Source organism: Zalophus californianus, chromosome 4 (assembly GCF_009762305.2).
Source record: "Zalophus californianus isolate mZalCal1 chromosome 4, mZalCal1.pri.v2, whole genome shotgun sequence".
NCBI classification, from domain to species: domain Eukaryota; kingdom Metazoa; phylum Chordata; class Mammalia; order Carnivora; family Otariidae; genus Zalophus; species Zalophus californianus.
This window is the reverse complement of record NC_045598.1, coordinates 142,154,854-142,299,032: the sequence shown is the minus strand read 5'-3', so window position 1 is coordinate 142,299,032 and position 144,179 is coordinate 142,154,854. Positions and strand designations below refer to the sequence as shown.

Genomic DNA, 144,179 nt, shown 5'->3' with positions numbered 1-144,179 from the left:
GAGATCTAGCCCCTTGCAGGGCTCCACACTGAGCGGGGAGTCTAATTGAGATTCTTTCTCTCTCCCTCTACCCCTCCCTCCCACGTTCACTTTCTCTCTCACTTTCTCTCACACAAATAAATCTTGAAAACAAAACAAACAAAAAAATCCTACCAATACTTCCCAAGAGAGCTTGATATTTGTTAGTCATCCAAATCAGCTTAGGTCATTTCACAAAAGTAAGGGATTGGTTAAAATACAAACACATGTGCATTTAATTTAATTCACACACATGAATTTGAGGCAGGTGACCTACAGACTATACATTAACACTATTTAAAAAAGATATAGTCAGGGGCGCCTGGGTGGCTCAGTCGTTAGGCATCTGCCTTCTGCTCAGGTCATGATCCCAGGGTCCTGGGATCGAGCCCCACGTCGGGCTTCCTGCTCAGCGGGAAGCCTGCTTCTCCCTCTCCCACTCCCCTGGCTTGTGTTCCCTCTCTCGCCGTCTCTCTCTGTCAAATAAATAAATAAAATCTTTAAAAAAAAAGGATATATCCAACTGCAAATGTATTTTAAAAATCTAGTCTTTGATAAAAGAGCTTAAAAGCTAACAAAATTGTTAAGGGGGTTGGCAGAAACTTTTTTTAAATCTTAAGGTAAATTTTAGGTAGATGGACCCAAAAAGGTTGCATGAAAGATATTTTGACAAGGTGACTGATATGACTGAATTTCACCTCCCTTAATATTTACCTTTGAGAACTTATCCTATAGGATTTAGTTTAATCTGTGGCAAGCAGATTTCTATTATGCAATTGTTTGAATTTCAGTCCACACGCAATCACTTGAACTACTTTATTTTACTTAATCATGTATTGACCCGAGAGATAAATCAAACTTTTTTTCCATTAACATATAAATTATTATTTGTTTCAGGGGAAAATCAAACTTTTTAAAAGTTTTTATTTATTTATTTGTCAGAGAGTGAGAGAAAGAGCACAAGCAGGGGGAGCAGCGGAGGCAGAGGGAAAAGCATGCTCCCCGCTGAGCAGGGAGCCTGATGTGGGACTCGATCCCAGGCCTCCGGAATCATGACCTGAGCTGAAGGCAGGTTAACGGACTGAGCCAGCCAAAGGCAGAAGGTTAACGGACTGAGCCACCCAAGAGTCCCTAAAATCAAACTCTTTTTTTTTTTTTAAGGCTGAAGTTCATCATTTATATTTGTATGAAATTTTATGGTTTACAAAGCATTATTCATGTTATTTTATTTTTAGGTGAAAAATATTGCTTCAAAAAAAATGTCATCTGTTATAGAAGGGCTCATCAATTCCCCCAAACAGTGACAAGAGAAAAGATACAAATAGTATTTTGTCAGCTATAAAAATAAATATAAGGATGGTACAATTAACCTGCTCAGGTTACCCACTCATCCAGTAAAGAGCTTCCTAACCATTAGCTTAAAAATGCACTAGCCTAGGGGCGCCTGGGTGGCTCAGATGGTTAAGCGTCTGCCTTCGGCACAGGTCATGATCTCCAGGTCCTGGGATCAAGCCCCGCGTCCGGCTCCAGCCCAGCAGAGAGCCTGCTTCTCCCTCTGCCTCTCCCCCTGCTTGTGCTCTGTCTCTCTCGCTCTCTCAATGAATAAATAAAAAAATCTAAAAAAAAAAAAATGCACTAGCCTATGTTCTTAGTATATACAGTATATCTTTCCAACCTGTAATTTCAATAAGCATGACAGTCAACTAGATGTATTTAAAATTTAATGTTTTTAAAAACATGAAATTGTAAGAAACTGTAAATGCTGTGTGCTGTGAATTAAAATAGTTACCTATGTAGAGTTGACTTAGTTGTTAATAAGAAATATTCATTAGTGCATTAAAAAATTGCATTCAAAAATATGTTCCAAGATAGGAAATATAAGGTTGAAAGTTTTTTCTTTAATTACAGCAATAATTTTCTTTAATTACAGATCCAAGAGAGTATGGGTCTTTGAAATTTTTACACCAAAAGTTCAAACCACATTTGAAGAATTAAATTTTGACACATAAAAAGTGTCAAAAACTTTGACACTTATAAAGACCAACATTCTCACTCTCCCGGCAATGACTGGCAAACACAGACAAGTCACTTACTTCCTCCCATTAACAAAACTGAGAGGGGAAAGGCCCTTTTCCCTTAGTTCTAAATATGAACACGAGTTGGGTGGCACACACCCCTGAATTCAGATCTGTGCATTTGGGAAGACACAGTCCCTGCTAAGCATTCTGCCCTTCTAAGTCTTTATAAAAATACAATAACTGAAGTTAAAATGATCATTTAATCCCCCTCTCTCACTTTAGTGAAATATTATTGAGCACCACCGTTTTCCAGGCATGTTGTAAGTGAACTCAGTGAAATTTTAAGAAATAAAGAAATAATTTCTTTAAGAAATAAAATGGAGGTGTCATTATAAAGATGGTTATAGATATTAGGGACGTAAAGAAATTAATTTCAGAATGCAAACAATGTCAGGCGGCAACAAATGTGAAAGAAAGAAGACAGAATGATAGAACAGAGTGACTGGGAAGAGGGCAGACATGTTGCATTTGGAGGTCAGGAAAAATTATCTCTGAGGAGGTGATCTTGTGCAAAAGTCTAGATGCAGAGCCGTCCAGAGGGGACAGCGGGAGCAGAAGCTTTTGAACAGGCAAAGAAGCCGAATACGGATGAAAATAAAGACAATCTGTTGGAAAGAATAAAGTTGGTAAGACGTTTCGTTACAAGACGAGAGAAAACCAGTTTGGGGGAATTATAGCTGTGAGATCCAGATAAACCATTCTGCCATTTAAATTAATTCATCAGAATCTCCAGTTGTCTTACTGCCGAAAAGTCTGAACGAGTATCACCATTTTCCATGACCCTCTTCTCCGCCAGATAAAAGGTTTATCTTGCCACCCTGAACAGTACCTCTTCTGGAGGGGCAGGGAAGTTAGCGAGAAATGTGAAAAGTCATGCCAAACTTGAGGGGTGCTTAGGTGGTTCAGTCAGTTAAGCGTCCGCCTTCTGCTCATATCATGATTCCAGGGTCCCCTCCCCCTCCATGCTCTCACTCTCTCTCAAATAAAAAATAAATAAAATCTTTAAAATAAAAAATAAAAATGACACTTGATTTCCTTATTTGGGGGAAAATATGGATCTCAGGGAAGCCACCTTGTCCTTGTGGAACTCTAAGCTTTAGAGAACAGCTATTTCCTTTTGGATTTCTTTCCAGTGGCATTTAGTAGATCTCTACCATAATGAGGCACAGCCCTCTTTCCCATGTTTACATCCTCCTACACCAAAAAGTTCTTTTTAATCACAAACTTAAGTTCGAGACTCCCTGTAATTTCTTCATCTACGTAAGAGTTCATGTTTTTAACTTTAAAATGTTAAAGGAGCAACCAGAGAAAAATGTTCATTTAAGAAACTAGAAGGCAAAAGTTCAAATAAGAAATGCTAAGACTTTTAAATATAATGTAAAATCAGCTAATTATGGTTTCTAAATTTTGCAAAACACTGAGGAAATGTTGTGGCTTTTTTGGAAAACATTTCAGGGCACTGAAAAATCTTCAGCAAAGTTAATTGATGTTACTCAATAAATAATCGTAATAAATATTAGCTGACTGGAAAGCAAATGTTTTATAGACAGCCTGTTAAAAGCATGATGGTATAGAGAAGAGGAAGCACACACGGGCGCTCAAGGTAACCAGAAAGGGGTTAAAATCCTGGTTTTTCTCCTTGGATTTTGTAAGCCTCAGTTATTTCTCTTTAAGAGTTAAGTGGGGGGAGGGGCGCCTGGGTGGCTCAGTGGGTTAAGCATCTGCCTTCAGCTCAGGTCATGATCTCAGGGTCCTGGGATAGAGTCTCTCATGGTATCGAGCCCTGTAGGGCTCCCTGCTAAGCGGGAAGTTTGCTTGTCCCTCTCCCCCTGCCCCTTCCACCGCTCGTTCTCTCTCTCTCTCTTTCTCTCTCTCTCATAAATGAATAAAATCTTAAAAAAAAGAATGAGGTGAGACTAACTTAACCCCTGTGAGGATTGAAGGAGGTCATTATTCCAAAGACTTGACAGAAGAAAATTGCTTTATAAACAGTAGCCTTTTCTAGCCAAGCTACCACCCCCTTGCATGAGTGCACGGAGAAACACTTCTTCCAGTAATAGTCAATCTCCCAGCACTCCTGATATTTCTGTTTGTTTGTTGCAAGAATTTCATTTATTATGAAGGCCAAGAGACAAAACTGTGGCATAGAGTTTAAGGGTGGATCCCCTTAGGATAATCAACATTTCATCTTTACATTTTTTCTGTAATATCTGGCCTCTGATTCCATTTCATAAGATAACAAATGAAACCTTTCTTTTCTCCCCCTTGGCCCATTAGTACATTTTTACCAAATTTTCTAACTGAACCAATATAATTATTAAAGTTAAACCTTCTGTGCATCATACTTTCAACATTTAATAATCTCTAAAGTGTTAAAATCTTTTTTATTTTATTTTTCTCAGCTTTATTAAGATATAATTGACATATAACTTGGTATTTCTTAATGTTATTAGTTAAGCAATTCTCTACCAAAATTATTTATGTACTTTTGCATTACTTTTTTAAAAAATAGATTTTTCCCTCAGGCTTGTTGCTTATGATTCATTCTCAAGTATGTTTAGACTTCTTTGGAATATTTTATCAGGAAAAACAAATAGTCTTCATCAATATTTGATGGCCTTAGGAAATAAAGTGTTAGTTTAGAAGAGCAGAGACTGAGTAAATTGAACTCCTTGGTATGCAAAAGCAGTCCAAAGATCACAGCCCTGGAACAGGACATGGGAGAGGGAGGCTGTAGGTGAAAGTGAAGTGAACGCAAAATGAGACATCTTGGATTACTCAATCCAAGAAAGAGGCAAAGTTTGTAAGCAGAAAAAGAGGGATAAAAGTAAATGGGTGGGGTGTTAGGACTCAAACCGTAGGTATTCATTAAATTTTATATCTTTTCTCTATATAGTTTTCTGCTTGTACAAAAACACACCCAGGTATGTATTGGAATAAAAGGCCATAATAGTTAGGGCTCCAAGTAATTTTGTGCCAAAAACTTTAAATGAATTACCATCCCATATGAATGTTAAAATATTCATGCGATGAATCATCACATAATCATATAATGAAAAGAGGTTGTCTTTTTCAAATACGTTTCTCAAATATGTCGATCAATATAGTAGTTCTGTTTTTAGTCATCTTTAGCAAAATAGCAAATATTAGGAAGCAAGTGCGAAGCAAAGTGTACCTTCTACTCCATGAGCTTTTGGCTAAACTGAGACTCTAAGTCTGGAATGAAGTAAGCCCAGCAATCAAGTCTGGCTAATGGTCATCTTGAGCCAGACCAGAACAGATCAACTAATCCAGTCCTCCAGAAAATAGAATCAAGGGAAGGTCATTGGGCATTTATTGACAGTGGACAGTAAAGAAAGAAGATAAACTCTGGAGTTAGACAGGCCTAGATTTAAACTCTAGGCTTATGGGATATAAGCAGCCAATTACAAGCTTTGTAACCCTAGGAGGTGTCTTCACCTCTAGAAAGCCTTCTTCTTATGCAGAATATAGATTGTAATGCCTAATCTGGCTATTGTGGGAATTAAATGAATTAATACATGTAAAGTTTTCAGCACAGCATTTGAGACATACTGGGCTCTCAATAAATGGTACCTTAAAAAAAAAGTTCCCTTTAAGTAATAGTTCCTTCTGCCTACCAGAGCGTAGAATGGAAGCTTGGACCTCTCACCACAAAGGTCATGAGCCATAGTCCACTCTGTATCTGGGGCAGCTGGCCATTATTAGCCAAAAAGGGACAAACATTGTGTCTCTAGTCAGCCTTGCTAAAAATTGCACCTAATCTTCCTCGTCCTCCAGAGAGCCCAGGCACCCCAGACAACTGGAGAACATGAAAGGAGACAATGACTACCGTGGTATGAAAAAGCTTTACTCTGGAAGCACATTCTTCTGCTTGTATTTTCTTTGAGCATGTTTAGAGCCTTGGATATGTGGACCTAGCCAGAGTCAGACACTTCCCAGTTGGTTTTCTTTGCTTACGTGGAAAGCCCGATAGATCCTCTCATCACTCACCAGGTGGCAATTCTCACCTTGGTTCAAGCTTAAATTGGGCTTAAGAGAATTGTAGGTGTAAGAGGAGAATTAGGGGGTCACCCATCTCACAGCTCGCACAGTGGATACAGTGAAGAAAGCAAGTGGACAAGGTCCTGATGAAGTCTTGGCTTCTTGACTTCTTACTGGTTGTGGAGCAGTCCCTCAATATCTCTCAGCTACAAAATGATAATTCTTACTCGATAGGATTTCTGTGTGTGTGGTGGTCGTGAAATTGCTTTAAAAGTCATGAAGAAGCATGCAAAAGACAGGTTTCTATTCCAGTAGAGCTGAACTTGATGTGTAAAATAAATATTGGGCTCTATTCAATTTCAATATTAATAAAACTGTCTCCACTTATGAGTTCTAATATTGCTCTAAAATGAAGGACTTTATTTTCATTCTGTGTGTCTATGAAATGCACTTTATGGATAATATACATTACAAAGAATTAGTTTATCTGATTTTAAATTAACATCATGATACTAGTTACAATCATCCTGTAAACATACGAATTATTCTCTTTACTAAAATACTGTTGGTAGTATTGCTTAAGTTCCAGCAAGGGTAACATTGGAAATATCAAGTGCACAAATCCGTTTTAAATTTAGGAAACCCAAAGACTTATATACGATAATATTCAGCCATATCATCTACTAACATGAGAGAAACAGGGCTTGGTTTTATAAAACCTACAGTTTTGATATTTCTCTCTTACAATATAAGAAAATAAAACAATTGGAACTGAATTGACCTTTGTGGGCTTTTTTTACAACAGCATTTTTTTTTTTTTTTTTTTTTTACTTATCTATACTTCCTGATAGGCAGAGATGATGAAATAGTGGCCTATTAAAGGCAGAGAAGTTCCTATAAAAACCCACAAGTGGTGGTTTCTGTTGTTCACTGGGTGCTGGCTTGCCGTCGGTTATTCCAGGTTTTATCTTTGTTTGCAAAAAAGAAAACTAAGTAGAAGATCATGGCAAGTTCCGACTGGGGATATGATGACAAAAACGGTAAGAGTTCTTCTGCTCATGTAGACCAAAATAATAGCTCATTGCCTTTTCCAATAAAAGGGGTATTGAGCATTTTAAAAATAAATGAAACAAAATAGAGTAACTGCACAGGCACAGGTCAGTGGTTTGAATCGCCTGACCTGAATACTCATAATAACTCCGCGTGTCCTCTTAGCACTGGTCCTTTGGGATACAGTTGTCTACAAAATGTGTTCTTTGTCTCTTCCTCTCTCTCAATCTCTCTCTCTCTCTCTCTCTCTCTTTCTCTCTCTCTCTCTATATATATGTGGGTTTCTATATATAGCGAGAGAGAGTACTAAAATATATAGAGAGATATATATGTAGTATATAATATATAGAGAGGGTGCTAATATATATATCTGTAGTGTACAACATATATGTATATACATACATATATATTTGTATATAATATATATATGTTATATATAAGAAATCTAGTACTAATAGTAAAATATTTATAGTTGTGTTGACAAATATATTATTTTATAGGATAGTATAGGAAAAGGTACATTCTCAAATGCTGAATTTTCATTAAGTTAAACAGAATACCATTTAAGATACCTAAATAAATCATAGTCTCGTAAGCAAAGAGATGGTTACACTCCTAAAACTGGGAGTCAAACATTTGATGAAGTTTTGATTGTATGCATGTGTTTGCCTTGGTAGGTCCTGAACAATGGGGCAAGCTGTACCCCATTGCAAATGGAAATAAGCAATCTCCCATTGACATTAAAACCAGTGAAACGAAACATGACAGTTCTCTTAAACCTATCAGTGTCTCCTATGATCCAGCCACAGCCAAAGAAATTATCAACGTGGGGCATTCTTTCCATGTAAACTATGAGGACAATGATAACCGATCAGGTGAGCCAAAAGACCCTTCGGGTTTATTTTCTTTGACTCTACTAGGAAAATTTAAACAATAGGACTTTAAGAAACACAAAATGCCATCCTCAGTCTTTTGTGCACATGTGTAGTGCACGTGTATAAATTTGCTGCAATCTGGTGAAGCATCTTGGACTTCTGGAAAGCCCCCATGTGGTAAAGATGATTTTTGGAACCCCCAGCTCCATCTTTTTTCAACCCTTCTCATCCATGACACCATCCTATCTCTTCTGGTCTCTAATATCTTTTTTTAAAAATATTTAATTTATTTATTTATTTGCCAGAGAGAGAAAGAGAGCACAAGCAGGGGGAGTGGCAGGCAGAGGGAGAAGCAGACTCCCCGCCGAGCAAGGAGCCCCATGCAGGACTCGATCCCAGGACCCTGGGATCATGACCTGAGCCGAAGGTAGACGCTTAACTGACTGAGCCACCCAGGCGTCCCTCTAATATCTGTATACTCACTTCACACTCTCTGAATAAACAGTATTTTTTCCAAGAAGGTCTAATGAGCCATCATAGTGAATATAGAAACTGAAAAGGCAAATATTTTCTAATTGGAATGAGGATGGAGGAACACAGTAGGGAAGAGAAATGGAGTGAAGAATGTATTTTGTGTGTCCAGAAAAATGACTCTATCATTGTAAAGTACTCGGGTACCAGTAAGAAAATGAGTCTTACATAAATCTTGGAAGATTTATTCTGTGCATAAGTATACTTATGTATCTCCCCCTCCCCTACTAAACTGTAGTGACTGAATTCTTCATACCCCAGAACTTAGCCACATTTCCTGCTACATGGTAAGATTCTCAAATGTTTCTTAAATAATTTATTAAATGACAATTTCATAAGATAGCTCTACTGACAAAAGGCAAAACTTGTTCTGGCGCTTTGCTACAAGGTTCTGAGCCTAAATTTTAGGCACTTTGGGGCTATAGCCATTGTTAATACTAGATTAGATCTGGTATTATGTGTGTTTAATTAATCATATGATTACATAGACTCTTGGAAATGACAAAGTCATTCAATGTTAAAATTTTTAAAGGGACCCCATTGCCCCCCTGGCACTTTCTCTTGGTCCCTGGACAGGCATTCTCAACAAAGGTGTCAAGATACTCATTGTGTCTTGACTAGTTACAAAGTATGTGATGTGTAATTTGTTACTCAAAATAAATTACTGAAGATCTTAATGCATACTGTCTATATAGTCTTTGTTGAAAGAATGAATGAATAAACTTGCACATTAAAGCAGATTCAAGGAAAGCCCTGTAAAAGTATAATTCACTCACCTTCCGATATACTTCCTTGGCAACAGAAAAAGGTAAAATTAGGGGCTCCTGGGTGTCACAGTCGGTTAAGCATTTGACTCTTGATTTCGGCTCAGGTCTTGATCTCAGGGTTGTGAGTTCAAGCCCCATGTTGAGCTCCACAGTGGATATGCAGTCCACTTAAAAAACAAAAAAAGAAAAAGAAAAAGATAAAATTACAGCTCATGTGCTAAGAACTGTATATAACTCAATGCAATGGTCAGAGACACACTATACAATGAATACCATCATCATGGATGTGGGGGCAGAAATCCAACAAGAAAAAAATTTTGGCACTAGTGTTTGTTTTCAGTTCTACTTAATCCAATTTAGTGTTGGCTTATGTTAAATGCAAAGATAAGCAAGAGCTTACAATCATAAAACTAATAGTAGTTCCTTTTTTCTTCTAGTGCTGAAAGGTGGTCCTCTTTCTGAAAGCTATAGGCTCTGTCAGTTCCATTTTCACTGGGGCAGCACAAATGACTATGGTTCTGAACACACAGTGGATGGAGTCAAATATTCTGCAGAGGTAATGTAACTCAGTAAGCAAGAGATAATTACACTGAGAATTATTTTCAGAAGCAGCTGCTTTATTACATAAATCACCCTTATAATGGCTCCAAAGGAATGAGCATTCTCATCCCTATAAGGAACTCCCAGGCCGCATTAAAATCAAACACATACATACCAAGTGGGGTAATAGAAGGAAATTTTTCATATGAAAAAGGCAACTTGGAGTTGAGCTCTTGAGCCCAAAAATCATCTTTGTCTTCAAAATGGCTCAAAAACGGTTACCTTAACATCAGGCTAGCCTCAAGAGGAGGTGCTGCTCTCCTTTAAAGCTCTGACTCTAAACTAACCACACCATTTGCTTCTTATTCAAATGGTCAAGTTTGGACACACCGGGGGCCCAGGTGTGGGCAGGCTGGAACACTTCAGTAAGACTCTACCAAGAGTGCGAGTTTAATCATAGGAACGGACACAGAGTGGCACGCACCTAAATGAGGGTCTGTTCCTGCTGCAGGTCACCAACCTCCAGCCTCTTGAACTGTCCTCACGTGGAAGTTTATGATCCTTCTCAAGGATCATATTTTGTCTGTATATACATAGAAAAATGAAGAATATTTATATCAAACTGTCAACAAAGCATCTGAGAGATTGAAAGAGAAGAAATTTTGCTCTATATATGTATGAATATAAAATATATATGTACCCATATATACAGGCTGACTTTTTATTTGACTTTCACAAAATGAATTTGTAATACATGTAGTTTTGTGCCTTTTTTCTACTTACTAATTTATCATAATCATTTTCCAAGTCAATAGAGTTAATTCTACCTCATTCTTTTAACTTTATTTCAATGTGTGAATATATCAGAATTTATTTAACTGGCCTCCACTGATGGACAATTATAATGCCCTTTGCTTTTTGTTCCATTGGTTTTTTACTTTTACCAAAATGTCTTCAACAAGTACATCTGTACATACACCTTATGCACTAGTGAAAGCACATAAGTGGGGCAGATGTTTTTATAAGAGGGATTGCTAGGTTACAGGGTATGTGCATTTTTTATTTTAATAGAAGATTTGGGAATTTTACACGAATATAGTCGGCTTTATGTTACATTGTAAAGCTTGGCTAATAACTTTTAATACTACAGAAACCCATTAAATGTTTCTTCCCATTTCTCCCTCAAAAAATTGAAAGTAGACTAAAGTCAAATGGGCTGGGAGCCTAAATTAATACTATCTTTTTAGAGGCAGATCTTGTTGCATCTAAGAAATCTAAGTCAGTGATCTCCTCATCTAATTTAAGAAAAATAAATATAATCCAGGCTAGAGATGAGAGGCACTTAGCCACAAAATTCAACATGCAATTGAGGACAAGAGGGAGGATTGGGGGGAGAGCAGGAGTTGGGGCGAAGGGAGGAGGAGGAGAGAAAAGGAAAAGTGAGAGAGAGAGAGAGAGCAAGTGAGAGAGATTAAGTAAGTGGTATGTAGAGAATTAATTACTTTAAAGTGATATGATTGACCAGATGATCACTTTACATTGGAGGTCAGAAAAGTATTCTTTCTGTAGTGGCATTTGTGTTCAGCCCTAATTCAAGACAAAAGGTTGCCATTGACAGATTATGGGGAAGGACATTCCAAAGAAAATCAGCAACTAATGCAAAGACTTGAAGTTGTGAACCAAGTAAGGAGGTATAATCTATGAGATATGCTGAGAGATGGCTGTTGATAAGTGGGGAAAGTAAGAAATTAATGATAACTATTGTACTTTTTGATTGAGCAATTAGGTAGATGGTGGTACCTTTTCCAAAGATGGGAAAATAAAACAGATTTGGCAAGGAGGAAATCAAGAGTTGTACTTTGGCCATATTAAGTTTGAGATACCTGTTAGATATCCATGTGGGGATATTCAAGAAGATATCAAGATGACTTATATCATATTGGATATTCAGATCTAGAGTTCCATAGGGAAGTTAGGCTAGACATAATGATCTGACAGGTGCCTAGATGTGCTTGAGAAAATGTGCTCTTGGCCAAGACTCCTAGACTGTCCAGGAACCCCTTCCTATAAATAGTTACTAAAAAGGACCTCACCTGACAGAAGTTATTTCAGTTTTGTTGAAAACTAGTTGGAATTCCTGATCTTTTCATACCAAAGCAATTTTTAAAAAGGAGTAATAATAAATAGTTGTGATATTTTGGGAAAAGAAATTTTACTCACTCGTTCCGTGGAAATTGCAAATGGCCTGCTCTACCCGATGTACATAATCCTTCTTAAGAGTGAGAACATAGCCTTTCCTACCCACTGGATAAAGGTTCATATAAATGTTACCTAAGCCAAGATACATCTTCTAATATTAACAAGTTAACTTATAACTTTTTGTCTTCACAATGGTATAAATAACTAATTGACCACATTATCACTTTCAGCTTCACCTGGTTCACTGGAATTCTGCAAAGTACTCCAGCTTTGCTGAAGCTGTCCCACAGGCTGATGGTTTGGCAATTATCGGTGTTTTGATGAAGGTGAGTTACAGAGAGTTACAGAGCTGGGCTAACACTACTTCTTACCAATCAAACACCAAAATAGTATAAAATAAGGCAAAAAGATATTTGAGTCTTTCTTTTTTAAAATTTTCCCTTCTACTAATGGCTTCAGGTGAGCAAACAGTTCCCTAGTACTTTGCTGCTGTTTTCTCTAGGCTTTTCCCTTTTTAAGAGAGAATTAAGTTTCAGGTAGGGATAGAATGGGAAGGTGTTGGAGGGGGAGGGAATTTCTATTTTCCAGATTTTCCAAATTGCTTTTCCTCTAAACTTCCTACTTCATAGGTTCAGGAATTTATCAATTTAATGTATCATCAGGGAAAAATATTAAGAAGATCGTTGTTCCATGAAAAAAGTTCAGTTAATGTTTAAAATGGCAGATGTTGCTTAAATCCTCTCTAAGAGTGTCCCTGAAAAGTTCTGTAGGGAAGTTATTATTAAATTGGGTATACTTGCGTCTTTTGGGTTCTACCCACCAAATTCCAATGTGCAGTGACCCACCCCCCTCCTCTAACAAGCAACTCTTAGGCACAAGCAGGGTGTCCAGGAATTCACCTCAATTCTGACACTGTCTACACAGGTTCCACAGGCTAAGGGTTCAGATTTGCAAGATTACAATTCCCCCACCCTACTTCAGATGTCAGTCTCAAGCCCAGGTTGTTAGCTGGGCTTCTGCCTGACTAACTATAAATCAGAGATTCCCCTGACCTCTTCCTTGGGTTTGAAGAGGTTTGATTAATTTGCTAGCACAGCTCACAGAACCCAGAGAAACATTCTACTTACCGGTTAATTATACAAGGATGTAACTCAGGGCTAGACGGATGGAAAAGATGCATAGGGCAAGGTATGGGGAAAGGCAAAGAGCTTCCTTGCCCTGTGGAGGCACATGTTTTCCCTGTATCTCCCTGAATCCACCAATCTGGAAACTCTCTATACCCAGTCCTTTTGGGTTTTTATGGAGTCTTCATTATTTAAGCATGATTGATTAAATCATTGGCCATTGGCCATTCATTCAAGCTGTAGCCCCTGTCTCCTCTCCTGTCCCCAGAGGTCTGAAGGTAGAATTGAAAGTTCCAACCCTCTAACCACATGGTTGGTTCTCCGGGCAACCAGCCCTCATTCTTAGATTCAGTCCAAAAGTACCCTAATTAACATAACAAAAGACACCCTTATCTCGCCGTCTTCACTTCGGAAATTCCAAGGGTTCCAGGAGCTCTGTGTCATAAACATGTTTCTTATGATAAATATCACACTCAGGTTCCTAACTTTTGGAATTATAGTAATTCTAGTTAACCTTTATTGAACACTTACAACACACCATACACTGTACCAATTATAACTAATAAAACAGGCCAAAAGTAAAAGGTTGTATTTTATGTCACAGTTTTGCCGAGTTCTTGGATTTTGACTTGTATGTCCTTAAGCATCTTGCCCATATTAAATTAAAACCAAGCTTTTTGTTTGCCACTTTCTCTGTGCTGAGAAATATGACACACACAGAACCATTTTAAAATGGAGCCATAGTAGCCATTTCAGGGGAACTGCCTTGCACACCCTGCTTTTGGAACCTTTGAACTGGGCCAAACTGCCAACATTCCTAGAAGTCAGCAAGAACAAGAATATCGTATTTGAGAGATCTGATAAAAGTGAACTTCTGCATAGTGACCACTTCACCTGACCCATCAGTAAAGTAGGAATCCCTTCCCGCTTGTCAGCACCAATGAACTCTTCTCAAAAACCACTTACGTGATCTTCCTTTTCTTCTATGAAAACCCTGAGTCTATGTCCTGTAATTAGAATGTTGTTTGGGTTTCTACCCAATCTGTGTACCCCGAATTGCAATTCTTTGATCTCAAATAAACGCTTTCCTCTTGAGCTGGTTTCTTGTTTTTAGGTTGACAGTGGTTATGCATTACGAACAATTTATAGAGGACAAGGGCCCGCCAGGACATATGCCCACCAAAATTCCCTCTCCTAAAGCAGAGAGAAAATACCTTACCTTTCTTCAGTTTACTGTTTTTAACTGAAAAAAAAATAGCTAAACATAGTTTGACTTTATAACAATTTCTAACTCACATTTTATTTTTTTTTTTAATCTCCAGGTTGATCAGGCCAACCCAAGACTGCAGAAAGTACTTGATGCCCTAAACACAGTTAAAACCAAGGTCAATAGACTAAAGACATTGTTTAAGTCAGAGAACAAGAGTCCACAGAACTACTGAAATCATTTAAATATGTATTTGAAGTGGGGAGTAGGAAGACTAGAGCAAAAGCTACCAATTTGAAAATCAAGGTAGTATTTAGATATTGCTTGCTTCTGAGAAGGTCTCTGACTCAGGTATTTGTTTTGTTTTGTTCTTTTCTTTTTCTCAGTTATTGTTTTTTCTACTTCAGCAGCATGAGAAGAACTAGCCTAGAGAAGAACAGGTTCCATAGCCGTTCAAATTTTCTTTAAAAAGTATATCCAACTAAAATGTGATTTTTTTTCCCATGTCACAAAGAAAATTACCTCTGTTTCTTTAGCAGTACAAAAATTCAGGAGTTAAGGGTCTTATTTTGAGATACCATTAATATGCCACTCATAAACAATCAAAAAAGAACATGAGTAAATAAAAGAAGGCTAAAACGTAACTAATAAGCATGTCAATAATAGTTTTGCCACTGGAACAGTATCTGGCCTCATTCCTAAAGAAACAATAAAGGTTTTATTCTGGAAGTGAAATATCTTTTAGAGAGGATAGATTATCTAAAAATTTTTTAATCTTTGCTTATATTCCACCAAATGAGGAAGGAAGAAGATTATTTGGCCAAAATGTGAGTGTAGCAAATTTTCAGTCTTCTATTACCTTTATTGTTTATATCTACAAACACACCAGTGTATAATATATAGCAGAAAAGTTAAATTCTCAGCTAAAATATTAAGACAATATATATGCCAAGATAATATAACATAGATGTCATATATGTATATGATGTATTTTAAATCATAGTATAATGATGTATTACAGAACAAACGAGCCCCATTCACAAATTTTGACCCATCTACTCTCCTTCCTTCATCCCTGGATTACTGGACCTACTCTGGCTCTCTGACTCATCCTCCCCTTTACGAGAGTATAACCTGGATCATCTGTAAGGACCCCATCAGTATCAGCCCAGAACAGGTAGAGTATCAAAGGTGAAAGAGTGGGAATTGGGAGTGCAAAGCAGTAATATCATGTCAATTCATAGTATTAATGGGGGATGTTATGATTTCAAATAGATTTTTAAGGAGTTTGTTTTCCATTCCTATTGAAAAAAATTCATTTCTGACATAGGTCTATTGAATAATCAAAAAGAAATGTGTATTATAATGCTGCTTTTTACTTTATATAGAAAAAAAACCATGAGATTCTGACTCTTGCTATCTTTTCCACCTTATTAAGGAAAAATCCATCTGTGTTAAGTGTCTTCCTAAAAGTTTCAGAAACAAAGAAAAGATTGTCACTGAAGTTCTACTAAGACTTTGGGGAAGTATGTTTCGCAACTGAGATACCCTGAGAGTTGACAAAGGATTTTGTTCTTTTTTGAAGCTTTAGTTCTTAGCTATCCAACAAGATATGTCTTTAATTATTGTTTATAATTATGATAATAACTACTATTGATTGAGCAACTCCCTTTATTAGGTGCCTTACATAGGTTTTGTCAGCCAATTCTCATAACAAATCAATAAGACAGGCAATGTACGTAGCCTGCTGGTAACAGACACTTACTGAGCATATGCTACATGCTGAGTACCATTCTAAGAACTTATATGTACTAACGCATTTAATCTTCACAACCCAATGTAAATAGCTGATAGTGTTTAATATTTTTCCTATCAGTATTAAGGAGTCTGCTTCATACTACATTATCCATATAAAATTTTACCTATATTAAATCTATACTTAGTATTGAAATATTGAGGACACACCAATTTTTTTCAGGTGCAATCATTATTTTCACTTTTGGTGGAGTCAGTGATTTTTTTTTTTACATCTCCATAGTTTTATAGGCCAGATGATGTGTTTGTGGAACTCTTAAAAATCTGTCTACATTAAATGACAGGGTTTTTTTGTAAAGTGGTGTTTTCAGTAAAAGGTAGGAATGTATTTTGGGGTGGGAAAGTGATTATTCTGAGAGCTGATAAATTATCACACATTGTGGCTTCCCAAAATAAGCTTTCGGCCACAGCTTAAGTCCCTCCAAACAGGCTAGATTTTTAGCAGAATAAGACGTAAATGCTGAGAACAAACTGATGATTGCCAGATGGGAAGGGGTGGGAGGATGGGCATACTAGATGAAGGGGAGTGGGAGGTACAGTTATGGAATGAATAAGTCACAGGGATAAAAGGCACAGCACAGTGAATATAGTCAATGTTACTGTAATTTTACTTTATGGAAATTGAGGCAACAAGCAGCACATCACTCACCCAAGGTAGCCCAGTTGACCTTCTGAGAAAGTTAGCGTTCTAATCCAGCCCATCATTAATAATCTAAACCAAATACCTAGTTCAAATAAATGTGAAGGGATTTTTTTACTTCCTCCCTTCCCATTGGTAAGACCATTGCAATCAGCAACTTAGTTTTCTAAATATCAGTGCATTAACAATACTGGAAATACAGTGTTTTGTGTAACTTTAATAGCCTTTGATTCTTTAAATATTTCATCCTCCCTCCCAGCTGGCACAGTTCCGAAGCCTTCTATCGACTGTTGAAGGTGACAAAGCTGTCCCCATTAGGCACAACAACCGGCCACCCCAGCCTCTGAATGGCAGAATAGTGAGAGCTTCCTTCTGATGGGTCCAGGAAGGAACTTCTCCTTCCTCGAGGAACACTGCCCTGCTTTGGACATAATCCAGTAAAACAATTTTTAAGAAACACATTTATTTCAATACTAGCAAGGCAGTATAGCTGCAAATTCAATCTGTAGAGTGAAGTTTTAATTTTTATTCTTAATGCTTAACTCAATTAGTAATCCATAAGCTTGTAAAACCTGTGCTTAAATTCAGTTTATTTTGTAGAATTCTTTATAATTGCAATTAAAGTATACTGAATAATTTCTTAGGGATTTGTGTCTGTTTCCATTTTATTCAGTTTAGTTGAACCAGTAAAATAACTTTATCCCTTTCTTGTCTATTATGTACTCTGGTTTTTTTTAAATATTAAATCGTTTCAGGCCCATGTACATTCAAAAATCTTAAGTGCCTTATTTGCAATATTATTTTGCCTCAAATGTAATAACCTAAAAGCAGCTTGAGATAGATATTGAGAAATTCATTTTCTTACTCTTGAAGGCAAATATACAGCTAAGATGACAGTTGCATTTAATATTATTCTACTGGCTCAACATTGTTATCATTTGTGTTCTCTGTGATAAAAATGGTATCTTTTCTATGGGAAGATGTTGCTTCTAGTTATTGCTTCCACTTTTCCTCCTCCCATTAGCAAAGCCAATGGTTTTCCCCCCCGTTGTCATAACTGGTGAGCTTGAATAGAGAATCTGTAATTCAAAATTTTTGAAGAAAATTCACCTGTGAATGGTTTATAAAAACAATGGAGTCATTTGGACTTAGAATCATATAAAAAATCATATAATCTTTTATCAGACGTACCCTTAACTTGAAGTCAGTTCTTTCTGAAGCCATCTCTACATCCAGAATTTAAATCTTGTGTCTAGTATGTAGTCTTGTGATTTACTTTAGTTTCCTTCTCCATGACTAAATATAAGAAATCATGTTAGAGACCAAAGCCTGTACCCATTCCAATGTCTTAGTATTGTCTAATGTTACAGAATCAGTCAAAACTTCTAAATAAACATGAACATAGTTTAAAAAGACAGATCAAACAGATTCTTCATTGCTCTTGAAGGAGCCTTGTATAAAGGTTGTGTTAAAACCATACTAAAAGACTTCACTTGAATTTTTGATCTGGAGCCCAGAATTTAAAGAATCCTATTTATTAAAATGTAATAGATCCAGACAATACTTTCATTCTGCTCCCATAAGCATTATATAAATAGAACATACTTTCTTTGCAAAAGTAATCTGTGTATATTACTATATATTTGCCAGATACTGAGAAAGCCTGAGTCACATTGAAAGGATTTTAATTCTAAAGTTATCAAAAGTCATCATGAGAGCCAAAGAAAGAGGGATATGAATTTAATTTGAAACATATATCTGCTTAAGGTATAAAAGGTATAAAAAAATTTTTGCAGAAAGATATCTGCAAAATATATCTGCTCAGGACACACAGTTTTTGAAAATATTTTCTGGGAAAAAATTGAGCAATTTAAAAAAACAAATTTCACAATAGACACCTGAAAAATACTTAATGACCCACATATTTTTTAGGTTAAAATGGATTCTTAAACTTAAGAATTTAAATATAAATCTCTAAGTCTTGCTATGGAGAAGGCAAAGAAGTGACCGAAGATATATGATGACCATCAAACTTTATCCCTAAGCTGAATGCCAACTGGGGAGCATGCTTCCCCTTACTGCTTCTGCCAGAATTTCATTTATTTGGCAGAACTCATGAGGTGCATTATGGGGGCTTTCCAAATTTCTCTGAAGTAGCCGATAAAAGCAGCTGCTGAGAGAAGATATGTGGACAAGGCATTGGATCATCTGAGAAAGCAACTCATATGTTTCTTTGACTCACCCTCCTGCTGTGTGGCCTATTCCCTTGCCAACTTAGGTAAATGATTTGAACATCCTGCAGGGATTTTGTGATTTTTCCATGATGTTTGGCCGCTGACCCTCTTCCAATCATCCAGAATGACAATGGCAGCTGAAAGGCCCAGCAACAAGCTCAAAGGTAGAAAGATGCTTCTACTCCCTACCGTTTTCTGTCTTATGCAGCCCCATCACTCCTACCCTTGCTTCAGAAATATCATGCTGAACGTTTATGGCATCCTTTTGCTGATTTGTGAGTCCAAGATATTTTCTAAATTGCTCATTTCTGTATGTTTTAGAAAATAACTCTAAGAACATTAAATTCATCAAAGGCAGAATTAGGGAAAATGAAAGGAAAGAAAATAAACATCTTCTTTAAATTTAATTTTTTTACATGACTCAAAAGAGGAAATTTCTATTTCTTATAACTGGTTACTCTATATGAAGTGGTTCTTCACCATTTTGTGGTCACAGATTCCTATGAATATGTAAGTAAAGCAATGAAACTTCTCTCTACCTCCCCTGAAAATGTAACTAATTAGATATAATCAAAATTTAGCATGGAGTTTTAAAGTACTTAGAAACTCAACCCTTTGCTCCTTTCCCCATCACAAAGTCAATCCTAGACCACAGATAGGATTCTGGCTCTAAACAACAACAAAAAAAGTTGAACTACAGTGGGATTCCAGGTCTCTCGAACTTTCTTCCTAATTTAACAATTATTTTTGCTTTTCTATGTCATTCTTTATAGCAAGTTTTTAGATGGAATGATGTATATATATCTAGTATAGCTCCTGAATTATCTTTTTGTTGTTTTTCTCTCTTACAAATATTATTTTGAGTTGGTAGAGATCCCATTGCAGAAGAGATATAAAACAATAAAAAAGAAAGAGAATTCAAACTTTAGTCAATTGTTTCATTTATTGTGAGTAAACTAACAAAAGCTTACAAATGAGAGTAAAAACAGCATAGAAAAAAATTCAGTTGAAGAATATCTCATCAGATTAATAATGACCCCAAATCACTCTGAAAGTCATCAACATTCTTTGTATCTAAGACAATGAATACATATGGAAATACTTATTTTGTGAGCATAATCTTGATGATTATCCATAAATAACAAATGCTTAATTACACACTGTTCTCTGTGAGACACTGTATGAGGATTTCCTTATTACTCTTACTAGATTTGGCTGTTTTCAATCTTAGTTGGTAGACAGAGACAGACAGACACACACACACAGATATAAATGAATAAATGCATTTATTGCAGGACTGGTCTACTATAACAAAATAGAAACACAGATATGGATATTTAACCTACTACAAGAATACAGTTCATTATATGTTCCTAGAATTGTATGGACACATTTATAAAGCTAAGAAGAAAATGCATAAAATAAAAAAGATTTATATATATATCATTCTTAAAACAAGTTAGGAGAAATGACCTTAAGCATTTTTGCTTACAAATCTTGATTTCAGTAAAGAAGTTACTCATGGAGTACCTTGGGTCTTAAAGATATGTGTATACCCTCACACAGATCAGACTGGTGGTTGCCAGCTGAGAGAGGGGCAAGGGGCTGGGTAAAATGGGTAAAGGGGCTTAAGAGGTACAAATTTCCAGTTACAAAATAAATAAGTCATGAGGATGTAATACACAGCATAGAGACTATAGTCAATAATATTGTACTAGCTTTATCCATGATGGATAGTAACTAGACCTATCAAAGTGATCATTTTGTAATGTACAAAAATATCAGATCACTGTGTTGGTACACCTGAAACTAATATAACATTGTATGTCAATTATAATTCAATTAAAAAGGAAAGCACAAAAAAGAGTAAAGCCCTAAACTAGGGGGGAAGATATGTGCACACTCTCATCTTGTATCTTTACAAGTATCTTGAGTATCTTTATACTAAGAGCGAACTGATGGACAAGAGATCATGTCTGAAGGTGTTGGAATGCTCACAACACAAGTGTACTTGCTAGAGGTTTCTCACAATGGCATCTGGGATGCTAATCCCTTTGCTATGAGAAGTAGAAATAGCAATTATGTCAGAGAGGAATAGTGTTTAAGTGGCTTAAGTTAAGTTTATTTTTTACCCCTCAAAGACTAGAGAATATACTTTCTTCAAATCATTAATAAGTATTTTAATATCCTTTAGAGGCAGACACATGTAAAGCTGTTTGGATGTGTTATTTTCCATCATGTTAACAAATGACCTAAGTTGTAAGCAAAATCAAACATGCATAACAGAATCACACCACGCAGAAATAATATTTAGCTACTTCAGGGAAAAAAAAGACCCTTATCTCATCCATATACCACAATAAATCCAAGGTGGTTAAATTTTTCAATGAAATCAACATACTAGAAAAATAGGTAAATATTTAAATATCTGATTGAAAAACCTTCAAAACACCAAAGCTACAAACCAAGAAATAATAGAATAATTGATTGAACTATGAAAAACTTAAATATCTAGGTCAACCAACAATAGTAAAAAAAATTAATGGAAATAAAAATGACAGTGGGGGAACGCCTGGGTGGTTCAGTTGGTTAAGCACCTGTCTTGGGCTCAGGTCATGATCTCAGGGTGATGGGATCGAGTCCCATATCCGGCTTCCTGCTCAGTGGGAAGCCTGCTTCTTCCTCTCCCCCTGCTCATCCCTGTCACTCGTGCTCTGTCTCTGTCTCTGTCTCTGTCTCTGTCTCTCTCTCTCTCTCTCTCTCTCATAAATAAATAAATAAACACAATCTTTTTAACAAATGACAACTGGGGAAATTTTTTTAGTGTAAGTGACATCCACAGGAGCAATGCCCTTGCTGTAGAAAAAGCTTTCACATGTTATTAACATAAAAATTGAATTCCCAAGAGAAAATAGAAGATATGAACAAGCAATCAGTAAAGAAGAACAACAAATGATGAATAAATATATGAAAACTGCTCAATCTTAGTAATCAAAGAACTACAGAACAAAACAATACTCTCTGGTTCTTTTTTTTTAAAGATTTTATTTATTTATTTGATAGAGAGAGAGAGAGAACACAAGCAGGTAGAATGGCAGGCAGAGGGAGAGGGAGAAGCAGTTCTCCAATGAGCAGGGAGCCCGACTCGGGGTTCGATCCCAAGACCCTAGGATCAAGACCTGAGCCAAAGGCAGATGCTTAACCATCTGAACCACCCAAGTGCCCAATACTTTCTGATTCTTTACATATAAAATTAGTAAATATTTTTTAAGTAACACATAGTGTTGTCAGTGATGCAAGGACATAAAAACTGTCAGACATTGCTGGGAAGAGCATGAAGTAGTGCAGTCTGTTCATGAGTAATGCTAAAGTTGTGTTTCAGAATAAATCTTATTATCAAAAATCATGTGGGGTGTCTGGGTGGCTCAGTCTGTTAAGCATTCAACTCTTGATCTCAGCTCAGTTCTCGATCTCAGGATCATGAGTTCAAGCCCCACGCTGGCTCCACGCTAGGTATGGAGACTACTAAAAAAAATTTTTTTTTTCAAATCATGTAATGAAACACAAGGTTCAATGTAGGGAAGGAGAGTTAAGCGGTAGAATTCCTGCAGCTGATGACAAGCCTTCCCTAGCATGGAGTTGCCCACAGAGCACTATGAGAGCATATCCCCACACTCTTCTTTTTTGTCTTGTTTCATAATTCTTGAATACCTCATTGATGTCTTCCTTTAGACTATCAACACTGCAGAAAGAACAAGTGAAAGAAAAAAAGCAGGCAGGCAGTGATTCATCTTATCTCTCATCTTCATATCTCTTTGAAGAATTCAAAAAGTTAGAGCATATAATGAGTGCTTAGTGTATTTGACTTGAACACAGATGTAGTTATTCTGGCTATAAAAAGTCATAATACATCATCTATGAAAATTAAGCACAAACAATCAGTCTAACAGCAGTTTCTGATGTCTATGCAGGAAAAAAAAATCACAAATGAACATTATTAATGCAGACATTTGAAAAATGATACTGTAATTCTATTCTTATTTATTATTTCATATGTATACTAAGTATTTTACCATGTGGATAGCATTACACTAATGGTGTAATAAAGATAAAGAAAATAAGATACTTGATCCTATTAATAAGCATCTTATGAACTCTGGTTTTAAATTTCTTTATTTCTTCAGTCATTTACTATGTGTTTACCACTTGGAGAGCACTATGCTAATGTTACTGGGAATGCAGAAATAGATAAAAATAGACCCGATCACAGAGGAGCTTATAATCTATTGGCGGAGACATCCATGTTAATAACTGTAAACCAAAATAGAATTAAATATATACTGATATACATGCAATTAATTGCTATAGGAAGGCAGAGGAAAAAATGATTTAATCTTAACTTCCTCTTACTATTTATCCAGAAAGTTTTACTACCTGTATAGGAGCTACAGATTTGCCTATCTTTCAGGACAAACCAACCTACTTCAACAAGTTGGAACCCAATAGAAGGGTTTGAAATCTATTGTCAGCCTTGTCTCCTGGTATGAAGAATACGCTAGGAGAATAGACCTAATTCAGTGAAAAGCCATCTTGGCTTTCAAAGTAAAAAATGTAAGAGGTAAGGCAGCAGACAAAAAGTAGTAGACCTACACTAAGCACAAGATAATGGCATGTCGTAAAGAAATCCAGAACCAGCTGGAAAATCCAGAACAGGGTCACAAAATCAAAGCTGAGGTTGAGGAGCCAGGCTTCAATTCCTGGGTAAAATAACGCAGCTTGCTGTCTGTCCATATCTTAGGAAAATTGGGTTATGGATGTCTAGACTCAGACACAGAGCCTAGGCAGAACCCGCAGTTGCTAGAACTGAAGCCCATAGCAGCCGACAGCACTGGCTAAGTGTGGAGGTCCAGGTTACCTCTCCCTCGATTTAAAGTCAGGATCAGTTTTAGAGATGAGCAGGATTGAATTTGCGTCAGGTGGGCCAGTTGACCCAGCTCTGATGAAAAGGCAGATATAAGAAGCATGAATAAAAAGGGACCTTTAAAGAGAGAGAGAAAAACAGCACGATCCCCATTGTCAGCGACTGTCCAATTTCCAAATTTTCAAGTTACATTTGTTATAAATCTGTCCCCAATCAGTTTTGAAAGGTTACCCGAAGTCAAATAAAGCACAACTAAACAACAAGTCATTTTAGGTTAAACTTGGTTTAGAAATAAATGAGTCAGCACTTTAAAGAACAAAGGGAACATTCTGTAAAGTTACAGTCTACTCAGAAAACTCAAGCATTCCAAATGTTTCACACTGAGCAAAGTAGACACAGAATCTCACCAAAGTTAACTGAAGGACAGTGTGGTATATACAGAAAACTTGTTTATGAGCAATATACATTATAACCCAACCGTCTATGACCTGATGCACCTGTGAGGTGAACTTCTTGACTCAAGGAGATGGAAGCCAAGAAACTGCTCCTATTGGAAATGAACACAGTTGTGTAACAGTATCAGACCAGTTTCACTGAGAACTTCTTGGTATGTCTATCTTTGGTATCAATCTTTCTTTGGTAAGAATGTACCCACTTTGTAATTCAAAGTATTAAAACAATATATTCAAATTAATTCAGAGGTAAACAAAGGCATGTGATAGTGTAGTTAAAATGCTGGAGGCCCTGGAAAGAGGAACACAATTCGCTTCAGCAAACATTTATTAAACAACTACAATGTTCTAGGTCCTCCTGTCCATCCAGCTTCTCGCCACATTCCCAATCCCTCTCAACTTCTCTCACTTCCATTTCCACTACCCCAACTTTGTTAAGGTCAGCATTGTTTCTCCCTGGGATAATTGCTACCCTGATTGCTGAGTTCTTGCCCTTCTCCAAGTATGTTCCACATCAGGACTCAATCTAAACCAATTCCTTCCCTGTACAAAAACCCTTTCATGATTTCCTTGTTTCAGGATAAACACCAAATGGCTCTTAAGACCTGTGTGATGTGTCCCCAATTATCTCTCCTGCTTCACCCTCCACCTCTCCCCTCAAGCCTCCTGTGCTCTAGCCATGCAGATATATCTGCAGTTCACTGAGCAGGCTACACTACTAAGTGCCTCAGTGCCTTCGCATATGCTCTCAGCAACATGACCCATAGTGCTCTGTCTCCTTCAAGACTCAACCAGATATCTGCCTCATATAAAAATTCCTTGGTCCTATAGCTAGTAGTTATACAGTATCACCCTAAGACCAAAGCAAGAAGGACCCTCCACTTTGGAGGGCCTCATACATCAGAAACACAAAAATACATTTATAAAAGAATATAAGGACACCTCCTTCTCTCAGGATCTGGTGTTCAGCACTGGCAGAGCAAGACTCATAACCCTAAACATTTATTCCATCACTAACATGATTTAGGCTCCAAAGAAATACATCTCCATATCTCTAGCCATATGTCCTTGAAACAAAAGGCAACTGCAGCTGGACCACATAAAGATTTGTGGGTCATGCCACTGCCAATTTTGGAGACAGACCCTGCTGCAGAGTGTGGGGAAAATTTAAGCAGTGATAGTGTTTAGGCAAGAGAAGGCCAACAATAATCATACTTTTCAAATAACATATGTGCAATAGATTCTTGCAAAACAACTGCTATTCCCCGTACAGCCAAATACCCATTTTCTTGTTTGTCTTTGTGATCAAATTTATGGTTCCAGAGCTACTCACGAATTAGCAAGCATTCACAACAGCTACACATGGCCACTGAGGAACATTCTGCAACCTTAAACAATTCACATACTCTTACATTTGTATATAAATAGATGTAACATGTGTGACTCACCAATCCAATTAGCAACTCCATGGACATTGGTTACTAGAATTGGGAATCATTTTATTTGTATAAGAACATTTAGCACACTTTACGATGGACCTAAAGGGTATTTTGCTAAGTGAAATAAGTCAGACAGAGAAAGACAAATACCATATGATTTCACTTTAAGTAGAATTTAAAAAACAAAACAAATGAATAAACAAACAAAAAGTAGAATCAGACCTATAAGTACAGAGAACAAACTGATGGTTGCTAGAGGGGAGGGGGATGGGGAGATGGGAAAATGGGTGAAGGGGAGTGGGAGATTCAGGCTTCTAGTTTTGGAATGAGTAAGTCATGGAAATAAAAAGTACAGCACAGGGAATATGGTCAATGGCATTATAATAGGGTTGCATGGTGACAGATGGTAGCTACACTTCTGGTGAGCATAGCGTAACATGTAAAGTTGTTGAATCACTATGTTGTATACCTGAAACTAATGTTACATTGTGTGTCAAACATATTCAAATAAAAATATATATTTAATACAGTTTAATTAAATATTCAAAAAAAGAATGAATAAATTTCAGCTTTAGTTAATTTTTTAAATTTTTTAATGTTTTATATTTTATTTTAATAGATAACTGAATATTTTATGTAAAGGGAAATTTTTGAAAAAATATAAAAATGATTTAACTTTGGTACATTTGTTTTCATTTACAATTTGATGAAAATATGTTCAAATTATATATACTTTGAACAGGTATATATTTAGACACTTAGGTTACTACTATTAATAGTATACAAGTTATATGAAAATCTTGATTATAAAGTCACAATTAGTTATTTTGATAAAACTAAGGTCAGAAAAATGTATTTGTGGGTAAATGAATTTTATTTATGAATTATGCTTAGTGTTATTTTATTACTCACCCAAACATTGCCAGCCCTTAACAGAATACACAGACATGCCCACTAATATTTAAATTCAGTTGTCTTTGATATCATGCCAGCTTTTAGTAATAAAAAATTCACATACTTTCAATTTTGTCATTATAAAAACATCTTTATGAAACTTGATTTATAATGTTTAAATATTTGAACATATGGGATGTGGATCTTCATTTGTACCCTCTTCCCAAGTCCTTCAAATGTTAATAATGGGCCAGTGGCTCCCACAGCCACTGAACCTATGTCTTCAATGGAGGTACAACATTGTATTGTAATTATCTGTTCACAGTTTTTTTTTTAACCACTAAACGATCATCTTCTCAAGGGCAGAGATTTCATCTTTGTAACCCATGTGCCTAGGACAATTCCTAACACACAGTAGAAGTTAAGTAAATTGGTTGAATTAATACATAAATAAAATAGAGCAATGTTGTTTAAGAGCATGAATTTTTTTTAGCTTAATTGCCCAGATTGCAATCCTGGCTCTGATATTGACTTTTAACCCGGAATAGTTACCTTAACCTCTCAGCCCTTGGTTTCCTCATCTATAAAATAGAAATAAGAAGAGTGTCCACCTCATATGGTTGCTATTAAGGCTGAAGGATTAAATGAAGAAATGAATGAGGTCATATTTGCAAAGACTTAGAACTGTGGCTGCACATTAAGTAGTATTTACTAAATAAAGCCCCAAATGAAATTAGAGAACACTTCTTTAGGTTTCACTAAACACCATCTCATTCATCACGACAGCCCTATGAATTACATACAGTTATTAGCCTCATCTTACAAATGAGAAAGTTGAGGCTTCAAAGACTTTAGGGGAAAAAGTGCATGTGGGTGAGAACCTGGCTTGATAAGTGTGTCAGTGGTGTAAGGAAAAAAAAAGTGTATGTGGGTAAATATTCTTTTTTTTTTAAGATTTAATTTATTTATTTGAGAGAGAGAGCGAGCAAAAGAGAGCATGAGTGGGAGAAGGGACCCTGGGATCATGACCTGAGCTTGAAGGTAGACACTTAACTGACCGAGCTACCCACACGTTCCTACAGTACTCTTTCTTAATGCTAAATTTTATTTACTTTTTCTGAAATTGTCATAATGCTCTAAAAAGATTTCAAGGGAAAAAGTATTATAAGTCTAAATGAAAAAAACAGTAGATGTTTGGCAAGCAATAAATCAAAAAAGGTAAAATATTTTATTGCTAAATATGAATAAAAGCAATGAGCTCAAATAGAAGTCACTAGCCCTTAAAAATACAACATGCCGCTAAATGACCTCAGATATTGAAGTATTTTATGAGCACTATGGTATTTATTCTATGGTACAGGAAGTACAAGAGAGTTATTCCTGGTGAAAAAAGAAATAAAATTATTTCTGTCAGGCTGTTTTTGGAGCTGAGACAATGGCTTTAATGCTCTTTCCAGGAACAAAATTGGAATTATCCTAGCACCATAAACATGTATTACTAAGTGACTTCATGCATTTTGAAGGGGTTACCACTGTGTTTTATACTATTGAGTTTATAAACTTTTCTTGTGACATCCTCTCCCCTCAAGGATTATATAATTTCATGGGAATACAAAACAGACAGGCACAGGTTTTATGAAATGTACCCGTTAACATGGCCAGAAATGGGAGGGATTTAAGTTTATTAACCTGGGGATTTTGCACAAGGCTTGTTTTCACCCTCACAGGTTGAACTAGACAGTATAGTAAGAAAAATGTACTAAGAAATACAGCAAATGGCTGTGGAGGAATCGTACATAGAGGAAGATGATAAGCCACTTGCCCTATTGAAGCAAGAACAGTACACAGAAGTCAATTTGATTGAGATGGTGATGTCATTCTAGAAATGCCATTGATTTATACTAAAATAGAGTAATAATTTACCAACAGAAAAGTTGAGGAGGTATGCTAGAATTGAAAGAAGGGTAGATAAAAGGGTCAGAGAGCCCCTCCGCCCCCTGAGATCACAGTGCCTGAAATGGAATGTATTCTTCCAGCCTCAGGCCATTGCTTTTATATTCTCTGAGTACACGTATACTGTTTATATATTCACTGTTATACTCTTCAAGAATGCATTTGCTGCATATATTCAGTGTAGGTCCTAGATCACAGAGGCACAAGTGACAACATTAATTTTTTAAAGGAAGTTATGAAAAGAACAGAGAGAATGCAATAGAGCTCCCATATTGCCCTTCTTCCTAGCACACATCACACATAATTACTGATTAATGTCGGAGACTCCCATGAGGTCAGGCTCTTTGTTTATCATTTCATTGCCATATTCCAACTGCTTGACATGTAGTAGGTACCTGATGAATATTTGTTTATTGATAACAGACAATTCATTTGTCAATAAGGCAAGTGTATTTTGTTTCTATTCTGAGTGAGATTTTGTTGTTCTTGAGGGAAGAAGAAAAGTAGATTTATGGAAACATACAGAAAATGTCTGCCAGAATTCTAATATCACAGTAACAAGGCTTGCATAGACAATACACTGCTTTTCTTTTTTAATTTCCAAAATTTTCAAATTCCCAAATTTTTATATGGAACAAATCCACTTGAAATAACATGACCAACAAGAAAAGGATTGGATTGTTATTAGACAAGACGGGAAGAGGAAAACCCAACTGGCTGGCTGGCTAAAGCAGCCCTCTGGCCCTTTTTCTTTTTCTTTCTTTCTTTCTTTCTTTCTTTCTTTCTTTCTTTCTTTCTTTCTTGAGATTTTATTTATTTGAGAGAGAGAGAGAGAGTGTGTGTGGGGGAGGAGCAGAGGGAGAGGGAGAAGCAGGCTCCCCACTGAGCAGGGAGCCCATTGTGGGGCTTGATCCCAGGACCCCAGGATCATGATCTGAGCTGAAGGCAGACGTTTAATTGACTGAGCCACCCAGGCACCCTGGACCTTTTCCTTATGTGCAAATTGGTGATTATTTTTTGAGATTCTTCTGAGACAACAATGATTTAAAAGAGTATCCTGAGGTACCCAATATTAAAGAACCAGATGCAGAGTCCATATTCAGTAACAAGACTGAACAATTCTGTTCACAAAGGGGGATGTTTCTCCTGCACATCCACAGCATCATATCTTCCTGTCTCCACATATTCAGAAGAATAGCATGGCATTCCAGACCTTCTTAATAACAAAGAGTTCTCAATTTTTCTTAGAGAAGACCAGCAAGATACAATTCTACAAGGCAGCAAATGTTGGTGGAGGGAGTAGAAGTAGAGATGGTTCAGCAGCAATGATGAATATTGTCTTTCAGAAGTGAGATTTCTAGGAGAAAAAAAAAAAGAAAGTTGTCTCAAGTTTAAATAATTAACCAGGGTATAAAAAACTTTAAAAGATCTTGTTAATGAACTCCCCAAATCACTCTACCTGAGAAAAAGCTCTTCAATCATTTTCCAGTTTACTGGGATAAAGATATTCTTCTTTTCTTGCACACTTTTAACTTGAATGAGTAAAGAACCTAACTCTTGTCTGTGCATAGTTTCAATTTTTAAACAGCTTTCTCAATCTGATGTTTTTAGATCTGTTATAATTCCCTTCAGGACCTTGTTAGTGGAAGCCTCTGGAAAAAACAGACTTAGAGACCAAACGCCTGCTCAACCCAATATTTTTCAAGGGACTTTTCAGAAGTAACTTCAAAAATTAATTTTAAAAACACACATTTCACTCTATGTTGTAACATTTTGAAAACTCAGTTTTAATATTTTATTTAGACCTTAAAAATGAACAGATAGATGAACTAAGAGATATTGAGCTCAGACCTTAGGACTCTTCATTATTGACAGCATACATGGTAATTAGATCATCTGGTCCTGTCAGTCTCCATGACGCCTATAGACTGTGCAAGCCAAGTATGTAAAGTGTTAATGTGGAAAAAGACAATTTGGACATTTTATTAACAAAGCAACTGAAAGATTATCCTCTGCTGAAATTAACTTGGGGTGAATGCCTTTGTAGTGCATTAATGTCACCACGGCATTGTCTGCTTGCTTCCTGAACAAATAAGGTATCCATATGAAAAGATTTTGTTGGCAGGAGCTAAATTTGTATCTAGCAAAGTTTTTTGCTAGTGTGCTCTAGTTAGCACACTGAGCTCTGAATTTGGGTGGGCAAGCCGTCTTGAATGCTCTGGCATGGAAACCCTGCCCTGATAATCCCTGAGCTAAAAAAAAGATGCAGAACACAAAAGGCATCCCGACAGCGGGAACTGGCAACATTTCCCTTTTCTGTGACCAAACCAGGATGATTCGTCATTGCTGAACCATCTCCACTTCTCCTCTCCCATCAGCCTTTGCTGCCTTGTAGAATTTTATCTCGCTGGTCTACTCCAAGAAGAATTTAGAATACTTTTTTTTTAAAGAAGACCCAGAATGCCATGCTACTTTTCCAAATATGTGGAGACGGGGAGGTATGATGCTGGTTATGTGCAGGAGAAGCAAGCCCCCTCATGAACAGAATTGTGAAGTTGCCACCCTCTGGCATTTTCCAGGATGTGTGGGTAGAGGATGTGAGGTTGTAATACGGGCTTGTTGTATAAAATCTATAAAATACAAACGATCCTATTGAATGAATAAAACTTACCCATAATCTTACTACCCAAAGACCACTATTGTGGCATGTAATCTTCCAGATATATAACCCTGGAGGGGGGAGGATAGATAGATGATACTACAAACCGAGACTTTATTCTTTTGTGATTTGCTTGACTGTCAATCATTTACTAATACTCTCCCATGTCAATTAATACATTGCTACAAAATAATATTTAATAGCAAAATAGTATTTTAGTAGGAGGGTGAACCAAATTTATTTAATAAAGCCCTTACAGTTACACATTTGATTGTTGTCAATAGATTTTTGACAGGCAAATTTGTGCTGATCATCTTGCACAACATGTACATAAATATTTGTACACTGCTTTGATTTTTTTCTTGGTATGAATTTACAAAATATAGAAGAGTATGCATATCTTCAAGCTCCTGGTGTGTGATTTCCTCTGAAAGACATGTGGTATCATAGGGACAGTGAGTGAGGAATGCTCTTCCATATGGGATCACATTTACCATTGCTCAGGGACAATCAACCAAATACGGGGTTTAATGTTTTGATAAATAAATATCTAATAGTTTAATAAAGAGAATCTGCTTAGGAAAAAATAACACAAGTCTTTTGCTTTCTTTTGAGGGAAACTTCAGCTTTCCTAAACCTCACAGACTAACTTTAGCAAACACAGCCAATCCATTGGGCCAATGTACTGTGTACTTGTGTCTGATCATCTGTGACAGTTGAAGGTGGCTTGGGGAAATGGGTTCCCCACCTTTAACAGGTTTCAAGAGCTACCTCCCTGTCCTAGCAGGAAAAGGGGGAGCATGATCATCCTTCCTCAAATGGAATGTAAGGAATCCAGATCCATCCTCTCTCTTTCTACACTGAAGCCTCAAGTCATAGACATGACAACTTTGAACCATGGACCTTCCAGTTACGGCTTATATTCACAGAGTACAACTGCTTTGCTCTTCAGCACTTTTCCATGAATACACCCATGTTATCTCTCTCTTACGTAATTTTTATAATCCTTTATAAACTATATACCTCCTACATATATTCCTTTCTTGCCCTCTTTTACATTCCACACACATTTCCCTATTACACAAAATGCCTCCATCTGTAGTTTATTCTCTGTCTGAGTCCCCTCCTAGATGACTTGGCTCTTTCTAAGAAAGGGCAAGAGCTAGAACACTCACGTTCTGGGAGTAACTTTGGAGATGGTAGGAAACACCTAAAAATAATTTAATATGCACAACACTGAGGGAAATTAAAGGCTAGAAAGGATTCGACTTTCAATCCCTTTAAGTTTATTTTTTTAAGGTTATTTATTTATTTGAGAGAGAAAGAAAGAGCATGAGATGGGGAGGGACAGAGGGAGAGGGAGAAGCAGGCTCCCCGCTGAGCAGGGAGCCTGATGCGGGGCTTGATCCCAGGACCCTGGGATCATGACTTGAGCCAAAGGCAGATGCTTAACTGACTGAGCCACCCAGGCACCCCGAATACTTTTAAATTTAAAAGTTTATTTACATGAAACCATAATGATATATCACATTACACCTACCAGGGTGGTACTGGTGAGGATGTAGAGAAATTGGGACCCACTGAACATTGCTGGTAGGAATGTAAAATGCTACAGCCACTCTGGAAAATGGTTTGGCATCCCTCAAAAAGTTGAACATAAAACTACCATATGATCTAACAATTCCACAACTATGTATATACCCAAAGAATTGAAAGCAGGGATTCAACAGATACCTGTATGCCAATGTTCATTGCAACATTAGTCACAATAACCAAAAGGTAGAAATAACCCAAGTATCCATCAACAGATAAGTGAATAAACCAAATGTGGAATATACCTGTAGTGAAACATTGTTCATCCATAAAAACAAATGAAGTTCTGATACATGCTGCAACATGGATAAACCTTGAAAATGTTATGCTAAGTAAACGTATCAGACACAAAAGGACACATATTATATGACTTCACTATAGGAAATATCTGAATTATACAAATTCTTAAAAACAGAAAGTAGAATAGAGGTTACCACGGACTGAGAGGAGGAAGGAATGGGGAGTTATTGCTTCATGGTTGCAGAGTTTCTATTTGGGGTGATGAAAATGTTTAGGAAATAGATAGTGGTGATGGTTGCATAACATTGTGAATGTAATTAATGCCACTGAATCGTACACTTAAAAATGGTTTAAAATTTTATCATGATTTATATATACGTGTATGTCATCACAATTTTTGAAAAATCAATAATGTAATGTGCCAAAAACCATTGAGCTGTACACTTTAAATGGGTAAATTGTATGGTATATGAATTATATCTCAATAAACTTTTTTAACTTCTTTTCTAAAAATTCTCCTTTTCTTCATCTGAATTACTATATTTAAGAGGAAGACACAAATAAATTTGAAATATAATTTATAGTTTTTGGAATTATGTTTCAGGGGTTTCCTTTTTGTTTTCCTTTTTCCTAGGTACAGTTCCTGGTAGTATAGAAAAATGCCTTACCTGCACTGTGCTATATGTTGACTATATTTATTTACAAGAGTGTGCATTCCTGTATATAGTTGCTAAACTTACATTATTTGAATGAAACAACAGCTGATACTAATGGTTTCCATCAGAGCCAGTCTTCCTGCCATGACAGGGTGAAAGCCACTGTCAATGAAGCTAAGCAGAAATCAGCTAACCAGAGGCTGAGATAACAGCAGATCCTTCATTATTAAAATATATTCAGAAACACTTGGGGGAAAAGAATATATAGTCAGTCTTGCTCCACAGAGGAAAACAAGACCCAGCTTTTTGGAGGAAATCTTTATTGTGCTTCAGTACTCAAGGATATGGAATAAGACCAGGAAAAAAGAATGACTCAGTCTTATGGTACAATTCATCTGTTTTAAAGATGAGTGAGAAGCTGCATGATCTTTCTTCCCCCATTTATTGGATAGATCATTTAACATCTGACCTCTAGTTTCTCTTAACTTCCTACCTGCAGTTTGTCTTAGCTGAAATAAGAATAAAGAAATCAGGGTAATTGTGAAGATCAAATGAAATATTTTGTCAAGAGAGCCATCAATGTTAGTTCTCAGCAATGAACTAGAAACATCAAGTGAGATTCAGCTCATGAGAATTTGTACAATCTTTTCCAGATTCCCGAGGCAGGAGCTAAAATTTTATTTTCTCTTTCTCGCAACAAAGCCTTTAATTCCCTCCAACTGAGCCACGCTACTGAATGGGAGCCGCATGCCAAAAGATGGCCGCCGTAAAGAACAGCAGTGGCTGCTCATTACATCCTTCTTCTGTGAGTCAGACTAAACTCTTCTTGTCAGATAGTCATATTTATTGTCACAATGTATTCCTGTATTAGTTTTCTATTGCTTCCATAACAAACTACCACAAACTTAGTGGTTTAACATAACACAAATTTATTGCCTTACAGTTCTCTAGGTCAGAAATTCTACATGGTTCTCATTGAACTAAAATCAAATTATTAGCAGGATAAGTTCCTTTTTTGGTAGCTCTAGGAATAAATCTGTCTCTTTAACTTCTCCAGTTTCTAGAGGCCACCAGCACTCCTTGGCTCATGGACCCTTCCCTCCATCTTTACAGCTCACAGACATACAAATGGCCAACAGACATATGAAAAGGTATTCATCTTCAGGGAAATGCAAGTCAAAACTACAATAAGATATCACATTGCACCTGTTAGGGTGACTATTATTGAGAAAACAAGGGTTCACAAGTGTTGCTGAGGGTATGGAACACTATTAATGGGAATGGGAATGTAAATTCTGCACTATTAGTGGGAAGGTAAAGTGGTGCAGCCACTATGGAAAACAGTATAGAACTTTCCCCAAAAAATAAAAATAGAACCATCATTTGATCCAGCAATCCCACTCCTGGGTACATATATCCAAAGGAAATGAAATGAGTATCTCAAAGAGATATTTGCACTCCCATGTTCATTGCAGCATTAATCATAATAGTCAGGATAGTGGAAACACCCTAAACATTCATCAATGGATGAAGAGATAAAGAAAATGTGGTCTATAATTTATACAATGGAATATTATTCACCCATAAAAAAGAAGGGAATCCTGTCTTTGTGACAATGTGGATCAACCAATGTGGGAGACATTATACTAAGTGAAAGAGTCCAAACAGAAAGACGATACTGTATGATCTCACTCATAGATGGAATCTAAAAAAGTTGAACTCATGGAAGCAGAGAGTGGAATGGTGCTTTCCAAAGGCTGAGGGATGGGGGGAAATGGAGAGATATTGGTCAAAGAGTACAAACTTTCAGTTATACGCTGAATAAATGCTGAGGATCTAATGTAAAGCATGCTTAATAATAATTATATGGTTAATATTACTGTATTCTTGAAATTTGCTAAAAGAATAAATCTTTAGTGTTCTCATTATAAAAAAAAAGTGGTAACTGTGAAATGAAGGATTTCATGTGTTACCTTCATCATGGTAATCATTTCACAATACATATATTAAATCATCACATTGTAGATCTTAAAAATGCACCTATTATAACTTAAATATGTATAATTTTTGTCAATCATACTTCAATAAAGCTGGGGGAAATAGCAAAAAAAATTTTTATTTAAAAAAAAAATCAAGTGCATGATGGTACATCTCTCTGACCTTGCTTCTTCTGTCACATTTCTTTCTCAAACCACAGCCAGAAATGGTTATCTGCTTTTAAGGATTCATGTGGTTAGATTGGACCCATCTGAATCCTCTGGGATCATTTCCCAGCTCAAAATCTGCTCCTTTATTCACATTTGTAGAGTCCCTGTTGCCATGGGAGGTACCCTATTCCCAGCTTCTGAGGATTAGCTGTGGGTGCCTTCCACCTCTTGATGTCCCTTCCAGTCATATGATCCTGTGCATCTGGATTTTCCTCCTTGTATAGCAGAAGAACAATCGTTGTCTCTGCACAAGTCCTTTTATAGTAACCTCTGACCTTTATAAAATGCCAGTTGACTATCTCAGGTTGCCCCCTTTATATGGTCATGGTTCATTAATAATGGGAATGCCTTGTCTCACTTTGCCAGACTAGAGGAAATCCACAGCAAATCCTCGCTCCAAGCCTGTGAAGCAGGCTTCTACTGAAATTAAAGATGGATGCAAGACTCTCTTCTGGTTTTCTTGTTAAACTCTTTATCTTCTCACTTTACAGAAGGCTAAGGACATGTGTGGAGACCCCTTTGCTTTGTTGCTAGTACTATGGATTCCTGGGACAGCAGAGTCTCAGCAGGGTTCTGGCAGTGAAGGATGTAGCCTCTCTCTCTGTATTTCTAGCACCACAGCTCTTCTCCCTGGTAGGATGGTCCACTGTGGGAGTCAAGGGGAGAATCCAAACCCCCAGTACATCCAGCAGAAACACTCAGGATTGTACCTTTGCAGGCAAGAAAGGAATTACTCTTAAACATACCTTTTCCGAGTAAGACAGACCAGAAATTAGATATAATTTATATAGTTTTGCTACTTACATTTTTTTTTTTTTACTACTTACACTCTTAAAATGCCATTATCCACTCTAATTTCATGGAGGAAAACACATCCAAATGTAAGAACATTTTTCTTTTTTACCAAAAAATAAATGAACATAATTCACACTTATATGTCTATCTCCTTCACAAGACTGTGGGCCCCTTTGGATCAGGAACAATGTCTTATTCAGTGGGTACTAGTTACCCACCATAATGCCAGGCACATAGTAGGGACCTGGTAAAAGATGGGTGAGTAAATAAATAACATGTGTTGGTAAACAACCATCACCTACTTTTTTTATCAATTTACCAGTGACTAAACCTATTTATAAATAGATGATTTTGTTCAAAAATATTAAACAAGCACCTATTATGTTTCTGACACTGTGTTAGTTCTGGGGATAGAAACATGAAATCGATACATTAAAAGAAAATAAGTCCTAGAGATCTAATGCGCAGTTTAGTGAATACAGCAAACAATATTGTTTCACAATTATACAACTTACAAAGAGGTTAGATCTTAAGTATGCCCACCATAAAAAAAGAAATGATAATTGTATGAAATGATAGATGTGCAAATTATCACTACATCGGCAATCATATCAGAATACTTAAATGTATCGAACTAACATGTTTTACATCCTAAATTTACAGTATTATGTGTCAAATACCTTTTAATAAAACTTCAAAATTAAAAATACATGAAATAGAGCTGCAGTCTGCCAGGTGTGGAAGAGGCAAAGACAAAGAACTGTATTATAAAGTGGGCAGTGCTATAAACAAAATACATCACAGCAGAGTTGAAAAGCCCTCAGTCATGCCCAGCAAAGAGAGAGATGGTCAAAGGATGCAGAGAGGAGGCTGTGCTGGCTAGTAAAGGACAAAGAGATAGAGCAAGGAGTTTAATGAAAATGAAGAAAGTGTGAGCAAGACCAAAGGTAGACAAGAACAGAGCTTGCTTAGAAAATGGCAAGGATGTGTGGAGAGACCAGAACATGGTGGGGTCAGCCAGTGAGCAGCAGGAAATGGTGCTGGAAAGGGGGTCAAGGACAAGAGCACAACGTCTTGAACGCAGGAGTTCTTGAATGCTTGTGCTCTACTCTGGTTGACTCACCCCTTCAAGGCGTGTGGCCAGAAAAGAACACCACGGTATCTTGGAGAGATGATTAGTACAGTGGTGAGGCAGCTGGACTGAGGGCAAGAAAGCTGGGGGATTATGGCCTAAACTAGAACAATGGATATGAGGAAGGGTTCCTGCTTCCAGAGACTCTCATAGTACACACACCATTTCCAGGGCTCATGGATCTGTGCATGAATGTGTGAGCTCAGGTTATTCTATAGTCTCATTCATGCGATTCCTACTCCATCTCATAAAGCCAACCTTAAAATGAACTTTTCTATGCAAAAAGGCAAACACATGACTTTTCACAGTTAAAATCCTGGCATCTCCTTAGACACCTACTTCATAAAGAAAGATTTTGTCCTTGTTTGCTCCAACCTTAATGTTGGCATCTATGTGACACCATAAATTGAATTATCTCTGCTTTATGAGAAGAGAGATTAACATCGTCGGGCAGAGTGTGACATTCTTCAACCATTTGCCACCACTCTGAAATGCCTGATGTCATATGGAGGTAAGGACATGGTACATTTCCTCCTAGTCCTCTTTGCTGAGCTTACAGGCAGAAATGCCATTTGGAGGGTTTATATGTTTGACCAAGGAAAATAAATGCTTGCTTTTGGATGGAAAACGAACTTTACCCTTCATATTATAAAGTACATTGTAAATTACTGCAACTCTGTGACAGAGTAACACCCAGTTTATCTGATTCCTTCCATTTCCTGCCACATTATTTAATTTATAAAAAGTAAAACAAATTATCAAAACTTTACAAGACCAAGATACACTAGAGATTCCTTTTTGTAATCCCTAAAAAGCAAAATTGTGAGTTGTTATTGGTGTGGAAGTGAAAACATGAGTGATTTTTTTTCTTGTCTTTATTTTTCTTGTCTTTAAAAAGGTATTCTAAAGCCACCCTTTGCATTACATTTTCATAAAAGAACCTTGTGAATGAGCAGCACCAATTAAATTCTGCCCGATCTGACTTTCAGAGGTAAGATCTCTTCTGGGGAGGTCCAGTTCTCCAAGTCAAGGCCCCTCACATTCCCGAAGAACCAAGGCCTCTCACCTTTTCCATGGTCCCTGCATAATCCTTTGTGAATGAAGTAAATTCTTCTACTTCAACAGAATAGGAATTCAGAGTAACAGCGTATTCTCAGTGAGCAGAAATTCCACGCTGCCAGTCTGGCTCAGCCATATTTAACTCGCAGTTTGTTTTGGGTTTTGCTTGGTTTTCGTTGTTGTTGTTTTGTTTTTTCAAAGCCATTACTTTTGGTTTGTGGGCAAAGGGCAAGTATGCTCACATTGCCCTTGGCCCTGGAAATTATTGCCTCCTACAGGGTCGCTTGGCAATGCTGTGTAAAATACTGATAAATGTCCATATCCTTTGGGCTTAAATCAACTCCAGGAAATTTAAAGTAAGGAAACAAAAGGGGGAAGAGTAGTATATGTACAAAGATGTTCATATTAATATGACACTAACTAGCAATGGAACTAGCATGTTCAACAATAGAGGAGTTGTAAATTATGATATAATCCGTGATATTTAAACTTTGCTTAGACAAGACAGTGAGACCCTGAATTCATTGAAACATTATACATAAGCTAAAAATGTCAATGGATTTAAAATATTTTAAAGAGCAACTACTCAAGGTAAGGCAAGAAATAGGAGTAGAACAAGACCTTCTTGTTTGTGCCTTCACCCCTAAACCACCTCTGAAAAATTCACAGGGCACCGTGACGCCACATGAAAACCACTGTGGCGTCATTTCTGTTGTCACTAAAAACAAGTGCTTAGCCACAAAAACAAAATATTTGAGACAATGCGTATAAAGTAACGTTGAATGGGAAGAGTGCAATACATGCATACTATACATACCTATATACGTACAATTGTATAAACGTGGATAATTAAGAAGATTGGAAAGATGGTGGATAGATGAATATAATTGGCCTTATTGCTCAAGGCTGTTTTAGAAACTTACACCTCTCCTTAGTGGACATGCTTTTATCAAAGTCATGATTAGCACTAATGCTTTAGGCAATTAACTTGGCCTTCCTCAGCATTCCCATCTGTGAAATGGGAATCATTATGGTATTTGGTTGTGGGGTTACTGGGAGCCTCACATGAGTTGTGTACAGTGCTCAGAACAGTGCCTCAAGAAATTTTAGCTGTCCGTGGTAGCATTGTCATTCCAGCACACCCAGGGATAAAAATTTTTGAGGGAAAAAGAGAAAAATTCAGATTTAACCACCTGTCCATCTGCTTGATTTTCTGCTCAGCACACTGGCTATAAAAGGCTGCCCCTGAGCTAAGACCCGGCACAGCTGTAGAAATATCCCAGAAGACAGTGCCTAAGAGTGCGTGCAGGTCCCTATGCCTCTACTTCTTACATACTTGATAAAAATAGCACTTTCCTTCTGAAATCTGTAATGTGATTAACAAAATAATCACACCTAAAATGCCATTCTTCTTGCATATATACTGAATTCAGGAATTTTTACTTTAGGCTGTATATTCTCATTTAATCTGATGTTCTGTACACGCACAGATCGGAGAAGGTACTTTTAAAAGGCTCCAACGTTTAAGTACATTGACCAAATCTTTAATGGGAAGAAAAGATCCATATCTACACGGATGTTACCTGCCATATAAATATACGGTCAGGAGGATGCGGTTGGCTAACATCCCCTCTCCACCCCCTCATCCAAGCCTCTGATTTCTGAGGCTGATTCTGGTGTTTCAGCCTTCCATCAGTGTAGCGGCTTCTTAAATACAGAAGTAGTATTTATTTTTGTATTAACTTCAGTTGGTTAATCAGCAAACCCTACTGGGTTACTTGATGTCTAAATATGTTGATTAAAGCCTTACACTTTTAATATGGTATTTTAAAAAATGCTTCCAAGCTTATGTTTTCAAGAAAGCAATCTCTGGACCCCTCCCACCCCCACCCTTTTTTTTCTGGAGAGTACCATACATTAGCAGCGACATCTAGTGTCTGAATCGAAGAGGAATTTGGCACTACTAGATGGTTCTTACTTGTATCTCCCACATTGATAGATTGTGCTCAAACACTAAGATGTATTGAGTATGCAAGGACCTGTCATAGTTCCTTTAAGTACCTAATCTCATTTAAGATGCACAAAAATTTTTATGTTGATACTATTTTTGTGTGTGTATGCATGTGTGTACATGTGCGTGTGTGTGCACGCGCGTGTGTGTGTGTGCACGCGTGTGGATTAGACAAGCAAGACCTGGAGAAGTGAAGACACTTGCCCATGTTCACAAGCCATTGCACTTCAACCTCCTTCCTTCCTTCATGGCCACTGCCCTTAACCTCCAGTCTAAAAATATGCAGGAAAAATGTTCTCAGATTTGACCTCAGTGATTCAGTTGCAAGAGGGTAGGACCAGAAACCCCAAAGGCTTCTCAAAAAGAAAAAGACATATCTTTGAGAAAAGACAAAGAAAAAAATTACTTTTTAAATTTTTTTAAGATGTTATTTATTTATTTGACACACAGAGAGAGGAGGATGCAGACACACAAGCAGGGGGAGTGCAGAAGGAGAAACAGGCTCCCCGACGAGCAAGGATCCCAATAGGGGACTCCATCCCGGAACTGCGGGACTCGATCTCAACACCCCGGGATCATGACCTGAGCCTAAGGCAGACACTTAACTGACTGAGCCACCTAAGTGCCTCTACTTTTTTCTTATATGAGAAAGCAGTAACCTGATTTCTCTAGAATCCTAAAGCTAGAAAAATCCTGTTCATGCTCCCATAACTTTTTTTTAATAAAATATGTTTTTGGATTCCCCTAATTGTAGGAATAGTCTCTGAGTGGAGCCATGTAGGTGATGGATGGTCATATAGGCGATCTAAGGGAAGAAAGCCGGACTGAGCAAGGCTACAGTAGATTGTCTTTAATGAAATCTCCCATCCTTGAAGGCAGCAGTGTAGTCTTGACCCAATAGAAAATCTAGAATTTAATGAGGATTGAAGAAAGAATACCAGCTAGTTTCCTAATGCCACTGTGAATCTCAACAAGAATGAGGCATGCCAAAGAGAAGGAGAGTGTGGTAAAAATGACAGAGATGTTTGTAAGTTTCGATAAGAAAGCTTTTAATAAATAAGGCCTCGATATCCACTGATAGAGCATAAGCATTGCTTGAGGACCTCGATCTAGTCCATTCCCTTTGCAAAGGAGAACAACATTCACAAATGAGACTCTATGCCATTTGAAAACATAGAAAAGGATGACATATTTATAGAACCGAAGAGTGACCCAGGATTAAAGAAGTCTTGACTCCAGGAAATTTACATCCAAACTTGTTTCCACCTGGGGCCACTTCCCCTGATTTTATGCTTCACAGAGGTAGACAAGAGAGAGTAGGGACAAAAATGTTTACTATTAATGAACACTTCCTCAGCCTTCTCTCCCCTGGCAGGGCCACAGACAGGGCCCAGTGGAATCTGTATGGTGCCCAGAGGATGAAGCAATATCCAGAGCAGGTGGCAGAGATGTTCCCAGAGGGAATGGTGGCCAGAAGATGCACTTGGGGGGAGGAGAGAAAAGTGTAGGAACAAAATAGAAGAAAGGACACCGTGTGTTGACCTGTCTTATTCATGAGCACCAATAAGACACTCCCAGCAAATACTTAGAAGTAAAGGAGGAGTGGGAGTCTTTGGAAAGTACTGGAATCTGGCACTAGCAGAGGGGAGTAAAGCATGATTTCGTGTTTTAAAGACCGGTGGTGTCCAATCTGGCCGGCACTGGCCAGTCCATGCCCTGGAAGGCAAATTGGCTTTTCTTTTCCAACAGCACCACCTGGTGATGAACAGAAGGAACAACTCCCCGTTGTCTAAGTCCCCTTTTCACCCTTTACGGAGATTATGCTCACATAAATTTTTCCTCAGATTTTCTTTAATGCCTGTAAAAATACTCCTTTTCTTCCCTTTGCGTATTCTCCCTTTCAAACACCATTTACTGCAAGAATATCGTTTTCCTTCTCACCATCCTCTCCTGTGCTTCTTTTCTCTTAGTGTGTGTCTCACTCTAGCAGTGTTCTGGAAGATACGGAGTCCAGGGCAAAGTGACCACCTGAGTTTGGAAATATGGCATCTATTAAATTGTGAGTGAGAGTCTTTGAGTGAATCAACTATTTGACAGTAAGTTTATACCTTTGAACACTGCATGAAAACTTTTAGAAGACTTTTGAAGTACTAAAGCACTATTGAAAATAGTCTGGGAACATACATGTATATGTGTTGCTGCGTCAGCTCAACATCTTAAAGACGGCAATATCTTTTAAAAGTTTTCTGGGGCTCCTGGGTAGCTCGGTCTGTTAAGCGGCTGCCTTCAGCTCAGGTCATGATCTCAGGGTCCTGGGATCAGGCTCCCCATTCAGTAGGGAGTCTGCTTGTCCCTCTGCCTCTGCCTCCTCCCCAGCTCATGCTCTCCTGTGCACGCTCTCTCTCTCAAATAACTAAGCAAAATCTTTAAAAGAAATCTTTAAGAAACAATGCACACTGTATAGAGTACCAAAGCCGACATATAATTTTACACCCAGTTTTCTACAGAAGCACAAAACTAATCCAGAAAATCAAAGATTATGTTGTAAATCTCTATGCTATTTTATTTTTCTTATTGAGATATAACTGATATAACATTGTATAAATTTTAGGTGTCCAGTGTGTTGATTTGATACATTATTATCAAATTATACATACATTATATATTGCAATACAATTCCCGCCTTAGCTCTGCTAACACCTCTCTCACATTACATAATTACCATTTCTTTTTCTGTGGTGAGAACATTTCAAGTCTAATCTTTTGGCTGCTTTGAGCCGTAGAGAGCAGGTGTGAGCAGCATTGTTGACTCACATCACTAGACTGTGTATTAGATCTCCAGAATGTATTCATCCTCTAGCTGCAAGTTTGGAAACTTTGACCAGCTATGCTATTTTATCTTTAAATTTTTTAAATCCTTATTTTTTTTAACTGTATTATTTTGAATATGCATGAAAATATATTCATTTGTTCATTGAATAAATATTTATTGATGTCTAGCATGTGCCGATCACTATTTAGATGCTAGAAACACTGGCTCACAAAATAAAAACCCTGTTCTTAGGAAGGTTACATTCTAGTAGGAGCGGCAGGCAGATGACATTAGAAATAAATACTATTAGGTTAAGTGCTGTGACAAAAACAGCCAAGCAAGGTAAGGAGAAAGAGAGTAACAGGGCGCTACTTCAGAGAGTAGGGTCAGGGAAAGCCTCTTTGAGGAGGTGACATTGGAATGAATGAGGGAGTGATCTGTGGAAAGATCCAGGGAAGAGCATTCCAGGTGAAGAGAATATCAAATGTAAAGGCTTGAAAAGGCCTGTTGGCGAAAGAGCGAGTGTCTGCACCAGAGTGCAGTGGGTGGGACAGTGGTAGGGACTGGGGACGAAGGCAGCCGGCACAGATTACATAGAGCCCATTGTCAGGACTTTGGCTGTTATCCAGAATGAGAGGAAGTCGCTGAAGCGTGGAGCTCAAGGCAATGAAGCCCTTTGAGCTACCTTTTCAAAGACGCACTCTGGTCGCTATGTGAGGAAGCCTGCGGGGGCAAGACTGGAGCCAGGAGAGCAGCTGGGAGCCATAATCTAAGAGCAGAGCCCGTAGGACTTGCTAACAGGTTAACATGGCTTAAAGAGAGGGGTGAGAGATGAGTGTATTTTGAGTAGCTGGTGGTGCCATTTAAGGGATGAGATGAGAGCCGTGGAGAGTGGGGGTTGCCAGGAAGAACACAGGATGGCACGTGTACTCGAGGGATCTGTTTGGACATGTCCGTTGTAAGATGTCTGTCAGAAATCCCATGGAGTCGTCTTCTAGGCAGTTGGATATATTAGAATTTCAGGGGAAAGCTGAGGCTGGAGATACAAATATGGGTATCATAAGTATATTTAAATGTTGTTTGTAAAGTCATAGGACTAGAAAAAAATCATCCAGAGAGAGAGTGAAATAAAGAGAGAACAGACTAGAAAAAAAGCCCCTGGGGAGAAGGGAAGAAACCAGATGTGTCTCAGAAGAAAAGTGAAGAGATAGAAGCACATGTACACATACATATTTATGGGTGTTTATGTGTAGTTGTGAACGTGTGTATGCATCTATGTGTGAATGTGTGTGTGTGTGTGTGTGTGTGTGTGTGTGTGTGTGTGTGTGTGTGTCCAGTGGATCCACATCTAGTAAATAATTAAATTCATAATTGAGCACTTAGTATTTCTCTGATTCCGGGCCAAGACTAAAGGAGAATAAAGGAAGCGGGGAGAGAAGAAGATATTTTTTGGCTTTGATTTATGACTTAATTAGAGAATATTCACATGTCATGTAAGCTTTCCTAAATGACGTTATTACGGAACAACAGCATGTGATTAAATTTTGCCAAGTCTTTTGGAAGATACTCTCTGACCCGGTGATAAAATGACACATTTATAATAAACATCAGTTATAGGGACTAATTGGAGAATTAATCCGTAATTGGGCATCGGCAATTAATAGATATATCTGAGAGAGTTCCTTTATTAAAAATATTTAAATATTTAAACCTTCTTAATCTTACTGATTTTTAAAACAGACACATTTTCATTGTATATGACAAGGAGTTTTTGCTTGGATAGGAATGAAGTGTATCCTCAAAATAAAGAAAATAAATGATAGCTCTCTTTTCCTTTCTTCCTTAATATTGGCTAGAAAGCCAGATCTCGTTCTGTATTTTCTTAATAGAATTCAGTAAAAGAATAATTGGGGCTCAGATTTCACACTCCTGTGATGAGTGAGCAAATTCAGCTTAAAGTGTGCCTCTGTGTAGTTGCAAATCACACAGACCTTTCCATTGTTTAAGGAAGGAGCACTCCAAGCTCGTGTTTGCCCAGGCTCCAGTTTCTAAAGGGAAAAACACAGAAATTATATCAACTACACAACAACAACAACAAAGGAGCAAATAGATGTGGATTTAGGAACTGTTGTTTCACTGCTTGATCTCAGGATGTCCGCACCACAGAGGGAGAAACCCCACACAGATTAGTCCCTATGCCAAGAGAAAAGGGCCCTGTTAGGGAAATGGTATTCAGGAGACCCCTGGGGATCAAGGCTGCAGGAGTTTCATGGATCCCAAAGATTTTCATTATATAACAACCCTGAAATTGTCTTCAAAAGTTTTTATAACTGCACGACCTCTACTTAGTCATGGATTTGTGATTAGTCTGACTCATATTTCTCACAGCCAATGCCTGCCATCAGCATCCCTGATTTTATTCTTCTGCTTCTCTTCCCAGCTGACTGAGAAAACACTGCATTTACCTATACCAAAAGCTAACTTTCCCTAAAAGAAAATTCCCATGAAAAGAAACAGGCTACATTGAATTCTTTTAGATATGTTGTCTCATTCTCTCTGTATTCTTTGTTTATCCATTCAATGAGTAGATTTAAACAATACCATTTTCAGTCCTTGGGAAGTTTTATGGAGACCTTCCCAACAAAAACTTGAGAATAAGGAAAGTAAGTTTAAAATTCTATATATCGGCTAAATAGCTCTAAGAGTTGGGCTTTGTAATCTGTGCATTATGGATGAGAACAGATATTTAAAGACTCCCCTTAAAGGGCAGAATGGCCCTTAGATCTGCAACTCTCACTTGGTGAATGTTGACATGTTGAAAGAAAGGATGTACCAAGTAGGGAAAAGGTTGATTTGTCACAAAAAAATAGAAAATCAATACTACAGAGGTATATAATAATAGAGTTTATCCAAACACGATCCAATGTTAAGAAAACAGTAGCCAACAGATCAAGTATTTTAGTTCTCCTGGCCAAATTATCCATATTTGGGAGATAATGGCAGGGAGGTACAGCCAACAAAATTCTATTCTTATCATCTAACTTTAAAAATCACCCCTTTTAGTGAGCTGGATGTGTTAAACTATTCCAGGTCTACTGATATAAGGCTTGTACTTCTATTTGTCTTATTTGTCCTGAATTCCATACTCACTGAGCAAACTTCTGATTTGGTTTCCTATGTGTGGTGACCTTCCTAGTGGAATTCTATAGATATTCTTTGAATGTAGTCATGGTGATCCGAGCTCATATCAGATGCATACTACTCTTTCTAAATTAATAACATGACTTTTTTGCTTTATATATCAAACTTGTGACCTCACTTATTATGAGTCTGCCCTTGAAAAGGGAATTCACTGCAGTGACAAAGTAGGCTTCTAACCTTGCGGACTTGAGGGCTTGGCTCTAGACCTGGAGAACTTTATTAAGGTGTATCAACCTAGGAGACTCCTTAGAAAGCAGCCATCTGGCCTACACGTGGCCACACATACCCTTCTGCATTACTATGACCTGGCAAGAAAGCTGAATTGTAACTGACCTGCCAAGATAGGTTATTACTCTTTTCCAAGAGAAGTAGCAAGAACTGGAAGGCAGGGCCCTGGGGAGGTAGTTCCCTAAGGGTAGAAGAAGGGATCAGGGGAAGGGGAAAGTCAATCAATGTAAAAAATGAGATTGGGAAAAGATAAAGAATCCTGGAGTTCATGGTCAGGACCATCCATAATACACAATAAGAAAAAGACAAAGGGCTGAGAAGACATTTTTCAAAACTGAGGGCTTACAGCAGGAGAAGTGACAGCTTGCTAAGAGCAAGAGGAGGTGGGAAATTTCTGTCGGCAGAACCCAGGGAACTACAAGGCCGAGACTTCAGGTGACTACAGTAAGTCATTTGGACTTGAATTCAAGGAGTGAACCCAAACTTAGAGGAAATTATATTGTTCCTTCAGCACTTAAACAGAAATGAGTGCAAGTTGCTGGGCCTTAGATCTGATGTTGGGAAGTAAAGAGCACATCCAGAAGTGTCTGAAGTAGCATGAGTAATCCCATGTCAAATAATGTGAGACTAGAACTTACCTTTTTACATCTCGGTAATATGTGTGCACATCCATATCCGTTCTTTTTTTTGTTGTTGTTGTTTTTGCAGCATTAATAGAACTTAATTACCGTTCACTAGACCTGATCACAACTTATTTATTTGTTTGTTTGTTTGATTGATTACTTATTTATTTATTTAGATCATAACTCTTTTAGAGCAGAGACGTGCTGAGAAGAATGAAGAATGGGACGCCGGATCAAGGCATGGTCCACAGGAGCAGCTCTTCATCCTTTTGGTCTCAGGACCCTTTACTCTTGAAAGTAACTGAAGACCCCAAACAACTTTTGTTACTGTGGATTATACCTATTGATAGTCGCTGTATTAGAAGTTAAAGCTGAGAAATTATTAAGGATTTATAAATGAACATAACAGAGTCTACGAAAATAATATTTTTAAAACAAAAAATGTAGTGAGTGCCACTTGCAGTTTTGTAAGTCTCTTTAATATCTGGCCAAATAGAAGACAGCTGGATTCTTATATCTGCTTCTACAGTTAATCTGTCATGATCAACTGTTTGGTTTGAACTACTTGAAGGAAATCCAGCTTCACACCAATACGTAACTGGAAAATGGAGGAGTTGAGGTTCCTGGGTGGTTCAGTCAGTTAAGCATTTGCCTTCGCTCAGGTCATGATCCCGGAGTCCTGGGTTCGAGTCCCACATTGGGCTCCCTGCTCAGCAGAGAGCCTGCTTCTCCCTCTGCCCCCCACTCCACTTGTTCTCTCTCTCTCTCTCTCTCAAATAAATAAATCTAAAAAAGAAAAAAGAAAATGGAGGAGTATATTAATAGCCTTTTTGGATAATTGTGGATATTCTTCTTTAGTAAAACACCAAATTTAACAATGTTTTCTTAAAATATTTTCTTAAAAGTTACATAAAAGTAAACTGTATGAATAAACTTTTCATGCTTTGTTCTACTAAAATTTATTGGTCTCTCTTGCATTGTAAAGAGATATTTTATCTGTGCATGAATTTGTAACATCATGCACTGTTTATTTAGAAAATATTGGTTCACCAAGTTAAGCATATCTTCAAAATGTTGGCACAATTTGTTATACAATATTAAAAAAACACATTTTTTAAAAAATTACCACTGGTCTCATCAAAAATGTCTTTAAGCATTGAGAAACTGGCATGCTTACAGACCAGATATGTTTTTCAAAATCCTAATTTTCTCTTTAAAGTTCTAATTTTATCATTGCCAACAAATGCTTTTAGTTGTTTTTCTTGAAATGAGAAGCTCACTTTGCTCATTTCCAAGAAAATATTTGTTAGTTATCCAAGTCTGAATATCCAGTTTGTCAGTTGCTCTTTTAAGTAAAAATGATGCTCAATGAAAACAGTGTCAGGGCACTTGCCTGGCTCAGTCAGTAGAGCATGTGACTCTTGATCTCATGGTCATGAGTTCAAGCCCCACTTTAGGCATAGAGCTTACTTTTAAAAAAAAAAGGTGTCTAATTCAGTTTGCAACTCAAACCATTGCATAAATTCTTTTCTGAAAGAAAACTACAGCAGAAGTTCTTGCAAATTTTCCATTATGTTACACCAAATAGTAAAAGGATGTGTACTCAGGAATTGAGAGTAACTATTAATCTCAACCTAACTTTCAATAATATGAGTACAATTAATAATTTTTACTTAACAACAAGGACATTCTTAAGAAAAATCGACATTTTATAACTATGTATGGTGGTAAAGAAAAAAATGACTACTATCACCATTTACTGCCACAACCTTGATTTATGCCAAGAAACCAGCAATTTTACTCATCAGTGCAAATGTCAAAGCAGTAAAAAAGGCGAGGGCAGAGAGGCACAGAATGAGAGAGAGAACGCCAAGCAGGCTCCACGCCCATCGAGGAGCCCGACACAGGGCTCCATCCCACACCCCCAAGATCCCGACTGAGCCATCCGGTTGCCCCATTATATTGTGGTACTATTATAAAATAATTTTGACTGCACTGACCCCCTGGAAGTGTCTCAGGGGTCCCAGGGTTCTGCAAACAACTTTAAGCATTGCTGGTCCATGGCACAGGTTGTGGAAGAAAATTACCTGGTTGTCCAGATGATGGCAGTAGAAAATTTTAGTCAGAGGAAAGAGAGGAGGGCCACAGCGCTAACAAGGAAGGGCATGATGTGTTCGGAAACCATCCTGGGAGAGGGTATACCCATTTAATCACAATGCAACAACTCTAATATACACCTCCATCCCCATTTATCTTGGATTCATTTCACAACTGATAAACTAACATTTTCTTAGGGAACAAATTGCTTGAGTTTTTATGTCAGTAACCTGTGGGCTCAGGTTACTTCATTGAAGAATGGATTTCAAGATGCGCTAATTTTACATGTAATCAGAGCACTTATTACTCATTCATGCGTATATTTATGTACATTTGTATTTATTTATTTTTGAAGATTTATTTATTTATTTTAGATGGGGCAGGGCAGAGGGGGAGGGAGAGAGAATCTTAAGTCGACTGCTCACCGAGCGTCGAGCCCCACTCGGGGCTTGATATCACGACCCGGAGCTCAAAACCTGAGCTGAGACCATAAGTTGGCTGCTTAACGGAATAAGCCACCCAGGCGCCCCTCATGTGTTCATTTATTAATGCTTTCAACAAATACTTCTTGAGCCACCTGTAAAGACAAAGGCACTGTGAATCACAGACACGATCAATCCACATAGGTTGCTAGACAAAGAAGGCTGAGAGAGATGAGGACAAAAGCGAACATCTCTGCCTCCTTGGAACTGGAGAGAAGCCAGCAACAAACAGACCACAGTGATCAGAATCCAGTGTCTCTACCTGTGAGCCCTCTGTGGAACACCAACTGAATTGGGTCAACGAGTAGCTCCTCCTCACTGAAACTGCCAGGTTTGCCCATCCCAGGTTGGGTCCCTAGCTCTGACGATCCCCATCCTTCCACATTCCTGGGGGAAAGTATCGATTTATCACTGTATCAAAGCACTAGCAGAAAAAACATTTTAAAAATCTTGTGCCCTTATTGAAATGCTGACCTTGCATTTGGCTTGAGAAACTTCATTCTCTTTTAGGTGGATGATGGTTATTTCCTGAAAGGTCTGAATTAGCTCGTGAGTTTTTTTCTTTTCAGACCTCTCTTCAGCCACTCATTCAGTGCAGAGTAGACATTTATTGTTTTTGCCACCCAGAATCATTTCTCCCTGCCTCTGGTACTAGCTCCCCATTTCCTTTCGCTGTAGCCAGCCCTCCTCTGTTCTTAGTCTGTGTGGCTTGGGAAGGGGCCGATGTCACCTGCTTCCCCAAACCAACGTTCTATCTGCTGGCCACAATGACTTGATTAAGGACGGGCATGTTAATTGATCTAAGCAAATGGGAGTGAAAGCCAGAAAATTTTTGGAAGTTTTTGAAGAAGGAAGCTCTCCTTTACTGTTCGTGTGGCTTACAGGACGTGGTTTAGGAATAGAGATGCAGGCTTCCAACCCTCCATTATGAAGGGAGGGTCTGACGGCTAATGGAGCCCACAGAGGTAGAGACAGCCAAGAAGGAGGGATACTGAGGCCTGATCTCAGCCCTGGCTTCACATTACTGCTTTAGCCATGTAGTGTTGGAGTTCCTATTGTTCTCAAGCAGAAGAGTCCTCACTGATATATCTCCCCACCCCCTAGTACCAGATACAAATCTACATAGAGAAACAGAGAATCCAATTTCCAAAATATCACACTTGCAAATCTTCATGCCTTTGTTAATTTATCCAGAATTAATTTTTCCCCATCTTTTCCATGTTTCCTTAGCACTCTACAGATAGCTGAAATTAAAATACTTAATAACATTTCATGTGTTGCAATTTATTTTTATACTTGTCTTAGATTTTGAACTAAGAAAAGGAACCATGTCTTAATCATCCTTATATCTCTAGTACCTAACAAAACATTTCCCACAAATGCCTGACAGATTGTGGTCAAATTAAATTTCCAAAGTGGGAGAGAAGTGTAACAGAGGTCTTCCATCTCTGGAGACTTCCAGCCCAACATCAGTCGTTTGCTTGACGTGCATAATAGAGATCCCAGCCCTTGGTGTCTTGGCTGGTTTTAAGCCCATTTCTCCTTAGATCCATTCCTGGACCTTTCCACTAATCTGCTCTATATGGCAGAGGGGAGGATTTCTCATATTTTCACATTATGTGGCATCTGGCTAGGTTCCACCAATGGGCATTAATGGAATCTGGAGGACAAAACAAAAGGAGAACCCAGAGTATTTCTCCCCTTCTCTCTGCCTCAAACCAGGTCTCAGGTAATGGCTGTGTTTCTAAAAACTAACTAGATTGTGCTAGTCAGACCTACTTTAGTGTCAGCTTCATCTGGGTTGCCATGGCTCCTGAGCTCTAGGAATATTGCCTCCTTCTAAGGAAGGCAAGAGCAACCTGCTCTTGCTAATTTCTAGGTTGCCTCCTTGCTGTCCTTTTGGTCTTTCACTATCATCCCTTGCCTGCATAATCAATTCCAAGCATTGGTTCATCTGATCTCATTGAGACACAATGAGATGACAGGAACTAGGGTTTCCCTGCTTGTTATAACTCCTCCCTAGGAAGGTAGAGGTGAGTTTCTAGCCACACCAGAAAAATCTCCAAATAACTCAATTCAGTAAACTGCTTAAGTCAAAGCTTAATTCACATAAAATGTAATCAGTCAAGTTAATAAAAATATCAAAAGTTTTGAGTTAGTGTATGGCAGCATACGTTTAATTTCTGTTGTAAATAATACAGTATTTGATGTTTCCAGTATGGACAAACTATGCTGCAGAAAGAACAAACACATTGAACCTTAATTCATTGGGGTCAGGTTTTTTTTTAAATATATGGAAATGGAGAACTAGAATGAACCCTGCAGTGTTGGATTGAAATTGGACATATGAGTGTGATATAAATAAATATAGAAATATAGGTGTTGAACCTGTATATACACATTATGTTTGTATGTGTGCATATGTGTGTGTTCACATTCCCAACTTATGTCCATGGAGAGGATCTAGGAGTAGTAACACACCTATAGCAATGAGATCATCTAGTATCCACACTGATTTTCTCAATACTATTCTCCACTAAAAGAAGCCAGCGTTCCTTGGAGAAATGGTAGATCTCAGGACCGGGGAAGGAAAAGACTGAGATGAGCCAGGAATATCAAACTGCTGTCAGAAAGTTAGGAAACAGGGACGTGTCAAAAGGACACAGAAGTCATCCTGAAAGTGCTCCTACTGACCAAATCAAGAAAAAAATGTGAATGAGGATAGATAAATGAGATATTAGTGATAATAGCAACAATGATAATAACAGATTATAGCCCACTGAATAAATTAGGAATTGCTAAATCCATGCTAGAAATAAATTGATTACTTAAAGATTTAAGAAGGAACTGGGTATTTACATGATCTCAGAGCACATCCTCACACAAATATTTGTTAATTTACAAAGGCTAAAGGAGTAATTTTGCAATGGAGAAGCCTAGCAGACACTGTCTTAATCAAGTGATGAAAGTGAATATTCTCCATAAGAGGACAAATCAAAATTCGTTGCCTGATAGAATGGAATGAGAAGAGCCAAGCATCCCGCATTGCTTTTGTGATATTCCTGCCAGTGGTATTTAACCTGAATCTAATCACAAGGAAACCTTGAACAAACCCAAATTGGGGGACATTCTATAAAATAACTGGCTTATAATCTTCAAAAATGTTAAGGTAATGGAAATCAAAAGACTGAAGGATGGTGCCCAACTGAAGGAAACATGACAGCACGAACAAGCTATTCTCAAATGGATTAGGTGGTAATAATAAAGCAATGTGAATCTTATGGTTGGTGTTTTGTTTTGTATTGTTTTGTTTTTTTCTTCAAGTTTTTATTTCAATTCCAGTTTGTTAACCTACAGAGTAATACTAGTTTCAAGTGTAGGATTTAGTGGTTCATCACTTACATACAACACTCAGCGCTCAGTACAAGTGCCCTCCTTAATACCCATCAGCCATTTAACACATTCCCCCCACCTTCCTATCTTCCAGCAACCCTCAGTTTGTTCTCTATAGTTAAGTCTGTTTTATGGTTTGCCTCTTTTTCCCATATGCTCATCTGTTTTGTTCTTAAATTCCACATAAGTAAAATCATATAGTATTCATCTTTCTCTGATTTATTTTGCTTAGCATAATATTCGGTAGCTCCATCCATGTCATTGCAAATGGCAAGATTTCATTCTTTTTGATGGCTGAGTAATATTCCACTGTGTATATATACCACCTCTTCTTTAACCATTCATCAGTCAGAGGACATTTGGGCTCTTTCCATCATTGGCTATTGTTGATAATGCTGCTATAAACATCAGGGTGCATGTAACCTTTCAAATTAGTATTTTTGTATCCTTTGGGTAAATACTTAGTAGTGCAATTGCTGTATCATAGGGTAGTTCTATTTTTAACTTTTTACAGGACCTCCATACTGTTTTCCAAAGTGGGCTGCACCAGTTTGCATTCCCACCGGCATTGTAAGAGAGTTTCGCTTCCTCCAAGTCCTTGCTAACACCTCTTGATTCCTGTGTTGTTAATTTTAGCCGTTCTGACCAGTGTGAGATGATATCTCATCATGGTTTTGATTTGTATTTCCCTGATGATGAGTGATGCTGAGCATTTTTTCGTGTGTCTGTTAGCCATCTGGGTGTCTTCTTTGGAAAAATGTCTATTCATGTGTTCTGCCCATTTTTTAACTGGCTTGTTTTTGGGTTGTTGAGTTTGATTAAGTTCTTTATAGATTTTGGATACTAACCCTTTATCAGATATATCATGTGCAAATATCTTCTCCCATTCCGTAGGTTGCCTTTTAGCTTTGCTGATTGTTTCCTTTGCTGTGCAGAAGCTTTTTGTCTTGATGAGGTCCCAATAGTTCATTTTTGCTTTTGTTTCCCTAGCCTCAGGAGATGTGTTTAGTAAGAAGTTGCTACAGCACAGGTCAAAGAAGTTACTGCCTGTGTTCTCCTCTAGGATTTTGATGCTTCCCTGTCTCACATTTAGGTTTTTCATCCATTCTGAATTTATTTTTGTGTACGACGTAAAAACGTGGCCCAGTTTCATTCTGCATGTTGCTGTCCAGTTTTCCCAACAGCATTTATTGAAGAAACTGTCTTTTTCCCATTGGTTATTTTTCCTGCTTTATCAAAGACTAATTGACCACACAGATGTGGGTTCGTTTCTGGATTTCCTATTCTGTTTCTTTTATCTGTGTGTCTGTTTTTGTGTAAGTACCATACTGTCTTGATCACTACAGCTTTGTGATATAACTTGAAGTCTGCGTGGTTCCGTACAGATTCTAGGGTTATTTGTTCTAGCTCTGTGAAGAATGCTGGTGGTATTTCGATAGGGATTGCAGTAAATGTGTAGATTGCCTTGGGTAGTATAGACATAACAATATTTGTTCTTCCAATCCGTTAGCATGGAATGTTTTTCCATTTCTTTGTGTCATCTTCAATTTCTTCCATAAGTGTTTTATAGTTTTCAGAGTATAGCTCTTTTACCTCTTTGTTTAGGGTTATTCCTAGGTATCTTATGGTTTTTAGTGTGATTGTAAACGGGATCAATTCCTTGATTTCTCTTTCTGCTGGTTCATCACTGGTGTATAAAAATGCAACAGATTTCTGTACATTGATTTTGTTTCCTGTGACTTTACTGAGTCCGTGTATTAGCTGTAGGAATTTTTTGGTGGAGTCTTTTGGGATTTCAATATAGAGTATCATGTCATCTGCAAATAGTGAAAGTTTGGTTTCTTCCTTGCCAATTTGGATGCCTTTTATTTCTATGGTTGTTTTAGCTATATTGTAGTTATGTAGGACAATATCCTCACTCGTAGAAAATATATACTAAAGTTTGTGTGATGATGGAGCAGTAGGTTGGCAACTTACTCTCAAATAATTCAGAAAAAAAATGTACTGTGTGTGCATTTTTTTCTGTGAGCTTGAGATTATTTTCTATATAAAAAGTGTAAAAATATAATCTCATTCTGTGTCTTGCATATACGAGTCCCTGATACAGTTCAAAGTTTGTCTCATTTTCTTTATTGTGATTGAATCCAACTTAAATTGAAATACAAAATGTTTAATGAACATAAATCCAATACATGTGGGAAAACAAAAGAGATCTGTACTAGTATTTACGCTCTTTAATCTTTTTAAGAGATAAGAACTTCAGCATACACTTAGACCTTTCACCCCATGAGATAAATAAATTAACAGACAGTCTTCAAGATAATCAGTGCTATGTAGACTTTTTTAGTCTACTAAAGTCCAATTTGTAGCACAGAACTGATGCAATACTGTAGCAGAAACTATAAATTACAAAGTAATAACTCTCATGCAAAATAATTAGAATCCTCATTACACACCCCTTCAAACAGAACAACATACTTTCCCTGAGGAAACAGACTTCTTTCTCCTACTAGGATACTTTACAACATGCCTTTCCAAAGTAAAGAAACACCTTTCCATCCAACACTGGTATTTTTAAAACCATTAAAACATCTGGTTACACCAGTAGATTTAACAATTATTCCTTTAAGAAGAAACCATTTTTAAGAGATAACTTATATTTTACTTGTTACATTAACTGATAGTGCATTTAATCACAAGCAGCAAGATAATCACCAAAGATATCAAATAAAAACATTTTAAAACATTCAATTCATTAAATATTTCCTAGATGGCAATCTCCTGCAAGGCTTAAGCTAGATGCTGTAAGGGAAAACAAAAATGACCAAGGTATCAGCATTAGACTTAAGGAGTTATCTTCTGCAACCAAGTACAGCATTACTATACAATTTATTGATACTCAGTTATCCTATCAAGAAGACTATGACAGAATAATTTGAATTATCAAAATCTACATCCAGAGGAGGAATGGTGTCTGAAACAAAGTAACAAAATCAAGGAAACTCAGCTAAACTTCCCTCAGATGACAGAAGTGTCCCATGTGTTCAAGTCTTAAATGTGGTTTAATAGTGTCACTCGCACCAGAGAGAGCAAAAGGACCTTCACCATCCGCCTTCATCGAAAACAAACAAAAATATATGAGACAATAGGTTAAAATGAATTATCAAGAGCCAACTTACAAAATTACTTGTGAGATTGAGGGACATGTATAAAACGGGAGATGGTTTTGCCATGGAAATGGGTTGGAGGGTTTGTGGATGGATTGTGTATTTATATGAGACCCAAGTAAATATTTTCCACCACTTGACAGAACAGTGACCTACACAGGATTGCTCCCTGCTCTGTTGCCAAAGCACAGGGGAAAAGTAACCTATTCCTCATGCCCTTGGGCTGCTCCCCCGGTCTGGTACCTTCCAATCTGTTAGTTTCAAACCATGTCAATAAACTGGCAAGCACTGCATCTAGTCAATTATTAACCTGTTTATCATTAACATTACTGCATGAGTGTGATATAAGGCATAATTCATTAAACAATCATTGATATCCTGAGGAATTTCCAACAAAATTGGATGGGTTAATTTTGAGCTGTGGAGTGGACACAGTGAATAGTTATGCCCCACCCCTCCTTAATGCCCATATCGTTCATTTTATTAAAGGTACTGTGCAATGGGGATCAACAACATAATCAAAACAAAAATTCACTTTAAAAGGAATGAATTGGAATAATATCAAGACATTAAGCAGACTCACTTGTGTAGAAAAAGATATCACAATCTTATCATTCTGGAAAAGATTTTAATTTTTTGACCAAACATTACTGAGAGATATGACTGATTTAATCTCTAGGGCAAGGGATACTTTTTAATGCATTCGGAAGTTTTGCAATGCCTGCCACGTTTTCACATAGGTTGAAGTAGATGCATTTTGTGGGTCTCAACACATGTCAAACAATTGTTTACTGCTTGAATACCCGTGAGTGCAAATCTGAGATGGATGAGTTACGTTAGTTTGATTACAGAGATCTGATCTTCTTTGCGGTGCTGAAGCTGAGAGCAAAATGGTACCCGTAAATCAGAATTCTAGGGAAGAGCTGTTTGCAGGGATTTTTTGTGTTTTGTTTCTTTCTCCACGGACATGTTTGGGGTGGTCCTCTGGTGACAACTTTTAATGGAAAGAGGCTCTCACTTTTCGGCCCTTCAGAGGCTGTGGCGGGCGGTGATTGCTCAACAAAAAAGCCGCTGCTTCGCCCTCCGCCGTGCAGAGCAGAGTGCGGAATGTGGCCAACTGTTGAAGAAAAGAGCAGAGTGGGCTTCAGCACAGAAAGTCACACCAATGTTGGTGAACTGCCCTCCTATAAAGTTATAAGACATACAGCCTTTCCTCTACCAGGGACTAAAATACTGCAGTAAAAGTGTCCTAAATCATATATATAAGAAAACACCACTTCTGCTAAGTTCTCACCACTATACAAATACCTGTGGGTTCAAAAAATCAACTACATAAGGATTCTTTATCTGAGGATCAAAGTAATATGAGGAAACAACATTTAGAATGTGGTTCAAAGAGGACATATCTAGGAATCAGAGAATGTCACCTACAAAGGCAGAATAGGACAGTGGAAAGATCACTGTACTGGCTTTCAGGGACAGGTCCCAGTCCTTGGTCTGGCACCGACCAGTTGGGTGACCTTGGGCGCTGCTCTTCAGTTACCCCATCTATGAAGTGAAGCAATGGATTATATGCTCTCAATGGTAATATTGGAATGTAACTCTCGGAATCACGTTGAACACGTACCAGTACTCCAGTACAACATGGCCTCAATTTCCATGGCAACCTTGTGGTGCTCATCCTATAGAATTTTGATATTTTAAGTACTGTTTTCCTCAAGCAATAATTTTGCTCTCACCATACTTGAGCCTTGCAAACAACTAACCATGGTAAACACATGGGCCCTTCAACCTCTGATAATGTTTAAATACAATTTCAGTGATATAGGCATATTTCTCATCAAAAGGGCTTAATTTTTCTTATTACAGAAAAATGCTGACTTACCTTACAAACTTCATACAACACACAAAGCACCAAGAAGAAAATAGAAATTACTAGTAATCACATCACAAGATATAATCACAGTTAACATTATGGAGTGTTATATACATATATTTTTATATACATAAACCCATGAACACACATGCACACACACAACATGTTTTATTACAAAAACAGGCTTAACCGTCATGCTCTTTTGAAACCTTATTTTTGTACTTAATACATATCCTATATATCTTTGCATGTCAATAAACATAAATCTATGCCACTATTTTTAATTGCTGAAGTTTTCTACTCTAAGCATGTTGTATAAATTATTTAACAATTCCTTGGTGATTTAATACTATTTATCAAGATTTAGGGCGGTCTATAGTAGTAAAATGAAGACTGGGTAAACTAGCTGAATAATTCTACTTTCTTGAAAGTATTCACCAAAAATCTATTACCAATTAACTCAAGTAGGTTTCTGGTGTTTGTTTTCCTATTTCATTTGAGCAAAGATAAATTATTAAATTATTGAGAATAAAAGCCTCCATTCTTGAGACACCTGGGTGGCTCAGTTGGTTAAGCATCTGCCTTCAGCTCAGGTCGTGATCCCACTGTCCTGGGATCGAGTCCCACATCGGGCTCCTTGCTCAGTGGGGAGCCTGCTTCTCCCTCTGCCTGCTGCTCTCCCTGCTTGTTCTCTCTCTCTCTCTCTCTGACAAATTAAAAAAAAAAAATCTTAAAAAAAAGACCTCCATTCTCTAAGCTGTGCTAGTAACCTAAATGCAGAATCAAGCAAATTCACACTAGGATAGGAGCACCTGGGTGGCTCAGTTGGTTAAGTGTCTGCCTTCAGCTCAGATCATGATCCCAGGGTAATGGGATAGAGCCCTGCATCAGGCTCCCTACTCAGGGGGAGTCTGCTTCTCCTTCTGCCCCTCCCCTGCTTGTGCTCTCTCTCTCTCTCAAATAAATAAATAAAATCTTTTTTTTAAAAACTCATACTAGGACACTTCTATTAAGTTTCTGTCATCATCATTTAGTTGAAGCCTAAAACATTTCTTGCACAGTACTAGCTAGGATGGGAGGCAGAGGTGATGGAGGTCCTCCCTAGGCAAGAGTTTGTCACCGCACTCCATGGAGATAGGTTCATGCATCACATACAAGCAGCCATGTCTTTCCACAGGTGATACTTTGAGGGGTCTTTTAAAGGGTATCGATATGGGCAAGATAAGACAAATAGTTACAACTTACTATTACTCATATTTCATTAGACCAGATTATAGCTAAAGCCAGATGAGATTTAAATAATTCTCTGGTAAAGTCAAGCAGCAGAGGTAAATAAAATCTAACCTCTGGAGCCTGAAGGAAAACACTCAGCCTTCCACAGATCAGGGGGACCAGGTCTGTCTGGAGTGGCCTTTCCAGCTGGCTGTGCAGGAACCCCAAGGCCTGAATCAGGGCACCAACTCGCTGGCCTCAGCAAGCACGACTTGCCTCCCATTGAAGCTGCCCATTCCTCTGAAGACCTTGGCTATTTGTTTTTTAAGATTTTATTTATTTATTTGAGAGAGAGAGAGCAGGAGCAGGGGGTGGGGCAGAGGGAGAAGCAGGCTCCTCACTGAGCAGGGAGCCCGATGGGGCTCAATCCTAGGACCCTGGGATCATGACCTGAGCCACTTAACTGACTGAGCCACCCAGGCGCCCCTCCCACCCTCCTTTGACTCCTCTGCAAGTTGGTCACGGCTCCCTGCCTCTGTAACACCTCAACCTCACTGGAATTTACTCTAGATCATTTTTTGACCTGCCTGCACATTTTGGTGAAACTCACTGAACCTGCCCTGATGTCCCACCAAACCCCTTCCCTTTCTGGCTCTGGGTCTCCCTTCCAATCACTCAGCCCTGCTAGGTAAACCCTGCATCTGCCAGTCCCTGCTCAGATTTGCTTCTCTTGGCTCTGGTGTCCTCCACCACCGCACTAACCTCAAAATGCACACCCCTGACTGGCCCTTACCAATCTTATCACTCTCTGGGCCCCTGGGCTTCTTGCAGACAGAAAATCTGCCACTCTGTCACGAAAGCTGATACCATCTACATGAGTCCTGGCAGGAGTCTCCCCAGATCAGCCTGAAGGCTGAGGTGGGTATGACTCGTTTTGCTGTTTTTCTTGGCTCTGATACTGAAATGTTAATGTCCTTATAGAACCACCCCGGTAAGCAGAAATATTCTTTTCTAATGTTTTGTAAATAGTTTTACTTATGTCACTCTAGTGCTCAAATGTCTAATAGCACTCCACCGCCTGCCCAAGCTGGATGATAATAAAAGTAAAATCTCTCTTACAGAACATGGCGGGCCAGGTATTGCCCTAAGTCCCCTACATACATACCTCATTTAATCAATGATATCCTCTTACCCCCATTTTCAAGTTGAGGAGCTTGAGGGACAGCTAGGAAGTTTCAGTAAATAAGCCATCTGGCAAATAAGTCATGCACTAACCGCAGCACCATATGGCATCTCTAACTTTTTTTTCTCTATTTTCCCCTAATCTCTTTTCATGAGCTTTTTATTACAGAAACTTCCAAACATACATAAAGCTAGAAAGAGCAGCAGCATAAATCACTACAAACTCAGCACCCAGTTTCATCCATCACTAACACACAGCCAATTTCATTTCATCCACACTCTCACTCATTTCTCTTTCCACCTTCCATCCTGCCCAAACTAGATTATTTTGAAGCATATGCTGAATATCATGTCATTTCAGGTGTAAACATTTCAAAATCGGTCTCTAAAATATGTAATATTTCTAACTCTAATAAGGCCCCAAAAACAAACTAGTTAGCCTGGCTTTGGGACCACCGGGTCCCGACTAACTAGGTTGTCTCCGATTACTGCCACACACGGGGCCCACTCGAAGCTAGGTTTGTGAAGGGTGGCCCCAGAGCGTCTGAATGAAGAGACTTTGGGGTGATTCTTAAAACTTCAGGTTACTGAACCCTACCCCAGACCTTCTGAATGAGAATTTCTGATAACACCCAAGGATTCCCATTTTGATAAGCTTCCCCAGGTGATTGTTGTATACACTAAAGCTTGAGAACCTTAGGTACAAAGGGGCCCACATTTTCTGCACCTCCTTTTCTTGCCTTTATTTATGGTGTTCCTTCTTGAAACTGCTCCCTTTCCTTTACTACGTCCAACCAGTCATCGCCCTTTTCCTAGCCCAGATATCAGCTCTTTCATGAAGTCTTTTCCGGATTTCTCCAATAAAATAGTCTCTCCCCTTTTAAACTCCCTTTACACCTTATTTTTCTTACATACCAAGCACAGCCACTGTGTTACCATTTTTTATGCATTTATTTTATCTTGTCTATTAGATTATAAACTACTTGAGGACAAGGGACATTTTTAACACTTCTTTGTATCTTCTGCATTATGCCTTGCAAGAGTCAGCAATTATTAAACAATTCTAGAACTGACTTGGATTGTCTCCTATCATTTAGAACTTTAATGTCAAAGCTAATTATATGGAGTTTTTTGGCATAAGTCAAAATTAATGTTCAAGTGAATGAATTCTTTCCCCATTTCATATTTAGTCTAAAGATGCAGAAGAAGAGTATTCCTAGGTCATTAGCATTAATTACATAATATAGCATTTTACTACTTTAAAAGGACATTATGTGTTGCTTCCAGATCTGTTGGGCTAAGACCCTACAGACAACCTCCCTGTGGAAAACAACTCTAAAACCCAGACACGAATACAAAAAGCAACAAGCCACAGGTACTGGAGAGTGCACAGAAGCAGAGGGACTCAGGTGGATAGTCTGTGCTTCTCTCACACGAAGGAGAGCTGGGAGCTCTACAAGTGAGTTCCTATCTCTCCAGCTTCTCACCTGAAGCTGAGTAGAGTCTGCAAGCTGCACAAAGCTGCAATGGAACACACTGGTCTTACAAGGACAGAGCCAGAGAGAGGATACTCAAACTCTATACCTAAGAACCACACACGCTGTACTGAGACCAGAGCTGCTGCACAAGAAAGAAAATTGAGAGCTCGAGCCCTGCCAGAAAAAATTACCTACTCACACAAGGGAAATAATATTCATCAGAAAAAAATAACCAAATCCAGAATTGGCACAACTTCATGTTCATCACATCTAGAATACAATAAAAAATTACTTAACATACACAGAATCAAGAAAATGGAACACATTCTCAAAAAAAGAAACATCAGGGGAGTCTGACCCAAGATGAACCAAACTAGAAACTTACAAGGTTTTTTTTTAACATGGATTTTAAAATGACTATTTTAACTACCTGAGGGTTGTACATTTTTAAAAAAAGCATCTTTAATGCAGAGTAGTGGGAAGTCTCAGCAGAAAAATAGATATAATAAAAGAGAACCAAGCTGAAAATTTAGAACTAAAATATAGAATTGCTAAAACAAAAAATTACCTGGATAGACTTTAGAGTAAAATTGACATGACAGAGGAAAGAGCGAATGAACTTGAATATAGATCAATAGAAATTATCCATGGTGAAGAACAGAGATTAAAAAAAAATTATCTAAAAAAATAGTCTTGGTGAAATCAGAGAGGAAGACAAACCATAAGAGACTCTTAACTCTAGGAAACAAACTGAGGGGTGCTGGAGGGGAGGTGGGCAGAGGGATGAGGTAACTGGGTGATGGGCATTAAGGAGGACACACAGGATGTGATGAGCACTGGGTGTTATATGCAACTGATGAATCACTAAACTCTACCTCTGAAACTAATAATACACTCTATGTTAATTAAATTGAATTTAAATAAAAAAAATTTTTTAAATAGCATCTTGGGGATCTGTTAGATGATATTAAAAGTTTAAATATATGTGAAATTGAAATATCAGAAGGAAAGGAAAGAGAAAATGGGGCACAGCATACATAAAAGTTAACTCATAAGTCATCAAAGACTTAAATGTGAGAGCTACAACCATTACTTAAAGTATGAAAAAAATATTTTGTGGCATATAGTTAGGCAAAGATTTCTTAAACAGGACACCAAAAGCACAAACCAGGGGTAAACTGATAAAAATGGACTACATCAAGGTTAAGAACTTTTGCTCTTCAAAAGACAGAGTTTAAAAAAAAAAGGCAACCAACATGTTGACTGGGAGAAAAGTTTTGCAAAACATGTACTTTAAAAAGGGCTGATTGTATATAGAACCTTTGCAATTCAATAATAAAAAGACAAACACCCAAATTAAAAAGGAGCAAATGATTTGAACAGATGTTCACAAAAGAAGATATACACACAGCCAACAAGCACATGAAAAAACGTTCCACATTACTAGTCACCAGATAAATGCAAATTTAAAAAATCACAGATACCCACTAGAATGGCTAAAGTTCAAAAGACTGACAACACCAAGTGTTGACAAGGAGGTGGAGGAAGTAGAAATCTCATATATTGCTGGTGAGAATGAAAGATGGAACAGTCACATTAAAAACCAATATAGCAGTACCTCATACAATTAAACATGAAGATACTGCATGACCTAGTAAATCTAGGTCATGTATAACTTCACAAAACATGAAAATATGTGTCTACACAAAAATGTATATGCCAATTATTCCTAACTTCCAAATATGTACAGCTATTATCCAAGACATAATAGCCCAAAACTGGAAGCAACCCAAATATCCATCAATTGGTAAATAGATTTTAAAATAAGGTGGTATATCCATATCATAGAATATTACTCAGTAACAAAAATTGTCAGTGAATCTCAAAAACATTATGCTACGTAAAAGTCAAACACAAAAATCTACATACTGTTATGACTCCATTTAAATAAAATTCTAGAAAAGGCAGAATCCTGGTGACAACATCTCAGTGACTGCCTAGGGCTATCGGTGAGGAAGGAGGTGGAGTGCAAAGAAGCGTAAGGAAATTTTTTGGTCGAGGGATCTATTTTATATCTTGATCTAGTGGTTGCTGCATGGTAATATACAACAACAAAAATCATCAACTGCACACTAAAACTCGTGAATTTCATTGTATGGAAATCTCATAACAAATGACAAAGAGAAAATTTTTAAAAAGAGCAGAGAATCAAAAGCAAGTATCCTGCACACTGAATTCAGCAGATGAGCAAGCCAATTTAGATAATTTAGGATAGCCCAAAGAAACTTGGCAGAACAGTTAGCCTTCCAAAGAGAATGACAGATCTGTTATCAAAACCATCTGAAAACAGCATATCTGTTTACTGGTCGGGCAGTTAAGTAAAGCATTTCAATAAGTGACTCTGGGGACAAAAAAAAAATGGGCTTGAATCAAATAAAAGAAGATGAAAAACATCTGGTTTGCCCTTTTGGTCAAATAGTGACTGGGCAAGAAATAGCAGTAGAAAAACCTAGAAAAAAATGGCACTAAAAAAAGAAGTTAATCTTCATAGCTAGTGACATTATATGGTAGAATTGGAAAATACATAAAACAATGTGTCCCAGGGACTTCAAAAATAAAGAGCTGTCAAAATTGAGATTAGAAATTATCTTTTGGAAAGTAACTCTTAAGTAAGTGGTATACACAAAAGACATGTTCATTTCACTTTATAGAAAAGAGGTAAGCAACTGAATAATCATCTCAACCCTCTCATGTTTTGGATTTTCTTAACCTTTTTATTTTAGAACAGTTCTAGATTTACAGAATTAATGCAAAGTTAGTACAAATAGTTCTCATAATGTGCTTAATGTGCCCTATTATTAATATCTTACATTAGTATGGTACATTTTTCACAATTGGTGAACCAGTATTAATATGTTATCATTAACTGAAGTCCATCCTTTATTCAGATTTCCTTTGTTTTTACCTAATGTCTTTTTCTGTTCCAGAATCCCACCAGGAAACAACTTAGTAGTCATAGCTCCTTGAGCATTTCTTGATGATGACAATTTCTCAGATTTATCTTGCTTTTGATAACCTTGACAGTTTTGAGGAGTACTGATTGGCTATTTTGCAGAATGTCCCCCAGTTGGGCTTTGTCTGATGTTTTTCTCATGGTTAGACTGGGATTGGACTTCTGAAATATCTTTTGCTTCATTTTTTAACTCTTAAAATCACCATAATATCATATTAGAATAATTTGGATTCATATTATTATTCAGATAATCATTTCCATCTGGTTAAAAATGAGAATGTCTGGGACACCTGGGTGGCTCAGTCGGTTAAGCATCTGCCTCTGGCTCAGGTCATGATTTTGGGGTCCTGAGATGAGCTGTGTCCAACTCCCTGCTCAGCGGAGAGTCTGCTTCTCCCTCTCCCTCTGCCCCTCCCCCCTGCTTGTGCTTTCTCGCTCTCTCTGTCTCAAATAAATGAATAAAATATTTTTTAAAAATGAAAGTGTTTGAAAGTATTCGTGCTAGAGTAGATGTAAGTGAATTTAAGTAGATCACAGTGAATTATCAATCACACTAAAGCTCTAAAATATAGTTATTATTTTATATACTCTACCTTATAAAAACCACATTAATAATTAATATTAATTAAGTAAGCCTCAAATTAGAGTAGTGAAACCACAGCTAGGTAGGCATAATTCCTAAACTTACAGTGGGTCATTTTTGATTAAGAGCTTTATGTATTTTAAGGAACTAAATTATATATTTTGATATAGTCTCTTCCAAATGGCAGGTGGATTTTAAAAAGTTATTTTCCAAGTGACTTTAAGGGATTGAAAACATCCTTGAAATAGGAGGGAAAACATGATCTCCTATTATTACTTACTACCTTGTTATAATTTATTAATTCTTACCCTTATTTTGTTCAAATTTAACAAAGGAATATAAAAGTGAACAGTTTAGCACATGGGGGAAAGAAAATGTACTTGGTTAGTAAGGTCCCTGAATCAGTGACAGGTCCTTTTTCTCATGACACAGTGCATCTTATTTATGATGGGAAAAGTCACAGGAATTTCCATGTCAGTCAAGCTCTGGACTTCAATCCAGACTTTTATAAAATGTTTTGATTAGTACGTCCCAGATTATTATTTGGCTTTAGTCCTAAAGATAAGGCCAACAAAAGTCAGATGTGTTCAACACCCCAAGGGAAAATGTTACCTGATATGACCTTGGTAAAGGTGAACCAGCTCTAGTCCTTGATTGGGGGTAAAAAATAAACAGCTAGGCAGGTGGGCAAGCCCAGAACAGAAGTGCTTGATTAGCTGCAAAAATTACTAGACTATGTTCTTGCTAAAACTGTGCAGCAAGTAATTCAAAAAGGAAAACAAGAAGCAAAGAAAACCTGCTCAGCACAGCATCCACAGAAGACATCACATCCACCTGTCAGATGGGTCAGTCACACAGGTCAGAGACCCAAGCCAAGTTTCTGGGCATCAAAGAGAGCCTGAGCCTGCAGACGGCTTGCAGACTCAATACGTTAATCAGAAAAACAAGTGAGGAAATGTCTTCACTAAAACAGCACAGGTAGGCACCCAATAGCATCTCAGTAAATGCTTAAAGCCCCTCAAGCAGCCCCACAAAAGTTTTGTCAACAAAAGAGAAGAGACCCATTGTTGTTGTCACTGCTCACTTTCTGATTGCGACATCATCTGTAGGAGGAGCAGGTCTAGGGACTGAGGTCAAAAAGAAGAAAGTCCCCTTCTAAGAGTAGCCCTTCTCCTGATTTTCCCGTTTATATACCAACCTGTTTATATCTCAGCCCAAAAAAGAAAACAATTATAGCCTTTAAAGTCACTTCCCTCAGTGTCTGTATGCACATTACGTTTCAAAGACCGTGGAGAGAAATCATCTAATCACAGAAGGTCAAATAAGAAAGGGACGTAAGTTTTACCCAGTCCAACTACCTATCTGATTAATGAAGGGAAAACACAGGCTTCATCGTGCCCCAGAAATTAAGGGCAGGACTTTTTTTTTTTTTAAGTTTTGGTCCAGTTTCCTCCAGTAAATCAGGATCAACCTTGAAGAAGTGACATACCTGTTGAGAGCTGATATTTATAGGTTGTTTTAAAACGATCCATGTGACACTCTCAAGAAGAGGCGGGACTGTAAGGGAACCAGGATATGTCCAGTAGTCCCAGGACGGAGGAAGCAGAGATAATGGGTCAAAATTTGTGAATCGCGTTTGTTTACCCTGGTGGAGAAAGAATTCCCACAAATTACAATGGGAGAGCTTTACAGAACCCTCAAAACAAAAACAAAAACAAAAACAAAAACACGTGCATCCAATGAAAGACTATTTTACTGGAACTCTTCAACTCATGGAATTATTTAGTATCTGCCTTTGTATCTTAAAAAAAAAGTTTCTGCCTTAATCTAAAAATTTTAGATGAGGTAGCATATTAGCTAGATTTATTTAAGAAGCACAAGATTTGTTTAAAATGTGTTGCAATTAAACGCTGATTGTGCAACACTCCAATACCAGAAACTAATCATGCGTAAATTTATTAGTAATGATTTTAGATAATTTAAGACCCCTTCAGCATTTTCAAAAGACAAATGACAATAGGTTGATTCTGCTCTATTGGTCAAGTATGTTCCAACCCTGCTTCAAAGCAGACAGCATATGCTCTATCTAAAGCTTAAGTTATTAAAAGAAGGTAAGAAACTTCAGGAGAGAACAAGGAATACCTTAGTCATTAGCAAATAATATTTCATTTTACCTTTTCTTTAATAGAATCCAAAATGTCAGTAATCTTTTGCAGCTGAGAATTATGTTCACCAATCTGAAAGCACGAAATTTCAAAAGAAATAGTTACTGTAGCAGAACAGGTCTGGTTCACTCCATTTCAGTCACTGGTTTTGAATTGTTTTTTTTTTTAAAACCTATGCCCAGCCCAGAACAAACAGAGATTGTTTTATAATGAAGCTGTCTTTTACCTGCTGGCTTTATCATGCCAGAAGAATCTGAACAAGGTAATGTGACAGGCTGCTTGGCTGAATTTTAAGCTTGATTCCAAAACTAGTAGTAACAGCTACATAGTTTTTCCATTTTATGAATGTTTAAGATACAGGTTAACTTAAGAGAAAACTCCCTTAGGAAACTCTAACATAATACTTGCACTATTCAACCAGATGTGACCTTCAGACCCTAGATCCAAACTGGCACTTGTGACATCAAAGCATTAAAAGAAAATATCTCCAGGGACACCTGGGTGGCTCGGTCCTTAGGTGTCTGCCTTCGGCTCAGGTCATGATCCCAGGGTCCTGGGACTGAGTCCCACATGGGGCTTCCTCCTCAGCGGGGAGCCTGCTTCTCCCTCTCCCTATGCCCCTCCCCCTGCTTGTACTCACTCTCTCAAATAAATACAATCTTTAAACAAGAAAAAGAAAAAGAAAAAAAAAATCTCTCACTTTCAACCTAAAATGATTTGAGGTCCTGCACCAAGACGATATGTTATCATGAGTAGAAATCGTCATCAGAAAAATATATGTACCTCTTTTCATTATTAGGGATGTGCTGACTCTACCTAAGGTTTTAAGTCCTTCAGGATTCAAGTACAATCTCTTGCCTCACTCACATTCCATGACCACCAGCGGACTTGGCAGCCAAAGGGAAGGAGCCGAAACCATTCATCCCACCCTCCGTTCTGCCCTGTACTCCCCCAGTCCCAGCCCCAACGAGTTCCAACATCTCCTGCAGAGTCTGGTGGCAGAGCAAAAGCGCCCGCCCTACAAGAATGCTGTCACAGTGGGAGCTGAGCGGCCCAACCCACCCACAGGGATTACAGCAAGGATACTTGCTTCACTACATGTGACTATGACACAAAGGAAAAGACAACAACAATTTTTAAAAACTGGTCAGTGTGTTTGAGACAACAAACCACAGTGGTAAAACTAGTGCTTCAAGAATCAGGAACGTGAACTTCACTCTGTCCTGTATCTCTAAATACCGTGTAATCAGGAAGAGCCCAGAATAAAGATTTTCTTCTCAGAATCTCAACTGTTACTCCAACTATTGTTGCGGCTGCCGCCGTTTCTGTTCACATAAAAATGATCAATGGACAATAAGAGAAGACGTGAGACAATACTCCCAAGGTAGTTCTGGGCTATTAGATAAATCATAAACTAATACATAAATGTTTAATATTAATTTCAAAAGGAAAACATTACACTTAAAATGAGTTTACTATTAAAAATGGTAGACTATCCTTTCCATGACTGAAACTCTTTATCCAACATGGCTGATGAATTATTTAAAATGAAATCAGTGGATTCTCACCTGTAAAAATACTCCCAAGACAGCTAGTCCATCTGGCTCATGAGCTGCCTCAACAAAGCTGGGGTATTTGTCTGAATTCCAATGAACAACATGGAGCTGAAAGGGAGGTATGCAACATAATTCAAATGTTATTTTTTAAAAATACTTAAAAACATAAATGAAAATAAAATACTTATATAAATGTTCCTGGGCTGTGCCCTCATGTGTGTAATGTATTCTTCACAGAATCCACCTATCTGCTGTTGTCCAAAAGCCAAAGACATGTACCATGGCCACTGTAGTCTATGGTATACTATAGGAAGGTCTACAGCACTAGTTAGAATGTTCTGGAGCATCCTGCCAAGCCCCTCTGGCCTGAGCAATCTCCAACCATTGCTCCTGAGCGACTGACTTAAGGCTTCTTCCTAGCCTTCCACAGGTGGGACTGCAAGAGAGCAGCCTCAGGTCAGATCCCAGCGGGGAGCAGAGTCCAAGAAACAAGCTTAGGCTCACAGGAAGAGAGAGAAGTCAACCAAGGGTTTGCAGTGACGATTCTGCTGCTAAGGACAGTACCAATTATTCCTGAAACTGCCTAGTCAGATGTTCACCACTATACTTGAAGACTTTTTATGACTTGAAAGTGCAAATTCTCCTTAACAGAACTATTTGAAGCAGTATTCACACATGTATTACCATCTATAATTATGTTTAGATCCTTTGCTGATAGCAAGTTTTAATGGGGACAAAGAGGCTTTGTCTAGGAACAGGAACTAGGAACCAGACATGTCTGAGGATGGAAATGAGAGGCAGCTGGTGCCAAGTTAAGGGAAAGGAAAGAAGGGGAGAGGGAAGGAGTTGGAGGACCTGGAACTCTAGAAAATAGAAAATACACCTACCTCACAACACTGCCCTCTTGCAAGTGGCTTCCTGCAAAAACCAAACGAGTCCTATATGTTCTGCCACTGTAAACAGTACAGTATCCCAAACACACAAACAACTGTGAAAGACTATAAATAACAGTAAGGCAGAAATCCACCTTGGGGAGATCTTCATTTCTGATTAAGGGGAAGAACACACTAAGATAGACGTCAAAGGGCAATATGCCATGCTCAAACGATTTGGCCAAGATCGTGAGGACACCATGTTGTCCAAGAACCCCTGCATGAGGGACTGACTTCAGATTAAATCTCCTTTCAGTGAATCCTTTTGGCATCTCAGGGCAGAAACACATATGAAGGGTTTCATGCACAAATCACCTTTCTAGCTGTCCCTTGAAAGAGAACTGAGTATGTTCAAAGACATGGGTTTAATCCCACGCTTTAAATATAACTTCATATCTTATAGGCAACTAATATGGGGGAATTTCTGAATAAATAAGAATCATCACAACTATAAATACATGAGCTACAAAACTATAAAATAGTCCACCATCTATAAACAATCAAGGAAGGTTGTGGGATATGCAGACCGAAAATACAAAGGTGGATCCCTGTGGTGCCATGTTCTAAGTTGGTGTGAGAGAGTTGGAGGAGGAACGAAACCTTGAAAACACTGGATGATGAAACAAAATTCATTTGGCTTACATGAGATAGAGACATTCCACTCTAAGGGAGGGGCTGAAAAGAACATTAAAATTGTTTTAAATGGCTCTATGCCAATCCATCAGCTCACTTAGTAAGAGATGACACCAAAGATATAAAAAGATGTGAAATGATGTCTTTAGGTTCACAACAACTGATTAGAAAATGAATATGTAACTAAAGAGAGATGAATCTTATATCCTTTTGCTGATTAAAACACAGCAACTATTTAGGGGTGCCTGGGTGGCTCAGTTGGTTAAACATCTGACTTCAACTCAGGTCATGATCTCAGGGTCCTGGGATCGAGCCCAGCATTGGGCTTCCTGCTCAGCAGAGAGTGTGCTTCTCCCTCTGCCCCTCCCCCCAACTTGTGCTCCTACTCACTCTCTCAAATAAATAAAATTGTTAAAAAAATAAATAAAAAACAGCAACTACTTAGAATATTATGGGAAACTAGAACAAGAAATTTTTTTTTTTCCCCCAAACAAATCTTTCTCTCTCCCACACATTTTGCCTAACTGGCACAAATAGCTTCAGAGGGAATGATATCACTTGTATTAGCGTCTGTATTTGGTTTTTTGGAGTTTTGGGGGTTTTTTTAAAGATTTTATTTATTTATTTGACACAGAGAGAGAGCACAAGCACTCTCACTCCCCCACTCCCAGGGGGAGTGGCACGCAGAGAGAGAGGAAGAAGCAGGCTCCCCACTGAGCAGAGAGCCCACTGTGGGACTCGATCCCAGGACCGAGGTATCATGACCTGAACTGAAGGCAACCGCTTAACCAACTGAGCTACCCAGGTGCCCCAGCATTTGTATTTGAATTAAAACTCAAACAAACAAATAACAAACTCACATTTCCTGACTAACAATGACAGCCTCATTGATTTAAGCAAATGACAAGAAGTCATAGCCACAAAAAAATGGAAATGAGAAGTTTCTTCCCTGTTGGAAAATAATTTCTTTTTTTTTAAGATTTTATTTATTTATTTATTTATTTGAGAGAGAGAGAGAGAGCATGAGCACAGGGAGGGGCAAAGGGAGAGGGAGAGAGAATCTCAAGAAGACTTGGTGCTGAGGGCAGAGCCTGATGCAGGCCTCGGTCCCAGGACCCAGGATCAAGAGTCTGACCCTCAATCACTGACCCACCCAGGTACCCCAATAATTTCTAAATAACAGTATTATTCAACTTTAGCCTTTTTAACTGCATACTATTGATATGTAAATTATTTTAGCATGCCAAAAATCACCGTTAATGTTAAAATTATAGTTTTACTTTCAACTACATATTTAATATGCTTATTATATAATCTGTACAAACTGTAATCAGATGAAGTTTTAAATATGGAGTGGATTATTAGCCTACTTTTTATAGATGCATACCTCTTAGGATAAGGTTTTCCATGATTTAGATCAGTTTAATCTCTCTGTATAATGTCACAAATCATCAGATTAGACCCAAAATTAAGTTTTTACATGGTACACTTTAAATGGTTTTTTCCTTTCATTTCTTTTCTTCTTTTTATTTTCTAAGAGGGTACAACTCGATGATAGTCATGAAGTTAGGTACAAAAGTGGCTGGAAGAACGAATCTAAGAATCATTTCTACAGATGAGCACAAAGGGATTCTTTTGAGCCTGAAACCAAATGTCAGTGATTCCCAAATACCTCCAGTCCAGCCTGGACGTCTTCCTTAAACTCCAGGTCTGTATACCTAACAGCCTTCTTGAACGTGAGTCTAGAATATCTAATAGGCACCTCAAACTTAATGTGTGCACAACAGAAAGTCAACTTCTCTAGGCAACCTGCTCCTCCCTGGACTTACCCATCTGAGTAAATGGCAGAACGATCCTCATGTTTGCACGAGCCAAAGTCTTAGGAGTGTTTCTAGATTCCTTCAATCTTGACACCCTTTTCACTGGCAAGTCCCACTGATTTTCTTTCCCAAACATATCCTGGATTCATCTATTCTCTTCATTTCCACCACCCCCATAGCCCAAACCACCATCCTTGCTCATTTGAAATACTTCCATAACCTTCTAATTTGTCTCCCTGTTTCCACATTTGCCCAACCCCTTTTACACACAGCAGCTAGTTATATTTTATAAAATATAAAGTAGAACATGACATTCTCCTCCTCAAAATCTTCCATTGTCTTTGTCTCAATATATCAAGGATAAATTCCAAACTTCTCACCTTGCCCTACAAAGCCCGACAAGGCATGGTCCTTGCCTGCCTCCCTAGGACACAGCCCATAACCTCTCCCTCATTAATTCTAATCCCAGAAGCGACATCTTTCGCTTTTTAAACATGCCAACTTCATTTCTGCCTGAGGTCATCTGTATTTGCTCTGCCCACTTGCTGAGAAGCTGTCTAGATTTTCTCATGGTGAGTTTTCCTAACTATTCAATCACACTACCAGATCCCATGGTATTGTTCCTATCAAAGAACTTACCATACACCATTTATTTATGTGTTTATTGTCTACCTCTAACACCCCACCAACCCTGAGGTCTGACCCAGACTTCCTCATTCTCCATCCGCATTCCTATCTCCAACCAGAAACAATGACGCCCACCCCCCCCCAAACCAAATCAATCAACAAATCCCACCAAAACTGCACTGGTTAGCAGCACTCTAATTAACTGCACTATCACCTATTACCTGGAACTTCCCCAAAATCCTCCTCCTCGCTGACTCACTTATTCACTCCTGCTTCAACCCAATTTATTCTCAAACTGCAGCATGAATATTTTTAAAATGCAAATATGATCACTTCACGATTAAAAGCCAGTTAATGGCTTCCCACCATACTCAGAATTAAGTTCACAAGCCTTACCATGATTGATCTTCATAAAATCAGGCCCTCCAGCCTTTCCAACTTTACCTCTGGCATCTCTCCTCTTTGTTCTTCATGCACTAATCCCATTGGCAACTCTATTCTTCCAGTATGTGACGTGCTTTCCCACCCCAAGTCCTCACACATGAGTCTATGCAGGGCCCCTGCTATCTCCTTCGCCTGGCTCACTCCTGCTCATCCTTCAGGTTTAGGGTTGAGGGACCCTTCACAGGGAAACATTCCCTGGCTCATCCTTACTTCCTTCCAGCACTCCCTTCAGGATGAGCAAGAGTAAGTTGGACAAAGATGGGCAACATAGTGGGGGTCACAGTGAATTCTTAAAGAGTGAATGAATCCATGAACAAATAAATAAAATAAGAAAAAGCCTTAAACACATATTAAAGAATATGTGTTTCATAATTTGACTGAAGTATGAAACTTCAGTCAAAGCTTTATCTACTTCAAGAAGGAAAGTTTATAAAGATGTCTCTTGCTCTGCAGGTCAGAACTCTGAGCCTCTGGAAAATTTCAGGATAGGAGTGCCCTTTTCAAGAAACAACTTGCCAGCTCAGATAAAACTTCTCTGAAAGTATACTCTCAAGTTTATGACACTAGAAAGTATCACCATAAAGCAATGTAACTATTTTTCTTAGTTGCGTAGGAAAATTACAAAGCCATAATCCAAAACCAGCTCAATCCCCACAAAACCTTCCAGATTTAGAACAATGTGTTCAATTCAGAACACAAAACTTTAGAAAGCAACATGAAAACTGTTCAGCAGATGATATAAACTGAGGCACCATACAGATTCAGGAGTCCCACTTTCTAATTCTTGGCATCTTTTATCCTGTGCCATGGAACACTTTGAATATACATTTTATTCCCCCATCCTGAAAACAGGAAAATACCCTAAGCACTTGGCTTCAAACAAAAGTGTTTTAAGTAGACAAATGGATGATTTGGTTGATATGCTCAAAGAATAGATGTACATGTTAATGGAAGAGCAAAACTGGAAAGTTCTCTTGGTTGGATTTCTCTGAACAGCAGAACTATAAAGGAGTGTCTAAATTCCACAACTCAGTAACCATGAGAAAATGAAAAAGAACTTTACTTGCCTGGTAATGCTGTTTCACCTAGAAAACTCACAAGCCAAATTACTGTCACTTAAAAAGCTTTGGTTGCGTCATACAATAATTCATTTTCATCTCATGGAAAAGTTGGGTGTTAGCAATATTTAACAGTATTAAAACTTGAAGTATATTATGCTTTGTCATTTAACAGAGGATTAGAAAAAGTAGGGTATTATTAATGAATATAGTTATAAAGGAGTAACTTCCCAATTAAAAAAAGTCAATGAATGCTTTATTGTGTTATGACTTCAATAATTAACAGAGATTCCCTTTTAGACCTGTAAATATAGAGGTGATGCAGAGTTTAGGAGAGTTTGTCTTTGTTTCTTTTCCCTGTAAGGAACTTTACCATTTACTATCACTTCTACAAAATATGATATTAGTATTCACTTGTGTCTGGATCACAGTTGGGCCCAAATCAAATGTCTCTTTCTCTGCCTTCTTCCTGGACTTTCAGGAAACACAACAGATATTCTAGAAAGAGTTTGTAATTTGGTATCAGACAGACCTGAGTTTAAATCCATCTCAACTGCTTCCTAATTGGATAAGTTACTTACTCTCTCCAAACCTGCAGTTTACTCATTTCCAGAAGGAGCACGATAACCCCAAGCTCTCAGAGTTGGTGTAAGGCTCAGAAGGACCATATTTATAGCTCTCATACTGATAAACTCTCCTATTGATGGAATAAAGCAATCTTAGACACTGATTCCTAATTTGCTCAGGATTAATTTGGAGTCAAGAGTCAAATCCCACCACCTAGGAAACCACTGAATCACGAATATATGTCCGATGGCTTACCTCTGCAGCATATCTCACTCCATCCACCACGTGTTCAGAGCCGTGATCATCAGCAGACCCCCAATGAAGGTGAAACTGTCGCAAGCGGTAGCTTCCAAAGAGAGGACCCCCACGCAGAACTAAACACCAACATATTTTAAATTGTTAGCAAGAAAAAAAATATTTACACATGCTGCTACAATCCACATCATCTCCCCGAATTATTCAACATGCCAATGTCCTCCGAGGAATTTTTTACAAATGTGTCATTCAGTTTGCAAAAAGGCATACAATTTTTAGGTATATGAGGGATGAAAACAAACATTTTAAAGCATTGGAGAGTCCACAATACAGATTTTTATGGGATATCTGGGAAATCACAACAGACACAGGGGTTAGAAAGCAGAAGAAATTAGGAGTTCCTAAAAGCAAAGAATTGGTCTGTTTATTGGAGGATGCCAGCCTCTCTGAATAAGGATGTGGTATGTAAGGAGGGCCACCTTGAACTTGGTGGAGCAGCCCAGCACTATGGTTAGAGAACAGGCTCCATCCAGCATTGAGAAGACATAGGCTCGTGCTCTTACTGTGTGATCTTGCGTCAACTCTTAACTTCAAAGCTTTAGCTTTTATGTCTGTCGCCTCAAGATAGTAATGCTCCCCCCTCCTGATACTGTTTTGAAAATAGAAGAAAAGTTGAATACAAAGAACTTATCACTGCCTGGCACACAATCAGCATGCTGAACATGTTAGCTATTATTACTATTTTATTGTTGTTAGGATTACTACAAAAATTGGCCAAGTAAGCACATCTTTTGTACTTGAATTCTATCTTTCCAGGGAAACCTGGAATACAGGACAAAATTAACTCTTTTTTTGGCAACAGAATCATATCTTAAGTATATGGTAGAGCTTCTTAAGAGAAAACATAGCTCTAAACCATCTCCTCCTAATTAATTTTTATTGGGCATGTTTAAAGGATATGGTGGGGGGGGATAAGAAAGCACTGAATGTTCAATACGCCCTATGCATTACTAATCTCCCATCAACATCCAATGGAAGTGTTAGATTGTGAGATGCAGCCTTAATAATAGTTTGATTTAAATGACCCTACTCTTCAGAGATTTCAGATAGGTAAAGAGAGATGCAGAGATAGAGATATCTCAAAATTCGTCAGGAATGATCTGTCTTATATAAGAAGCAAAAGATGTTATGGGGTGCCTGGCTGGCTCAGTCTGTAGAGCATGTGACTTTTGATCTCAGGGTCGTGAGTTCAAGTCCCATGTTCCACAGGGAGCCTACAGAAGCAAAAGATGTTAAGGTGTATCACATGCAGTTTTCTAGACACAGCAAGGGAAAAAAATGGAAAATACACTTGCCTAAAGCATGCCCCTCGTTGAGCTATACTGAGGGAGAGAAATGATCCAGTTGTATTAACCAGTACAACTGAATTCATTCTTTCCTTACTCAGTTTTACTCAGCTAAAGTTGAGCATCAGTGATTAAGAGTTAGTGTGGTTGGAATCAACAAACCTGGGAATAGTGGCAGCTCAGCTACTGAATTATGTAATCTTCCAAAACTCACGGAAGCCTCTGTGGGCATCAGCTTTCTTGTTTATATTTGTGTTTGTTTGTCTATTTTTAATTAGGAGATTAGACTGGGTGCTCTTGAACTTCCACAATTATCAAAACTACAAGGAAAAAAACTGAGCCTTTGCAATAAAAACTTTTTGGGAGGTCGAATGGTTGGAGGTTTCTTTAGATTCATTTGGATCCAGATTTCTTTACAATAAATAAAGATAGCTATTTCCAAAGCCCTCTGAAAAATAAAAGAGAAGAAGCATTTACATCAGATTCTAGGGCTTGCTCTTCTGTTAGTTACACTGTTATAAACAGAGTAGTTTTAGTGTTTTGAGACTCCCACTGAACAGTGTTCATGAGAGCAGAGACTCCGATTCGGTCCCTGCTGGATGCATCACCTAAGCACAGTAACTATCACAGAGGAGATGCATGATAAATACTTGATGAATGAGTGAATAAAAATTTGATCTGTCTTTAAACAAGCAGTTTCAAAGATGATTCACAGATAAATTAATTTAAAAGGCACATTTCCCTAAGTGACTCCATACAGCATGGATGCAATGGCATTACAAATGAAAAGAAATGGGTATTGGTTTCAGGAGTGGAATTTAGTGATTCACCACTTACATATAAGTTACATATAACACCCAGTGCTCATTATGGCAAGTGCCTTCCTTAATGCCCATCATCCATTTAGCACATTCCCCCCCTCTCCTTCCCTCCAGCAATCCTCAGTTTATTCTCTATAGTTAAGAGTCTTTTATGGTTTGCCCCCTCTCTGTTTTCATCTTGTTTTTCCTTCCCTTCCCCTATGTTCATCTGTTTTGTTTCTTAAATTCCACATATGAATAACATCATATGATAATTGCCAAAGAAATCAACAATTCTACTGTCCTTTTTTTTTTTTCTTACTGTAGCATAATAAGACCTGAGCTGAAACATAAAGTCATTCCCTATATAAACATAAAAAGCAGGGGCGCCTGGGTGGCTCAGTCGTTAAGCGTCTGCCTTCTGCTCAGGTCATGATCCCAGGGTCCTGGGATCGAGCCCCGCATCGGGCTCCCTGCTCCACGGAAGCCTGCTTCTCCCTCTCCCACTCCCCCTGCTTGTGTTCCTTCTCTCGCTGTGTCTCTCTCTGTCAAATAAATAAAATCTTTAAAAAAAAAAACATAAAAGGCAGATTAGAGAGCTTGAGTAATCAATGTGGAATTAACTTTGGGAGAAGATGCAAACAAGCTGGCTCAAGAGAAAGAAAGTGATACCAAAAACACACATGGTTAGGGAAACATCCAAGAATAATGGTTGATCTCTGGAAAGCCTACTCAGAATCCAGGATTTAAAGCCAGATTAGCATAGATCTGCTAGTTAAGCAACAAAGACTGCCTTACACTCTACATATCTGGACTTCACATCTGAATGTTTCCACTAAAATACCCAAACTGGGACCATGATCAGCAAATGTCTACTTGTGAAGAAAACATTCTCTTGGAGCAGAGCTCTTCTGAAGAAACACAAGGTGGGGAAAAGTTAGTCAAAATAGTAAGGTTAATTTATCATTGACTTTGAGATAATCTATAATAAAATAATGAAACTGTAGTATAAAATGAATAATGGTAACAAAAGTTATTTTTAAGGAGAATGACTTAGTGTTTTCATGTGTCAAATCATTCATCTTCCTCTGCAACCTAGATGAGTAAATAAATATTATTGTCTCCATCTTATATCTGAAAATGAATAATCATTTCTCCAAAAATCACACCTGGTATACAAGTATAGTCCACTTATCCTTCCATTCAGAATTTTTCTTAAATCTCTTCCAAATAAAACACTCATATAAGAGGTCTACAGAGATTAATAAACCAGAGTTAAATGCCATAAAAATTTGGGAAATTTTTAATATCTTAGTAAAAGGGTCCTTGTCATTTGTTATACGCTACAAAGACCAACAATGTTGTGAAACTAGAAATGTTTCTAGATTGTTAGAAATCTGCTAATCCTACTCATTTTCTGAAACTACACTGTCGTCAGTGGCCTTAAATGATAAGCAGGGTTGCAACAAAATCAGAAAAAAAGTCTAAAAATTAACACACTTATCTTTGCATGTATTTACTGTCTATCCCACCAGCATACAAACTCTTTTAAGGCAGAATCTGTCTTGTTCTCTTGTATCTCTAGTGCCTACGACAGTGTCTGCATCGATAAATACCATGAACATAAAATAGGAAAAAGACCTCATCTATAGAAGCACTTCTCCATAAACTTTGATTTATAAGGTGGCTACTAAGTAAGTGACCTAGGAATCACTAAAGAACATGTTCTTATGACTGTGAATCTAATGAAAGTCATAGCCTAATCACTGTGTGGTAAACATTTCTGTGAAGTAAAGCTAAGTGAATAGCACATCTGTATTTTGCTTGGAATATAGGAAAAGAGGAACCAAACAGCACAAATCTGCCAGGATTATATTATGAGAGAGATACCAAGGCCATCAATGTTTCTGGTCACTGGGGCCTGAATTCTTTATGGAGCCAGGAAAGTCTTCATTAAGTCTTGCTTCTCTTGCTCTGAGCATATGCGCACCATGTTACTCTCTCATTGCTCACTCATTCAACGATTCTGAAGAGCTTACTATGGGCCTGCAACTGTGTTCAATACTAAGTATGGGATGCTGAGTAAGATCATCCCTATCCTCAAGGAACTTACAGTCTAGTGAGGGAAACATCATTACACTAAGGCTTTGTAATATCTACATTGTCACAGATCACCAATTCAGTTTCCTGCAGATCTTGGCTTCTGGGAGGGATCACACAACTAAGGTATCCTTCCCCCATATCTTTTTGGTTTTTTTTCTTTTCTAATGTATAACTTCAGATCTTGTGAATTTGGTTGATTTCAGGTAGTTACCTAGAACCACATAACTAAAACTTGATAACTAGATTGTAACTAAGAAATTAATAATTTCTAGAGATGAAAATTAAAGAGTAAGCACTGAATCCATCAAGTCACTGGTGTTCCTAGGAGGCCTTTCTTAACAAGAAACCAGCTTCCTTTTGACATCTTTAAAAAATTGCAGCACAACATACCTCGTATATGGTAAGGATACAGGCCTGTTATGTATTATGCTTTATTATTATTAGTTATTAATATTTATTAAGCACTTACTCTGTGCCAGGAACCCTCATTTATTAAAATATAAAAACAACAGCCTTTAAAAATTAAACATTCAAACAATGAATAATCCACTAATACTTAGGTGTCAAATGGTAAATATTAATTGACTTCTGGCGGTTTGTGATTTTATTGGGATTTCACCTATGTAGGCTAATGTATCCTGTACCATAATGCCATATCAATTTTCTAGGTCCTCCAGGAAGCATCATACCAAAAAAAAAAATGTTTTTAACTGGAACACACATTTATTGAGTACCTATTGTGTGCAAGGCACCATGCTAGATAGATGAGTAAGACATAGCTATTGCCCACAGGGAGTCTTGAGCTGAGTGGAAAGAGAACCAACTGGCAGTTACAGTGCAGCACGGGAAGTTCTGTGATAGGACAAGCCTGGGGTGCCACCAGAGGAGTTGTGGGGCCAGTCAGGTGAGATTCCCAGAGCTGAGATCCTGTCTGAGTACAAAAAGACCAGAAGGTAAGGTGAGAATGCCTTTGTCTTTCCTTATCAGATTATTTCTCCCCTACCACGGCCAACAGGACTTCTTCCCCCAAAATTTCATATCCTCCTGCCCCCTTTTTATTTTATTTATTTTTTAAAAGACTTTATTTATTTGACAGAGAGAGAGAGAGCACGAAAGCAGGCAGAGCGGCAGGCAGAGGAAGAGGAAGAAGCGGCCTCCCTGCTGAGCAGGGAGCCGAATGTGAGGCTCCATCCCAGGACCCTGAGATCATGACCTGAGCCAAAGGTAGATGCTTAACCGACTGAGCCACCCAGGCTCCCCTGCCACCTTTTTAAAGGTTTATTAAAATTCCTATGGGTGACGCACCAGTGGTTAACCACACGGAATGCAACTTCCCAGACAAAGAAGGCCTGCAAGGACCATGAGGAAGGTTTCATGCCTGTGCTTTCTTGATTGGTGGGATTCAGAGTTAATTTTGGTCAAGAATGGCTTCTTTACAAAATGGAAACTGTCTTCTTCAAATCAAAGTGGTTTGCTACAGAAAGTATCTTTGTGTTTTTTTATAATTTACCAAAGAAAAAGAAAAGCCAACAATTTATTTTAACTATAGTGGTTTCTACTTTTTCACTGATTTAACACCCAGAATCACCATGAAACATTCTCTTTTAATTTATCTTGAGAGAAAAGAATGAGGATCATGACCCATATTTATGTAGTTTCTGTCTCAGAGGGTACAAAGTACTTTACAGACATTTCCAATTAACCCTGGTAATTTCACTGTGATCTAGATAGGATAGAGACCTTCACATGGGGGAGAGGGCACACACTACCAATCACAGACACAGTGTCAAATCTGGAAACACAGACAAACTGATTCCCCTGGGTTAACCCAAAGTAGAGGGAAAATGAGAGGAAGAGGGAAAGAGGGAGAGGGAGAAAAAAGGGAGAGGGAGAGAGGAAACCTAGATCATCATCAAGCAAATTAGAGTAGGAATTTTTTATGACTAAGGCTGCCCACATTTATAAATAAAAAAGTTTTGGGGCATCTGGGTGGCTCAGTCGGTTAAGTGTCTGACTCTTGGTTTCGGCTGAGGTCATGATCTCAGGGCCCTGAGATCAAGCTCCATGCTCAGCAGGGAGTCTGCTTGAGATTCTCTCCTCCCTCTGCCCTTCTCCTCATTCATGTGTTCTTTTTCTCTCTCCCTCTCTCTAAAATAAATAAATCTTTAAAAAAAAAAACTTAAAGTTTTAGGTGAAGTGCATTTAATCACTTTTTATTCTAAAACTAGGAGTGGGTAGACTCAAGTTTTTATGTTTGAGATATAAACAGTACCAAACTATGATTATGGGTGGTATAAACTTTATACTCAGAAGCCTTGGACTATTTACAATGTACCCACCAACCATATCTATTAATACAGATTCATAAAACTGAGGGCTTGAAGAAAAGACAACTGAATATAGTATATAAAAAGCAAGGTCCCCTCTTCCCCCAAAAGTTAAAAATACCATGTATTGATCTTTCTTTGTGCATTTTTCCTCAATGCTCTGATGAAAATACATCTTTTATGAATTTGACAAATATGAGAAGTTTTGTGGGCTTATAATTTTTGCTAACAACATAGTGTCACATACAGTATATTATTACTAACCTAAATCTGAGCTTAATGAATAAGTGAAAACCTTCTTCCAATTTAGGATTTTTATAATTTAACTATATTTTTCATTAATAGAGTGAATATAGCAACATCCTAATACTAGACTAAAAATAAAAATAATTTGTCAGAAGCCTTAAGAGGTATTCCAAAATTCAGGCGCCTGGGTGGCTCAGTCGGTTAAGCGTCTGCCTTCAGCTCAGGTCATGACTCCGGGGTCCTGGGATCGAGTCCCGCACGGGGCTCCTTGCTCAGCGGGGAGCCTGCTTCTCCCTCTGCCTGCTTCTCCCCCTGCTCCCCCTTGTGCTCTCTCTCTTTCTCTCTTCTGTCAAATAAATAAATAAAATCTTTAAAAAAAAAAGTATTCCAAAGTTCAATTCTCTCTAATCTTCTCTCTCATCTTAACTTTAAACTGGATATCATCCATTCCTTGGGTAGTAGATATGCTAGAAGAAGGATTAAATGTTCATCTTAAGGAAATTCTCTTTTTCTACTTCATTTAGTTATCAAATTAACCAATAAACTAAAGTTTTATTTGGTTGGTCCATGACGTTCACAGTGTGAAAGTCATTATCTCATGAAATAGTCAAAAAATTTTATTACAAGTTCTAGCAAAGTATTGATAAGGAACACACAATGCATAGGTATTTTAAATATGAAAGATAAGAAATCACAGTCCAATCATCCAAGACCCTCATGCCCCACCAAAAAAAAAGAACCAACCTGATTTGTCCTCTGTGTCATCAAAGTCAACGCTGAAGGAATGGCCACTATTACTGATGATTTTGGCTGAGTTTGCATCATACTTGATACTAAGAGGTCGCAGGGAAGAGTCATATTTCACTTCTTCGGTTTTAATCTCAATCGGAGATTGCTGATCCCCATCAGCAATAGGGAAAAATTTATTCCAATGAATAGGACCTTAAATATATAGGACCCAAAGAAAAGGACTAAATAAGTTATTTCCTTTACCAAACAAATGCACTGTGCTTGAGTTAAAGGAAAACCGAGTAAGATCTTCATCTTCAGGACCTTTACATCTAATTTTTTTTACAAGACTAGTTGTTTTTATTATGGGTATGAAAACCTCCTGGTTTGCCTTAATTCATTTGCAGCATTCAACTAACCCTTAAGGAGAAAAAGCATGGAAGTTTTATTTTTTTTAAAGATTTTATTTATTTATTTGACAGAGAGAGACACAGTAAGAGAGGGAACACAAGCAGGGGGAGTGGGAGAGGGAGAAGCAGGCTTCCCGCAGAGCAGGGAGCCCGATGCGGGGCTCGATCCCAGGACCCTGGGACCATGACCTGAGCCGAAGGCAGTCGCTTAACCAATTGAGCCACCCAGGGGCCCAAAAAAGCATGTAAGTTTTAAAAAGTACTTTCTAGGGGCGCCTGGGTGGCTCAGTTGGTTAAGTGTCCGACTCTTGGTTTTGGCTCAGGTCATGATCTCATTGGTCATGATCTCGTGGCTCATGAGATTGAGCCCCATGTCTATTGGGCTCCCTGCTCAGCGGGGAGTCTGCCTGAGATTCTCTCCCTCTGCAGCTCCCCCACCCCCACGCACATGTGCTCTCTTTTGCTCTCTCTCTCTCTAAAATAAATACATCTTTAGAGGAAAAAAAAGTACTTTCCAAAGGTACCTTTCTACCAAACTACAAACAACAGCACAATTCATCACTGAAAACAATGAGATTTAGTCTCAGGTCCAAGAATGATCTGTGGTAGCTCCAGCAGTCAACAAGTTCATGGGATGAAAGAATTAATGGAACTAAGAAAGCTGTGTAGCAAAAAAAGGGTGCAGTTCTTAAAAATGCTATCCCTATTTCTTTCTTCTATCACTCACTGGTGTCTTCAGGCGTCACCCAGGCCTCAACTCAGTTACCTCTGATGTGCAACAGGCATACTAAGGAAATACATAAGTTTTTCACACAGCATAATCTAAATAAAATGGCTGCACCATGTCAGGAAATGTAATATTGTTGATTATCTTCAGGGGAGTCAGGTAACAATTTCCTTCTTTCTTTCTACATTTCAGAAGGTCCTTCTGTGGTTATTTTGCCAGTGTTACACTTGAATTCCAACACAAGAGACAACTGTCATCCTGATCCTCTATTCAAAAAGTCAAAATTGCATCTAGTTCCCAAGTCGGACACATGTTTGGTAAATTGACATGAACCAGTAAGTGGGCAATTCCCTTGTCTCGACTCTTCATTTCTCTGGGAGACTTGATTCACGTTCTGCCTTCCAAAACCAAGAGCAAGATTGCAGCTTCAGGGAACCTCTAACCTATAGGGACTACTCAATTATGTCTACTATGCCTGCAATTTACACAGCTACCACCAGGGCGGTAGAGCACGGGGCTACTGACTAAGCTTTTCCCTATTTCACTAACTTGTAACATTCAAGTACTTAATAAAATGACACAGCATGACAATTAAACATTTGTTACTGACAACAACAAATATTTTTAAAGATAAGATTTAGAATGAAATTTCAAAAATGCATCGCAATTATCAACAGCTTCAATCTCTAAATTTAATGCTCCTTATTACTCTTCAATTTTGCAAAGGAGAAAGCTTAAGCTCTTTCCTTCACATATGCTTCAGGTACAAAAAGTCAGAGCATGAATATATATAACAACCACACACACAACTTAAAAGCTCTTCTCTTGCGAATCTGACACTTTGGACTTCAAAGCAACTTGAACATCAAAAGTTCTTGCCTACAACTTATTACAGAAAATGCATTACATTTCCTGATTTACTGACTACTCCAGTTTACCTTTCTAGTACTCTTTCTCTGCACAATCTAGTCCTTGCTTTAAGTGAAAAAAGTTTCCTATCTCACTGTCGCCAAGTATGACCTAACCTGATGAGAATTAGTTTGAATATGTGATGCATATATCACAGAATGTTGTTGACTTTTTCTTTCTCTTCCTAATTCCTTTACTCTCCTATTTCCAGTCTTTTATAACAAGAATAATTTTTAAAAGTAGAGGCAATCCAAAATAAAATAAAAATAATCCCACTTTGCATAAATTATTCAGTATCATTTATTAACCACCATAGTGGGTTCATTTCCCTGCCTCTTAAAGAGGCCCCTTTTTAAAAAATTTTCCAAAACATCCAACTTTAAACCCATTCAAACATAGTTCTTAAGTAGAGATATATAGTGAATCTTCCACTGATTCAAGAACTTTTGAATATCTATAGAGACATGTAGTTTTCAGTAAGTGTCACATTCCCTAAACTGAACAAATAAAACTATCACAGGTTAGTGCAAGAACTTATATGTTTTTGGTGAAGGTGGTCCCCCCTCCAATGCCTCAACTCTTGGTGTTCCATTTTATCATCGTTACTATACCCAGTTTAAGTTTCCTTTTATCTGCTCATTCACTGCTTCTGTTAGTCTAAACAGAAAACAAGCAACCAAACTTGCCCAGTCAGGATTCAACATATTTCCAGTAGGATTCTGGCACAGTTGATCTACTTACAGGCACGGTCCTCAGAAAGCTATCTAAAAGCAGAAAATGGCCCTATAAATTCTTAGCAGAAATACAAAATCTCTCTTTGGTAGTGGCTTTTCAGAGGTAGATTTTTTAAATTTCTGAAGATGAGCTCCATTGGAGCCACTATTTTCTAACATATAAACGTAGTAAAGAGTACTTAGTATTCATTGATTGAAAATACCCTTCTTCTTCCTAACTATAATGAGGGCACTGTCGATACCCAGTAACTATTAAATAACAAAAATTAAAATTATTCCAGCAGAGCGGGAAATTAAAAGAAATTTGTTTTGTGTTTTTTTCCCAAACATAAATTGGAAAGTAGCAAAAGTGTGAGATTATAATTATAGTTTCAGTCAGAAAGAAATTCACCTAAATTATACCTTTTATTATTAAAGTTCTAAATTTCACCTGCTGCCATTTTTAAACTAGCAAGTTAATCATAACTTCAAAAAGGCTACAATTAGAAAAGAAGCTTTTCTGTAAAATTTGACTGTAGGGTACTGTTCAATAATATATATATTAATCCAAGAAAGTATTATTATTATTGTTATGATTCACAGATCTAATTTTGACAGTGAGTCACTGTCAGACTTTCTTGCTTTTTTCTTGCAGTTATTTCAAATAATGGTTATTTTGATGATTTAGTATATAGAAGAAGTATACATCTTATTACTGACACTGCCATCAATAAATACATGTTCACCAATGTGCTAAAATTTGAATAATCCTCTGTCTCTGCAAGGATGAGTGTGGGAAAGGGAGAAAGAGTGAAGAAGTAGCCCAAAGTATAACTTCATTTTTTTTTAAGAAAGAACTTAAATCTTCCTAAAGCTAACAGTACCAAACTGCCATGGCAATATTTTATAGTAACAGCTATTAAGAAAATTGCAGTATTTTGGTTGCCAAGAAGGCAACTTAAATTTTCAGGGTTGCAATTCAATTATTAAAATTTAAGTATAGCTTCAAATGTTTTCCATGACTTGTTTCCTCCAAGTGAATAGTGAACTTGTCCTCAATTCATTAAAGTGTGTCATCAGACTTCTAATCTCCGTGTCTTTAACTGATAAGTAGTTGTTACTAGGGAAAGTCCTCGGCTTTTCAAAGAAAGTGAATGGACATGTAACGAAGATTTCGGGGTCTGGGAGTCTTCACAGGGCTAACGCACACCAACTCTCAGCCCCACGACCAACACCCTCCAAATAACGCTTTTCCCGTCTACACAAGACTAAGCCTTCCCTCCACTTCCTGCAGTCAGCTCTGGGGAAAGCTGCCCAATTTAAAGAGGAACCAAAAAGTTTCTCGCAAGTGCGGGATCAGCAGTGTGTGGGTCTGTCCCCCACAGCCACCCCCTGAGCAAAGCCCTCCCTCGGATCTGCAGAAAGCGCTCACCGTTGTGTTCGCCGTAACCCCAGCTGAGCCGCGACATGGTCCCTCGGGTGGGAGGCAGAGGGATGTGGCAAGCCTGTGAGAAGCGCGAGCGGGGCAGGCGCGCGAGCTGGCGAAGGCGGTGGCCAGCCTAGGGAGGGTCCGCCCGCAGCCTCCTGGCAGAAAGGGAGCGCTGAAACTCCGGGGCCAGGACGCTAACGACCTCGTCCGCCAGGGGGCAGCGGCGTGCAGGAAGGCGCCCGCACGTGTGAGGGCGACCCGGGGCGGTGGAGCTGAGCTGGGTCCAGGGGCGCGAGTCTGAACTCCAGAGAACCAGAGCGGGCTTGATAGAGAGGCAGAGGGGGAAGGGTGGAAGGAGGGAAAGAAAGAGAGAAGGGTTTCCAGAGGGGATTTTCTGCCTTCTGAGTAGTCAGCCCGGAAAGTGTTGCTTTGAGGGCTATTCTGGGAATAAATGAATCACTTGGGCCTGAAGCTGTCAGGCTGGAAGGTGGGGCTGCTGGTGGAGGTGAAGTCCTTGATAGTAGTGGTGGTGGTGATTTCAAGTACAAAACAATAATGACAATGGCAACGGCCACAGAAATAATGTAGCGGCTATTCATTAAAGGCTTCTCAAGAGCCAGTGTCTGAACCAAGACGTTTAGCCACATTTTGCCATTAGACCCTCAACATTCCTTTGAGATTGCCCCAGAGGCTTAAGAGAAGCTAAGTAACCTGCCCCAGGTCTCCCAGCTAATAGGGGCTGAGAGTTCCTACTAAAAAGGGACAAATGTCCCTTCCCTTCCCCAGCCTGACTCCCCCGCCCATTCATCCTGTCGCCTTCCTGACTCTCACCTCCACAGGCTGTGGCTTGAGGAATGAGGGAACCAACCTGATTTTTGATTGTTGGTCCAGAAGTTCTGCTGCCCTTTTGTCCCTGCAGAGAGGAAGGTGTTCAGTCCATCTTGTCTTGGATGCACGGTAAGCTTGCTGTCCTAGGGCTGAAAGCTGAGCTGAACTGACTGCAGAGCCTTGAATTTCTGTCCTGGAGTAGTGGGTGTTCTGGGCTCAGAGTGAAAAATAAAGAGAACTCTGCAACCTGCCAGGATTATTATTACTGTTCCAGATGCAGAAGGGTGTGAGTTGGGTCAATTTGAAATTTCAAATTGAACTGTGCAGTGTTATTTATGGGCAAACTAATGCAAAGAGTTTCTTAATGGTCATGAGCCTTCCATCAAAGATGTAAGGGTGGCTATTCAACTATCATCTTCCACTTTCTCTTGCCATCCACACAGCAGCTATATAATGTGGTAATTGTAAGTCCCAGGAGGGTACCTCTTTTGGTAACCACCGTATTGTTTAGGGACCACTAAATAAAGATCAATTTGAACAATTCTTCTGACCTATAAATACCCCATAGTGCAGCCTGCACCTCCTTCTGCTTTTGTAATTTTTAATGAGGTTAGAATGCAATGGAAAAAAAATGTTTATACAGCCATAAGTACAATAAACTGTATGCTCCTCTTATACCTAAGGGAAAGCACAAGCTTTCTCTTCCATATTCTCTGGCACAATTGGGTTCATTTATGCTGGCATAGTAGTGGCCAAACTTATTTTTTAGATTTTATTTATTTATTTGACAGAGAGAAACACAGCGAGAGAGAGAACACAAGCCGGGGAGTGGGAGAGGGAGAAGCAGGCTTCCTGCCAAGTAGAGAGCCCCACACAGGGCTCCATCCCAGGACCCGGGGACCATGACCAGAGCCGAAGGCAGACGCCCAAAGACTGAGCCACCCAGGCACCCCAGTGGTCAAACTTTTAATAAAAGTTTTATCTATATTCACTTTCACTACAAAGGACAAAATACATATATGTATATATTTATATGTGAACACATATTGAAGTACTCTTCTCCAAAATATACAAAAAATTCTTGAAACTCAACCATAAGAAAACAACCTGGATGAAAAAATGTCCCAAAGACCTTAACAGACACATCTTACCAAAGAAAATATACAGATTGTAAATAAGCACATGAAAGATGCTCCCCATCGTATGTCATCAGGAAAACACAAATTAAGACAATAGGGAGATACCACTACATACCTATGAGAATGGTGAAAATCCAGAACACTGACAACACCAAGTGTTGGCAAGGCTGTGGAACAGGAACTTTCATTCATTCATGATGGGAATGCAAAATGGTGCAGCCACTTTAGAAGACAGTTTGGCAATTTCTTACAAAACTAAACATACTCCTACCATATGATCCAGCTATCACAGTACTCAGTATTTATCCAAATGAGTTGAAAAGTTACATCCACATAAAAATCTGCATATGGATGATTATAGCAGCTTTATTTATTGCCAGAACTTGAAAGCAACCAAGATGTCCTTCGGTAGGTGAATGGATAGTTAAACTATGGTACATTCAGACAACTGAATATTATTTAGTACTAATAAGAAATGAGCTATCAAGCCATAAAAAGACATAGAACAAACTTAAATGTCATATTGGTAAGTGAAAGAAGCCAATCTGACTATATACTGTATGATCCCAAGTATATGACATACTGAAAATGGCAAAACTATGGAGACAGTACAAAGATCAGTGGTTGCCAAGAAGAGGGGGAAGGGGGTGCTGAGTAGACAGAACACAGAGCATTTTTAGGGCAATAAAAATACTCTGTATGAGGGGTGCCTGAGTGGCTCAGTCGGTTAAGTGTCCAACTCTTGATTTCAGCTCAGGTCATGATTTCATGGTTGTGAGATGAAGCCCTGCATCAGGCTCTGTGCTGGGCATGGAGCCTGCTTAAGATTCTCCTTTATTCTCTCTTTCTCCCTCTCTTCTTCCTCACACGCTCTCCTTCTCTAAAAGAAAAATACTCTGTCTATTACAATGATAAATACATTTGTCCAAAACCACAGAATATAAAACACCAAGAGTGAACCCTAAGGTAAACTATGAACCTTGGGCGATAAGAATGTACCAATTTAGGTTCATCATATGTAATAAATATAGCCTCTGGTGGAACAAGTTGATAATGGAGGAGGCTAAGCATGTTGGGGACAGGGGGTAGAGATTATATGGGAACTCTCTACACCTTCCTCTCAATTTTGTTGTGAACCGAAAATTACTATAATAGTCTTTCTTAAAAATTAGCAAAATAAACCCACAAAATACTAATGGAGTCATGTAAAACACACACACACACACACACACAGAGGATGTAGCATGTAGGAGGTTCACTGTCAAATTTGGGACAACTTGGCCATCAAAAAGAATAATAGTAATAGATTGTAATTTCCACTCCCCAAAATATCCATGAGTCCATAGTGATACTGAAAGACAAGGAGAAAGAGAGAAAATGCTTCTTTATGAAAGAATGTAAGCTACTGAATACAGATAAAGTGATAGAATCATAAAACAATCATTTTTGTAAGGCCAGTGTAATATTTGGTTCAGGCAAGGATCAGTAATGGGTGCTAAAACTTCTAGGTGAAAAGCTATTGGGGATTACGATATTCACTCAGCCTGGGATTAAGAGACAAAATACATGCCACAACCAAACATAATGTGTGACCCTCCATTGGATCCTAGGTTGGGAAAAAAGATGCAATTGGGGACAGTTAAAGAAATGTAAATACAGACCACATGTAGGTGATATTATTGAAATGAATTATTGATGTTAATTTTCATAGGTGTGGTGATGGTACTGGCAATAATTTAGGAGATGAATGCCAAAGCAATAGGGCCAAAGTACCTTCATGTCTGCAACTCTCAGATGCCTCAGTCAATAATTGGTGAATCTAGCTGAGGGCGGTTTGGGTTCTCATGTTACTACTCTTACAATTTTTTTTTGTAGGTTTTAATTTTTTCCAAAAAAAGTCTGGGGCAACAGAAACCTTCTACTTCCTCCAATTAATGAACCATTAGCTTGCTAAATAATCTTTTATAACTAGGTGTGGGTTTTCTCCTTAACAAAGAGCCTCTGCGTCCAGGTTCATAACCATGAAGTGTAAACAAGTAGAGGAAAATTAACACTGACCAGAGAACCTAGGATTCGTGACCAAACATGTGGTCATAATCTCCACTTCACTCTTGATTCAATTAGATCCAGTTCAAGCTTCCTTTGCAACAAACCATGCTTAAGTCAGCTCTTCTCTTCAAAGATCACACACTGTATGTTATGAGCAGCACTTGTTAAGTTATAACTCTAGCCATAAAAATGTCATTAAGGATGGTAACATATTAAGAAAATACCAAAATATGAATTAATATTATTCTATTAGGGCATATATATACAGACTCTTCCTCTGAGATGCACATTTTTTCAAGGATTCTTTTTAGAAACTCTGAATGTGAACCCAAATGGCTATTATCATCTGACTTTTCCTAAGCAGTAAACTGAGATGAACAAGGTTCCTCAGTTACCTAGAGAGGCAGGCCACACACTTGGGGACATAACCCCAGTCTGCAGAGTCCCAAGTCCAAGGTGCTCCAGTCTGTGCCCATTTCCTTCATTCGAGTCCTGTGATTTGCATAGCTGGGGCTTATTAACCACAGGAATGTCTTATCATTTGACATGGAGAGTGTTGGTTTTATGGAGCTGATACTATATGGGGGTTTCGATTTCTTTAATTTCCCATTCCTAAGGTTATTTTAAGGTTATCCTAAGGTTAGGATTGCATATACAATCTCTTAAAGGGGCTGCAGGACTTGCCCAAGTCACGCAGGTTTCATGCCAAGATGGGAATACTCAGACTAAAACTGAAAAGTTAGCTTCAATGAATCACCTCTCAAGTCACTTTCCAGATTATAACTTTCAGGAACTGGAGCCAAATATTTTGTCCTGTATTGTCAGACAAGAATGTACATTGCCAAAACCCTACCTTCTACATTTTTGTTCTCTTGTTTTATCTCATACAGTCTTCTAACAGGAATTTATCATGCCTTATTTTATAGTGTTTCATATCTTATTTGAGCATATTATAAAAGTAGATAAAGCAGGAAAGAGAAAAGGAGAGAGCTAAGATTATTTAAAAGGAAATAAATTTGTATAGACATCAGATCAGTGTTGAAAAGTCTAGATAATTCAGGGCAACATAATTCAACTGTCAAAGAATTTAATTAATCGTTATTAGCTCGGAATAAGCTAATTTGGAAATAAGTCAATTTCACTCTATTGCTGTCAACTCTTTGAAATATAACAACAGATAGAATAAGGGGTGCTAACAGGCATTCTGTCATCAGCACTTATAAGGCTTACCTCCCCTCTTCTGTCCTCTAGGGAAGGGCAGTCTGTTCTCTCAAGAGCAATAATCCCCATCTCACCATCAAGCAAGGTTTCATAGACCCCCCCACACACTCCAAGAAGTTCTCTGCCTGGATACCACCATTTGACCACCAAAGATTTGATGCCCTAGCCCCACCTAGGAAAGCCTCCCACTCCCACCAAACACATACCATTATATCCTTTATAACTTATGTTACCAACTCCTCTTCCTCTTGATCATTGCCATCAGCATACTAATATGTTCTAGAATTTCCTCTTTTTAGAGGGAAAATCCCTTCCTGAACATACACCCAGCTCCCATTTGCTGCCCAACCATCCTGTCTGGTGTTCCTTGGGTTCTTCTATACCAACTGTATTAGTAAGGTTTCTTCAGAAAAACAGAACCACACACTCTGTGTGTGTGTGTGTGTGTGTGTGTGTGTGTGTGTGTGTAAACGAGATTTAGTATAAGGGATCAGCTCACACAGTTATGGAAACTGACAAGACCTGAGATTTGCAGGATGCGTTAGCAAGATGGAAACTCAGAAGAGCCAATGGTGTAGCACCAGTCTGAAGGTTGGCAGGCTCGAGAACCCGGAAGAGCCAATGTTTCAGTTCAAGTCTGAGGGCAGGGAAAAGCCAATGTCTTTGTTCAAAAGCAGTCAGGCAGGCGGAATTCTGCTTTACTCAGGAGAGGGTTAGCTTTTTTATTCTATTCAGACCTTCGACTGATTAAGACCCACCCACATTAAGGAGAGCAATTTGCTTTACTCAGTCTACTGGTTTAAATGTTAATTTCATTCAAAAACACCCTCCCAGAAATACCCAGGATAATGGCTGACCAAATATCTGAGCATCCTGTGACCCAACGAAGTTGAGACATAACATTAACCATCACACCAACTTTTAAATTTTAGGGGTTTGGGACTTTCTACTAGGATCCCTTATCTCTATATACTCTCATCCTAGGTACTTCCACTTCTATGGACATCATCTACCTAGTTTAGAAATCTATTCCTGCACCACCCAAGAGAAATATAACATGAGTCACAAATGCAAGCCATATATGTAACTGTAAATTTTCAACCAGTTACATTAAAAATGTGTTTTTTTAGTAATTTTTTATTGTTATGTTAATCACCATACATTACATCATTAGTTTTTGATGTAGTGTTCCATGATTCATCGTTTGTGCACAACACCCAGTGCTCCACGCAGAATGTGCCCTCTTCAATACCCATCACCAGGCTAACCCATCCCCCCACCCCCTCCCCTCTAGAACCCTCAGTTTCTTTTTCAGAGTCCATAGTCTCTCATGGTTCGTCTCCCCCTCCGACTTACTCCCCTTCATTCTTCTCCTCCCGCTGTCTTCTTCTTTTTTTTTCCTTAACATATATTGCATTACTTGATTCAGAAGTACAGATCCGTGATTCAACAGTCTTGCACAATTCACAGCGCTCACCATAGCACATACCCTCCCCAATGTCTATCACCCAGCCACCCCATCCCTCCCACCCCCCACCACTCCAGCAACCCTCAGTTTGTTTCCTGAGATTAAGAATTCCTCATATCAGTGAGGTCATATAAAAAAAAAGTTTTAAAAAAACTTAAGTATGTTTTAATGGTTTATCTTATTTAACCCCATATATCCAAAATACTGTTTTAACATGAATCAATATAAAAAATATTAACGAGTGTGCCAATTATCAATGCATTCTCTCTCAACTTTAAATTCACCATACGTTACCTGCTCTGTGATAATGAACTTTGAGAATGTCTTCTTTGCAGCAAGCACAATGCTAACCTTTTTTCAATAGAGGGACATTATAGAAGAGGCACTGGTTTCCTGGTTCTAGCGTGCTGCATTTTTTCTTCTTGCTTCTGCTGGGCTTCTGGCAGAGAGAGGTGTGGGTGGACATTCAGGGGCACAGTGGCCCAGCCTCACTCCGAGAGTGTTTAGTCCGTCAGCAAGTTCACAACCCTAACCCCAAACCAGTAACCCTCTCCTCAGAACTCCCGAAGCAAACACTACCCATCCCAGCTCTCTTGCCACCCTGCTGGCAAGTAGATGCCTCAACTCCTCTGCACACCTGCCCACCAGCTTCAGGCAGCCTACTCCATGGATGGTGTTTCCCATGGTGCTTTGGACATAGACACTGCCCTCTAGGTTGTGTATCACCCTGAGGAGACATAGTTCCCAGTGCTGAGTCCCTTTGCACCCCCGCATGCCAGACATGGCCCACTGAACCCCAGAGGGGTGTCTTCTGCTAGCCTGGCAACTATGGGCCAGCTCTGGTCTGGGCCACCCCATGAACTTCTCTGCCATCCAGTGGGCTGCTACTATACCTCTCCAGTAATCTGAATCCCAACCTTGGAGGAGAGGTCAACTTCCAAGTTTGTCCTTCCTTGGAAACTCTCCCTTAGCCTAAGGATATTCTTTATAGTTCTCTTACATATTATTTCTTATTATAGTTAATAATTCTTTGTGTCAACTTTCCCTGTTAAAATTATTGTATGATTTTTCTGTCTCCTGGTTGGACCTTAACTGACACAATTATACCCTTCACATTTTTTTGTCTTACTAGGTCTTCTAAGTCTTATGCGTATTTTACTCCTATAGAATATCTCAGTTCAGGCTAGCCCATTACAAGGGACGGATAGCCACAGGTGGCAAGTGGCCATTATATCGGGCAGCATAGCTCTAGATCCACTGAATTTTATCCAACTGCTGCAACTTAAGGTGACTGAAATGTAATTATTTCCTCCCCATCCCAGTTTCCTTCCCACAGTTTTCTCTATCTTATTAAATGGCACCACCATCCACCCAACTGTGCAAGTCAGAAACAATAATCATACCAATTCCTACTTTCCTCTTTCTCCCTTCCCCTCTAAATTTTGTCTGTTTTAACCCCTAAACAACCACTTGATATGACAAAGAAAAAAAAAAGAAAACTAAACTATAAACGTGAAACAAGGTTCAAAGGATGAGTAATTTTTAAGAGGTCTTCATGCTATTTCTTCCTAATCAAAATCTCAGCTTCTTAAAAAGTATCAAGACTCCATCTCAATAAGGATGTGGTGAATTTGGCATGCTCATACACTGTTGGTAGAATTATAAAATATATGGACTTTCTGAAAACAATTTGGTAATTTAAATCAAGTATTCTAAGTGTTTATAACCTTAGGTTTTATTCCTAGGCATGCTCCCCAAGAAAATATTAGGAGATCCTCTCAAAGGTTTATGTACAAAGATGTTCATCACAATGTATTTATAATAGAAAAAAAATCTAGAGACAACAGAATATCAATGATAAGAAGAGAGTTGAAGTAACTTATTACATATCAAAAAGATGTAATTTTAGAAAGACATAAATATATTTTCAATATACTTATTAATAAGTGCATGTTTATATTTATAGATTATAAATTTTTATCTGGGAAGAAATTCCACTTTTTAATAAATAACATAGCATAACTGCTTAGGAAAAAAAGCTGCAAAGAAATATATTTTTGAAAATCTGTGTGGTGGAACTTATTCATTGCTCAGAACATTTATTAGATTACCTTTAGATGCTAGGCAGTTTTGGGGCACCTGGGTGGTGCAGTTGGTTAAGCATCTGACTCTTGATTTCGGTTCAGGTCCTTATCTTAGGGTCATGAGATCAAGCCTCATCTTGGGCTCTGCACTCGCAGGGAGTCTGCTTAAGATTCTCCCTACATCTGCCCCTCCCCACCTAAAATAAATAAATACATAAATAAGGGGTGCCTGGGTGGCTCAGTCGTTAAGCGTCTGCCTTCGGCTCAGGTCATGATCCCAGGTCCTGGGGTCAAGCCCCGCATTGGGCTCCCTGCTCGCTGGGGAGCCTGCTTCTCTCTCTCCCTCTGCCTGCCTCTCTGCCTACTTGTGTTCTCTATCTCTCTGTCAAATAAATAAATAAAATCCTTAAAAATAAATAAATACATAAATCTTAAAAAAAAGAAAAAGAAAAAAATGCTAGGCAGTTTTAGGCACAAGGAATATAGCTGCTGCACTAGTCAGCCTCCAAGATAGTCTTCAAGGATCCTCACCTCCTGGCATTTAATTCTTTGTGTAGTTTCCTTCCTTACTGAATAGGATGGGCATATATGAATAACAAAACAGAGTGGAAGTGATAGCGTATGGCTTCTGAGTCTAGGTCATAAAAGACACTGCAGTTTCTCCCTTGCTCTCTTGGATCACTCAGCCTGGAGGTAGCCAGCTTCCACATCGTGAGAATTCTCAAACAGCCCTATGGAGAGGTCCTCCTGGAGAGGATTTCAGCATCCTGGCACCTGTCAGCACCAACCTATAGCCACGCGAGTGAGTCGCTTTGCAAGTAGATCCCTCAGCGCCCAGTCAAGCCTTCAGATGACTATTTCTCCAGCCAACAGCCAACTGAACCTCAGGAAAGACCCTGAGCCAGAACCATCAAGCCAAACCCCTCCCAAATTCCATACCCACTAAAATTATAAGATAATAAATGAGGATTGTTGTTGTGAGTGACTAAATTTTGGAGTGATTTGTTACACATTAGAAAACTAATATAGTAGCAAACAAACAAAACCAGATAGGAGGCTCTGCCAGTATGGAGCTTACATTCTAGCAGGAGGAGACAGATAAAAAGCAAAATGAATAAACATATGGTATGCTATGGGGCAATAATGGGATAGCAGAGAATGAATGTAGGAGGACTTGGAACTTTATAGAAGTAGTCATGGAAGCCCTCACTGAAAAGAAGACATCGAAAGAATTTGAGAAAGAAGCCTTGAAGATATTTAGGAGAGTGCTCCAGGCAGAAGGGTCAAGAAGGAGGAACACAACTAGTATGGAGTACAGAACAGTAAGAAAGCAGTAGGAGCAAAGGGAGGTCACACACGGCTTCAAAGGCCATAGTAAGCACTTTGGCTTTTATTCTGACTGATGTGGGGAACTTTGGGGATTTTGAGCTGAGGAATGATATGATTTGATTAACATTTTAGCAGGATTCCTCTGGCCATGGGGTTTGCACAGAGATTAAAGCAGGGGAACCAGATAGAAAGCTATTACAATAACCCAAATGAGAGGAAGATGATGGAGAGTAAAATCAGAATGTAGTCATTGCTGGTTATTTGTTTTCTTCTTTATACCTTTCTGAATTTTCCATTTCTAAAATGACTCTTCATGACTTTTCTAATCCAAAAGAAAATTAAGTCTTTAAGGAGCCAAATGTTTGTAAGAACTTTTAATCTTCAGTATTTTTTGTTTGTTAAAATATAGATGCCCATGTAATTCTTAGTAGGATTTCAGCAAACAGGGTTGCTATCAAACAACACAAAGAAAAAAGTCAAAAACTGTCGACTTTAGTCTGTGCGGACTCTGAACATAACAATTTCAACTGAAAAACAAAATTATTTTTGAGCTTTAGACAGCTTGAGTATTTGCATTATCAACTAAACTGGATAATTACAAAGCACAGCACCCTTTCCCTTTTTACTTTTAAATACTGTTGAAATTTGGAGTGTCACATTGTAATAAAACAGCACACTGCCTTCTTTGCCTTTGCCAATTTTCTGAGTTTTAAACATCCACCTGCTAAATATTCCACAATTCCTGTAATTTTTAACCATTACTTGGATTTTAACCAAGCATCATAAAAAATGCGAAAGGACTTCATGTTCCCTCTGAATATTTTTATTGCCTTTGGACTATGTATTTGAGCATTCCTAACCTTCAAATATTTCATATACAAGCCCTTCTTTGCGACTATAATTAGTTTAGTTTCAGGGTTTCTAGGCACTGGGCCAGGAGATTACTCTGGATAAAAATCTGTTCAATTAAATTAAAACATATTGGTTGAGCACCTAGCATTCCTGAGGAACAGTGTGACAAGAAGAATAAAAAGAAATGTTCTCCTAGGTATTTTTAGTCATGGTAAAGGTGATAGGGATTTAAAGTCATTTTTAGTATATTGGCTGCAATATCTTGCTTGCTTTTTTAGGCTTCAAGGAATTTTATTTCATTTAGCAAATGTTTATGCCATACTTCCTGTGCATTGGAAATACAGAATCCTACATAGTGACACAAAGGTGATTAAGTAATAGACTGGCCCTTGAAGAGTACAGGGACTAGTCGAGACAAACATGCATACAAGTAATATGATGTCTGAATTAGAGAAAATATATAGTGAAATGCTAAAGCCTGTGACCTACCTCCTGCAGCTTTGTAATACTTGCAGAAGTGAGTCATTTTTCCTTCCCCCAAAAGGGTTAATGGTCTCTTTTCATTTCTTGGTTCTACCCTCCAGATATTTCCAGGAATTTAACCTAGTTAGAAAGGTAGAGGGTCCTGTCTGTTCTGCTCCACTTTCTTATATAGACCATGTTACAGATGTTTATTCTTAGCCTAAAATTAAATGCTTCTGTCACTGAGGGGTTAGAGGGAAAAAGAATCCCTATTTCCATAATCAACCATGAACATTTTCATGATCTAATTAGCCCCTCATAAGAAATGCAGATTCATTGGAAGGTAGCTTTACTATTTACTTGGCCCACAAAGAAACTTTACAGCAAGGCAAAATGCATATCATTTTTATTGACTGTTTTTCATGCACTGATAGTCAGGGGAGCTCTAGCAGGTGCTCTGCTATCCCAGGCTCTCTGTCATTTATTTCCTGAACCCCTGCCTCCTTGCCTGCTACCGTGCCTTCTTCCAATCTACTTTCATGCTGCCAACTAAATTAGTTCCCTATAACAAGCCATACGATGTGTGTGTGTGTGTCTGTGTGTGTGTGTGTGTGTGTGTGTGTGTGTGTGTGTGTGTGTGTAGGTGTGGAGGGAAGTAGAGTCCTTCATTGCCTATAGAATAAAAAATCCAAACTTTGCTATCTACTTTTATTTTCACTTCTTTCCTTCTTCCACTTTCTTTCTCCCTCCCTCCCTCCCTCCCTTCCATCCATCCATCATAATTAAGTCTAAAAGACATTAGGTCTTAATAAGGGAGGGGAGATGGCAGCATCTTAGGGAAAGTCAGAGCCTGAGCAGGGTAAGGAAACCATCTCTGCAGGTGGCAGCCGCCAGAGTGGATGATTCAGTGGATGGTGTGAGCCCAGTAGGGCTGAGAGGGACACCTGCGTGAAGTCGGGTGGGAGAGGTGGCAACAGTGAAAGAAGATTGGTTACTAACAGGAAGATAAATCAAATGAGTAATTAGCACATGTATTTAGAATAATATATGTAGAATAATATATGTAGGAAGCCAGGTTTCTCACTGATGGAGAAATAAATAACAAAAATGAAAAGGTAGGAAACTAAAATAAATCCTATGGTATTCAATTCGAATTGGACATACTGGCATAAACTCATGATTTTACATATAGAAATAAATACAGTTGGTGAGGTGTGCGAACATGTATAGATAGGTAGGCAGACAGCCAAACAGAATGTACATCCATGCATATATTGTGTAGATCTGCCCCCTGAGGCCTAGAAGCATCAATATTCCAGAGCTTGGCTTCTAAATATTATTCTGCACTAAAAGGAACCAGGGCTCCATGGAGAAATGACTAATTCTGGGACTTGGGATGTTTAGGTCCACAATGAACCTGGAGTGCTTTGTTGTGCCAAAAAGTAAGAAGGTGGTCAAAGAAGGATGGGGACAAGTCAAAAGGATATATGTGAAGGAGCACTCACTGGCCAAATCTCGGGCAATGTGAATGTCAAAATAAATTATGATAATAAAAGGCTGTCATCCATTGAATAAAATAGCAACCATGAGCCTGTACTAATATAAATAAATAAATGAATAGATAAATGGAAAGAGAACAAAGTTTTTACTTACAACGGAACATTAACTGATGACTTTGGAAGGAATGACAGAGATATAAAAATTAAATTTTGGGAATCAACACAGTAATAATTAATTTATCCAAGAAACATCGAGTACCAAAACTAGCATGAAAGTTTGATGGGGAATGGGATATTGGCATAGTTTCAAATTGCTCCTCACAAAATACTCATTGATTAAAAGGGGGAAAGGAGTAAGTCTATAATGGAGAAACTTGGCAAAAAAATCTTAAGCCATCAAAGTTAACATCCCCATAATGGGACAAATCTAAATCACAAACCACCTGATGGGATGCAGTGGGACCACAGCATCACTTTTGTGGGTTTTCTGTCCACCTCCTTTCCCAAAAGTATATCCTGAATCAAATTATGAGGAAACAGAAAAACTCCCAATTATGAAACATTCTACAAAATAGTCAGACTTATTTTTAAAAGTGTCAGACTATCGTGATTGAATGAAACTGAGCAGTGGGGAGAATAAAGTTGAATCAATGAAACAAGTTTATCATCAAGTATCATCTATACAAGGCTGGCTTTGTTCCAATAAAGGGCTATGAGATTTGTTATGAATGGTTTGTTATTATTTATGTGTGCTCTCATTTTCCTCTTCTCCCTAACTATATCTGTTTACTTGTTGAATTGCTTTCAAGACAGTTCTTTGAGGACCAGATCTGCATACAGAACTCTGCATTGCTGAGTTTAATAAAACAGGAAAACTAAGGTTTCTGAAAAACATTTTCTCCACTTATGATTTAATTCATCTTTAAGGTTGTTAGAAAAACTGGAAATATATTTGCATGTATTTTTAAAGACTAGAAAACTTGAAGTTTTTTTTTTCTTTATATAAGATTCATTTGGTTCATAAGTAAATGGCTTTTAGAAAATTAGCATAATCCTTTCTTTTGTCCTAGTAATATCTTGTGCTCTCATGCTTTGTATTTTATTAATTTTGCACAATACTCCTGTGAAGTAGGTTGGACAGGAGTAAAGACTCTTTCAGGTACAAATGATTTAAAAAAAAATAACCCAAGACAATTTAAGCCAATAAAACAATGTTTTTGCTTAGGTAACTGAGAAGTCTAAGGATAGATCTTTCTTCCATCTATGGCTAAATCCAAAGACTCAAATGACATCAACACGGTCCTGTGTTCTATTGTTCAGGTCTCTTTTCTTTTATATGTTGCCCTCATTCTCTTCCACTGCAGACATGTCTCCTGCAAATTGCTGGAGAAGATGCTCAATAATAGCCTTAGTTTCACATTATCCCAATACAAAGACACTAAATGCAGGAGATAGCATTCTTCACCAGCTCTAGTTGAAAAATCTTTAGAGGATGACTGTAATTATCAGCTCAACCAGGACCACTTAATGGGAGAAGGGCTCCCAGGAAAGGATGCTTAGCAGATAATGGATGTTCTCTGGAGTGGGCATATCCTCTGAATGGTCATCTACATATGGGAAAGGGAAGCACAGAAAAATGAAGTACCTTCTTCATAATCACACTACTGGTTGGTGAGAGGGGTAAACCAGAAATCCATGACTCCTCACTCACACCTCATATGCCTCTGCTCTTGCCTGTATTCCTTTGGTGTATGTATCTTTATTTTACCATTTCAAATTTAAAAAACCGGGCCCATAGTCTTCATAAATACTATAATGTCATTCCATTACATCTATTTCTTTGTCTTCCATATATACATCAATAACTTCACATTCAAGGAACCATTTATACCTGACTTATTTGCTTCAATATTTGTGGATAACTCAGGGTTGGTAAAAGGATGTGATGATTTTCTGTAGCTTTGGTTTTGTTTTGGTTTTGCCCCCACACATTATGGGCACTTTATACCAGCATTTTAAGGTGTTTTTTTAAAAAGTCACTCTTAGCGGGGCGCCTGGGTGGCTCAGTCGTTAAAGCGTCTGCCTTCAGCTGAGGTCAGGATCCCAGGGCCCTGGGATAGAGCCCCACATTGGCCTCCCCGCTCAGCGGGAAGCCTGCTTCTCTCTCTCTCACTCCCCCTGCTTGTGTTCCCTCTCTCGTTCTCTCTCTCTCTGTGTCAAATAAATAAATAAAATCTTTAAAAAAAAAAGTCACTCTTAGAATACAAAATTTGAATAAACATACATTGACAGGTAATTATTCCTCTTTCCTCAATATATTCCCTAATTTTGTCATGAACATAAACGTAATAACATGATTTACTATAAAAGTGTCTCATCTTCCTATAAGCAGGCCAGTGGCTGATTTGGAGGAAAGAAAATTTGACCCAGGGCCAACCCACACAGATCCTAGTTTGGTTTTGTCCATTACTAGTTTTGTGGACGCCAGCCAATGGCTTAAAATATGAGCCTTAGTAGTATCTTCCTTGCAAAAGGGTAGTGGTATTGTGGCCTTATTTTGATACTTAAGAGTGTAGGCTAAATTCTTGTAAGTAACAAACATACATGTTAGTACTTCTACATTTGTTTAAAATCTGGCTTTTCTTATGAACTCATCAAAATAAATAGAGAAACATGTGAAACTGTTACTTTAATGGAGAGCTCTTCTTGGTAGAATTGAGTCAATTTTCTAGAAAACTCAACTCAAAATGTCTTAATTGAGAAATACAGACAAACCACACAACAGGAAGGCAAAAAAAATGTTTCTTCTAAGGTTCTCTACGTTCCCTGATACTTATTTTCTTTTTATATTTTCTTGTGCCTGTGCTGTAATGTTAGAAATTCTATTTTTGAAGCAAGGAAAAGAGAAAAGCATCTTTTCGTTCATTACAAACGTTCCCTTCGGAGATTATAGCTCCGGATCTCTCCCCGCTGCAAGGTTCTCTGCACCCCCAGCCGAGCCCCGGACGCACTCCAGAGGCGCACATCGCCACCTGCTGGGAGCGTGGGCAGAGCCAGCCAGGAGTCTGCGGCTGAGGGCCGACTTGGTGACGGACTTTGCGGCTCGGAACCTCAGAAACGCCTCAGTGCTCTCTCTCTACACACACCTACCCGCCCGGGAAGTCCAGACTTCGCTGCATCTCCAACGCCTTTAGCTTGCCGGAGCCAAGTACTGCTCCTCAATCCTGCCTAAGGTAAGGGACGCTCTTGGGGCGGGATTTCCCATGGTGGGTGGAACTTCGCCCTAGAGGCGGGGCTTCGCTATGTTTAGAAGACACAATAGAGAGTTCGCTCTGTGGGCGGGGCTACGTTACGAGGGCGGGAACCCGCTGGTGAGCGGAATTACGTTCGGTGGGCGGGGCTTCGTCTGGTCAGGCCCGTGCTCTGCGGATGAGACCCCGCTGGGTGGGTAGGGCTTCGCCCGGTGGGCGGAACTACGGCCTGTGGGAGGAGTTTTGATTGGCTCCTTCCCCCTCCGACCCCTCCCGAACTTCCTGAAGATCTTCTGCGTGTAGATGGTGTCAGTCGGAGCGAGAGTTGCTGCACGAGGGTATTGAAGGTATGGGGAGAGGTTAATAAATTTTCTGGCAGACTGGCGTGTAGTTTTCGGGGCTTGGGGCTGGACTGGTGGGTCTCGTGCCAGTGAGGCCCGGAGGCTGGGCTCCGTTGCGCGCTGCCTCAGGCAACCCTAGTGGGCAGCGGGCCTGCTGGCCCAGGCCTGAAACCCCGGTGCCTTTTGGGCCTTAAGCCCTTGTCAGGGTACCAGTTTTTCGTTGTGCCTCTTGTCATCCCAATTTTCACGTTGCTGTCAGAGAATTTCAATATTGCCCCACCCCCAGGGTATTCCCGTCTCCGTGAACCTTTCTCAAGTCCACTACTCTGGTGGACTCCTCCCTCTTGTGTCCCTTTGTATGCTGCCTCTAGCAAGACTATCATGTATCTGTGATTGTATCACATACATATGTGTATATCACTTTTTCTATGTCTATCACTTTTGTACCACTCCTGGCACATCGTAAGTTATTAATGAATACTAGATAAGTGATTGGATTTTGGTTACTATTTTAAGGATTTTAGATTATTTAATTGGGGGGATATGATGTGTATTTTCTACTTCCTCTGTAGTAATCATGAGTTTCCTGTGTTCATGTTTGTTTGTTTAAGTAGGGGTACCATTGGTGTTTACAAGCATTGCTGTCCTTAAGTAGTTTACTGAAGCTAGATACTGAAGCAGGATATAAATTTCAGTCGAGAGATACAAGTTGAGCAAAGGAAAGAAAGGAATATGCAGTGTCTTCAGAGAGCAATTAGTAGACTAGGATGGGTGTGTACAGAGAGGTGGCAGGAGATATGTTTGACATATTTATCCTAGATTTGGGGTTCCAGCATTATACCAGGACAAAGCACACTGCCCCTAATGCATTAGAAGAGTCATTCAAAGTTTTTAATATTGGGGAGGATCATCACATAGCACTAGGCATAGACTTGAATGCAGATGACTTAAGCCAGGGGTTGGCAATCTTTCTGCAAAGGGCCAGATAATAAGTATTATTTGTTAAATAAATACATATTAGGCTTTGTGGGCCACAGTTGTAGCAGGAAGGTAGCCATAGACAATACATAATCAAATGGACATAGCTGTGTTCTACCAAAACTTTACTTAGAGACAGGTGCCTGACCTAATTTCGTCCGTTGGTATAGATTGCCAATCTATGGTCCAACCAAATGGACCTAGGGACTATAGGACTAATCCAGTCCTCAACTAGTCAGTACTACATTATGTTCACTTATACATGAGAAGCCATATCACATAATGTTAGCTCTGGATCTAGTCTCCCTGGCTTTGAATCCTATCATTTCTTGATTACTAACTGTGTGACATTGGGCAAATTAACCTCTTTGCATCAGTTTTGTCTGTAAAATGGGGATAATAGTACCTCCCACAAAGTTATGCAGAGTAAATTAGTTAAAGCACATAAAATGTTCACATAGTGCTTATACACGTACTAGAAGCTCAATAAATCTTAACTATTAATATTTTTAAAATTTTCTCATATGCATTGTTAAAGCAGGTTTGAGACATGTTTCTAAGGTAGGATTTATAGGCTTAGTGTATGTTTAGCTATAGAGCAAAGAAAATATGTAAAGTTTCAAGAGCCGTTCACATAGAGGTGATATGGAAGTTGTTAAAGCAATTAAAGGTAGGAAGTCAGGATTAAGGACTGATTTTGAAGAAGTGTATATAGGAGAGAAAGTGGGGCAAATAAAAAGGAAGAAGGAGACAGGAGTCCATCCTAAAGTATGATAGGAACCAGAATGGTATATGTAAACTAGCAGGATGGATGGTGATGGTTAACATTGTCAGATGCTGCAGAGAGCTGAGAAAGCAATTGTGTTGATAGTATCAACGAATTCAACCAGCAGAAATTAATGTGGTATTCCTATGGGCCAAGTATTGAGACAAAAGAATTAGATACATACTCTGCACTCAACAGCAGAAAGCCTGGTAGTGACCAAAGACATGGAAATAATTTAATACATGCAGTGACTTTAAAAATAATCAGGAATAAAATGGAATTTCTTAGACTAAATTGGTAGCTTTACTTTAAAAACTTAAATTCATTTATAGTTCATAAATGTGGGCAGCTTAATTGAGCTCCTTTTCTTTTTTCCCTAGACAATGGCCAAGAACAAACTAAGAGGGCAGAAGTCCAGGAATGTATTTCATATAGCCAGCCAAAAAAACTTTAAGTCTAAAAACAAAGCAAAACCAGTTACCACTAATCTTAAGAAGGTGAGTATTAGTTAAGTATTCTGATTCTATTGTTTACAAGCAAAGCACAGTTGTAAAGCCACTGGAAAACTGAATGCTATTATTTAAAACAGTTTCTTAGCCTTTCTCACAAAGGCAAGATGATTTCAAACATTTATTTTTTAAAAAAATGAAAAAAAATTACCTCCTTTTCTTGATGTAGATGTATGTAAAGAAAAAGGCACTTCAATTGCAAATGCATGAGGCTCCAAAGAACAGTTTTTGTTTGTTTGTTTTTAAAGATTTTATCCAAAAAACAGTTTTAAGTTTTATCAGAGCATAGAAATTATCAAAAACCATGGTATGGGAAACAGTTCTTATCTCTGAACTCAAATATATTCAAGAACCTCTTAACAGAAGCAAGACATAAAATGCTGGTCAGCACCTATTCATTTTCTCCTAATTCTTATATCCTTGAAGATATTTACAACTCAAACAAAAACCTATAAAATAAGATTCTTTCTTAAAATGCAAAATTTGAAAAGAAAGGAGTTTCTCTTTTTTGTTTTTTTTTCCAAAGTATTTGAGAAATGGGAAATTTCTTCGAGATTAAGTAGATTCTTTAAGAAAATTATTCAAGGAAATGTTTTCAAGTTTAAGTAGTAGGTGGAGTCAGCTCTCCAGGACTTAGTAATTGTCATAGTAGTCATAGAAATGTAACATTTTATCTTTCAGTTTTCATGAACTACCTAAATCAAGCCTTTTGATCAAGGATTTTTATGACTTAATAAATGCTACAAAGAAAATAAAGCCAGGTGATATGATGTGGATAGGGAGTGACAATTTTATAGAGGATTATCTTTCAAAGTTGACACTGAAGCCAAAATCCAGATGATAAGGAGCAAGTAATCAAAACTTCTGTTAAGTGTTAGGAGCAGCATACTCTAGGCAGAGAATAGCAAATACAAAGGCCCCAAGCTAGGGAAAAACTTGGTGTATTTGACTGACAGGAGATCATTTTGTTCGAATAGGAGTACTAGAAGCTTTATGTATCCTAATGGAAAGATCTAAGAGAGTGAAATCTGGATAGGCAGACTGGTTGGAGAAATGATCAGTTTTCTCAGAAAGTGGCCTAACTTACTAAATGGAGGTTGTAAGATTGCCAGGCACTATATAAATGGTAAATTAAAGTTTGTGGTCATGAACTTAAAGTGAAGCCAGCCAGTCAGTCATGATTTCCTCCAGCTTCAGTTTTAGGCTCAGAAAAAGCTGTCAGTTGAGTTTAACTAGGTTGCCAAGCAGGTTTGATTGAGAGAAGAGAAGGAAAGTTAAGCGAGTGTAAAGAAGTGATTAATTAATGGTCATGGAATCTGTGCTGGCTAAAGAAAGAAGTGAGGATATGAAAATGTGAAAAATTGTGACATTGGTGGGAGATGATTTCAGTAAGACTTAAGAATTGTTAATGTTAGTAAACTAAGTGAACTAGAGGAACTGGAGGTGGTGCACTTACAAGTAATGATGCAGCCAAAGGTAATCCATGAGAGTGGATGCCTGAGGTAGGTAGTGAAAAGAACCCTGAAGTTGAGGACCTGAAGAGATTAAGAAACCATAGGATTAGATGTTTGTTGAAGCCCATAACCAGGCATGAGAGAGGTCAGTGAGCCAAGGTTTGGGATTCTTTATGAGGGAGCAAGTAAATGTGTTGGCAGATGACAGTAATGAGGAAAGAGAGGTATCAGAATGTTCTGATGATGCCTTAGGTACAAAGGAGCTGAGTTTTTAATGAGAAATGGTGTGAGAGCAGCAGTGAAGAACAAGAATATCACCCCACCTCTTAGATTTAAGAGAGGAGTGCTACAAGGGAAATTGTCCTCAGGAGACTGGAAGGGACTTCCGATAAAGCAGGAAGGTCAAGGAAGGATTCAGAGATGGACTGTTAGAAGGAGAGTAAGTCATTTGATCCAGGTTCCTCATTTTACAATGAGAGATGATAGTATTTTAGTGTGCCTGTACCAAATCTACATATGAGTTTTGTCCACATAATTCTTATTTTTAAAAAACCAGAACCTTTGTCTAAAATTTCCCAATAAGACCATGAGAATTTTTGTGTGAATTTTCCCCACAAATGGGTAGGGTTGATGAATTTTTAGGTTTAACAAGGTTAAATTAAAGTTGGATATATTGTATCATTAATGGTTACAAGATTGTAGATTAATGCCTTTTTTCTTTTTTAAAGATAAACATTGTGAATGATGAAAAAGTTAACAGAGTGAATAAAGCTTTTGTAGATATACAAAAGGAACTTGCCCATTTCTCAAAAGGCCTTTCCCTTGAACCTTTGCAGAAACAGCTGGTGAGTAGAAATCAGTTCCTTTTGTTATCGCTAATAAATTAAACTCCCAACTTTTTAAAGCCAGGAAGTTGAATGTATTTTAGTATTTGGATCTCTACTATACTTGGCCTTGTAGTATATGCAGCATATTGAGTCATATTCACACTCTAAAACCTTGAGTCCAAATATGAGAATTTATTGTTTTACTTCTCAAGGTAGGACTAGAAGAAATTAAGTTAGATAATAGATTATATACAAGTCATTTTTGCTCACTGTTGTTATCTACATTTTAAAATACAATATTTTTCTCCCTTCAGATTCCTCAGCAGTGTCATGAAAACGAACCAGTTAATGTTGATGAAGCGACAAGATTAATGGCTCAGTTGTAATACACTGAAGATACAGCAGATACCCCAAAAAGACCAATAAATTAAATGTTTTATACAGTTTTATTTTTAAAAATCTTGTTAATGTACAGGCATTGGCACATTTTTAAAACAAACTACATAAACAGATCTTTCCTATAATCTAGGAAAGTGGAATGTCAGAAGTCAACAAAATGTGATAAACTTAAAGTGCTAAAACGGAAGGCACTTCACAAAATGTGTTCACTGAAACAGTTAATATATCCTACTTTACATCCTTCACTTTATAAGCGGCAGTGAATGTGTGTTTGGACTGGAGGACACGCAGAAATACGGACAGTTTCGTGGCAGTAAAAAAAATACAAGACAAACAAGTGATGAGCCGTTGGCCAACTTTTTTTTGTTTCAGATGGCCGTAAGTCTACTTTAACTTTCCTCTCATAAGAGGGAAAAAAAAACAGAAGGATTCAGAATTGGAAGAAAAGCTGAAATCCCAGAATATAATTACTTGAGGGTGGAGGGGATTTGTAGGTATTAAATCACCTTTTCCCCTGAAAAAGGCCTTTGTTTTTATGGTTGAAAAGAGCCCTTTGTTTTTATGGTTGAAGTTTTGTGAAGTAAAAAAGAAAGTATTAGAAAACACTTCAGAATCAGTGAACTAAAAAGATGTTACATTCATTATTTTAAATACTTAGGTTATTAAGAAGTCTAAAATGTTACAGTTAGAGGTAGATAACAGTCCCGAGTTTCCGTGGAATCTAATAATTTAGTATCTGGACATCAAACAGATCACAAACTCCTTCATTATCATCTAAATTAAAGTTGTAGTCATCTGCTGGGGTAGGAGAAAGCCGTAAGAGAGGAAACACTGCAAGCAAAACAAATTCAGTGTTAAACACGGTTTTTACATATAGTTAATGATGTTTAACAAAATACTCTCAAATACATCTATCCAAATTAAATTACATATAAGAATATTTTACAGTATATAATAGAAAAAGTAATAAATTAATTTTGACTTGTATCTGGTGTATATTTTGAAAGATTCTCATTTAAAGATAATTCTCATTTAAAGATAATGTATGCATTGGTATGCATAGGTATAGCATGAGAAAAAGAGGCTAAAATTTTTATTGGTTGAACTTGTCACACTAAAATATGTGCTTCAGAAATATTGGTCAGGATGCCTGGGTGGCTCAGTTGGTTAAGCATCTGCCTTCGGCCCAGGTCATGATCCTAAGGTCCTGGGATCAAGCCCTTCATCCGGCTCCCTGTTCACCAGGGAGTCTGCTTCTCCCTCTCCCTTTGCCCCTCCACCCACTCATGCTCGTTCTCTTTCTTTCTCTCTCTCAAATAAATAAATAAAATATTTTTTTTAAATTGGTCAAAGAATGTCCTCTGATCTGCTAAATAAGTTACTACTTTGAAAACAAGTAGGAACTGGACTTAATAAATTTGCTGATGTTCTGTTTCTACGGAAATGTTTAATCTCAAATGGTTACTGTACCATTTGCTTATTTAACAGTTGCAACTTCCTAGGTTTGGCTATATTTGTTAGGAACCAGGACTGAATCCAAGAACTTACAGAAAGGTGAAGCCAAAAGAGTTACTATTAAAGTAATTACAAATTTTTTTTTGTATTTTTAAGAGTTTTAAAAATTATTTCAGATTAGATGGCGACTTGGCTAATGTTAGTAATAGTTCACGTACTTCACATGTGTATCTTGAAATTGGCCTTAGTAGGGCTATTTACAAAACTAGGTTTTGAGATTACCTATATATTATTTTACTCTTCCTGGCCAAATTCTTCAGATGTGAAAGGGCCAGTGTGCTAACTGTAGAAATTTATTCAGTGATGGTAATAAGTATCCCCTTATGGGCTCTTTTTTCTCAAAATACAGGAAAATAAAAATTCTGAAGGATGCCTATGATTTACTGTTAAGTGGGAGATTTTTCATGAATCGTCATAGTATGTTAAGCAGGTAAAAAATATAGGTTCCACATTTAACTCATGCCATTTATAAATTCTAGAAAACCATTACTGATATATAAAGTAGTTAGTAAAATTTTAAACTACTTACCATCAGAAGACATTAACTCATCAATGATATCTCCACTAATAGATCCTGCTGGAAACAGAAATGTGATAAAGTTTTGTTACATTTCTATTTATATATTTTAATAGTAAAAAGCAATTACATTTAAATGCAGTTTATATTTAAACAGTATACAACAGCTAATTTAAACAGCAGCTTGATTAACAACACAGTGTTAAGGTAATTGAACTTTATGGAAAGATGTGATTTTTCACAAGCACCTACTCTGTGCTTGGCATTACTTTTAAACTTCAAAACTCAAGATGTAGATCAAAAGACTCATTATCGTTCTCCCAAAACTTACTCCTCTGTTTTACAAAGTCAGTGGTACCATAATTCTCCCAGTCACCCCACCTTAAAACTTCAACATCACTCTCCATTCCTCCTGTTGTTAAAATTTATCTCCAGATCTCACATATCAAAGTTACTTTATTTTGCCTAAACAATATTTCTCAAATCTTTCTCTTTCCAATCCTATTATCATCCATTTTAGCTTTAATGTTCTCTCCTAGTTGTGTAACTGCAGACGTCAGATCTTCAGTCTCCATTGCCTCTTACCCTTTTGCTTCCCAAAAGCATCTTCCCTAATCGTGTTACTCCTTTGCTTACCAGTTTACAGTTCTAAGTATGCTCCTTCCCTGCTCACAAATCCTCACTGGCTTATGGGCTAAAGTCCCAACTCAGTCTGATATTCAAGGTTTTCTCTAATCTGACCCCAAATTATTCTCTCTACTATTTCCAAATATAAAACTATATACAGAAATTTTTTAATGCTTTGTGGAGAACAATGTACTAATTGTGTCTAAACTACATAAAACTTGCCTGTCTTTATACATTCCCCATTAGGTTATAATTAGATCATAAGCTTTTTAAGGAGTACACCTTCCACTGTGCAGCCCCATTCTATCCCTGAAAGTATAGAAATGGTTACAGAGGAAGGGAAGGAGGACAAAAAGCTGAAAAATTGTCCAGTTAGATTTTTTATAGCCTCATTCTGAACTATTGTGAACTCCCAGAGTAGTAAGGCTCACACCACATTCCAATGAGACACATGCCAAAGGTCAAAATAAACATGGGATTGTATACAGTGTAGTTTTTAATGATATGCAATATTACATCTAGACTGGCATGACTTAAGTCTTAAGTCATTCATTCAGCAACCATTGACAGAATATCTGCCATGGGCCTTTTATTTGAATCAGTAAGTAGTTGCTAAATATCTAGCCATGTAACCATGGAAAAAAATAGAGTGCCCAAGGAAATTTTTATAATTTAGATGTAGACCCTATTCCTGATGCCCAGTTTTTAGAGTTTTAGTTATTTTCATTTCAGATTAAACAATTTAGGAAGGCAAGATTTCCAAAATTGGAGTTGAGACCTTTTTTCAGCTCTTTAAAACTAAGCTTTGCAAATAAAAAGTATAGTGATAAGGAATACGAAGAAAGGAAGCAAAAGTCACTATATTGTATACCAGTTTGTAATTAGAACACATTTCAATCATTTATCCTAGAGTGACTAAGAGAGAAAAGAGCCTTACAAACCTCTGATTTAAAAAAAACAAAAAAACAAAAAACAAAAAAAAACCCTGACATGTAAAGAGTAAAAATGGGGGAAAATGAACAAATTTCAATTAATTCCAAACATGGAATCCTAAGGAAAACTGCAAAGTTAGGCCCATTAACTATCTTTTCCTTGGTCACTATTTATAATTCTACACAGTCTTAACCACATTATACTGTATTCAAAATTGTATGTGTCTGAATATACAATCCGATTGTATGTCTACGTTACCTAAGAAACAAATCTGTAGTAATACAATTAAAGGCAGGATCTGTTTTTAAATTTTCCTCATAATACCTATCCCAGTGCTGGTCACGCTGACCAATTCAAAAAAGCTCACCAACTTGTTTAATATGGTATTCATATTCATATTCTTCCTTCTGACTTTTTAAAACAAAGGCTCTAGACCCACCTGATGATAAGTCTGTGGCTGGTGTCTGTTGAAGATTTTGGCTTCTTTCGGAGACATGTTGCTCAGGCAGATTCTGAGTTGCTATGTTGGATTTCTGTGGGGTCACTGGAGTGGAGGGCTGAGACGAGGGTTGTGTGAGGTCATCAGGTGGGGGGACAGGAAAAACCACAGGCTTAGACGAATTGGACTCTTTATTTATAAGCAGCACGTGGATAGGTCCTGAATGACTCTTTAGATTGATCTGGTATTTCTTTTGTCCATTCTGACCCTTTAAAGTTATTGGGTATAAACAAATGAATAAATATTAACATTTCTAACTACCTTGGAACGTTAAAAATTAAGATAAGCAAAACTACTAGGGACTCATTATTATATAGCATAGAATTATATATAGCAAAGTCAATAAATGTCTTTGACTCAATTAGAAAATGTTTTGAAAAAGGCCCAATTTAAAGCAATCTATTATTGTTGATATTTAAGTTGAACTTTTTCCTCAGGATTGTTATATCAGTTATAGATATAGCAATTTTAACTGATTTTATAAAGATTATTGACTATATATCATTACTCGTTCCTTGATATTTTCTAGCTCAAATCAAATTTAATAAAACTTGTAATCAAAATGTTAAATAATTCAGTCACTTATATAATTTTACTGAAGTCATCCAAATTCAGATATCAATACTTCCAGGTAGAAAACTTGAAAGCAGTAATTTGGAAGTGTTTACACACAATTAGCTCTTATTCAGCTAAAGAGAAAACATTTGATCCTCTTAAGACAGTAGATCCATTTTAAGAAAAGTTATCGTACCATTTCTGGAATAGGTACCTCCAGCTGTGTACCAGAAGGTGCTTGAATGGCCAAAAGTGTATCACCTGGTGAAAAAAAATATTTTTAAGTTTTAGAAAATACTATGATCTTGGAATACAGTGGCAAGAGTATGGGCTCTGGAGTCAGAATGCTTGGGTTTGAATCCCAGGTTAGGTGACCTTGGGCTTTGGTTCCTAATTCTGCAAAATGGGGGAAACATAACTTACTGAATAGGCTTGTTTTGAGGATTAGCTGAGGTAATACATGTAACAGTAGATCTTAGAAGAGGGTAAATACTTAGTGTTAGCTCTGTTATTCTCATTAACAAATTCAGTTCAAGTTAATTTTGCTTTCATTCAGTCTTGTATAAAGTCTGAAATTCTTGAAACCTTTAGCCTCAAGTAACATTGTTTACTTGAGATTTTTAAATTACTTAAGTGACTAGGGATACTAGAGATTAGATATGATACTGTGAAAACTTGAGCTTAAGTGAAGTTAATTTTAAAGCTAAATTCTACAGCAGACTCTGTTGAGTTGAAGATTAAAAATGCTTTCCCCAAACTTTCTTAGAAAGCTCAGGACAGGGGTGCCTGGGTGGCTCAGTCAGTTAAGCATCTGCCTTTGGCTCAGGTCATGATCCCAGAGTGCTGGGATCAGTCCCTGCATGGGGCTCCCTGCTCAGTTGGGAGCCTGCTTCTCCCTCCCCCTCTGACCGTCCCCTGGCTTATGCTCTGGCACTCTCTCGCTCTCTCTCAAATAAATAAAATCTTAAAAAAAAAAACAAAGAAAGCTCAGGACATATGGTGGCAGAGTAAAGCAGTAAGTCCACACATATTGTCAATATAGTCTTGGAAAGTCAGATTTCACTTGGCAAGGTGCTTGGCAGATCTTTTTTTATTGCATAATACATAAGACTGTCCGTTTAATAAGCCCTGCATAACTAAATATAAATATGTATGCAAAATTTAATTTTACTTGTGTTATAATTATGGGAACACAGCCCCCCTCCCGATATAGTTAAATACACTGTATTTTCCTTTCAAGGAGAACACATGGAGGCAGGGGCTGGAATAGGGTTAGGAATAATTGTCCTGGTTATAAAATGGATTCACCTAACCCTGCCCTCATGCTTTCTTTGAGTTCATTTGTGACCAGCACACTTGCTTCATACAGTTTCATAAACAGTGCCAATGAGAACCATGTTTTGTTCAAATTTGGTCACTGACACTACAATTCTGTGACTTTGAGACTGCGGTTTAATCTTTCTCTGACTTAGCTGCCCCTCCCACACAGTTTACACCTACCAATGCAGTCAATGAAGTGAAAACTGAAAAGCAGTTACTGTCATGAGAACAGAAACAAAAGCAACCTATAACTACAGAGCAGTGTTGAATGACACAAAATGTCCACAGTTCCTGAAAATAATGACTTCGGGTGAGTGCCTGGGGAATGCTGAATCACTCTACGCTACCTAGATCAATAAGAGGAAGTATGTTAGAACAAACTGACTAACAGTACTTACCATTAAAGCAATTACAGATGTCTTCATGAGTTACATAGGAAAATGTACTGTCATAAGAATTAAGGAACAACATGTATACCAAGGTCTAGACATTTAAATTAAGATAATAAATCTGCAGGCCAAAACAAAATGACCAAATGCATGAAGGTGCTGCATGGTAAGATAAAAAAAAAAAAAAAAAAGTCTTTAGTCTGGAAAGGCAAAGACAAAGGTCCATAAGAGGAGTGCCCATCCTTTGCTCCAAGAAGAAGTCACTTTTGATTTTCTGTGACATATGAGGACCTTTGAGAGAGATGAAAAACAGTGCATATTGCTCACGGAGACAGGGCTTCTGGAGGGGAAGATATCAGTGGGGAAAAGGGTGCTATCAGTAGGAGTGGAGAGTGACCAAATTGAGAATCTTCCTGGGTCATGGCTTAGGGAACTGGAAATGGCCAGAATCTTGGAAAGCAGTGCAGCAAAGTCCAAGATCAACTAGTTCAATGGTTTTTGTATTTTGGGGCTCCACAAGACACAGCTTGAAGGGGTGCCTGGGTGGCTCAGTCGTTAAGTATCTGCCTTCAGCTCAGGTCATGATCCCAGGGTCCTGCGATCGAAGCCCCGCTTCGGGCTCCCTGCTTGGCGGGAAGCCTGCTTCTCCCTCTCCCTCTGCCCCTGCTTGGGTTCCCTCTCTCGCTGTGTCTCTCTCTGTCAAATAAATAAATAAAATCTTAAAAAAAAAAAAAAGACACAGCTTGAAAACCCCATTGTTATCAAACTGTTAAGGAGCTTTGATCTGTAGAAATAGCAAATGAGATCATGGACTTACTCAACAAATTGCCAAAACAACATAAAAAATTAATTGTATACATTAGTCAAAAATTCATGAGAGGTAGTAGAAGATAAATGCCATTAAGAGATTCCATAAGAGTACAGGCAAGTTTACAAATCAAGAGAATCATTGGTATTTGAGAGAATAGTGCTTTTAAGAAACACATGAAGTATATCCCTAATAGTTTTCCCCCACATAATATGATAAATACATAAACCTTGGTCCCCAACCTGAAGTAGGTACTATCTTTGAGTTCATATTAGGCAGAAAGTGTCCTGGATTGATTGCAGGTCCATGATATTTTATTTTCAAGCCAAAATTAATTTTTCAAAACTTTGAGAGTTACTGAATTTTTGCCACTTCAGAACACTGAGCATAATTATTTAAATATACCTATGCATTTAACAATGACTTCTAATATTCAGAGACCCCCTAAGGACACTTTAGCTAGCATATTGCATCCTATCAATGGTAGATTGAAAGTGGATGAATTTTTTTTTCTCAATGCAACACAGGAATAATGTTAACAGATGTACTGTGTAGTTTAAGAGGTAAAAACTTTTCAAATATTAGTATAAATTGTTAGAATGATATTGTAAAATTAAAATATTATATTCACTTACAAAACTTTTTAGAACACTAGAATAAAGTAACTGATCTTCAGCCTGGAAAATATATAAATACAAATGCTATGGCTATATGTGTAACTTATTTAAAAGGATATCTATTATTAATGGAGTCGTCCATCACATTTTTGATGCTTTGCTGTAGCCACAACTTCTGCTGATCAAGTTCTCTTTCCTTCAGTTCTAGATCTTCAATTTCAGCTTTAAGATATCTTAATCTATCTATGACTTCTTTAGTATTACAGCCAGCACCTACACCTCTTAAAAACATATGAGAATTAATATTTCCAGTATCAAGCCCAGGTTAACATCACTTAATTTTTATAATAATAAAAACTGACTGAATTAGTAATTCATTCAAGACAAAAAATCTTTACAATCTTCTAAAAATCAAGCATTACAATCCTTAGAAAATTTAAACATCGTACCTCTGAATATATTTGCTTAGAAAATTTATTGGCAAGAACAATCAAATTTAAAAATTCTCAATGCATTTGCCATACAGAAAATGAAAATTTTCATAAAGTCTAAAAAAAGTTCTCAGGATATTCTAGAATGGTGTTTGTCATCTGAAAGGCCAGGCTAGTTAGTGACTGGCACCAAAAGGATGTCAAAGCTAACAGTCACACCTGGAAGTGTCATGACGTAGGCTGAGATGCTAGTAAAATAAATTACAACCTTTTAATATTTTGGTTGAGATTCTGGCTTTAAAACAAAACAAAACAAAATACTAAGGCCAAAGGGGACAAATTTGCAGAACAGAAAGTATTTTTTACATTCAAACATACAACCATACAACAGTTAACAAATGACAATATGCATTTCAATCAACTACTACATAGAAGGTACATATTCTATACACAGGACATAGTTCCTGTTCTTAAGGAGTTTATATTAGTTGGGCAGCTAAACACTTAGGCAGAGAGGGATTAATAATACAACGCAGTATGCAGTGTGTGCCAAATGTGTAACTTGAGGGAGAAAATAAGATTTGAATTTTCAGAGTGTAAATCAAACGGTGGACAGAGTAAGGGAGCATGCCAACGCAGGAGTGACATATACAGAGGCCCAGAGCGGTGTCCAGGGAAAGAGAAGCGGCCTGGTGAGACTAGAGGGCCGAGAGAGGATTTAGGAGAGCTAAACAGTAGAAAGGTCAGATTTTACAGAGCGTTAGAAAGAAAAGTAAAGGTTTTAGAGTAGGGTACTGGTTTGTAACTTACTTCCATTGTATGCTATTTTTTGACTTTTTTTCAATCAGGTCAATTCCCTCCAAGACATTGGTGATATCATAAATTCTTCTTTTTTGTCTCACAGCCAAAGTATCTGCAGCCTGTTTTCAAAAAGGGGAGGGGGGAAAGGGGGGAGGCAAAGAACAATGAAATAAAGGACAATTCATATTTTAAAGCCAAAAAGCGTTGATTATTAAGTTCACAGCATGACAGCCGAATCCCAAATTTGACCTGGTCAGTTGCTTGGGAACAATAGGTGGGTATGTTCAAAGCATCTCTCAAACATTGCAAATACCAAAGAAATTATTCCATTTAAAAGCCAGCAGATGTTAGAGTGGGGAAAAAAATATACAAAGGGTCATGACACAAAGCCTACAGAAATAAAAGAACACAATAAGAATACTTCATGTCACCTTATGGACTAATCCTGAGGAGGAGTACTAATTGTCTACCCATGTCACTTCCTATTTCATTTCTCTTTTCATAAACAGTCTTGTCTAAAAACAGCCTTAATTGTTTTTTGAAACTTTGAAAAATTATATCTCAGCAACCTGTTAATAATTAAGTCTAGAGACTTGGGGGGTAAGTCTAAATTATACATACACTTGTAGTACCGAAATATACTATCTACATTTTTTAAACTCACAATGAAAATGGAGGAGTGAATCATGCCATCCAACACAAAGTATAAAATCAACAAGAAATCAAACTCTATAGCACAAAGTTGTGGTACCAGCAAATATAATACAAAAGCTTGGTAGTTTGACTCAACAAAAGTAAGGTCAACAAAAATATTTCATGCTACCATGTTATGAATAAATGCAGGAATGCTAGACTGTTTCTCTAATTGGTTCCCATTCATCTTTATGAGCTTTGTTCCCCTATGAAATAGACAGAACCTTCAGAAAGAAGTTATCCTACAGCTCTTTTTCAGGGTGAATTACACAATAACCTATCTTGAATGTGGAGTCATGTGATAAGAGTTATGGTAGTAAAGAAAAAACACATTTATGTCCGTACAAAATTCAGCATATTATCCAAATTAATGAACAGAATTTAGTTTCATATAATTGGTTACCAGCTCTCCCAAGGCATCACCACTTTCTTGATTCTTTAAAAACACAGGACACACACACACACACAATCCGGGACAGCATATTATTAGCAATATGGACCTTCTTTCTACAGGAGCAAGTGTGACTTAACTTCATAGGCATTTAACGTCGATTCCATCAACCCATTTATTGTGCTACCAAAACACCAAGTTACTACTGTCCGATTAATTAATCATTCAGGCCTTCAGGAAGGGGATTCATGCTTCAATCAGTGGACCAGGAGAATAAATAAGATGTGGCAGAAAGAATGAAGAACCAGAAACCGAGGCTCTGAGTCCCCAACTCTGACTATTTTGGTTCCATCTCTTCTAGAGAACCAGAAAATTAAAAGTAGGATGAGGCATGGTTTCATTGATCTCCTCTTCCCTTCTACTTAGCAATTTCCTTCCTGTTTTATCAACATTCCTAAAGTTGCTTGAGTCTGAGGCTGTTTTTCTAAAGAGCAATAATCTCCTGCAAAGTTAACTGTAAAAATCTGAAGTTGAGGATTCATCTCTTACTTCCCTTGGAAGAAGTCTTCTTGAGAAGTAACCCAGAGCCCTTCAAGCCAGCTCTACGGTATCCGTATCTATGTACTCACACACAAAAGCCTTCACCACCATAGCAACAGCTCACCGGTTAGGGTATTAGAGCATGTTTGTATGAACCAGACTGCAAGAGCTATCCAAGGTCATCAGGCAAAGAGCCATCAGAGCTCACTTTTAGGCCAAAATTTTTTAAAGTTTATAATCTAGTTTATAATTCATTACTGTTTTAACATGACAAATTTTAGTCCTTTATTTCCAAAACTAAACATTATTTCTTAAATATTTTTCTATTTAACTATATAAACACATAAATGACCAGCATGTACAGAACATTATCACTTAAAAAGGATCTCCAGGAGGTTTTTATTTCAGCAGCCCTGTCATTCTTTGGACCGTAGGTTCTGGAGTTTGGCACACAGGGATCCAGTCACAGTGCCGCCACTTCCTATCTTCAGCTCGTCTCAGACTCATGAAGCTTCATTTCCTTTTTTGTAAAATGCAATAATAACATATCTGAATTGTGGAGATTAAACTAGATAATCTTAGCACAACTGTCTGCTACGCGGATCATGGATGAGATTTAGAGTTTGTGTGTATATGGACCTATCACATTTTATGTAGTGTTTCAGAAAGTTGTGTGAATTCTTAAAGTTTTATGAAGTAATTCAAGACATCATATTCAATAGAATCATACAATGAATCACCATGATCATCATTCATTTAGCCACTATGATGTGTCAGGCTTGTTCTGTGTCTTATGGATAGAGTAGTAATGGAACAAAGTCCCTGCCCTCAAAGAGGGGGAAGGAGTTAATAACATGCAAATAATTATGTTAGGAGGAATGCATGTAGGGGCTATATATACAGAATTTTAAAGCTCCCCGAATAAGGTGGCATTTGAATTGAATGGAGAAAGTGACCCTGAAGAATATCTGACAGGAAGCAGCAAGTGCAAAGGCTCTGAAGTAGGAATATGCTTACACTCTTCAAGGAAAGACGGGCGAGCCAGTATGGCCAGAAGAGTGAGTGAGAGGGAGAACGGTGAGAGAAAGGGGCGGGGAGGGAAGGAGGGAGACAAGGCGGGGGGAGGAGGTAGTGAGAGACAGAGATAAAGATGGGGACACCCCGGATAGCGAGGGGCCAGATCACTGGGGTCTTGCAGGCCATTGTCAAGATTTCAGCTCTTATTCCCCGTGAAATGGAAAGCCACTGGAAGGCTTTACACACATGGTCATTTGATGCCCTGCTTTAAAACGTTCTCTCTGGGTGTTCTGGGTAGGAAAAAAAGGCTATTGTGAAAGCAATGTCAATAATCCATTCGAGAGATGGTTAGTGGCTTGAATGAACAGGTAACTGAGGATGTTGTGAGAAATGGTGAGATTCGGGATATATTTTGAAGGTATAGCAAGCAGATCCAGAGAGCAGAGTCAAGGGTAACTCTACAGTTTTTGACATGAACAACTGGAGATGAGGAAGACTGCAGAAGAACAGGTTTGAGGCACTAGAAATCAGGAACTTGGCTTTGGATAATTTGACCTCCAAGGGGAGAGGTTCAGAAGACGACTGGACACGAGTGTGTGGGTGAGCAGAGAAGTCCAAGCTAGAGATATCATTTCAGTAGTCATTAGTAAATAGACATTTTAGGTCACGGGATGGAACCCAGTGGATTCACCTAAGGAGGTAAAACTAGAAAGAGAAGATGTCTAAAGGCTGACCCCAGGGTACTCAGTGTTTAAGATCTGGGAAGTGAGGAGCAACTTGACACTGAAGTAAGAGAAATAGAAAGAGTGGCATCTTGAAGCCAAGGGAAGAGTGTAAGAAAGAGTGACCAGGTCAAGTACCGCTGTCAGGGTGAGTCAGATGAGCAGTAGACCTGATCATGGACTTGACTTTGGCAAGTCACTGGTGACCTTGGTCAGAGCTGTCTTGACTGAGTAATGGAATCAAAGCCTTAATGGAGAGATTCCAACAAAGAGTGGAAGGAAAGCTACAGCAGACAACTCTTTTGAAGAATTCTGCTGCAGAGAGGAACAGAAGAATGGGGCAGTAGCTGTAGGGGATTGTGGAGTCCCTCCAGGAAGTTTTTTCCCCCTTCCTTTCTCTCTTCTTTTAAAGATGGGAGCTAATTCAACATGTAAATTATGCTGATAAGAACCGTCCAATAACGGAGGCAGAGGGATAATTAACCAATGCAGGAGAGAGAAAGGACTGCTACAGGTAGGCAAGGAAGAATGTGAATCAGATGAGCTGAGGATTAGCCTTAAATGATAACAAGGCATATTAATAACTGCATTCCAGCCGAGTTTCCGGTGCAGATGTAGGTAGGATAATAGACCAGGAAGGGGGAGAGTTTAGACATTTCCTTCTGGTTGCTTTCTATTTTCTCATAAGTGGAGGTTGTTGGGGGGGGGAGTGAAGAGGGGAGGGAATGGTTAATGGTTTAGGAGAAAGATGAAATATTCATCTAGGAGAGTAGGAGTAAATACTGTAGAAGGAATGCTGGACGCAATATTAGTCCTCTTGAAGTTAGTTATTGTGAATTTAAACTGAGACCCATGAGCATCAGTGTGCACTTTTCTCCAGCCTTGGAGAACAGCCTGGGTACTGTCAAGGGGCAGGCAGAGAGCAAATGGTTACATCATCATCCCATGTTGCCACATGGCTATTGAATAAGCACACATGCGCATGCATCAAATTTACTTTAAAAGGTTACATTTGCTATTACAAATTTGACCTACAAAACACAAAGGAAGCATCTATTTGTACAAACCAACTCAGTTTGGGGGGAAGATAAACAACCCTCTGAAAGAAATACATCTCCCCTCCAAATAGTAAATCCTTTTCTAAAACTATGTCACCAATTGCAAACAAAGTGGTATCTATATGGGGAACAAAATTAAAGCTTGTGATGCTTTTTGGAGGTGGGTAAGATAAATCAGGAGAACTGAGAGAGATCACATGTAAGTGCTTAAAAGGGCTTTAAGAATTTCCTGGCCCCACCCCTTCACTTTAACAAATGAGTCCACTAAGACCCAATGTCAACTCTGGGTGAGGGAGAGAGATTATGTGGTAGGTTTATTTGAGTTAAGATTAGCTGCAGCTCATTTGTTCAACAATGCTCTTCTGATGGAACATGATGTTGCATTCAAATGCGCTAACATACAAACAATAACTATGGGAAACATCCCGTCTTTCAGGTTCTCCATCTGCAAAGCAGGTACTTTACTTTCTTCCAGGACCATAACTGTCAATACATGTGTACTCAGTGTTTCAGCTACTGTGCTTTGGAAACTAATACTACAGTCAGTGGGGCCAGAATCTAAAAGTAAAAAATGTGCCAGGGAAACACTATATAAAGTCAGTTAGTTATATACACATGTACACACACATACAGATGATAGGATGCTAACAATAAGGTGAAAAGAACCCAAGTGATGCCCCCAGAGTGCCCATAAAATATTCAAAAATTTTTTTTAAAACCAAGTGAACTCACTTTCGACTGTGCCATGTGGTATTTTCTGTTATCTATCTTATGATAAGGTTTGGACTGATTGTTAGCTAATTTCAAATACTGATAAAGATAATTAACTTACAGAATGTCTGATTTCAAATCACAGCTAAGAAGAACCATTTATAAGCCAGTAACAGGATAACGGTGAAATAGGATCTTCCAAGGAATATTACCTAATTTAATCCTCACACCATTTTCTAAAGGAGGTACCATTCTCCTCATTTTATAGGATACAGACTCATAAAGCTAATGGATAATCAAACGGAACTTGACATTAATTACATATTCATGAAATAGGTTTGTGGCAAAACATTTTCAAATGGGCTCTATAATTTCAAGATTTTAAGTAAGTGCGGTGTGCCGTCAAAATTCCCAAACTAAAAAAAAAAATTGCACTGAATAAGCAATTTAAGTACCACTGGTACTTGTAACAAAAGAACTGTATACATATCTAAGGTTGTGGGTAACACCTTGTGTTAGAGGATGAAGTATAAAAATGGAAACAGTCCCATATTGTAGAGATAAAGTATTATAAGAGGTTGAAAAAAAGAGAGATCACTTAAGGTGGAGGCAAAAGGGAAAGTTGCTGGAAGAGGCTGCCACGTGCTTTCAATGGGTCTGCAGGGGACACTGAATCAATAAGGAAATTAAATACCAAAAATAAAGAACTAACTTTATGGATACAAAGGCGTCCCTCAAGAAGCAGCACTAAGCACACAGTATTTTAATTCCAACTCAGTATCCTGCCCCAAACAAATTCCTCCTAAAAAATCTCCAATGCTTTTGCTACCCCAAACTGTCATTCCTAAATATGATATTGATATATATGGACCAATATTTTTGAAATGCATAAACTTTAAATTTGTTCTAATTTTTATTTTTAATTGGTTCTTATTGCAGTACAGTTGACATACAATAACTTATTAGTTTCAAGTGTACAACTTAGTGATTCAACATTTATATATGTTGTTATCACCATGTTAAACCTAGCTACTGTCACCAAAGTTGTTACATATTATTAACTACATTCCATAGTTATACTTCGTATTCCCGTCTTATTTATTTTATAACTAGAAGCTTGAGCCTTTTAATAAACCCTGCATAAGCTTTTATAAAGAAACTTTTTTATTGTTTTACTCAAGTCACCAAAGATTACTCAAAAGAAAAAAGAAGATATTTGATAAAGTATCTGTTTAAGTAGGAAAAGCCTGCTGAAACTCTGAAATCTATAAATTGCAAACTCTAGGTGGCCTGTCCAAGTCTTCAACTGCTTTGAAAATTCTCTCCTCATAAGTACTAACTTTTTTAAAACAAGAGCAAAATTCAGTGTGCATCTGCTATTCTACCACTTGGGTTTGTGCTGGTGGCAGGCAGAGACATGAGAGGCTCTGGGATAGGCCTGACTTACTAACTTTATGACCCTGGGCAAGTTACTTAGCCTCTCTGTGCTTCAATTTCCTGATCTGTATGACTGTTAAGATGCTGTTATTTGAGGATCAAATGAATGTATCTGAAACACTTAGAAGAGTGCCTGGCACATGGTAGGCATTTCAGTTGTGTTATTAATCCAATTTCAATTATTGATGCAATTTCTCCCCTAAAGTAATGAGAAAAGTTTGCTCTTGGAAGGTGTATCATGGAATAAAAGAGAATACCCCTACCTATCTCACTAACTCACTAATTAACACTTTGGAAGGCAGTCAAGTCCAGTGAAGTAGAACAAAAAGGCTTCTAAAGAGCAAAAATAGATATAAAAAGGTGTATTTCACTACTCAAAACATTCATCCCATTTGGATCCTACGTTACTCCTTTTATATGATTCCTAACGGTTGGGCTATTTAATTTCAAGGTCCACGGGAGAACTGGAAGTACCATCTGGGACAGTAGGGAGGCACCTCGGAGCAATCAAGGCACAAGAGAGAAACTATAGGACAACAATTCACAAAGCAGACACAGCTGAGGCCACTGGACAAGACAGCAGTCCAACGTAGAAAAGCCTTGAGGTGGGGCGCCTGTGTGCGTGGCTCAGGCGGTTAAGCGTCTGCCTTTGGGTGGGGTCTTGACCCCAGGGTCCTGGGACGGAGCTCCATGTAGGGCTCCCCGCTCAGCAGGGAGCCTGCTTCTCCCTCTCCCTCTGGCCCCACCCCTCCCCACACTCATGCTTGAGCACCTGCACTTTCTCAAATAAATAAAATCTTTTTTAAAAAAAAGATAGCTTAAGGCTATCATCTCCAAAAAATGCAAGACATAATATTCAGTAGGTGCTTCCAAACCCACCTTACAGCGTAAGAAGTGTGCAACTGACCCATTTCCCTGACTTTCCCCTACAACCGTAAGCTGCAATCTACTAAAGGGACTGAGGCACACAATGGTTAACTCCTATTTGTTGAAGGAGATGGGAAAAAGCCTAGAAACAACTTATATACCTGTCTGTAAGAAAGGTTAATTCTGACTAATGTGATGGATGTAACTTATGAGGCCATCATAAATTATGTTTATAATTTATTTTTTATTTTTATTTTTTTAAAGATTTTATCTATTTATTTGACAGAGAGAGAGACAGCGAGAGCAGGAACACAAGCAGGGGGAGTGGGAGAGGGAGAAGCAGGCTTCCCGCGGAGCAGGGAGCCCGATGCGGGGCTCGATCCAGGGACTCCAGGATCATGACCTGAGTGGAAGGCAGTCGCTTAACCAACTGAGCCACCCAGGCGCCCTACCATTTAGTACTCTTGATATTAAAGTAGACTATCTGAAAATTATGACTCTCATTCCTAATTTATTTTCTCTCTTTTTGCCTGGTGTAACAAACTTTTTGAGACTTTTAAAGTTGGCGAGTTTCTTGTAAATAGACACCTGAATTCTTTTTCATCTAAACCACTTTATTGAAGCGTAGCTCAGTCAGTTAAGTGTCCAACTCTGATTTCTGCTCAGGTCATGGTCTCAGGGTCTTGAGATCAAGCCCCAGGTCGGGCTCCGTGCTGGGCATGGAGCCTGCTTGGGATTCTCTCTCTCTCCCTCTCTCTCTGCCCCTCCCCTCCCCCCACTGGCACTCTCTCTTTCTCTCAAAAAAAAAAAAAAATAGTAAAAAAAACCAACTTAATAAAAAGAAAAAGGATTTAAATACAATCATGTGTAATATAGAAAGAGGTTTCAATTATCACTCATTTGATGTATTTTGTGTTATGCTTTCATGATGTAACCTTTTGTTCCTTTTCATGGACTTAAGCTGTTATTTTCCCCCCTTAAAATGAGATTGCAGTTCAAAGTGTGTTTCTGGTCTATTAATAGTTACCTTTAAACTTAATAACCTATGTATATGCTTAGCATGGTGGCTCAGGGCATCACTTCTGGTAGCAGGCTACCTAAACTTACTTGTCACTCACTGTGAATATTTTTTTTATATGTTTTTATTTATTTATTTATTCATGAGAGTCAGAGAGAGAGAGGCAGAGGCAGAGGGAGAAGCAGGCTCCCCGCCTAGCAGGGAGCCCGATGCGGGACTCGATCCCAAGACCCTGGGATCATGACCTGAGCCGAAGGCAGACGCTTAACCATCTGAGCCACCCAGGTGCCCCACTGTGAATATTTTTTTAAAGTAAACTCTACACTGGATGTGGGGCTGGAACTCACAACCCTGAGATCAAGAGTCACATGCTCCACCGACAGAGCTAGCCAGGCACCCCAAAGCTTTTTTTTTTTTTAAGTAAATTGGGGCTTGAACTACTGTGGATATTGACTGTCAACCTCCTTACACGTCACTTTCCTATCAGCAAAATGGAGACATATCTCTCTTTAATCTTTTCAGGGTTAAATGAGTTCATACAAGTAAAGCATCGGGCATAGCGCCATTTAGTACCAGCTATTAATATAATTTTTATTAGTGTTGTAGAGCTTTAGTCTCCTGAGAATTTTTTTCCATTTAGCCAAGCATCTTGTATTGATGTTTAACAATTAGATGCCAGAATAGATGTGTCCAGGTCAGCTTTCTATGTGCATATTTAATAATTTTATTTTTTAGAGCAGTTTTAGGTTCAAAGCAAAACCGAGCAGGAAGTAGAGTTCCCATATACCCCTGCCACCACATGTGCATAGCCGCCCCCACTATCAATATCCCTCACCCGAGTGGCACATGGGTTAAAACTGATGAACCCACACTGACATTTCGTTATCACTCTAAGTCCATAGTTATATTAGGGTGCATTCTTGGTGTTGTACATACTACAGGTGTTGACAAATGTGTAATGACATGTGTCCACCATTACAGTGTCATACACAATAGTTTCACTAAAAATTCTCTGTACTCTGCCCTCTCACTTCTGAACCACTGATCTTTTACTATCTCCATAGTTTTGCCTTTTCCAGGATGCTATATAGCAGAATTATACAGTAGGTACCCTTTTCACATCAGCTTCTCTCACTTAGTAATATACATTTAAAGTTCTTCCATGTCTTTTCATGGCTTGATAGCTTTTTTTTTTTTTTTTAAAGCACTGAAGAGTATTCCATTGTCTGAATGTGCCAGTTTATTTATCCATTCACCTACCAAAAGACGTCTTGGTTGCTTCCAAGTTTTGGCAATTTCAAATAAAGCTGCTATACAAATTCATGTGCAGGTAGACATAAGTTTCCAACTCATTTGGGTAAATACCAAGTAGTGTGATTGCTGAATCATATGGTAAGAATATGTTCAGTTTTCTAAAAACTGCCAGTCTTCCAAGGTGGCTGTACCATTCTACATTCCCACAAGTAACGAATGAGAGTTCCTGTTGCTCCACATTCTTGCCAGCATTCAGTATTGCTAGTGTTTTGTGTTATTTTGCCATTCCAATAGGTATGTCGTAGTATCTTGTGTTGTTGCTTTATAGGTTTCTTTAATTTTGGTAAAATACACATGACATAAAATTTACCATCTTAACCATTTTTAAGTGTACAATTTGGTAGTTTTAAGTACATTCACACTGACACGCAACCCATCTCCACAACTCTTATCCTCTGGCAAATTCTAAATCCATAGTATGAGTTTGCTGGGGCTGCCATAACAAAAGACCACAGACTGGGTGGCTTAAACAACAGAAATTTATTTTCTTACAGTTTTGGAGGCTAAAAGTCCAAGATCAAGGTGTTGGCAAGTTTGGTTTCTTGAGAAGCCTCTCCCCTTGGCTGGCAGATGGTCACCCTTTCGTTGTGTCCTCACATGGGCTTCTCTCTGGGGGGATGAATCCTGGCGTCTGTGTGTCCAAATTTCCCTTCTTCTAAGGACACCAGTCTGATTGGATTAGTGCCTATCCCAATGACTTCATTTTAACTTCATCATCTCTGTAAAGGCACTATCTCCAAATATAGTCACATTCTGAGGTACGGAGGATTAGGGCTTCAGCATATGGATTTTGAGAGGACACAGTTCAGCCCATAACATGCTGAACCATTAAACAACTTCCCATTCTCCCCTTCCCCCTAGCCCCTGGAGTCACTCTTCTATTTTGTCTCTATGAACGTAACTACTCTTAGTTACTTCATATAAGTGGAATCATAGAGTATTTATCTTTTTGCAACTAGCATAATGTCTTCAGGGTTCATCCATGTTGTAGCATGTGTGAGAGAATTTCCTTCCTTTTTAAGGCTGAATAATCTTCCATTGTATGTACCTATCACATTTTGTTTATTTATTCATCTATTGATAGACACTTGTATTGCTTCTATCTTTTGGCTACTGTGAATAATGCTATGAATATGGGGTATACAATTATCTATTTAAGACACTGTTTCTAAATCTTTGAGTATACACTCAAAGAAGTGAAACTGTCCTGAGAATTGTTAAGTATGCCCTAAAGTTCTGGCTGTCCTACTCATATATCTTTCCTTAGGCTAATCCTATCTTTATCCTGTGACACCAAAACTTTGCTTTATGTCACAAACTAAGGCCTTAGATTATTTATTTCTTCCAGGGTATATCTTAATTAGCTAATCATAACTGGCTATGAGTCAGGGCATATATTAATTAGCTAATCATAAATTGGTATGAGTCAGGGACCTGTGAGATAAGGAACATCATAAATACTTTATCACTGTAACCTAGGTATTATGCAGGCAATTAGTAACATAAACAATTATAATACCGTCTTAATCATGCTTTAAAATTCAAGGTGGCACCAAAATGACAAATAAAATACAGAAACTCAGTTAGAAATCATATTTAATAGGAATTTCCAAAACAATATATAGATAGTCATGACTATCTTAACAGCGCTTTAAATTCTTACTTCTGGAAAAGTAGAACCCTAGTTTAATTTGTGAAATAATGTGGAATTCACCATCAATACCCTCATTTTTAAAGGAGGAGCTCAGGGCACCTGGGTGGCTCAGTAGGTTGGGCTTCTGACTCTTGATTTCAGCTCAGGTCATGATCTCAGGGTCGTGAGATCAAACCCCAAGTCGGGCTGCATGCTTAGCATGGAGTCGGCTTGGGATTCTCTCTCTCTGCCCCTTCCCCTGCCACGTGCGTGCACATGCCCTCTCTCTAAAAAGAATAAATAAAACCTTAAAAGAAAATAGGAGCTCAATACCTCTTTCTTCTGTCATGGGCAGAGGGATAAAAATAATCATGTGTTTTTCTTTAGAAGAAACATTCCATGTTCTTACACAGTCGAAAAACTTAAATGAGAGAAATTTGTGGTTTTTGTAAGGAATACTAAAAGACAGTATAGCATAAACAAAAGAAAAATGGTCTACTTTCAGATCTTACTCTGTCACTTTCTACTGTGTGACACTGGGCAAGTTACTTAACATTTCAATTTTCTCATCTGTGAAACAGGGATGTTAGGCCCAAATTTCCAAGTTGTTAAGATGATAAAATTAGTTAATATATGTAAAAAGTCTGGAACAAACTCTCCATAAATGCTAGTTATTAGCAGCATAAATTGTCAAGCCAGATAGCTTGAGAGGAGCAAGGGATAATGTGTCATCTCACTGGAGTAAAAAGTACTGCACCCCACTTTCGTAAATAAGACCATATACTATAGGTGTGGGAGTGGGAGGGACATATGTAAGTTTCACAAACCACTTTCAAAGTGTTTCTAATCTCTAATTGTTAAAGTATACTCAAACAGCTTTATTAGAATTTATTTGCTTTATTAAGCTACATCCTCAGGTATATTATGAAGAAGAAATGCATCACCAAGATGTAGCGTCCTGTTATTTTTCAGGAGTAGATGTCATGGTTCACAATAAGAAACATCACTGGAAAGATTTCACTGTAAGATTTTTATATGAATATATATATTTACATGTATGTATATACATATATTTACATATATGTAAATAAATATGTCTATTTTTCATGTATATGTGGAAAAAATGATACTCAAAGTGGTCTTTAGGAGTAAAAAATCATTAATACAAAGAAACATTATGTTACTGCAGAAACCTTTGAAACTTTTAGGAAAGTTCCAGGATGAATGAAACAATGCTGTTACAATAAATTAAATTCTACTTCCTACTCACTTTCTCTGTGACTTCTGGAGAACACTTATATGGCTTTAGATGAAACAGGAGGAAGCCAAAGAATTTAAAGGCAAGTAAGGCGAAGTTCCATCACATTCCCAGTTGAGTTGAGAAAGAAGCCCTCAAAGTTAAACCCTCAGTTCAGCTCTATCTGGAAAACCCCAAACTTCCCTGATTCCCTTTAACTGAAACCACAGTACATTTACACAGTAAATTCAGGATACAACTCAATGTCTAGATTTTGAATAGCAGTTTGCAAGCCATGTTTTGTAGTATCTCTGGCTTTCTCTGATGACTTCATGACTTCTTTTGAAATTTTTTAAATGGAATCCATTTTTAGTTCTTGACAATCTAAATAATATATATACACTATAAAGCACTTTAAGGGAGGAAGCAAGGGAGGAAAGGCTGTAGAAAGAACAAGGAATTTCCAGAGCTGGGGGGAAATTCCAGGAATAAAAAGATAGACAGTAGAAACTACTTGCCAACATACAAAATGCACACATCATGCCTTATTTGAATTCAGATAATTCAACAATCACTTAATGAACATCTACTGTGCTCAGGGTAAGGAAAGGGAATTCAAAGACAAACATCACCCCCTGGGCTACACTCAGAGGAGGGCCTCTAGTAGAAACCTTCAAGTCCCCCAGAGTCCTCTTCTCTACCTTCAGGGAACACTACAGAATGCTCTCTGGCTCAGAGCCGTTTCCTTTGCTCTAGGCACAACCTTAATGATCTAGGTCACACTTTCAAAGCCAAGTAAGGTGGTCCCACTGGCACTCCCCTGGGTGCTGGGACCAATCAACAGTATAAAATCAGATTTCGGATATCGGGGAAATGCCTAGGAGGGGGTCTGCGGTGATTAATGACACGTTAGTAATTTTTATTTGTTTTTAAAGCTTTGGTTCTTACTTAAACTTGGTGCACTGGTTGAATTTTAATTCAAGTAATCACATTCTCCTGTTCCTCGGCATTGTGGAATCCTTCCAAATCCTGCCTGGAACGGTTAAGTCATTCTGTTTAACCGAACAGCTTTTGATGCATACTGTTGTTTGAAAAACTGTAGTAAAAGACGAAGCACACGTTCTCATGAAACAGGAGTTTACTGAGCGCTTCCACCACCTTGAGTCAAAGTTCTAAAACATCCCCTTTCTGTGTGACGGCAAATCTCACTTTTAGAAATCTATCAGATACCAAATTAATCAAAAATCAAATATCCCCCTCCCAATCATCAGGATGATAAAAAGAATTGTGCTGGGAAGCGGGGTTTTTTTTTTTATTACTATTATTATTTCCACCGGGAACGAGTGTGGAAAGTTCGCTTTTTTCCCCTTTCATCCGGAAGAGGTGGCAAAATCGGGTTTTTTGTTTTGTTTCGAACAACCGGAACACGGTCTCCTCTAGAATAGCCTATTAAAACCATCAATTCCCAACAGCAAAATCGATCCCCAGGTGTCTCCAGGCAAAGTGCCCGGGTACCCCCTGCGCCTCTGCCACAGGTGGACGCGGAGCAGCAAGGACCCTCGGTCGCCCTCGGGTTCCTGCGCCAGAAGCCACGCGGGCGCGCTCCAGGTCCTAGGCTCTTTGTCGAGAGCCCAGCGCGGCGCCGGGCCCTATTGGTTGTGCGGCCGGTCGGGGCCATCCTGGTCCCTCGTCCCTCCCCCATCCCGGAGTCCTGGGCCTGGGCACCGGCCACATGGCCCTAGCTTTGGGGTCGCCCGGTCCCCGCGGGGCGCGTCCACACCACGCCGCCCGACCCACTCTTCAAGGGGTGGGCTTCTTCGGAGGCCGCGGGCAACGAAGTCCGCCCCCATCCCCGCCTCCCGCGCTCACCGCTTTGAGATCCAGGACGCCGTCCTTGGCCTCCTGCAGCAGCGACACGAACTTGGTGGTGAGCAGCCCCAGGCTCTTCTCGTGCCTGCTGCTACCGCCCCCGCCGCCCCCGAGCTGAGGCGGCGGTGGCTGCTGCGGAGGCTGCGCCTGGGAAGGCTGCGGCTGCGGCCGCTGGCCCTGGCCCTGGCCCTGCGGCGCCTGCTGGCCCGAGCTCGCGGGCTCCGCCGCCGCCATCGCGTCCCCACGCCGCGGTGCTGCGGCCCCCGCGCCCGGCCGCTCGTCCGCCCCCGCCCGCCGCCACCTGCCGGGCAGGCTCTGCAGCGGCCGCTCCAGCCGCCGCCGGCCGAGAGCAGAGCCAAGGGTCGCGGGCCCCGCAACAACAGGTGCGCTCGCGGCGCCCACGGGACTCGGGGCGCCTAGGCGCGCCGGCCTCCGCCCCTCCCCAAGCCCTGAGAAGCGTGAATGAAGCCCACGACCGAGGGGAGGGGGAGTGGAAGCGAAAAGAAGGGGCAGCGAGGGGTGGGGACCCGAGTTTAAATGGCAGGAAGTGACGCCGCGGCTCGCCGTTGCCTGGAAACGCATTTTTCTGTGGGAAGGAGGAGCGAGCAGGGAGGAGGGGAAGCGTCGGTGAGTGTGTTTCACACTCGCCTCACTGCTGTTCGTGAGCTGCCTGGAGGAATGACGACCTCCCGCAGCGACAGCGGGGGAAAGCAAGGACATCTCTGGGGCAGAAAATCACTCTGCCCAGTGGCCCTTAGTTTCTGAGCTCCGTTTGTAGAGCCGCAGGAGATCAGGTTTGGGTCGCTTATCGTCATTGGGTATTATCTGCTGAGCGCTTTTTGAGCTTTTAGAATCTTTTGCAAACATTTCAGTGACCGGGACCAAGTGCAGGGTTTTATTCCATAGATCATCTTTTTAGGTTTGGAATGCAAGGGAAGCAAAATCCTGGAGTTTAGGGTTTTGTCCTCATCAGCAGTCCCCTCCCAACGCCTTAACTTTGTGGGTAGAGAAACTGAAGTGTATGGGAGAGGTTGTGAATTGCTGGACTCACGGCTAGACCCCAGATCTCCTGCATTTAGAGGTGTTCTTAATGCCTCATTGAAATCAGATTATACTGTATTATTTAGAATATTAGGCACTCATAGGTTTTTGTGCTTCAGTGATACCCCAAGCCATTTTTGATACATGAGATGGCACACAGATCTGAGTAAAAATGAAGTCTTTTGATTACAAATTTCTGAAAATCAGGTCTAAATTTTATCTTTTTAAAATTTTTTAAAAGATTTTATTTATTTATTTGACAGGTAGAGACCCAGAGAGAGAGGGAACACAAGCAGGGGGAGTGGGAGAGGGAGAAGCAGGCTTCCTGCGGAGCAGGGAACCCGATGCTGGGCTGGATCCCAGGACGCTGGGATCATGACCTGAGCGGAAGGCAGATGCTTAACGACTGAGCCACGCAGGCGCCCCCAGGTCTAAATTTTAAATGAGTTGTTTTCACAACACTTGGAATATAGTAGATGCTCAATAAATATGAGGTGAATAGAAATTTCATATGACAAAATTAAGAAAGCTTCATGCAAGATTTTACTTAAAGTAACAAGCTGACAAAATGGGTGACTAAAGTGAAATGTTCAGACAGCAGCATTCACAGGTAAAACTAGATAAACCATTTATAATAAATTTGTTTCCTATTCATAGGCACAGAACTTTACTAATAACCAATAGTCTTCATTTTAATTCAAGAACTCTATAAGCAAAACTTGAAATTAAAAATCTTTAGTAAAACATGAAAAATTCAGCTAAAAAATGCCAAACAATTTAAGCTATCTGAAAATGGTTTTTCCTGTGTGATTTGTCATTAGCAAAATCAGTGACAAGTTTTGCAAATTAATTTCATTGACTAATAAAATTTTATTGATTAATAAAATTAATAAACAATAGTGTTTATTAAGGAGGTTTTAGTTAGTTTTAATTTGAAGAGGGAACATTCTGCCTATACATGCTGGGACAGGAATTGATAAAATTATAATTATTTTTTTAAAAACTTACATTTATGTTGTGCCTTAGTCAGCTAAGTCTGTCATAACAAAAATACCATAGTCTTTCTCATGGTTCTAGAGATCTGGAAGTCCAAGCTCGGGATGCCAGCATGGTCAGGTTCTAGTGAGAGCTCTCTTCCTGGCTTACAGACTCTCTCTTCATGTCCTCACAAGGCAGAGACAGAAAGAGCAAGTTCCCCAGTGTCCCTTATAAGGACAGGAGGCCCTACTCTTATGACTTCATCTATACCTAATACCTTCCGAAGTCTCCCTTCTCAAATACCATCACACTGGGGATTAGGGCTTTAACTTATGAATTTGGGAGGAGAGACAATTCATTCCATACCATGTAGTATTACTTTATAAAATCTATTTTGGTTATTTTGAAAATATTTTTTTTTAAATTTCAGATAGTTTTTTTTTAATTTCAGTTTTTAAAGGTTTTCTTAAAAGCAATTATTATACTGTTAATGATGCTAATAGGTCACTTGAAATTTATTTTGCAGTGTTTTTGTATTTTTCACAATAGATTTTTCATTTGTTTAAATTAGCTGGGGTTCAACTAGAAAATATTCACAAATTAGCCATCATTTCAATTAGTCTTCAAAATCTTACGTTTGTTGGAGAAGCTAAAAATCACTTACACCACTGGTTCCCAAACTTTACTGAGAAAAATCATCTATGGTATTTGTTAAAAATGCAGATTCTTGGATCCAAACCTCAGAGATGAAATCAGCATTTGATATGAGAATTTGACTTGGAGATCTGCAATTTTCAGTTTCAGGTAATTCTCATGCCTATGGTCATTCTTTTAGAAACACTGAGTAATAACATGAAAATAATGAAATTATCTTTTTCCCTAAAAACACCTAAAGATCAGGAGCTGATAATACAAAAGTCTTCTTAATATTGTTGAATCTTGGGGCACCTGGGTGGCTCAGTCAATTAAGCCTTCAGCGCAGGTCATAATCTCAGGGTCCCGGGATCGAGCCCCACATCCGGCTCCTGGCTCAGCGGAGAGCCTGCTTCTCCCTCTCCCTCTGCAGCAACCCCTGCTTGTGCTCTTTCTCTCTTTGGGCCAAATAAATAAAATCTTTAAACATTGTTGAATCTTTTTGGAAATTTCTGCTGATGAAATTGTTTAAGAAACATGAGGTTAAAAAATCAAAATACAAATAATCATTACGAGGGGTGCCTGACTGGCTCAGTAGGGAGAGCATACAACTCTTGATCTTGGGTTGTGAGTTCAAGCCCCACACTGGGTGTAGATATTATTTAAGAATAAAAACTTTTTTTTAAAGATTTTATTTATTTATTTATTTGACAGAGAGAGAGAGAGATCATAAGTAGGTAGGCAGGCAGGCAGAGAGAGAGGGGGAAGCAGGCTCCCTGCTGAGCATGGAGCCAGATGCGGGGCTCCATCCCAGGACGCTGGGATCATGATCAGAGCCTAAGGCAGACGCTTAACTGACTGAATCACCCAGGTGCCTCTAAAAATAAAAAATCTTAAAAAGAAATTAAAAAAACTTTTGTTGGATTTTCTTAAATATTTAACTATGACACAACTGTACATTTTTTTAAGTTTTTTTTTTTTTTTTTAAGATTTTATTTTTAAGTAATCTCTATCCCCAGTGTGGGGCTCGAACTTACAACCCTCGGATCAAGAGTCACATGCTCTACCAACTAAGCCAGCCAGGCACCCCAACCATATTTTATTTTGGTCACTGATGATGGTGTACTGATTTTTAAATGCATGAACCTATTTAGTGGTCATGATTGGTTGGAACTTCCAACTTTCAGGTCTCCTTTGAGCTAACAAACTTCCACCAAAAGGCTACCTCCATTAGCTTTATTACTCCCTTGCATAATCTGTTCTAAGTTAGTAAGAAAACAATTTGGCTTTTTGTTTTTCTTTTCCAAACCTTGCAACACACATCTATCTTCTGCACTTTCTAGGTAAAATAAACAAGCAAAACAATACTACCAAAAAACAACAAACTTAGTTAAGAAACATGTTTCAAGGATTATTAATCCTCTCATTATTATAAACAACATTACTCTTTGCCCACCAAAAACCTGCATGGTATAACAATAAAATAAAGAGGCTGTTTTCACAAGTTTGTGCCTTATAAGTAGAAACAGGAAATGCAAATTACACTTAAACATCTATAGAAATATAATTCACATATGTTAGAATTTAAATTTTATATGGTGACTTGTATTCTGTACTGCACTATCAAGGCAGTTTAGAGAAAGAGCACATATATTAAAAATATGGGATGACATTAAAAGAAGCAGAGAAATAGTTGCCTCTTCCTTGAAGAGTGGTATTAAGAATTCTAATGCTTGGGGCACCTGGGTGGCACAGTCAGTTGAGCATCTGACCCTTGGTTTCAGCGCAGGTTGTGATCTCAGGGCCATGAGATCGGGCCCCACGTTGGGCTCCTTGCAGAGTCTGGAGTCTGCTTGGGATTCTCTCTCTCTCTCTCTCTGCCCCTCTACCACCAACTCCCCATCCCCGCTCTCTCAAATAAATAAATAAATCTTAAAAAAAAAAAAAAAACACCTCTAATTCTTATGGTCATTAAGTTAATGCTTATGATCTGATATGTGGGGTCTGAATTTCAACCATACATGTTCAAATATAAGAACAAGAGATCAAATTTCTTACAGCAAAATATAATTCAACCAGTATACACTGCAATCTTCTGTTTCCTTATGCATGAATAGTCCTCTGACTGCTCTTATAGATAAAAAAGGGAAGGCAACTAGGATCAAACATTTACTGAAACTGAATGTCATTTAGACCTTCCTGAAAAATTAAGTTGCTTAGCAACGCTCTTCATTGGAAACATGAGTGATAACACATTTCTTTGAAATTTTAGTAAAATAAAAATGCTTGTTACTAAACTACCAAAGCTTAAGATGACAGCTTGTCTAAATAATGAGCCATCACATAAAGGGTTCTTGTTCATAATACATTGCCCCAATTAAGACGCAAACTTGTACCCTCCGATACAAACCCTTTGGCAACAAAAACCCTATGTCAAACGAGTGTTGAAAATTTTTGGATTTATCACCAAGAGGGAATGATTCCAAGTCAAAAGTGTTGTCAAAAGATAATTTTTCACCACTAATGATCCCCACATCATTCAATTCCTTGTGCAGTACCAGGAAACCTATTCCCTAGAATGAAAAATAAAGCACTCTAAGTAAACAAATAAGTAAATCCTTCAAGATAATGACAAGAGGTATCCAAGAATTATCTAACCTTCAAATATGTACTATACTATCTTGTTCTACTGTAATTAAACTCTTTTATTTATAAAACACATATTTATATAATTATGTGTATGCTATTATAAAAAATACTTTATTCAGCAAAAATTAAATGCAGACTCATCAGTGGATATCTTCCAACTAAGTCATGTTAGCCATAAACATTACCAAATCAAATAATATGTGCTGTTAGAATCTCTGAGAAGAAAAAATGCTTTGTAAAATGGAAAAAAATGGAAAAGCCAAAATATTACCTTTGGGAACCGTCTTCAGTCAGTAGACCACCCAACAATTTGTCTGTCTTTTCTAATGTGTTGTGCATATACTACTGGTATCACACAGAATGATTTTAGCTGATTACATGGTGAAACACTTTTTAATTGTAATACTTGCATGACTAATTTAATGTGAATTGAGAAAATTTTAAAACAAACATAACCAGAACATCAAACTAGTGATTTAAGTTACATTATTTAAATTGTGGCTAAAAGAGTTATTTAATTTTTAAAAGTAAGTCAGTTTTAGGAAAACTAATAAGAAACTAACAATTTCGGTAGTGTGAAAATATGACAGAAATCATGAAGATGAAATTCATGATGTTATACCAGTTTTTAAGTGTATCAATTTATTTAGTGATCATAACCAGTTGAAGTTTAGTAAACATTTATCTTTTAGCTGACAGGAAGAAAAACATTTTACTCTTCTAGTCTTTTTTTTTTTTTTTGGCCGGAAGTAGGATTTACTGATGGGAATGAATAAGGAGGGGGCAGTGCCCAGGTTCTCATGACTGCAGAACCCACCATTCATTCTAGGGGCCACGATTAGAGATATATTTGACTCCACAGCCATCTGGGATGAGCTGCTTTTCCTTTAGCCACCATATCTTCAGTTCATCCACATTAAACTTGGTCAAGCCTCACTTCTTAGAAATGTGAATCTGCTGGCAGCCAGGGAACTTGAACTTGGTCCTGCGTAGGGCCTCAGTTACATGCTCCTTGTTCTGCAGCTTGGTACAAATGGACTTGATGACTTGGCCAACATGGACCCCGGCCACTGTGCTTTCCAAAACACCCCTCATACCCGTCTTCAGCCTAGACTGGAGATAGCATGAGGTCAGACGTCAATGCCCACTGGAAAGGGCTGTCTCCAAAGTCCCTTAGGGGAACCTATACAATCAACAGGCCGCATACATTACCAAGGAGCCATTGCACACTGGGTACTCTTCTAGTCTTTAGCCAGTTATGCATCATAAAGAATTTGCTCTCAAAGTTCAGAATCTTTATGTGGGTTATATCAGTAAAGAGAGCAAGTACACAGATTTCATAAGTTCAACAGTGTTTACAAAATAGTAGGTGATGTATGCCAGCATTGTAAACACTGAGAGCAGAAAGGGTATTCCGGGCTTGTAAAAGTGCTAACCAATGTTGTTTTCATTACTGTTCAGAAGAAAATATCTGCCAATCAGGAAGTCCCTCTACCTCAGAGGTTTAAAAATAATGAAAATAAGTGGCATAGGCAGATCCTCAGTCTCCCACCATGAGCCATATACTAAGAAAAACAGAATCTAAAAGCAAGACAGTTACTGGGGTGCCTGGGTGGCTCAGTCGGTTAGGTGTGTTTTTTTGTTTTTTGGTTTTTTTGAAGATTTTATTTATTTATTTATTTGTCAGAGAGAGTACAAGCAGAGGAAGCAGCAGACAGAGGGAGAAGTAGGCTCCCCGCTGAGCAAGGAGCCCGATGCAGGACTTGATCCCAGGACTCCAGGATCAAGACCTGAGCCAAAGGCAGACACTGTTAACCACTTAGCCACCCAGGCATCCCCCCCCCTTTTTAAAGATGTTATTTATTTACTCGAGAGAGAGAGCGCATGAGCGGGGGAGAGGGGCAGAGGGAGAGGGAGAAGCAGGCTCCTCACTGAGCAGGGAGCTCGACTCAGGGCTCAATCCCAGGATCCTGGGACTATGGCCTGAGCTGAACGCAGATGCTTAACCCACTGAGCCACCCAGGCACCCCTGGTATCTGACTCTTGATCTAGCTTGGGTCTTGATCTCAGGGTGGTGATATTGAGTCCCACTGGGCATGGAGCCTACTTTAAAAAATAAAAAAATAAAATAAATCAAAGCAAGACAGTTACATTACCAAGAAATACAGCAATTGGAGATAAAAGTGAAAAAATGGCTAAAAAAGATAATCCATTCAAAGCTGTGGCAACTACAAGCACAGCCTATGGCAAGGTGGGACTGGAGAAGAGGAGGGTTCATCCACCCATGAAATGTCAAATAGTTATCTCCTATGGGAAATACTACCTGACACTAACCAAAATCCTGGAAAGATTTCAAAGATTCTTATGGTATTTAGGCCCTAAATTCTCAAGGTTGTAAAAGCAATCATCTCTTTGGATTTAAATAAAAGGATATTCCAAAAGTTTGATAGAATAAAAAAATCCAACTTCATTTATAAAGCACTGCTTAATTAGATCTATCTGTGTGTGAGAAGACTACAACTCATACACTTCTTGAAGAAAGAAAAGGCAAAATTCAGTCTAATTACAGGTGTTGTAACTAACAACTAACCTGACAGATGTAACTACTAAATATAAGCCTTTCCAAAGCCTGGTAGGAGTCATGCTGGAAAACTGCACAGCAACCTCTTAGAAAAGAATGTTCAGAAAAGAACATTTTGATTTGATGAGTCTCAAAGAAGACCCCATGGATTGATCCTCCCTAAAATTCACTTCCAGTAAAACCAAAGAAAGTGCACCCACTATAAATAGGAGATACATATATATGTAGGATTCTTACCATTTCCTGAAAGCCTGAGCCTTTCTTTCCTTCTTTTTTAAAGATTTTATTTATTTGCCAGAGAGAGAGTGAGAGCACACAAGCAGGAGGAACAGCAGGAAGAGGGAGAAGAAGGCTCTTTGCCGAGCAAGGAGCCTGATGCAGGACTTGATCCCAGGACTCCGGGATCATGACTTGAGCCAAAGGCAGACGCCTAACCGACTGAGCCACCCAGGGGTCCCTCAAACTATCTTTCTACAGGACCCCAAGGCAAGGATAAGAATCAGGGAAATTTGTTTCTGCTCTAGGTTTTGTTTCCCAAGGTCTAGTAAATAGGTGTTTGTTTTGCTTTGTAGGTTGCTGTGTGCCTGATTCAACACATCTTAGGGGGTTCTAGGTAGGACAAGGCATGAGCTATCTGATTGGAAGCAATTAGGTCAGACTGTGGCTTATATCCCAGGATGTGGCAATAAATGTTGGAAACACCAGCATGACAGAGCCATAATGAAAGAATACAGTCAGACTCCAGGCACTCCGAAATAACTAAGCTATGTATTCTAGAGCAGGCCGTTTAGACAAAAACGGTGGTTACATCCACTTAACGTATAAATGAGTCAATTATACCAGTATGTTCAGCTGCTTGTGTCTCCCTTGGTCATTGTGATTTAAGCCATAAATTAGTCATGAGTAGCAGTCTATTGCCAAAGTAAGTAAAGAAATAGAGATAATTGGGGCCCACCATTAGTGGTGGTATCACTAGCCTGTAAATCACAAATCAGATGGGATATCAAGACTTCTTGATGAAAATCTTCCAAATGAATTAAATAGTCACAACTTTGGCAGGGTTACTCTCCTACTCCATAAAATATGGGACTCATCTATTAATTGTTGCCGATTCATTTACTGGACCTTGCAATGGTATCAAACTAAGGACATTACTACTTTGTCCACTGCATTGATGATATTTAAATATTGGTAGGGCTTAATGAAGGGTAGCAGCTGCTGTTTATTTTCTAATAACTCAACAGAAGAGAGGATAAACTGCTATTGCCCCAAACAGTCAGCATTTGGCCATGTGAGTGAACATTTTGGGATTTCACTGGTTGGGAACAGGTAGAATATCTTTTCCAATTATCCCCCAGAAAACCAAACTGGAACTTCTTTACCTAACATCCCAACCTTGCAGGAACTCAGTATTGAAGACAGCATATCTTGGCTTTAGGAATTTGGTGGCTGGTATGTACTAACAGAAACTAGAAGACTAGTGAGTTTAAGTCTAGGTACTTATAAATCAAGATTTTGGATACGGGGTGGGGGGAATTGAATGAAGGTGGTCAAAAGGTATAAACTTACAGTTATATATTTAAGTTCTGGGGATGTAGTACACATGATGATTATAGTTAACAGTTGTGTATTGTATATTTGAAAGTTGCTCAGAGTAGATATTAGAAGTTCTCATCAGAAGAAAAAAAATGTACTGTGTAGTGATGGATATTAAACTTACTGTAATCATTTCACAATATATACATACATCATATCTTTATGTTGTATATGTTAAACTTATACAATGTTACATATCAATTATATCTCGATACAATTGGGAAAAAAAAGATTTTTGGATCCAGATATAGGTTACAGTGTAGGCAGCCTTTCTTGGGTCCCACAACTCAGAAAGCCAAATGATTTTTTAAACCTCTGGAGTCTGAATCCTATCTATGCAATGACCCTTCCCCCAGACACAGCATGGGTCAATACAGAGCCCATTCCTCTATCACACCTTTTCTCTGTCATTTCTTGACTCATAGGTTATTTAGAAGTTGTTTAATTTGCAAATATTTGGGGATTTCTCACATTTCTTTCAATTTCAGTATTTTTTACTGTGTGGGTGTGGCTATGAATTTTTCCTGCTTGAAGTTAGCTTCTTGGGAATGTAAATTCATGATTTTCATCAAATTTGGCAAGCTTAGAGCCACTATTTCTTCTAATATATGTTATATATATTTTATACTTTATTTAGAATTCATATACATCACTCTTTTCTCTCTCCTTTTGTGCTTCACTGTATGTTGGTGCAGTTAATGTGACCCACATTTCTGAGGTTAATTTTTCAATATTTTGTCTCTCTTCTTCAAATTGCATAATCTCCAAGTTCAGATTCTTCTGCTGGTTCAAATATACTGTAGAGCCCCCAAAGTAAAATTTCATTAAAAAATATTTCTTTATTCTCTGTTTGTTGAGCTCTATTAACATAGCTTCCTCTACTTTTAAAGCATGCTTTCCTTCAGTCTTCTGAACATATAGTGGTTTTGAAGTCTTTTATCTAATTATCTGGGCCCTCTTAGAAGTATTTTTCCTTGCCTGCTTTTTTACTCTCTGTATGGGTCCTTTTCTGTTTCTTTGCATGTCTCCTACTTTTTTAGGTGAAAACTGGGCATTTTAAGGAATCTATTGAAGGCTTTTGCTCTTCTTACAGAGACAATAAATTTTCTTGAAATGCTTTTTCATTTGCTGTAAGCTCTTAGGACCATTTTCAGACTTTAAATGGGTGTATTAAAATAATTTTTATAGGGCGCCTGGGTGGCTGCAAAGTTGGTGTCTGCCTTCGGTCCAGATCATGATCCTGGGGTCTTGGGACAGCTCCATGTTGGGCTCCCTCCTCAGCAGCGAGTCTGTTTCTCCCTCTGCCCCTCCCCCTGCTATCTCAAATAAATAAAATCTTGATAAATAAAAAATAAAACACTTTTTACCAGTTGTGGTTGTTTCGCTAGAAAACACGCCCACAGAATTCCTTGCGCTGCCATTCTAGAAGTGGAACTGTTGATTTTTCAAATTTAATTGGGTTATTTTCTTAGTGGCTGTTGAGGAATTACAA

General features: G+C 38.3%; 4 protein-coding genes and 1 pseudogene across 11 annotated transcripts; 2 read left to right on the top strand and 3 right to left on the bottom strand.

Moving 5' to 3' along the window:
• The first annotated feature begins 3,652 nt into the window (after positions 1-3,652).
• On the top strand, positions 3,653-19,944 carry CA1 (carbonic anhydrase 1). 6 transcript variants are annotated; one of them, XM_027600036.2, is made up of 11 exons: positions 3,657-3,699; positions 4,993-5,020; positions 5,895-5,950; positions 6,950-7,138; positions 7,826-8,023; positions 9,759-9,877; positions 12,291-12,386; positions 14,507-14,569; positions 15,413-15,568; positions 15,830-15,917; positions 17,106-19,944. In XM_027600036.2, the coding sequence occupies exons 4-11, from the start codon at positions 7,102-7,104 to the stop codon at positions 17,138-17,140; spliced, it is 792 nt and encodes a 263-aa protein (XP_027455837.1). In that variant the 5' UTR covers positions 3,657-3,699; positions 4,993-5,020; positions 5,895-5,950; positions 6,950-7,101; the 3' UTR covers positions 17,141-19,944. The 6 variants fall into 6 exon arrangements, with proteins under 6 accessions (XP_027455873.1, XP_027455837.1, XP_027455885.1 ...); XM_027600072.2 differs by lacking the exon at positions 4,993-5,020 and having other exon boundaries at positions 3,653-3,699; XM_027600192.2 differs by lacking the exon at positions 6,950-7,138 and having other exon boundaries at positions 3,673-3,699.
• Positions 19,945-56,052: 36,108 nt separating this feature from the next.
• On the bottom strand, positions 56,053-89,121 carry CA13 (carbonic anhydrase 13). Its single transcript, XM_027615022.2, has 8 exons — positions 89,103-89,121; positions 88,238-88,389; positions 84,062-84,259; positions 76,496-76,614; positions 70,172-70,267; positions 68,613-68,675; positions 67,928-68,083; positions 56,053-58,211 (listed from the first exon to the last, which is right to left on the bottom strand). The coding sequence occupies exons 2-8, from the start codon at positions 88,272-88,274 to the stop codon at positions 58,092-58,094; spliced, it is 789 nt and encodes a 262-aa protein (XP_027470823.1). The 5' UTR covers positions 88,275-88,389; positions 89,103-89,121; the 3' UTR covers positions 56,053-58,091.
• A 15,480-nt stretch (positions 89,122-104,601) lies between these two features.
• On the top strand, positions 104,602-109,734 carry RBIS (ribosomal biogenesis factor). Its single transcript, XM_027571846.2, has 4 exons — positions 104,602-104,763; positions 106,882-106,998; positions 109,193-109,309; positions 109,606-109,734. Exons 2-4 carry the CDS (start codon positions 106,885-106,887, stop codon positions 109,675-109,677), a joined length of 303 nt encoding a protein of 100 aa, XP_027427647.1. The 5' UTR covers positions 104,602-104,763; positions 106,882-106,884; the 3' UTR covers positions 109,678-109,734.
• On the bottom strand, positions 109,722-135,391 carry E2F5 (E2F transcription factor 5). 3 transcript variants are annotated; one of them, XM_027571835.2, is made up of 8 exons: positions 135,259-135,391; positions 118,712-118,821; positions 117,590-117,751; positions 116,055-116,098; positions 114,533-114,597; positions 113,722-113,989; positions 111,735-111,782; positions 109,722-110,521 (listed from the first exon to the last, which is right to left on the bottom strand). In XM_027571835.2, exons 3-8 carry the CDS (start codon positions 117,610-117,612, stop codon positions 110,412-110,414), a joined length of 558 nt encoding a protein of 185 aa, XP_027427636.1. In that variant the 5' UTR covers positions 117,613-117,751; positions 118,712-118,821; positions 135,259-135,391; the 3' UTR covers positions 109,722-110,411. The 3 variants fall into 3 exon arrangements, with proteins under 3 accessions (XP_027427636.1, XP_027427618.1, XP_027427626.1); XM_027571817.2 differs by lacking the exon at positions 135,259-135,391 and adding an exon at positions 133,210-133,709; XM_027571825.2 differs by lacking the exon at positions 135,259-135,391 and adding an exon at positions 133,210-133,709 and having other exon boundaries at positions 111,735-111,779.
• Positions 135,392-139,665: 4,274 nt separating this feature from the next.
• Positions 139,666-139,774, bottom strand: LOC113917593 (annotated as a pseudogene).
• Positions 139,775-144,179: the final 4,405 nt, after the last annotated feature.

Bases quoted from the DNA above. Each gene is read 5' to 3' on its own strand.
- CA1 (XM_027600072.2), top strand. From the start codon at position 7,102: ATGGCAAGTTCCGACTGGGGATATGATGACAAAAACG. The intron at 8,024-9,758 runs GTGAGCCAAAAG...TTTTTCTTCTAG, and splicing joins GGACAATGATAACCGATCAG to TGCTGAAAGGTGGTCCTCTT. The intron at 12,387-14,506 runs GTGAGTTACAGA...TTTAATCTCCAG, and splicing joins TTATCGGTGTTTTGATGAAG to GTTGATCAGGCCAACCCAAG.
- CA13 (XM_027615022.2), bottom strand. From the start codon at position 88,274: ATGTCGCGGCTCAGCTGGGGTTACGGCGAACACAACG. The intron at 76,615-84,061 runs GTTGGTTCTTTT...GTTGGTGTTTAG, and splicing joins TGACACAGAGGACAAATCAG to TTCTGCGTGGGGGTCCTCTC. The intron at 68,676-70,171 runs GTGAGAATCCAC...TCGTGCTTTCAG, and splicing joins TCTTGGGAGTATTTTTACAG to ATTGGTGAACATAATTCTCA.
- RBIS (XM_027571846.2), top strand. From the start codon at position 106,885: ATGGCCAAGAACAAACTAAGAGGGCAGAAGTCCAGGAATGTATTTCAT. The intron at 106,999-109,192 runs GTGAGTATTAGT...TCTTTTTTAAAG, and splicing joins TTACCACTAATCTTAAGAAG to ATAAACATTGTGAATGATGA. The intron at 109,310-109,605 runs GTGAGTAGAAAT...TTCTCCCTTCAG, and splicing joins AACCTTTGCAGAAACAGCTG to ATTCCTCAGCAGTGTCATGA.
- E2F5 (XM_027571817.2), bottom strand. From the start codon at position 133,443: ATGGCGGCGGCGGAGCCCGCGAGCTCGGGCCAGCAGGCGCCGCAGGGC. The intron at 117,752-118,711 runs GTAAGTTACAAA...TATGTTTTTAAG, and splicing joins AAAAATAGCATACAATGGAA to AGGTGTAGGTGCTGGCTGTA. The intron at 116,099-117,589 runs ATATCCTTTTAA...TTATGACAGTAC, and splicing joins GACGACTCCATTAATAATAG to ATTTTCCTATGTAACTCATG.